The following is a 144179-nucleotide window of genomic DNA, read 5'->3' as shown; positions in this document are numbered from 1 at the left end:
AAATCTATAGGGTCACTTCCAGGGTAAGAATGAATCTGCATAAGTAAGGATGACAAATGGCTTCAAAAAATTCAAGAGGCAAAGCAAGAGAAAATCAGAAACAGGGCAGTGCCGTCCCTGACAGGTAAGTCTGTCACCTTCTCTCACCAGTTGCAGGAGTTGCGGCTGGTTCCCAACCCACCTGCCCTGGCCACAGCCCACGTGCTGCGCTTACCTGGTCCCTCCCCAGGACCCGTGCCCTGTGCAGGACTGCTGATGGTGGCTGTTGTCTCTCGCAGCGCCAAACCATGAGCTCCACAAGCTGTTCTTCCATCCATCCATCCATCCATCCATCCATCCATCCATCCAAACCTTTGCCTTTAGTTTTCCCAGCCTCTATCCTCTGTCCCAGGGGCAGCACATAAAGGACAGTGCTCATTGGAGAGAAAGAGGAGGCTTGATCTATACACTTATTTTCTAGGTAGAAAAAGCAGGGGGGCACAGAAGAGAATAAAATTTTAACTTGATGCTGTTACTTTACTTTATTTTTTGTGCATGTTAGTTTTATATGCATCTGAATGGATTGTGCCAGCTGTATGGATAGCAAAGCTTCTGGTTTCCGGGAAGTTTCCTACTTCTGCTTTAAAATGGCTGTCAGAGCTCTGGGGTTACATTGTTAAAACTGACCACAGAAGAGTGGCATAAATGCAAACTCTTGATTTCCATGTGAAATATTAAGTAAACTTTTCAATGAAGCAAGTCGGCAGAACTGACATGTGTGGTTTGATCTGAATTTTCCTTTGTGGTTTCTTTTGTCTCAGCCTGATTACGCTCCATTCAGTCAGTTCTGATCTTGCCCTCGCTGGGAATGATTCTCTTGCTTGTCTCCCAGAACTGCTCCTGGGCTCACCTACCCGATGCTCCTTTGTTCTGTATGTTTTTCCATCGTCTCACCACTCAGAAAATGACCAACCAGTGCCTTTCTGAACATACTGTTCCTATTTCAGCCAGATTTCACCATCTTGTTCCATCCCTTGCTAACCTTTCTCCTCTAGCCATTATGAACATGAACAGTTACATTTGGCCTATTGGTATCTCCTTTCAAAACCAGGAACTTTCTCCACGCCTCAAGGTATAACAGCACAAAGTAATTTGGGATTTTCAAGTAGAAAAGGCAAAAATAGTAGCTTTCCTCATCTGTCAGATATACTGATGCCACACTATTCTACAGTGCTCTCAGCAGCACACTGATTTCTGTCATTCACTGCTGTCAGAAGACACTAATATTCCCGATTCCCTTTTCAATACCAGTAACTTCCATCTCTCCACTCAGCTTGTCTTCCCCATTTGGCCTTTTTCCTGAGCCACATGCAAAGAATTTTGATCTTTGTATTAATCTAAATTCTCTCCTTCCTTCAAAGACCCCCCACCAACTTTTACTACTACTACTCTGCCTCCTTCTGACTCATACCAGCAGGCTCTTATGCCTTCCCATCACTTAAGAAACCCCCCTATAACATTTGGTCTGGGCTCTCCGTCATCACTATTATTGCCCATCGCACAGATTTCCTGAGCTCGCTCTGTAGCGGGAGCCCCTCTGCACTCTCCTCTGATCAATCGCTCCTTTCATGTTGGCAGTCCGACTGCTTCCTGTTGAATCTCAAAAGCTCCCTTTTCAGCGAGCGAACCATGAAAGCACCTTTGTTTCGTCTTTCTAGGTTTTTCACCAAATACGGTTGAAACTAATTTTAACCTGTATTAATCTTTCGCAGTAGGTAATTAATAACAGTATTACTAATGCTTTCCTTTCTCTTGATAGTTTTTATGTGTTCTTGAACTTGGTACCACCTTGTGTACTAATTATTGCTTATATACTAGTTATGCAGGCATCTTCCCTGTTAGGATACCTGCTTCCCTTAGTCCATAGCGATTCCCTTTTTGTACCATGACTTCTCGTCCATGGCAGCCCGGAAAGGTCGTATCAGACTGGTCTTAATTCTTTCTCCTCTGCAATCATGTCAGCTTGCATCAAAAAGTATTTCAGTTGGGTATATTCTGACTGCTTGGACTGGATCAGGAGCTGTGAACAGATCATCTTGTGCCATTCTGTGGATTCACAGAGCTTAGACAGAAACTGGGACTAGAAAGACGTGGAATGTGGCACGGGCCGATGTCACTGAAATTAGCTTAGAAAGCTGAGAAGAGGCAGGCTTGTGCAGAAATATGCCAGGAGAAGGGGAATGTGCTGACTTGCATAGCACCAAAGCTAAGAGCAGGATGTCTTGGGATGCAGCAGATATGCAAAGGGCTGCCTGGGTCAGACAAATGAAAATGGACCTATCTGGAGTGTGGAATAAGCTAAATGTACTGATTCCAGACAATTTAAAAGGAGGAGAGTTGCAAACAAGCAGGCTTATTGCATAACTTAGACATACATCGGAGAATGAACCGCTGGATCAATGCCTTGCCACTGATGGAACCACAGATGTGGAGCCAGAACCAGTTCACTTTCATGACTTGCCATTCCCATGCTCCTTCTGCCAGGATCTGGGGTAGGGACAGATGAATTCTCCCACAATACGCTGTAAAAACATTGACAGAGCTACACAACTTACTGTGATGTTACAAACCCTAAGCATCACATCTGGAAAAAATGGAACAGAGTGAATGCATGACTTCACTCAAACAGGCACTTGTACACCCCCTTCCCCTTCCTCCCAGTGCTTGACCATGATCCTGGCGTTCTCCGTTATGGTAAGCTAATACAATGGGTGTGTATTGAAGGTGTGCCTCTCTCAAATTAATCCCGTACCGGAGAGGCACTCTGGCTGGGGAGCTGAGGGCAGGGAAAATCCAAGCATGGAAAAGCATCATTATTTAAAGGCCTGAGTCCTGTGTGTTGGCATGCTTGGGCTGTGGCTAAAAATTGGCAAGACATGTCTGAGGGTGGGGTCGGGCAGGAACCTGAGCAGAAGCAGGCATAATGTGTAGCACAGACTTGGTATGTTCCTATGTACCACCCCCTCTCCCCCTACCTTTTATAGTTATTTAGGCTTGACAAATGCTAATCCTTTAAATTGGGTTTAAAACTTGAAACATTTCTTCAGGTGCTTTGGCACTGAAGACCATTCTAAGAGTCTGAGGAGCTCTTCCATGATTTTCCACACGTCAGGCCTAGGCTGTACCTGCTGTGTAGGGCTTTGGCTATTTTTCTGTTGAATATTTAAGCACTGTTTGAAGAGGGGGCAGGTCAAGAGAGAGAATGCATAAGAGCTGTACATTACAGGTGTTTTACCAGGAAAGGCAGGTCCAGATTTGCCTTGTGACCTTTCCCCAGCTGGGGAAATTTTTGATGTGCAGTTGCTTCCTGAGTTATGCAGTGAAGGAGCTCATCCCTTGTTTGCACACACCTCAGCCTCATCAGCAATTAGTTATAGCCGGGATGGAGGTTACGCTTATGCTCCACTGGATGTGTAGTGGAGACTGTAGATGAAGGGCAGAAAAGAGCATCTTTCAGTCAAGCCCCCATTGCCTGTGTGTTCTCAAAACCTACAGAAATTCACCAACTAGAAGTCTAGACCCAAGTGGAAATGGAGAGTGTAGGCAGCCTCTTTCTCTTAGCTATGTCCTTGCAGAAGACAGTATCCAAACCTAATTGACAGAAAATCAGGAAACTAGCACCTTAACTCTGTGATTCCATTAAATCCAGACAGAACAGTTGCCCTATTTAAAAAAAAAAAAGAAAAAAAAAATTCATTGTGCCTGGGATAATTTGATATTGACACATCAATTTTTGCATTCCCATCCACCCTCCAGGTAGCCCCCTTTAACTGGGCTTATTTTCAATGACCTCTGGATAGCCTGAGATCATGCTGCCATCTTGGGATTTTATCCTTAGGAAGAGGACCTGTTAAGAGTTCCTTTTCATTTATATAATTTTCTGTCCACAGAGTCATAACATCTATTTGTACACCAGACCTTCACAAATGAGAATAATATATTGCTTGAAGTAGGACGTACTTAAAATGCAATAATCCTTAATAACTCAGACCCTATGTTAGGAATTGCCGTAATGACTAATGCAGCATATGAAGTCCCATCACCCAGTTTGCGTCTACAGTTCACCAGTACTGTATCCAATAAAAAGATAAGATTTTGTAAGCAAAAATGAGACTGATGCTAGCCATCAGGCTAGGAAGGAAAACCTCTTAATTGGACAGAAAGAAATGCCAATAATAATGGTATGTACAAAGTAGAAAAGGAAGTAGAAAAAAGAAAATAATTCTGAACCTACTTTCACAGTTCAATAAGAAGGACGCTTCCTGGGAAAGAAGGCAGGCCTGGCTTCTTCTAGAGTTCTTTGTTTTGAACAAAATGCACAAACTGTGTTGGGCCTCCCTTACATTGAAGAAGCCCAATGTTGAGTTCTTCAGAAACTTCTGAGTTACAGAGCTGGGCACATATGCTGTCTCTTTCTGTCTTCCCTTGTCCTCCCATGAATCTGACCCGCCTTTAAAAGTCCAGCTTCAACAGGAAGAGTAGAAAAAGGTCTTTCTACAACAGCTTCTGGTATAAGAGCCTTGAGCCTTCTCGGGCACAAAAGGAAATTGCACCCAGGTCTGTACTTGCTGTATGTAAGCTCTAGATACTGAACTGGAATCCAGAAGGCATGAATCTCATCAGTCGTGATTTTGCATGAGATGCCACCGTGCTTGTGCTTGACTCAATGCTGTCCACCCTTGCTAAACATGTTCAGCATATGTGAAGGAGCAGGACACGAGTTAGGCCCAAAGACATCATCACATTGTAGACCGCATGTGGCTTTAGGTTGGAAATAACAATGAAGCTGTTCAGCTCAGCCTAGAACATCAGATATATTATGGGTTTTCTAGAAAAAAAATTCGAAAGGCCACTCGAGACAATCAGGCATGTAAGCAATTAGGACGGGAAAAGTACAGTTCACTGTGTTAAGAGTTCAAAGCCTAAGTTCAGTATGGCTTGAAACCTGGAAGTTTTAAGTTCCTTTGCAAAACCTGTGTGTCCGTGCTTGTGGGACATTGGTAGATGATGAAGTCATTTGTTACCTTAGTTATCTCGTGTTCTCAAAAACAGAAGTTCCTTTCAAGCACTTTAGGATGGAAACAGATCTTCACTTGTTAAAAAGTGAGTTGCAGGCACAGAGCCAAAATTTGCCTGTCAAACTTGTATGAGTACTGGATTTACTTGTATGGATGTAGATTAGGATTTGGCCAATACAGCTTGTCCCAGTCCCAGGTGTTTTAAATGGCAATAACATGCTATACTCTGGCTAGCCGTTAGTGCAAGGATTGAGGGTGTCTTGGCAGTAAAGTCAATAAAATGCAGTTGGACTCAGTTCCTAGGCTTATAAAACCAGTCTTGCTGAGGCGTCGGCACTGCTTTCACCTGTGTGATTCATGCTTACATAGCCACCTGCAGCTATAATTACCTGGGTTAAGTGTGAGGCTCTCTGGGAACCTCTCTGAGGGCTCTTAGTAGCTCACTAATGTGTCCTACTGTAGGAATTGATTCAGAGCTCATTTCCTCTTTCTCTGCGTGGAAGGACTTGGCTGCTGACACATTTAACCCAGTCACCTCCAGCTATGCACACGCGTCGGTTCTGTCCACTCAAGCATGGTGCCAAAGCAAGACTCCAACGTAGAATGGACTTCTCTTGCAAGACATAATAAAAGCTGCGTGAGATGAGATGAGCTCATTTAAGCCACAGTTTCGGACATCCGAATACAAGATGAGTTCTCTGAGGGGGCGTTAGAGCTGCAGAGACACCAGGGTGGAGACCTGTGGGCTACACAGCACAACTGGTGTTAAAGGGCTAGATTACTTATTCATCCATGCCTGGAAGGGTCAGCAGAAACTTCCACAAGGGAACAAAATCCTTCTGGTACTTTGTGAGAGGCTTTCCCTGATTCTCTTCACAACACGCTATTGTGGAAGCCTTACTGCTGCTGAAGCAGATAGCTACCGAGGCTGGAAGCTAGCTCTCTCACCTGACTGCTCGGAGGGCTGTGGCTCAGCTATAGTCAGAAGCACGCAGACCAGATGGTGCCCAGATGATGTATAATAGCGTTTGTTTAGTGGCCTGGAGATCTGATGTTCCACTGGCTGGCAAAAGGAACCACTTCCCTCTAAACAACAGTTATCGACAGGTGCCAACGATTGCGTTTGCTCTTTTGTGATACCATGCCCATGTAACGCAGCCAAGAGCTGCATGGAGGAGCTGTGCAGACAGTGTCACAGAATGATGATTAGCAACTTGATGACAACATAAGCCAAAATGCAAGATAAAGCACAGCATGTAGTTAGCAAACGTGGCACAATTGTCTCCTTTTGTCATTAGGCTGTGGGATAAGAAAGGATGAGGCAGCCTTGGAATATTTTGGTTGCCACTTCTTATCTAGAACACCGCTAACAAAGCTGCTAAATCAGCCTAGCCAAAGACAGAGGTGGAAATGATGTTCTGATGAATTAGAGAGGGCCCGGTGGAAGCTGTTCAAACATAGCTTTTGTCACCTCTACTGAAAAAGTGCTTATTACTTTTATTATGGAAATGCCTTAAGACATTATATTCCGCCCCCCCCCCCCCCCCCCCCCCCCCCCCCCCCCGTGTTGCTAGACACTGTACAAACACCGAGGGAGACCTACTCACCTGTCTGGAGCTCTAGGAGCACAGAAGTTGCTCTTCAGCCAGCTTTTTTTAGTGTAGTAAGAGGAAATATGTTCAACCTAATAGCAAAATACCTACTAAAGTCAACTCAGGAGTCTGTGTGTCTCTCTGCCAGCAAAGACGTAGCTTATTTCAGGAGTCCAAACTACTTCTGACTATAGATTACAGGACAGACTGGCTTTGCCCAAAGTTTCTATCTTAACTCTGCTCTTATTTATTACTTGGCTACAGTAATGGCATATTGTATAACATTATATAAAACAAGATTGTATTGTGCAAAGGGCCCCAATTTATTTAATCAATATGTCTCATGGTGTCTGGATGATTACATACAAAATGCCAGGGGCAAAAAAGCAGTAAAAGCAACAAGACACTAGAAGTATTGTTCAGATAGTGTGTAATAATCTTAAGCAATTTAATTTTCTGTGTTGAAAGTTAATTGCTTACTTTAGGGAAAGACCAATTTAATGTCTTCAGTCAACTAAGTGGCTAAGATTCATTAAAAGGAACCCATATTACAAATACCTTCATGCCACATATTGCTTTTATTTCCAGGGATAAAACTGCCCGCTCCCTACCCCCAACCAACTTCTGTTCTAAACAGATCTTATACAGTCCTTTTCTCCATAGCTTCTGGGAACAAAAGCTTGAAACAAACCTTTGTGGACTGTGTAAGAACATGCCCAGATATTACAGGTGTCTGACATCAGCCGCACAAGGCAGAGAAATGCAAGGAGATTCACCAAATGAAAATTTCAACTGCCACAGAGATAAAATGGGGCAAACTGTAGAGGAAAGTCATTAATGTAATATTGATTAGAGGCTGAAACTCAAGCAAACTGCACCTTTAAAAAAAAAAGTAAAAAAAAACAACCCAAAACTAAGAACAGTAGAGTCAGGAAATGAGCCAGAATTACGTATTGGTATTTGTATGTAAAGGTAAATATTGGAAACTTGCATAATGTTGCTGAAATGGCCTTTTCAGGTGAGCCTGAACTGAATTCAATACGATTTCCCTGTAAAAGGAAAGCCTGTGAATAGGCTTAAGGGAGGCATGGAGGGATTGGAAGGAGAAGAAATAACTAAAATAAACACACCCTAACCTGTTCATAATAACAGCATCTCCCAGATGCTTTCCTTGCTTTTATAGTCACTTTAAAAACCACCAGTAGGTAACAAAAACATTCCTGTGAAGGGTGTGTGCGAGCACTAAATCTGTCATAGGTAAGAACAATCCAGAATCAGTCACATCATAGGTGTAAAGTACCCTTCCAGTCTGGAAAGTGGTTCTGAAAATAAGCAGCCAGCACCCCTTTGTTTGATATTTGCTCTTTCATAGCAATACTTGAGATCAGTGGTAGAAGAGGCATAATTACTAGCCCTGAAAACCTGGCATAGGGTAAGATCTTCCAGGCATCACTAGTAAGAACATCAGCCAAGAGAGTCTTCTGTTTTCCCAGCACACACGTACCTACTGCCCTCAGATGACGGTTTTGCCATGTGTTGCCCTATTGCTGTGCACCCAGAGTTGTGCACGAGCTTTCAGCCAAGAGCCTGAAATGTCTGAGGTACTGACGTCCCGTTTAGATACTGCCAGCATTTTAAAAGCTGCCACTGAATTACTCCTTAAACCTGGAGGTGCTTGAATTTTTACTCACCAAAATTTGCGAAGCCTGCCTTACAGCTTATTAGCTGCTTTGAATCTTATCTCAAGGTGAGGCCCAAGGTGTGGTACACAAAGTAGGGAAGGGAATGCCTTTCTTGCTTGGGGGCCTCAACCCTTAGGCATATGTAAAGCTTGTAACAGGAGGGGTAGATGCAGGCCCCTGACATGTGGAAGGCATTTAAGTGCTTGCATAAAGGACAGGAGGAGGGGAGAGAGTGAAACATCAAATATGAAACAGAACCCTGGAAGAGCTTGTGGGTTGCCAAAGTAAGGGGCTACCTAAAGAGTTGACTAGGCATTGGTGTCCAGCCTCTGGAGAAGGCTGCCTACTGGGATCTCAACTGGAGAGTCATCTCTCTGATCAGCTGTATCAGGAAATACTTCAGTGCCTCGGCCCCTATCTTCTCTCCCCTTTCTTCTGTTTTAATCTTCATTAGTTTAGATGGCTACTCAGTTACCCAAATTCTGTGTCCAGAGCTTGGGGCAGAAAATTTCAGGGGCAGCAGGCTGCATGCATTGCAACAGGAACAGAGTAAACCCAAGTACTTCCAACAAGCCTCATCACTGCCTTCTGATTGCTGTCCCATCCACATTGCAACTCGCCTCCAAATTCTGCTATAGCTGCTACCGGGTTGGGTTTCTGCTAATCACACAGTTATAACTAGCACTTCATGGCAACAGTTTATCCTCCTCTTTGGGGGTTCAGGTAGCCCATAGTCATCTTGGGCCTAAGTGAACTATGTGAATCAGAGTTCTGCATTTTTGCAGTGCATTCCTTACTCATCCCTTCCTACAAGTTTGATGACTCCTCCTTCCTCTTAGGGCCGCATGTAGCAGGACATCCCTAAACGCAGTTCTAACAGTGCTGCTGTTCTCTGCCTCACCTAGGCAAAGAGGCCCTGGAATAGATGGATGTGCTAAAAAGCACCAATAACAAACACCAGCAAGACAGATGCAGTTTGCGTACCTACGCTTGTTACAGCAGAGAAACTAGTTATTGTTAGTTAAATTCTAAGATTATGTTCAGTTAGTTACAAAAAAAGTCAAAGTCTGAAAGAAATGTTGTCTTCTGACAATTGAAAATTACATTGCTACCTTTTTATTTTTTTTTAATTAGCAGAGGAGGAGGGCAGGCAAAGTAGGAGGGTTTAGATTCATAGCCAAGTTTCCCTGTTTGCCCACAGGATAGCAGTAACAGTGTTATAACTTGCGTTTTGCACAACATATATCTCAGGTTCTAATAAATATACAATACCTTATCCCCTGAATCAGTAAAAGAAACAGGCAAGCACTAACTACAAGTAATTTTCTTCCATTTAATTCTCTTCCAAAAATGTATCACAAAGTTCATGAGCTTATCTTGCTGACATGAAACTTGTCAACTCCCCTTTCAACTGACTCCAGCCCTACAGCTTTGAAGCTTGCTAGGGCTGTGGGGCATAGAGCGGAGCAGATTTCTCAGGAAACCTTGTGTATGGGGTGGGGACACACAGCGTGCAATGGTTGTGGTCTCACCGTAGCTTTTTGCGACCATTTCCAATGTCACAGTGACCTGCAGTTATTTGGAAAGGAAGTTTCCAGTTGCAAGTACCTTTAATTTGCAACTCTTACCTACTCCCTGAAAGAAACCTGCTGAGACTGGTATGCATCCCTATTAAAGTTGTGTGAACGCTTTTTTATATTTTTAAATACTCCATTTACATGACACTTCTGATCTTGTGATCATCACATAGGAACTCTAGTTAGGTTTGCCTTTAACAGCTAATAAGTGCTACTAAAACAATTTTTATACTTAAGCAATGGGATGCGTAGAGTAGAACTGGAGATGAGTCAGCAGTTAGCTAAGGTTATTTGAATAGCAATATAGACCGTGCCTGCCGCTAGGAAACAGCCCACAAAGGTCATACCAAGTGCCTAGTATTTAGACACTACCACCCTGGTGATATGAATTCTCTTAAGACTTTCACGTTTTTTTAGACCAAGCATCATTCTATGTGACATTTGGATGTTGTCGTACTAAATACCCGCTACTTGGTACCTGGATGACAGTGAAGAATGCTTGACATTATTGGTACTATTCAGAGTGAGGCATGCCTGCCAGATTGACAGATGCTGCTCTCTTCCCATCTAGGGGAGTTAGGCACTAAAATTAGCAACGACTAAAACAAGCGTACTGAGTAAGGATCTGCTGAATCTCATCAACAAGAAATACTGAAGAGAAGCTAAGGAGTCACCACTGCTCTTTCTACAGGAGTTAGAGCTGTAATTCCCAAGTAGGGACAGCACAGCTTACAAAATGACTGCCCCCGGTACAGAGCGAGCCGAGCTGCTCAAGAATAACCAGCTGCTGAGCCACAGCAGCTTGCAGCGCACGATGTTATAGCAGAGTAAGGGCAGTGACAACCTTTGCAAGTTGTCACCTGCACTGAGGGCAGGGTGGGGGGGTGTTAGGCCAGATACAGGATGTGCGAGACAGTTCCCTGGTGAGGCACTGCTTCTCACAAACAGCCCCGGAGAGGAAAACGTTTACAAACAGTCCTGGAGAGGAAACGGTTTATAAGCTAAAACTCATTTATAAGCTAAAAGTCAGCTCTGTTGCCTCCGCAACCACAGGAAACAAGCATACCAGCCCCACTCGTGAATCATAGCTTTTGGGAACTTCACCTTGAAGAGCAGGAAAGTCTGTCTTCAGGTAGAATTGATCTCTTTAATCCCTTCTGCTGGGATCATTGCCTAAGTGCCTTCATTTGCCAAAAAAGAAAAAAAAAGGCACAATAAGAAACACAGCTGCTTGTGATGGTTCCACCCTCCCGTATTCAATTGTTCAGTGGTTTAACATTCAGCCTGAATGTTGCAGACCTACTTTTAATTCTCTCTTCTAGCTGGGAGGATTCAAGGCCACATTGTTCCAGCCCTTCACTCAAGTGACCTAGCTACAAACCAACTGAATTAATAAAAAAAAAAAAAAAAAAAAAAGGAGAAAGACATCCCACCATAAGCGCCTTCATGTTCTGCTGACCCACTTCAGTGAGAACACTTGGAAATTATTCTGCGTGGCTCTTGCTGAGGCTTTTGCCAGGACTGAGAACTGCAGTTACGCTATAAAACCAGTGTTAGTGTTTGCAGACAGACACAGACTTTAAGACACCTTCTTCATCAGAGGTGAGCGGGGCTTTAAAATTTCTTTGCAAGAGAAATCCCAGGTCTCTGAGTTACCCACCCAAAGTCCATTTTTATCAGTCTCTCTGATGTGTTTGTATCAGAGCATTAAATGCCATTAAACTTGAGAGGGTAAAATAAAGATTCTCCCAAAGGCAAGGCTAAGAACAATAGCATTAGTGAATTACAGTTCATCATCCCAAGACCAAATGGCATATAGACGTTGCTGTACAGCAACATAACCCCAGCCCATAGGCAAGAACTGGGGTTTAACAATTGGCATTTATTGCTATAGATAAAACTACCAGCTGCCTCGCTTGGAGCCTCAACAGTTTAGTTTATATCACAGGTTTTAGTCTTTCATATGTAAACAAAGTTATGCAAAAATATAAATTTGAATTTGGGGCAGTTTTTTCAAAGCTACCCTTACAAAACAAGAGCGCGATACTGGGAAATGAAATGCGTGAGCAGTGTATCTGGTTTGAGTTACAAGGAAGGCCTGAAGTCCTTCTGAAACCCAATCTTTTTCAAACATACACCACATGTGTGTTTGTACATACATGACTGTAACAACGGCTTGCAGATACCTCGTTTTACTCTCTTCTGTAATGAATTAATTCGATTAAAGAGCCAAAATCCAGTGCATACAAAAGCTGCAATTTGAAAAATCCCGACAGCATTAGTCCTTGTTGTGGCAGGAGCAGAGCTGCTGTGTATTTTCCTCCCTATGCTGCACCAAATGAGCTCTTCGGGACTCAAAAAAAAAAAAAACAGAAAAATGGTGTTGCGAGCCGTTTGCCCTTCAGCCAAGTCAGCGCTAGGAGCTGTAATGCCACCTGCTGATGGCTCCGGATACTGGCCGCAAGTTGCCAGCCCGCTCCCGCCGCAGGCACGCCCGTGGCGCGGGGGGAAGGAGGGAAGCCGCCCGGCCGGCTTCCCCTCCTTTAGACAGGGCAAAACTGGTTTCACTGAGAGTTTACAAAAGTTCTTTTTCGAGTTTTTGTCTCTGCCCCCTCTAAATGCAAATATTTTCAGCAAAAAAGCAGCAACTGAGAGAAAACTTAGTTTTGAAGCATTGGGATTTCTTCTTCTGTCTTCTCTGAAAGCGTTTTGAACCCTTCCCCCCCCCACCCCTTCAGCATCTTCCACACTCTTCTTACAGGCCTGCTGTTAGCATCCTGTCATCCTTTAGGTTCGCACAGCTCCTGTTCTTGGGCAAAGCTGATCAGGGCTGAAGCACAGCACAAGCTTCAGAGTTTTTTCTTACAGGTAGCAGCGAAGGCATTGTCTTTCTCAAAAGGCGACAGTCCTGGTAGGTTATTCACGGAAGAACAGTGTATTTCTAAAACAAATAATCCCTGTCCTCTAATTAAATTTATTAAAAGTTCAGTTCGCAATAGCAGCCTACTAAGAAACAGCAAAACGCTCTCAGCAAAATGACATTTCTTAATTTTGTAATCTAAATTCTTAAGGGATAACAATGTAATTCCTAGAAGTGACAGAAGCAGCTTCGATCACCCTTTCTCTCAAGACAAAAAAAACAGAACCACAAGTATTCAGCTTATGGCAAAGTTGCTTCAGAGTATGTAGCAAATCTGCTATGCATTCCATACCACAAGAACTAGAGGATATAATTATGAGAAATGGAACAAAAAGGAATGCCTCCTTCTCACACACCCGAAGCACCACTCTCAGCAGCAGCTCTTAAAAATATATTGCATATCGCTTCATTTGGAGAGCAAGAAAAACATTTTCAGATAGAAAACAAAAAGGACAGAGACAGCATACCTTCCTTCTTCATCCAGCCCCATTCTCACTGTGCTTTGAAAAAAGATGGGAAGAGAAAAGAAAGAAAGAAAAAAAGTGGTTGCAATGAAATGTAATGAATTCTATATTGTCAGTCCTGCAGACCTGGTAAGAGGCATCACTCAAGCACTCTACTCACACACGGTATCTTTCTTTAAGAAAACACCAGGATTTACCATGTAAGTTTTTAAAAAGCAGCACTAAGCACTAATCTTGTACTCAGGGTCAAGAAGTGGAGGCGCTAAGGTCATTTAAAAACCCTCAATTACATCCATAAGATTTAAAATGTTTAATGTGCAAGTCTTGGACAGAAATCATTAATTTACAACGTACTAAAATTTGAAGGATGGGAATTTCTTCATTGTATATGGTCACAGTAGTAAATGAAGTACTCAGTCGCTGAAGTACAAACATCAGTATGCTTAAGTGACTTATGCTTCATTTTTAAGGCAAAAATAGGTAACAACACAACTGCATATAGTTGCAAAAATATTTACAGAGATGATTAGATAAACAGTCCACTTCTAGCATGAAAACTTTACTGATGTACTTAATATAGCAGTGTTTTATTTGAAAAGTTACCATTAAAAATGTGAAATTAATCTACCTATGATGAGTAGCACTGACATTTTTACCTGGGCCTCCACACGCCCTGATCTTTGTCCCTAAACCTCTATCACCATAAGCTGTCCTCTCTCCCTGCCCATTTCCAGTCCTATTACAAAGGCGCAGGTGTGCCCAAGCAGCCCCAGAGTCCATAGAGGAAAAAGCCGGAATGCTAAAAATGTATGCAAAAGGTCCCAACAAGAAAAAAAGAAAAAATAGATCCTGAGAAATAAAATTAATGGGGGCGAGAGCGGGGGGCAGAAGCTATCTGCAGGTATCCAGGGATTTGCTCAGTCATCCTTGTCTTTTGCTCCGTGTTTCAGGATGCGCGTGAATTCAATGTAGTTGAAATTCCCCTTTTTGTCGATGGGTGCCTCTCTGTACAGCTCATCTACCTCTTCATCTGTGAACCTGTCTCCCATTGTCGTCAGCAGCTCTCGCAGGTAGTCCTCCTGGATGAACCCTAGAATGAGACGTATCGAGAGAAACACAAAAGGGAAGCCATTTCTTAGCCGAGTCTTCAAAAGCAGTAAGACAGACATACCAACAGACATGCAATTAACTAATACAGCATGTATACAGCATGTAATATATGCATTTGCACCAAGAGCCCAAAATACTTTCTTAATTGAATTCTAAAGAAATTCCTTGAATGCAAAAGGGCAGGGGGGGAAGTTTGACGCATTTCACACAGATTTTTGAAAAGAGGGCCTGGTCTGCTGTGATCTAATAACACCTATTTCCATCTACTGACCTTCAACAGCTCAAAGTGGAAAAACAAGTTCCTGTCACTGCTAGCCTTCATTACACAAGCTGTTCTCTTAATTGAATTATATTTTTCTTGACTTAATTAGATATATTTGCACATCCTTTATAAACTGGTTTCCTCTGGGGACTAAATAACCACTGGCTGGCTCTTCACTGCTGCACAATACTGTGGCTGGAGGCGGTTTACGTGGGTACAGTGAACTGCTGGCGAGCGTCCAGGGAAAGAGTTTATAACAGAAAAGACTTTCAGACAGGATTGAGCAAGTTAACTCAGGAGGGAAGAAGAATGTTTACTGTGGAGAGGTAGAGGTGGAGAAGCTACTCAAAAAAAGATAGGATATATTAAGTTATTTATTTTATGCTAAAATATTAACAGAAGATTTTGGGGGAAATTAACAAAGACATAAAAATGAGCAGTTGCTAAGTATGTTCTGTTAATTCAATTTCAATAGATGGGCAGAACCACCAGTTGCCAAATAATTCCAGGAAAGTTTAGAGATGAAAAAAGGAATGCGCATTAACAAATGGTAGACAGAAGAGCACAGAAACTGCTCAATGTTGCAATAAGACCTACCATGCCTTTAAATGCACAATAGTTGCTTCATTTGAGAAAGAAACTGGTATCGAACTTCAGTTGGAGAAATATCAATAACAGAACAGAGGAGGCAGAAGTAGTATTTTCCAAAAGAAAAGATATGTAAACTGTGCAGAACAGCTGGAAATCATACGTAGACACACACATCAACTGATGTAGATTCAATTAGAATGTGATAAAAAAAAAGTTCTGCTTTGGAAAGAGAGTTGAATAACTTAAGCAAACAGAGTTCATTAGAGAGACAAAACCAAACAGGAAATCAGGGGACCAAAAGGCAGTCAATGAGCATGACCAATTATCATGGGGTTGGTGTATGCTGCAGGGAAGGGAAAAAAAACGTGTTTCAACATATGCTAATTAAAACAGCATCATATCCCAGTGTAGACAAGCCCTTGACTACCAACTCCAAATGAAGAAAGCTAACAGCAATATTCTACTTTAAAAACGGGGAGAATGTTCAGTCGGCCAGGCCCATCTTAATGGGGTCACATTCTGGAGTCTCTTTGCAGATGTGCGTGAAGAAGGGGAAAAACAGCTAAACAGATCAGGCTCTCTCTGTCTGCAGTCCTACAGAGACCAAGCAGTGATGAGCGATGACATAAGGATTAGTATTCAAAGAATGCAAGGCCTTTGGTGCTGCAAGTTTAGCCTCAAGGACTTAATTGCTCCTGTGTGAACAACTAGGTGTTTAAACACTGAACTCGGTTGCCAGACTAGGAATACACTAAAAGTTTTAGCAGCACCAAATTGTAAAGCAGACAGTACTCCCACTCTCTCTCACACACAGCTTCAGTGTAGACGGGCAGTAACAAATTAATGAAGCAAAATTTAAGATTCAGCCTGTGGCAGACAGCACAAAACAGATGGCAATGCAGGATCAAAGAGCAGACAAAAGATATACCAAATGCAGACAGATATCACTTTCATACTAATTTCATAGTACAACATACAATAGTAATGCTGAAGCCGTATACCCAACTAGAGGGGCAATATAGGAAATGTAAGTAAAAACCAACACGTACAACTACCTTGTCCTCATCAAGAGGATCTGATTTGTATTATTCACTTTCAAAAGAACTACACTGATGCAGGGTTAGAAACAGGCCCGTAACACACACGCACGTGGAGATTATGAAGTGAAAAAAAAAGAAAAAGAAAAAGGTTTGACATAGCTAGAAATGCTTTTGTTCATTTTTAAAAGGAACAAACTGATCAGAATCCAAATCTGAGAATAAAATTAATAAAAGGCAAACATAATACGGGTGCTACAAAAACATCATACGTTATTTTGAAGACTGCATTTTGACTATTATGAATAAAAAATCAATAAAACAGAATAACTATCTAACATGTTTCCTGGTTAAAATTTGAGGATGGCATAAGACAAAAAAGAGACTGTGGAACCATTATCCTCAAATCATCCTAGGACTAGACTAAAACATTTACTACACAGAGTTGAAAGATAATAAAATCAATCTTATCAGTACATAGTGGCCTGAACTAGTAACTTATTGTTTACATAGACGTAGAAGGTTACTGTTCAAAAGAACTGGTAGCACAATCATTTTCTTTATATCGTAATTCACAGGCTCTTGTTTTCGAGCACACAAAAAAACCCTGTAGCACAGTGAGTCAGACTACCTGTGGAGAGAAAATAATTAACCTACTAACAAAACTTCCTTCTCTAGGAGATGGTAAAGAGATTTCCCTTGAGAGGGAGGAAGTCAATTAACATTTGAAAAGGCCTTACCAACAGAAAGCCTGTTTACCTACACCTCAGCAGGAAGGGGATGCCCTTTGAAAAGGCAAAAGGTGCTAAAAATACACAGACTGAAAATAGCTGTTTGAAATGGAATAATATCCTTGAAAGGTTCAGAGCACATATCCACAGGTTAGACTGAAATATTGTGGTGGACAGTCGCGAGGAAAGTTATAGGTCAGTAACATCTCTGGTACAGAGGCTACTTAATTTCGGCACACACTAGTAAGACGTGTTCACAACATGTCAAAGCGCTGATATTCTGTAATTCCGCAGAATTGCCCTAAGGATTCATCCCTGGTTGCTATACACTTCTCCGGAATCTTACCCTACATGAATAAATAAATAAAAGCATAAACTCTAACCTCAAGATTACAGGCGCAACCTTGAAAGTCTGAGATAGTAAAACTGAGCTCTGCATTTTCCTCTTTCCCCCCATCTTGCTATGCAAGTCAGTCCAATCTGTCATTTCTGCCTTCTAGACCCCACCCGGTTTTTATCTTTAGATTATTAAGGCTACAGCCCTTCCTGTAACCTGAAAGCAAACTAAGCTGTGGGTGAGGACATGACACATGGCATTTGTCATCAGAGCCATAACATACACTAGGCAAGATGAGGGTTCAAAAGAGTTTACATAGTCTGGACAGCCGGTCTTGAAATCTTAAAAACATCGAAAAATTCAGATGCATCACAGATCTACTGCAGGGGGAGGACGAACTCAGTCGTATTACAGATTTCACATCCGTTACCTTTTCAATGCTACAGAAAATCACGTATTACCAATTTGAATTCCTCATCTTCTTAGAGCAAATGCATCTTATATTGCACTTTGAGGAACATACACACTGCCCAGTTAAAACACTCTTCTTCAATGCCTCACAGAAGAACATTACTACTAGTCCTCAGTACTCACACAGAACAGCCAGACAGTTTTTACTCTCACTCAGTAGTAAGTCAAATTCTCATTACTTGGTAGAATATGCCATCCAGAAGGATTACTGTGTCATACTTCATTTATAAAGGTGCAAAAATCAGCATACTATTTAGAAACCCAAATAAACAACATAAAAGTACCCTCCCCCTCCCCAAGCAGCTGAGTTTCACCCACGTACCTGTCGCTTCTTCATCAAAGCAAGCAAAAGCATTCCTGATTACGTCTTCCGGATCGGTGCCATTTAACTTCTCACCAAACATTGTGAGGAACATTGTGAAGTTTATGGGGCCTGGAGCCTCGTTCATCATGGCATCTAGGTATTCATCCGTTGGATTCTTTCCTACAAATAAAGGGATTCATATTTGGTTTAGCTTTCAAACTAAAAGTAATTTGAATAGCGTAGTACAAACTGAGACACCTCTCATGAGCTACCCCAAACTCAGTATTTTAATTGTAACAGCACAAATTTGCTTGGCAACCGTAAACAGGAAGGTGACATTACCAAGGGAGGCGAGCATATCGTGCAAGTCCTCTTTGTCAATGAAGCCATCCCTGTTCTGGTCGATCATGTTGAAGGCCTCCTTGAATTCTTGAATCTGCGACTGATCAAACATTGCAAATACATTGGAAGTGGCACGCTGAGGGCGCTTCTTGGTGGTCTTCGTCTTTGCCTTTTTGCTAGACATGTTGATTTTTGGACACTAGGGAGAGAAGCAAATACGGTAAATACAGTAAGATCAAAGTTAGGACTTAAAAAAAAACTGTACTAAGGTTTAACATTAAAGTTCACAGATAGAAAACACCTCTGACACACTTCCATTTCCTCTCATCAGAACATATTTCCCTAATCAAGAAGGGAAAAAAAGAAGCAGAAAATACGAACAAATGAAAGACTCCTAAATAAAAAAAGTCACTAACAGAAGATGAAAGTTAAACTTGAATTTCAGTCTTCAAAGGGACAGCTTTTGTCTGGGATCCCTTCTTGATACATGCACAAGATGGGAACTCAGACTGGTCTCAAGCCTAAAAGAGCAAAGTGAGGCTTTGAGAGCTGTCGTTAAGCCTGTGAAAGAGCTCTGTATGGATATGGATCTATGATAACTGTGTGCAATATTAGGTAGTAGGGGAAGGAGAAACACAACTCAGTTCACCTGAACAAACTCTGAAGCACCTATACTTCTTGACACCTGACAGTGGTAAGTAGTTGCTATTTTGTATAATGATGGTCTCTGTCCTTGCCTTGCCTTGCATTATTTAAAACACCCTAAAACTAGGAGAAAACTGTGCAAGCTATATTTTTGCTCATACCAATAAGTTCTGCCTGACCTCCATTTACTTTTATGCATTTAATTTTACCTGAAATATACTACAGGTATACCTGAAAGCTGACTTCTGCTGCCTGCTCCTTTAAGCAAAAAGGGCAAGCAACCAACTCGCACTGCTTTTGCTTGTCTCCCTAGAAAAACTGCTCAGAAAAAGGTATCTTCACCTGTAACACTGAGGCTAATTGAGCTTGGGTCTGAACAACGCAGAGCAATGGCCATGTTTTGGTCCATTTCATTGCTACCACTGTCATTTAATTTACCTGTTGCTAAGCCTGCTAAGGTTTCCATCGTACGGTGCTGCAGAGCAAGCTTTAAGATTTTATAAAATGAACCGGGGAAGACTGCATTTGTCCTTTAGGGTGGGAGGGATGGAAACCTACACGCAGCCCCTTTCAGCTTTAACCACAGAAGGCTGTGATCTGAAAACAACCTGGCAGCCACCCCTTGCCCTAAGCTTGGACGTGTGGGAAGAATCAAGCTTGGCGACAACGCTCAGCTCTCCAGCGAGCACAGCACTGAGAAGATTTAAAAAAAAAAAAAAAAAATTATTTTTTGGCCCCGGAGGAAAGCTGATCTCTCTTCAAAAGCGGCATCCCGCCGTAGTCTTCAAGGGCGCACAGAGTCGAAGAGCTCTTGCCCTCCCCATGAAGAGACGACGCCACCGGCGATGGCGCCGGGTGACCCCCTCGCCCTCGGTTGAGGCTGAGGCTCCGGCAGCTACGTCCGTGGCTGCCGGAGCCTCAGCCTCAACCGGCGGCGAGGGCGGGACTCGGCGCCATCGCTTCTCCTCAGCAGCAGCTGCCCCAACGGCTGCCGCCAACGGTTGCTGGTTCGAACGCGTCTCCCAACGGTCACTCTCTCAACAGCCCGTGCCCGCCCCCAAACACCTCCCCACCGGCAGCACCCGGACCCTCCCAGCCTCACCCCAACAGCCGCGGCGGGGACCCGGTACGAGACAGACGCTGAAGGGAGGAAGCGGCGGCAGCGGCCCCGGTGCTTCCTGGAGAAACCATCGCCCTCCTGAACGGCGGGTGGGGACGAGCGGCGGGCCGACACCGGGTGGCGGCAGGAGAAGCGGCGGAAGGCAGCGAAACGGCAGCGAGGCCTTTCCCCCTAACGATCGCAGCTCTCCCTTACTCGGGGCGGCTGGCTCGGGACGTCCCCGCAACCGCTTCTCCCCCCCCGGCTCCGGCAGCGTTGGCGCAGCCCGGGGGAAGTCGCTGCCGCCGTCGGTGCTGAGCCCTGGGCGCTGCCTGCAGATGCCGGCTGGCGGGGAAGGGAGGGAGGGAGCTCCGCTGGCGGCCGCCGCTCCGGGGGCGGGCGGGCGGGCCCTGAGGCTGGGGGTGCTGGGCAGGGGAGAGCCCAGAAAGTTGATGAGAAGGGATAAATGCGAGCCGCCTTAAAAACGCGTGTCTGAGGTCAGGGGGTACACGGGGCAGCTCCGGGCTGGCGGCCGCCGCGTTCAGCCGGGCGCCGGCACCCGACCCGGGCGGCGGGGACGCCCGGCTCCGCGCTCTTGTTTTGAGAGGACTGGAGGGCTTCTTCGGGTCAGGAGTTCTTCCCGTGTGCTTGTCTTTTATGTATCACGTTGAAGATGGAGTTTCTGTCCGTGTTCCTGAAGCCTCAGCCGGCGACCGCGGAGTTAACAGGTTGATGGTGTCATAGCAGTGAGGTAAATGAAGCATGATCGTTTTTAGCCCATGGCCGCTTCTGCATTTTTAAAATTTTTCTGAACGGAATGCTTATTCACATTTTGCATATTGAAGTCCCATATAAATCACTTGGGGTTCAAGAAGCCGTTTTTTAGTACACAAAAAGCTTCTGAAATATTGTCAGATGGGAGAGCTGCACTGTCAGTTCATTGTTGTTTTAACTCCTTTCCTACCTGTTACCAGTTTTGTTGGTATACATTCGGTACCTTGGTAAACAATAACTCTTAAGGAGGAAAGGAAAAAATAGGCTTTTGCTGAAATTACCAGTTATATTTACAAATGTAAATGGATTACATTTAAGCCCTGTGCATACAGAAGTTAATATATAATCTAGAAGTTGCAGTCCCAAATTTGAAGGAAGACACTTTAGTTGCTAAAAGGCCCAACTTTCTTTCCTTGCCCTCCCCTCAAACCAGAAGTTACTTCATGAGATCTGAGAATTTGGCCTAATTAGCTTATAAGAATACTTTCCCAATGAATTTTAATATCACTCTCCTAAAATTTGCCTCGAAATGCAAGGGGAAAAAAAATATTAAACTTTGATGGATCGACACATGCTCATGGAAAAAGTATTGGGGAAAAATCCTCTGTACTTACTAGACATGGCACATAGTTTCAGGATAATTATACGCAAAGTGTGAGTGGGCAGCAAAGCAGTAGAAACACCAAGATAGTAATAGAGTTATTAAAATACTCTGTGATAATCTTCAACAACTGAATTGTGTGTTGAAATTTAATTATAAAAATAGTTATTTGATGTCTTAATTTAAAATCCTTTCATCATTTACTTTAAATTGAACCAGTGCTGCAAACATGCTACTCTATTGTATTGTTTTTCATGTTATTAAAAAGGTGTTATATGAAGCCTGTCAACGTGTATGTTGTTCCCAGTGTTTAACTTTCAAAGATGTGAGAATAGATACAGTAATATTACTCGCCCAGTATGAGATCAGTTCTTAGTGACGAAATTGTCTGTCTGTGTCTCTCTCTGTCTCTCTTAAAGCTTTTGTCTCCAATTTGTTGCATCATAATGGAATGAGAAGCAGTTGTTAAATGCAGACCATTTTCAGTGCGATGTGAATCTAGATAATGCTTTTACAAATGTTTTGATTTTACTTGATTCCAGCATTCATGATACCACTAAAGAAATTTAAAGGGAAAAAAAGGGATTTGTTTTGCCTCTATAATATTTGGAGAATATTTTTTTACTCGTTGACATAAATCTTAAAAAGAAAAGAAAAAAAAAAAGTAAATTTTTTTTTTGTGAATGTATTAGCTTGTTCTTCAGCTCTTAATTAAGAAGATCTGTTGTGATGATCTCTCGGGTGAACAGGACTTTGTTTCTGCTGTTTAAATCTCCCTCTGGAGAGGATGCTGCTTGCGGATGGTACCTAAGAGCTGCCCGCAGCCCTGAACAGTGCTTAGTTCCCTGTGACTGTGCATCCCTGGCTGTTGCTGGAGAACAGCGTGGCTGTAATCCCACTTCCTGCTGCCTTACAGACTGTTTCTGAGAGTACAATGAAGCCACGGGCTGTTTCTTGAGTTTGCAGGCTGCTTTCTTGAGTACGCAGGCTCCTCTGCGCTCTGATAGCGCTCCCTGACTGCATGGAGAGCTGTGCTTGCAGATCACTATCTGATGGGACAGCAGGCCTGGTCTTGAAGGCGAACAGTCCTGGCACATCCTAGGGAGAGCACATTCTGGGAAGCCCGAGGTGGAAATGGGTAGCTCTGCTGCCAAGCGATTCATCCAGCCTTTTGCCACCAGGCAGTGCAAAGTATGCCCAGAGTGAAGCGTTTCTACACCTGCTCTGCAGAGAGAGCGTGCCCTCCCTGCCGTCCCGAGTGCAGGCCGGGCACTGCCAGAGCCTCCGGGGCCAGGCTGTTGTCGGGCTGGGTGTGTCGAAAGGATGCTGGTGTGGCCGATGGTACTGTACCAAGAAATAGTGCCGCCTAGTGATGAGCTTCAGTTTCTTACAGCGTTTGTTCTGTGGGCTGGAGAAAAATGCACTTCCACATCCAAGAACGTATGCCAAAAATTTGTTTGTTTCTCAGTACCGCATAATTTCCTGCATAAACCATACAAAATAGGAATCAATTTATCCATTCTGAAAACATGATTTTTTTTTTAAATGCTGAGCTCTTAACTCCTTCAGTTTTCTTCTTTCTACTACATTTTCCTTCATTACTCCCACCTTCTTTCTCATTTATGTCAGTCTTGTTTAAGAAAAAACCCTTTCAGACAAAGTGTATAAAATTTTCCTACCCTTTCCATCTAAAATACTCAAATACTTTGGTGCCGTTGAAATGTTTTCCTAGGCTTGTTTTCTTTGGATTGTCTAAAAGCCTTAAAATTATCTGTTTCATACTTAAGGCTATTATAGACAACAAGCAATTTATGGTAAACGTTTTCCCTCCTTTCATTTAATTCTCTCCATTTCCCCGCGTCTGCTGAGTTATAATGACAGTACAAATATTTGTGATTAACTTGGTTGCTTAATGAAGCAGAATCAGTCTTTGTCATATGATGTTTCTTTATGAATCTAATTGATGTTAGAGGAACAGCTGCACTGGCTCACAGTAAAAGTCTGCCTAGTCCGGTGTGCCCTAGCTGTAAAGAGATGCATATTCTGGAATTGGAAAGCAGGGAGCAAAGTCTTGGCCATGCTTTGGTGAGCCGCCATTCCCATGGACTGTGTCTGCACTGTCTGCTCCACAAAGGCAACTGCACTGAATGAGTGGGAGCCAGGGGACTTGTTTGCGGTCATGGTGTACCGCTTGCTTGCTGCAAGGCCAGAAAAAATACCAGGATCATCCCCAGCGGCTGCACGTGGCCATACACAACAGCGAGGAGCAGAGCAAGCCTGTCAGGATTGCTCAGGCTGGAGTTTTACTCAACATTCAGATCTTGGTGCCTCCTAGGAAGGTGAGAACCATGAAGCTGGGGTTAAATGAAATTGTCCAAGTCTCACCCTGAGTTTTCAGCAAGTCAAAACTGGCCCATAAAGTGAGGAAGGGGAAGCCCAGCAGCTGTGTCCTCTTTCTGCTTCTTGCATTTCTAGGTGAAGCACCACTGGGATGTGTCTACTGGTTCCTTGGATGCCTTCAACAAGTAATAGATGCTGTGAGGTCTCCCCTGCCAGGTCCCTGGAGAGTTTTATTGTTTTGGTTTTTTTAATTTTTTTTTTCCCTGAAACTTGGAATCATCAGGTTCCTCTTCTTTTTGGAGCAGAGAGAGCACTGAGTGCTTTTAGTCTGTTCCTGAGGCGAGAGCAGCAGCAATGGCCATATGCAGGTATTGAGAGAAGAATAAGAATCGAGGAAGCCTATGATATCTTCCCAGAATCCTCTCCCAACCTCTACTATTTTTAGCTCATGGAGGGGTAAGCCACCCTGAGCCAGATAGGGTATTTAGTAACCCATGATGAACTTCTTTCATGAGCTTGCCTAATATGTCGTCCTTGAACTGATGTAAATGTAGCATCCACAATATCCTTTGCTGGTGTTTTTTGGATTCCTTTGCAAGGTTGCTATTTGTTACATGAAGAACTTCACCTTACTAATTTTGAACCTACATATTCCTATTTGTATTCGATGCTCTAGACTTTGTATTGGAAGAAACGCTGAGGCTGAATTTTGTGTCCACCTCTTTCATGCTACTTTTGCTTCTAGAGAGCTCTTGCATGTTCCGTCAGCTGTAGCAAAGAGTCCTGCTTAGGTAGTTTTTCTTGTACAGAAACTATTCCATGCCCTTGGTCATCTTAGAAGTAAGACTGAGGATATCTATAGGAAATAAACAAAAAAGTATAAAAAAGGAGACTACGTGAAAAAGCATACTTGTGATTTTGGCATTGAATTAAGAATTAAAAATGTGTGAAAGTTGGATAGTTTTGCCAGTTAAGAGATTTTTCTGAGCGTATTATCGCTATTAACAAAAGTAGCAAATGCTACTTACAGAGGTTAAGTATTGACAGCACAATCCAATATTTCCAAATTTTCATCTAAGTCATTTCTAGGTCAAAACAGTCATTTAACAAACACATTTTGACTGTCAATTGCTTCGCCTAGTACTTTGGCTCATCCCTCTGCCTTTCCATCCCTTCTTCCCTGATTCCAGCTGGCACCTGTTGTCTCTGTCAAGCTATCCCAAGTGTGGTGCTGTATCAGTCAAAGTGACATTCTTTTTGTGATGCTGGGAGCATCCCAGAGTTGTTCTGGAATTTCTCCAAAAATAGTTCCAGTGCTGTGATCCAAAGGGAAAATGTTTGAGAAGTCGTGAGTGAAAGAAGGGATTCTGACTGCTTGTCTTCGCTTGAGTCGCTTGGAGGGCTTCAGAGCAAGACTTCTAACCGGCTGTGGGGTATTACTTGTTTTCATTCAAAAACCTCATGAATAAAAATGATAAGTTACTGCTTTCCCAGGTGGTCCCTGCCACAATGTAGGTGCTGAAGCATGAAAAATAAAGGCTCTCAGAGAATGGAGAATGTTATATTCTTTCTCTATATTGAAAATGAGAAATAGCTCTGGCTTGACTTTCTGATAACTTCCAGGGTGCATAGCTGAGGAAAAGGCAAGAACATAAGTTCTCTAGAGCGTCGTATGACAACGATATGCCAGGGCCATGGACAAAGCAGAGAAATGTAATGGAACATAAATAAAATAAAGTAAGTCTCTGAAGTGTTGTAAAACAGGAGAAAAGAAAATACCCCAGCATAATTATTTAAATCTGCAGCTCGATCACTGTATGAATGGCCACTGAAACATGTTTGACGGAGTATCAAGGGACTGGACTCAGCAGACAAGGTGCTCCTTGCTTTCCCAAGTCTGAAGTCCTTTATATGTAAGAACACAAATTTAAAAAAAAAAAAAGAAAGAAAATGCTGAAAAGTACATCTTGGGCTGTTGATTTCTGCTAGGTTTTTGTCCCTTGCTACCTGTTCTCTGTGATAAAGAAGTCACTGTACTGCCACTTGTGCTGTATGTCCATCACCTGTTTTTTATCCCAGCTGGTAAGTTGCAATAATTTCAGCCAAATCTTTGTGGGTTTTTCTCCCCTTTTTGCACTAGTTTTAAACAGAAATATTGCCAGACACCGTGATTCCACAATGTTTATAAGTGAAATGCAAAAGTAAGTGTTGATAAGGTATTCTTAGTAAGAAGAGAGTGAGGCCTCCAGTCTTTCAAGCACATGTAATTAATTCTGCTAAACCTAAGGACGTACATGTCTGTCCTCTCCTCGCATGTTAAATTAGTGTTTGTATCTATCTGATAATGTGTATGTACAAATAAGGAAGAAAATGAAATGTGTTCAATGCTTGACCGAAAGCCTTAAATGGTATTTTAAAACATACCCGGAAAGCAAGGAGGAGTGTATTTAATGAGGTGTTTGACATAAAAAGTAAGCTGTTATCAGTTTTCTTATTAGCTGAGGCCTATGCAAGTTTGGTTGGCTAGTGGACCGATTTCAAAATCAACATGCTTCTTGTGGGGTGATCATATGTTGCCAGTATAAAACCTATTGGATTAGAGATGTTTAGCTCACAATTAAAGGAAGAAGAATTTGATAGAGGAAAAAAAACCTGGTATGTGTTAGATACAATGCTAAGTTAAAGTTACTCATGTCTGACAGCAACTCTATTTTAGCAAACACTAAGACAGGGCTCTCAGGCCCCATTTTACACGCACCCACTTGACTATGCTAGACAGAGGCTGGAAATTATTGTGAAATGCTGTCTCTTAACTCCCAAGGAGCCATGCCCACAACATGCATAAGGGAAAAACCAAAACAAAATGTAGTTCAGTATTTAATGAGGTTGTACTCACTGATACCCTAAAATTGTCAAAGTGAGGAAATTGCAAATTAAGGATTAAATAAACCTTGCAAAATTGAGCAGTGACAGCTTACAAGAATGCTAAAATGAATGCTGCTGTCACACACCATCTGTTCCTTTAGGCACATGTATTAAAGTTAGTCTTGACCTGTCTAATCCTGTAGTATTTGTAACTGGCTTTCGAGCTTTATCAAAGTGCAAGGCTGGTTTACTAAGGGACTGAATCACGGCTGTGTGGCAGAGGAGTCTGCATGCAGCAAGAGGTTGGGATTTTCCAGGAGGCGGTTTGGTTTCCTGCTTTCCTGTTCATTACATGCTTCCGAGAAACATGTAAACATCTTCCCTTAGATTTATTACATTCATACAGACTGCATGACCCCTTAAGCCCCGTGATGCAATGTCTATGATGTCTGATTGTTCTCTAGGGAATATCACACATTTGGTCTGAAAATATTCCTTGGCAGTATTTTTTTCTGTATTGTTGAAATGTGCAATACAAGTTATTTTTTTCAAGGTCTGGTGCAGGGATTCCCAAAGGATGTGCTGCCCCAGCAGCCAGCCTGCTTTGTCTGCCCGCAGCAACTGAGCTCACTCCGAGCCAAAATGAGTGGTCCCAGGGAATGATGTGTGTACAGGCCCACGGGCTGCAGAGAAAATAGGAAGAGCCACTTTTTTTTTTTTTGAAGATGAAAAGTTTTCTGTCTAATATATCAAAAGTTTGGGAAAACAGTGATCTCTATGGAGTTGCTGCTCAGAGCACAACAAAAATGAGCTGTGTGGAATTTGTTTTTTTTCCCCAGTATTGCTTTTCAACATGATAGCTTATTTTTAAGCTGCATTTTGAGAGGCATTTACCGATTTCTTTTTGCCTCTATATTGTTCCTGGCTTCTGTAATACTGTTTCTGAGTTACTAAATCATTTTTAAATGAATCTGATCCTAAATCATTTTTCCAAAGGAGGCGGTTATCTAAAAGTAACAGTAAAGTTTGAAAAATTAAGTAAGCAAGCCAAAATAGGAGCTTGGGAACATAGGCAATACCAATGCAGATTAACCGCTGATATCTAAAATGTTCCTGACTCTACTTTGATTGTTATTCACCTGCTATTTGGACTTACCTTGTCTGAATGCCTTCAGTATGGTAAAAGAGCTATTTGTTGCCATTTGAAACTCCCCAGGAACACACCAAATAATCGGTTAGTAACATTCTGGACAAGAAGAGGCCACGGCCAGGAGAAACATGGGATGACAGGATTTCAGATATTTTCCAGCTTTTGGAACAAATATACTGGGCAGGACACAAAGGCATACTGTGACTGATGTCCTGTGCCAGAATAGGGCCCCTCTTGTTACATTTTGGTCCTCAACAGATGGTGGTGATCCTAGAAACAAGCGATCTAAAGATAGTTCTGAGGTCAGTGGCGAAACGGATCCTTACTTCAGAGTGTACGAACACCACCTCTGTGACATCAGTTAGTTGCTGAGCTAGTATATTACGCTGACTTCATGTTGTGAAATGCTTCAGTCAGCTGATCACTGTGTAATGAAAGATGGTTTTATTTGCTTAAATGCAGCCTAAAGAGCAGAAACAAGTGTATCCTGAGGAGTTACAATGTTGCATGTTACCAATCTCTCCAGCAACAGTCAGAGGAGGGGGAAAAAAAAGCAGCAGGCAGGCGTGTACTGGCAGCACTTCACACAAATGTAGTCCTCTTCGGAGGTTTCTCACGCAGCTGCGATAGCTCTTTGGCTTTAATTCGACCTTTGTGGATGTGGCCTTAGAACAGGGTAAATGGGTCACGTAAAATAAATCACTGCTTTTCAATAGTGCTTCACAGGGCATCATTATATATCACTGTAGATGTAAGACTATTAAATGTGTGCAGCAGCCTATGAAAATAGTTTTTCATCATAAGCTTAGTCTGATGTGGAGCTTGGAGGCCATTATATATGAACCCCAAGGGAGAAAAGATTAGGTTCCAAGGTTTTGACTGTGAAATGCTAAATCTAAGTCATCAGAGTCTTAAGCTGTTTGAGTGACCAAAGTTATTTTTATTTTTGGAAGTGGATTATTGATGACACATCCCTACAGCCCTCGGCACGCAACCTCAGCTGTCTGGACATTCCTCGCTGCCTAGCTACAAAACACGTCTGATGCTCTTATATGGTCTCTTGGCTGGGTCTGTAGGTCTCGTAGCCTTCCGGCGGTTAAGGGTTTTGTGCCCTCTTGCAGGTTAACTGGTCTCCTACATTACAATACAGATACTAGGGAAACCTGAACTTGGAAGGTCAACATTAGTTATACTTGAACATCCTTGGAAATTCTTTCTCAATAACGTGTCTTCCTGAGTAGGTATCTTTACATTAATAGTTCCCTGTCCCCACCCCCTCACCGGAGAAAGCAGCCAAAAACGTAGCACCCACACAGTGCGACAAGGGACAAAGCAGCTACATCCCACATTTCAGCTGGCTGTTCGAAAATTGAGAGCAGCACTACGTAAGATTTTGAAGTGGGCAATTTCCTCTCCAGGAAGATACCTGATTCTCTTGTGTGTAACTAATAGTTATGATTTAAAAATCACTACTTCAAAACTTATTTCCAGCAAGAAAAATCCAGCTGGCTTGTCTGCTGACTACTCAGTGTAACTAGCATACCAGTACCTAAAATTTACTGAGAAGACAGGATCAGGAGGAGTATGGTTTGGGGACCCAGTGTTCATAACAGAAGAAAACTGACCCTCTGAATCTTACACCATTTAGACATTCAAAGGGAAAAATAATCAAGATAGTCTAACAGCTATCCTTAGTGCAGGCTGCTTGCATGCATGCACACAATATTGAATTGCACAGATGTGACAAGATCAGTCTAAAGAAGTGACAGTGTAACTGTTCTTCAGCTTAATGTTACATAGCAACATTTCAACAAGACAGTGTTTCCTAGATCTCTACACTGTTGTCTTTGTCACATGGGCATTGTAGGTGAAAACTTCCATACATACTTGTAAAATACTTTCAAAAAAAAAAATCAGCTATTGTTAGAACCTTGCAAGCATCCTATGGAGAAATACCTCAGCAACCATACTGAAGAGCACCGAGATAGTTTAAAAACAAACTTTTAAGAAAAGGAACAGGTATGGCAGTCTGAAGTCATATAGCAAAGAACATCATAGTCTGGGTAGGAGAAAAAGAAAAATTGAGGCTAAGTTCCAGTTAGCATATAAAACACGAAATTGGGAAAAGAATGGCTGAAAACTCATTTTATTTAAGCCCAGAAGTAGAATAAACCACCCAGGAATAAAAAAAAAAAAACCAACCAACCAAAAAAAAAACCAAACCAAAGTATGCCTGCTGAGTATACTTTGTCAAGTTAACTTATTTACAAAGCTAAAGCCAGAATATCTTCAAGAACTGCCATACTGGTAACATAAGCAAGATTAAGTAACCAAGTCTTCATGCTACCACACAGGATATGAGACAAACCCTCCTTACAGTATATGCTGTTCCAGCTTTTACATGCCCTTTAGCTGAAGTAGAATTCCTATTCCTTGGGGTGTTTTAAGTCATGTGAAATAGCTCAGGCCATGGTTTCTGGATAAGAGGTCATCACTTTGATAAATATGTAGGTAAGATAAATTCCCCGTATACTTTTCAGCTTGCAGTAGCCAACAGAATGAGACACATCCAAGGACACGGTCATGCAAAGAACTAGGAGAACAACCTTCCTCTTTTCTTGGTATTTGAGACAACAGCATCAGCCACAGCGGTTTTCGAATGAATGAGTCTTGCTTGCTTAAAAGCCACCTTATCAATGTAGCTGAGAAAAATGTATGATCTTTTAAAAAGTGGGAGTGACTTTAGCATGTATATACCAAGTTAATTCTCAGAACTACTTTGCTCACATTCTCACAAATGCTCAAATTCTCGCAAATTAAAAGCTACAAAATAATAAAGCTTTATGTAGGTTTTCTGGCCATGTATTGCTGTTAATTAGTGCCAGCACAGACACTGTAGCTCAGAGAGATTCCTTTGCACAAGCTTCCTTCAGCAGAAGGAAGAAAATATGCCTAATTCCCACTTATTGCCAGCATAAAAACTTAGCAAACAGGAATGCAAACTTTGACATGAAAATATTGCTAAAACACTATCAATATTAAAAGGACATAAAAGCTGGGCATGATATCTGCTACAGAATCATAAATGTTCTCTGCTGGCCCTTAGGCAATTGTAACAATCTTCCCCAACCATTTCTTTGGCTAACTACTTACACCAGTCAGATGCCACTTCAAAAACCTGAGATAAGAGATTTGTACAGCTGCATTTTTAAAGACACCAGCACATACTGTTAGGAGCATTTCAGAACTGTGTGACACTGCACAAAACATTATGAAAAGGAGTTTTCCAGATTGACTTGCAACTGCAAGTAAAATACAATTAACACACCTGCACTTGTAAATGCATAATAGAAATGTCATTCTTCACAAAAGAATTGGAGGTATTTTATCTATATAGCAATCTTTATTTCAAAATGGCATTTATTACAAAAATGTAAAAATCCAGCTAAACCAGAAACATTGAGATTATTTTCCTGGACTATCAAGTCCATGGATCTTTGTCCCCTTACCCTTTTCCTCACAATATTTTTCCCACTTCCAGTCTGATTACACAGGTGCAAATGTGCCTAAATGGCCTGGAATAGATAAATACATTGAGAAAGGCAAAAGCTGTAAAGCTAAATGCATGCAACAAGTTCTATCAGAAAGAAACCCTCAAAAATAGATGTAAATGTAAAGCAGAGATAATCTGCAGGTATCGAGGGATTTGCTCAGTCATCCTTGTCTTTTGCTCCGTGTTTCAGGATGCGCGTGAATTCAATGTAGTTGAAATTCCCCTTTTTGTCGATGGGTGCCTCTCTGTACAGCTCATCTACCTCTTCATCTGTGAACCTGTCTCCCATTGTCGTCAGCAGCTCTCGCAGGTAGTCCTCCTGGATGAACCCTAGAACACAATGTAAGAGGACATAAGAAAAAGGAGTTTTAAAATTTATCTGCTAATAGATGGATGATAATTTATTTCTTTTAATTCTTCGTTTCAATTAAAGAGACCTACAGTCTGTGTTGCCAAATGACAACAAAGCCATTAAAGCCTATTACTATAATTGCCAAATAATTACAAGCATTCAATCAAGTCAAGCCTCTTAGTTAATCTGCATGGTCTCACTACTTCACGTAAAGGCCATTTTGTGATTTGCTTGTGTTTCAAAGGATATACAGATTTGTCAGTGTACATATTGGACCTTCTTCCCAACAGCAGGGTTATACTCCCGGTATTACCGAGAGCCTTCTAACAACTGTATATTTTACACAAACATTTGTCTTGAACATTCCTGATGAAAACCACTTAAAAAAATAATGACAGAACTTCACCACCAATGTTCAACAAGTTAATGAAACACAGGGAAGTTTGAAATATTTCAAAGATTTTAAATGGATCTTAAATCAGTGACAAAAATCAGATTTACTAGGCTGGTTGCAAAGAATACATTTTTGGCATTGTTTATTAAACAAGCAGCCTTATATAACTTGTGATTCCTTCTGTCAGCACTCTTTGAGTCACACAAGGTTTTTCTTGTATTAATTTTCTTCTCCTTTAAGTGCAGCTTAACAGAGGGAAGGTGGATACAAGTTGCTGACAGAAAACAAGTTCTTCATAAAAGCACAACAGCTTTGAAGACAAGGATTCCCCTTACAAAAGTTGCCCCGAAGCTGAATTTTAAGTTTGGAAAAATTTAAGACCCTGTTTCCAAATCAACATCTTTTTTCCTTTCTCCTGTCTTGAACAGCACCACCGAAGTGCCAGAAGTTTGGGATTTAAGTTTTTTGTGTTTGAAAAGGTAATTTCAGCTGCTGAGGATACATGGCATGATTTTTAGTTTGCAGAAATCAGAATTTTCACAGTTAAAAAAAAAATTCATCACCACTTCTATGAATACAAGTATTTATTGTTACAAAAGTAAGTAGAAATAATACATGTACACTGTTACATTACCCACGTACCTGTCGCTTCTTCATCAAAGCAAGCAAAAGCATTCCTGATTACGTCTTCCGGATCGGTGCCATTTAACTTCTCACCAAACATTGTGAGGAACATTGTGAAGTTTATGGGGCCTGGAGCCTCGTTCATCATGGCATCTAGGTATTCATCCGTTGGATTCTTTCCTACAAATAAAGGGATTCATATTTGGTTTAGCTTTCAAACTAAAAGAAAAAGTAATTTGAATAGCATAGTACAAACTGAGACACCTCTCATGAGCTACCCCAAACTCAGTATTTTAATTGTAACAGCACAAATTTGCTTGGCAACCGTAAACAGGAAGGTGACATTACCAAGGGAGGCGAGCATATCGTGCAAGTCCTCTTTGTCAATGAAGCCATCCCTGTTCTGGTCGATCATGTTGAAGGCCTCCTTGAATTCTTGAATCTGCGACTGATCAAACATTGCAAATACATTGGAAGTGGCACGCTGAGGGCGCTTCTTGGTGGTCTTCGTCTTTGCCCTTTTGCTAGACATGTTGGCTGTTGGTTCTAGGGAGACAGAAACATATCCAAGATTTAGCCTTATTAAATCAGATTACAAGTCCTAGGGGGAGAGATGGATAAAGGAATATCAAATTTGATATTATAAGCAAATACCCCAAAGTACACATTTATTTTAATATCTCCTGCTCTATTTTATTTCATTTGGACTTCACTTGCTATTAAGCATAATGTCTTTCAGGATTCAGGGACTGGCACTGTAGGCCAATAGCAGGCTACGTTAAAAATCACATCATGTTCTTGAAATGAAACTCACACAGTGCTTGTATTGCTGATTCAATACCCTATCTGCATCTTTCACAAATGAAGATGATTACATACTTAGCAGTTTAGTAGGCACTGTTGACCTACCACATAGAAGGATATGGGCTGCTAACCTAGCATAGATTGTAGTGGTTAAATAAATCAAGCAATATACTAAACTAACATTTGGGAGGGGGGGGGGAAAAAAAAGTATTTTAGGTTCTGAATAACATTTTGTTAGAATAGCTGCTGTTAAAAGAGCAGGAAGTCTCAGGACACAGAATGACAGTGATAAGAGCCTAATGTTTTTATGAAGATCGTTGGATGGCGCTGGGAGAGAGATCTGCCAACGAACTTCTACTAGAGTGCTTTCAAAGTCAACTAGAGGATTGCATTTGTTAGAAAAAGAACACTAACGTGGTTCAAAAGCACTACATTGCTCTTCTCTTACACAGTGGAACTATTACACAATACATATACAAATGCAAGCATACTCTTTTTTAAATGGATCAATGACATAATAGTTCTAAAACTCTGAAGATTGATAATTTAAAAGAAACAATCTTTTAAAACATTTATATATTCTCACAGAATCTTTATATAGTTTCATGTATCACAAATATACTAATTTCATTGTCTCCCTTGAGCTGTCAAATGAAGAAATAAACGTGGTAGTTTACATGTTATAACAATATAATCAGGGTAGAAGTGAGGCTTTCAAGATACACTTAGTGTTCAGCTATGGTTGACGAACACAAAAAGCTGAGTCATTCACTGAAATGCAAACACAAAGACCTCAACATTGCTATTGGATCAAAGTAAGGTAGACCCCCTTTAATGTTGTTTGCAGAAGTCTGGTACACCTCTATGCTTTAGATTTATCTAATGTAAGCAATCCATGCTGCTGTAATCCTTTATTATGCTCAAACCAAATGTTATGCAAACCAGATTCCTTCCATCCTTGATTTTGAATTTTACAGGAAGCACCTGCAGGAAGTGTCCTGAAAGAGGACAAATTTAAGCTTCACCTGCAGTCACAAGAATGCCAACATTTTGAAATTTACACTAAGTATTAATTTTATAACTTTAAAATTCTAATCAGAGTCACAGCACAGTTCTAACGGTTTCTCAGATAGTTTGCTCAAAGTTACTATATTTCCTGTTAGACTCCTGCAAAGTAAGAGTGAAGGCACTAATTTGAATTCATCCTTAAAAAAAAGGGAGTAAGATTAAGCAAAGTAACTCCCTTACATGGTCAATCAATCCAATATTCAGGCAAAAAGCAGTTAGCTTTTTTGTTTTTAATTAAAGGAAAGACATTTTACCTTGCTTTGTATCAGATACATGACATGCTGTACCAAGCATCTGGATCATAAAAGGATATTCCATGGTTATGTCCTTCTCAGTCTGTCTACAAAGAGCGTTACTGATTTCCCCTGCTGATTCCACACTTTTAAATCCTACGTGCACACACAACGTACTTCTGACGTATAAAAAAATCCATTATGTCCCGAACTAAAAATAGCCTATGAAATGCAACTGTGCATCATTCAACAACACTGAAGTTCTCTTCATTGCATTCACTAACCACAAGCTATCTGAGATGTTTGGCCTCCAACAACACTTCAACAAATAAAGATGAACTCCTGACATCGAGATATTTATGAAGACAGCTGACAATAAAGGTAGTTTGCTTTCAAGCTGCAGTCAAGGGTTGTGCATAACTTCAGTCTTTTTCTTACCTCTGTAAAAACAGTCATACAAGTTACTGTTAAACTCTGAATTATTGATTAAAAGTTCCACTACCCAGAATAGAGTCAAACAATATCTGTTAACAACTGCTCTCTGAAATAATTCATAGTTTTCAGGATATGGCCTATTCAAAGTAAACTAAAAAGTTTACTTTGCATGTGCTGCAAGGCAGTGCTCCCAGCAAGCCACTACCTGCAATTCTCTCGGGTATAACTCAATCCTAATCAAAAGGAGGTAACAAAAGCAGACTGCTGCTGACTGTAGCTACACATGGTGGGAAGAGAGCCCGTTTCTTTCTGATTCTGTTCGGAAGATTGCCGTATCAGAATATCATACTAGAGAAGATAAAAAATTTGCCAATGCTTGCATTACTGTTTTCTAAGTTTCTCTCAACCAGGCTTGGGAGGCAGCCATACAGAACACAGAAGGCACAACTCTCTCACTTGAAGAGAGCTGTCAGCTTGCATACAGCAAAACATTAGGTCTTAAAAGATTGTAGTGCCTTTCAGCCCAAGTCTGGTGCAGCTATACCTGAAATGGTAAAAAACTGGCTGGACGGCCGAGCCCAGAGAGTTGTGGTGAACGGAGTTAAATCCAGTTGGCGGCCGGTCATGAGCGGTGTTCCCCAGGGCTCAGTACTGGGGCCGGTCCTGTTCAATATCTTTATCAACGATCTGGATGAGGGGATCGAGTGCTCCCTCAGTAAGTTTGCAGACGACACCAAGCTGGGCGGGAGTGTTGATCTGCTCGAGGGTAGGAAGGCTCTGCAGGGGGACCTGGACAGGCTGGATCAATGGGCTGAGGCCAACTGGATGAGGTTCAACAAGGCCAAGTGCCGGGTCCTGCACTTGGGTCACAACAACCCCAGGCAACGCTACAGGCTTGGGGAAGAGTGGCTGGAAAGCTGCCCAGAGGAAAAGGACCTGGGGGTGCTGATTGACAGCCGGCTGAACATGAGCCGGCAGTGTGCCTAGGTGGCCAGGAAGGCCAACAGCATCCTGGCCTGTATCAGAAACAGTGTGGCCAGCAGGAGCAGGGAGGTGATCGTGCCCCTGTGCTCGGCACTGGTGAGGCCGCACCTCGAATCCTGTGTTCAGCTTTGGGCCCCTCACTACAAGAAGGACATGGAGGTGCTGTAGCGTGTCCAGAGGAGGGCAACGAAGCTGGTGCAGGGCCTGGAGCACAAGCCTTATGAGGAGCGGCTGAGGGAACTGGGGTTGTTTAGTCTGGAGAAGAGGAGGCTGAGGGGAGACCTCATCGCGCTCTACAACTACCTGAAAGGAGGTTGTAGCGAGGTGGGTGTTGGTCTCTTCTCCCAAGTAACCAGCGATAGGACGAGAGGAAGTGGCCTCAAGTTGCACCAGGGAGGTTTAGATTGGATATTAGGAAAAATTTCTTCACTGAAAGGGTTGTCAAGCATTGGAACAGGCTGCCCAGGGAAGTGGTTGAGCCACCATCCCTGGAAGTATTTAAAAGACATGTAGATGTGGCACTTCGGGACATGGTTTAGTGGTAGACTTGGCAGTGTTACGTTAACAGTTGGGCTCTATGATCTTAAAGGTCTTTTCTAACCTAAATTATTCTATAATTCCATGAAATACTTCACTCAGCTCTGGAAAACTCTATTAGAAGGAGGGTGATAAATTGGAATGTGTTCAGAAAAACAAGGACATCAATCCAGTTAGCCAAATATATCAATTTATGATGAAAAAGTTCCAAGTGTTTACACTTAGTGTTTTCTCTCTGTGTACAACGATGAATGATGTAACGAGCAAGAACTAACCTCATTTGAGTCAAACATTGGACCCACTAATTTTAGAGAAAATAGGATTTCATCTGATAAATCCACTAGGTCATTTTTTTAAAAAAAACCCATGCTTTTATAATCAAAATAGGGTAAGTATAGGCTGAAAATAGAAGAATTTCAGTAGATAAAAAGTGGAAATACTTCACAGTAGATAGTACAAGTCATGACAGGCAGGTTTAGTCTATTGTTTAATAGTATGATGCACTGAATGGTCTGGGCCTTGTTTTGGAAACTGTTCAAGAAACTTCTAAAGTAAGATCTTGCTTGTAAGACTTGTCATAAGACATTTCCAAAAACATAACCTTTATTTAGGAAGATTTTCACATATTAAAAAAATGAATAAATTGCACCCACTGGACTAGAGAGGTAGTAATAGCACTGTGCTGCTCTGTCCTGCTTGTACATGTATATTCATTTGCTTAATCGAGCAATAGCAATGGATATCAAAGTACAGAAACACAGAAAGTCATCTTACACTCCTTACCTCTGGGGAAAAGATAAACCCTAGAAGGAGACAAAACTAAGCAACTAAAGAGCTTGGGCCAGACAATAAGACATGAAACTTTACAACCCACTAACAGTGGTGCAATTTTGATCTGTTTAGAGGCAGTGACCAAAAGTTAGGCTTCAGAGAAGAGCCTCATATTTCAACAGTGGTTTTATGACTGTGAGTGTCTATCACTCAAAATTAAAAAAAACCCCACACCAAAAAACCCCAACACAACAAAGAAAGTCTCTACATAAAATTTAGTACTGCCAATTATTTAGGAACTTTATTAAACTAAGATAGAATAGCCACCTTCTCTTAAATCATCAAATTCAAAAGTCAGCCTCAAAGCTAATGGCCCAGTTCTGTCCATGTAATCAGTTACAGCACCGGGTGCCGCCACTCATCCATCGCAGTCTGGGTGGTAGCAGGAGGAGACGATAAGACCAAGGCACTCCAGCAGATCTGTGGCAAAGCTCAGTAAAGAGCAGATTACACTTCAAAAAAAAAATACCCTATGCAATCTCACCTAGTCTTGAAAGCCATCTTAGTACACTCCTCATTAGTAAGTTTTCCTAAACCCTCGTACAGGAGCGAAACCTGCCTCAAAATCAAGTTTTTGTGACTCAACAAAGCCTCTGTCTGCAAGTTAGAGAGTGGAAACCGCTACGAACTGTCCCCAATAGCTTTGCTGCGGGGAAACGTAAGCAGGGAAGGACAGACGGACGACCTCTCCTGCCATCTCAACCTCTTCCAGCCGCAGGAGCTTCGGAGTGGCCCTTCCCCTGCTCAACAATGGCGAGGAAACGGCTGGAGAGGGTCGGTGCGGCCGGAAGGCGGCTGATCCCTCCCGACAGCGGGCTTGTGCCAACGGGCGCTGCTGCCCGGGCCCGCGGTGAGGGCTCACCGCCCGGCTCGCGGGGCGGGCCGCGGGCCACCACCCAGGCGGTGTCCCCCCCACTCCAGCCCCGGCCGCGCAGGGCGGCTCCCCGCTGCCGGGCCCGGGCTGCAGCCGCTCCCTAATAAGGGAGAGCCCTGGGGCCCGCGCCACGCACGGCTCCAGCCGGGCCCGGCAGCGGCGAGGCGAGGCGAGGGGGGCTGCCTCCAAGGCGGCTGGCGCCGCAAGCGACCCCCGGCCCGGCTCCTCAGGCGGCCCCGCCCGGCCGCACCCCTCACCTTCCCCGGCCCCAGACCCCGCGGGCGGTGGCTGAGCGCCCCCGCTCCCTCCCCAGCGCTGGCGGCGGCCCCGCCTCACCTGGCGGCTGCAGGAGAGGGTCCTCGTCCGAGCGCGGCGGGGAGCGGCTGTGGCGGCCACGGCACTTCCGGAGAGCGAGCGGCCGCCGCCCCGCCGGCGCAGAGGAAGGAAGGCGTGGGCGAGACCATCCACGCGGAGAGGCGGGGGGGGGGTGGGGACGAGGCTCGTCCCTTCGGCGGCGAGGCGGCACAAACCGTGCAAGGGGGTGTCCCGACGGTGATTGCGACTTTCGCGCTTCCTCTCAGGGGTCTCTCCCCTCTTCGGGAGGATGAGGTCAAGGTCCCGGGCTCGGCCTCTGTCCCGTCATCCCCCCCCCGGCGGAGCGGAGCGTTGGTGCAGCGCGGTGCGGTCACCGCATTCCAGGGGCGGGGGGCGGAGGGAGCGCCGCGTCTGCCCTTGTAAGGCAAAGGCGGGAGTTTCCTGCTCGCCCGGCTCGCGGCGACGGGCGGGGCGGGGCCTTATCTCCTCTCCTCGCCCCGCCCCGCGGCCGGGCGCGGCTCCCGCGGGCGGGACGTTACCCCCCACCCCGTGCCCGGGCCAGCCCCGCCGGGCCAGCGTCCCCGGGAGCCGCACGTCCCGCCCGCCTGCCCGCCTCCCCTCGCCGCACGACTGCGCTCCAAGGACCTCCTTTTAATTAGAGTTTCAACTGCCGCGTAAAGCGTCACGGACCGCAGCTGTTCCCGTTTTCTGACAGAAAACCGACTCCTGTTCCCTGTGAATAGCCAGGACAGCGTGGTGGTGCGGGGGGGGCGGTGACCAACCCAATAAAACGTAACAATACCTTTTGCTACGCTGCCGCGCGTTCCGAGGAGGTGGCGTGTGGCAACAGGGGATGGAGCTGGGACACCTGGCAGAGCGTACTTAAGAAGTCAATTACCTGCCTGTCTCGGGTCCGGAGGCGACAAGCCAGGCTGCGAGCCTGGCCGGGCTCCCCAGGTGGAAGGGCTTGTGCTGGTCTGTTGTCTTGTCGTGGTTTAGCCCCGGCCAGCAGCTAAACCCCACGCAGCCGCTCGCTTATTCCCCCCCCCCCCCCCCGGTAGGATGGGGGAGAGAATCGGGAGGGTACAAGTAGGAAAGCTCCCGGGTTGAGATAAAAACAGTTTAATAGATGAAATAAAACGAAGTAGAACAGTAATAATAACGAGAACAACAATAATAGCAGAATATACAAAGCAGGCGATGCACAATGCAACTGCTCACCGACCGCTGACTGCGTGTCACGAACTGGGGGCGAGCCCCCCACACCCCTGGTTTTTATACTGAGCATGATGTCACAAGGTATAGAATACCCCATTGGCCAGCTGGGTCCACCACCCCGCTGTGCTCCCCCCCCACACCTTCCCCTGCACTTGGCAGGGCATGGGAGACCGAAAAGAGAAACCAAAAGTCCCCGGTGCAAGCACCACCCAGCAACAACCAAAGCATCAATGGGCCATCAACGCTCCTCTCATACCAAACCCAAAACACAGCACACCCCCAAGCTACCGGGAAGAAAGTTAACCCTGTCCCAGCCGGAACCAGGACATGTCTGCATGTCATCCCATCTCGGAATCATTTTGACCCGCCTCGGCTGATGCCAGCAGGTATAACAGGTATACCCAATTCTCACACAGCTTGTGAAAACGGCGGAAGATCACCCATATTTCGGACTTTATTGAGGGAAATAAACTTAACCGAGCGACCTGGAGGTGCAGCAGCTGTGCTGTGCCCCACAGGGACTCCCCTGGCCGGGGTGGAGAGAGGAGGGCTGGGGGAGAGAGAGCTGGGCTCCAGGGGAACATCTCCTCCGCTTGACTGCTGAGCACCTGCTGAGCCAAGATTGCGTGCACGATTTTCCCTGTCACCAGTGCTGCCGGCGGTATTTTTTTATTTATAGGGAAGCGTGGTGGTTTCTGTCACGTCTCCTGCATTTCTCTCGTGCGCTGGCGGGATGCTGCGGGCCGCCCGCGTGGGATGAGGCTTCTGCGTGGCGGCAGGCGGTGCCTGACCCCGAGCACGCGTGTTTCTGTCACAGGGCAACTATGCCATGGAAGCTGAGGCAACCAGAAATTTCTTGTGATCCAGAAACGGGTCGTTCCTCGTGCCGCGTACGAAACTCGTGCCTGTTCTGAACCACTTTTTTCCATCTTTGTTTCTTATGTTTCTAGAGTCCAATACTTCTACTGCTGGAGTCGGAGGCAAAATTGACGTGTGATTTAGCAGAGTTAGCCTCGATAAGAGCAGGAAGGGGAATCTTTATCTATATTAGAGGTTGTATTTTTATCCAACAATGAAATAAATAATATTCAATAACAATGGTTTCCTAATTTTTTCCTTCAAAATTTGATACAATATTAACTCCACGATTTATAAGTATATTTATTTTAATGACCTATTCTAAAATAATTTTTTAGCTTACCCAGAATTGGAATAATGAAAAATGTACGAATAAAAGAACAATCAAAGGCTAAAACGTGAATAATGAATATGTAGCAGGACCTGTCAGAGTAAGCCTTCATACCTGGGATCTGTGTCTGAAGTGTCTGGATACGAGCAGCTGCCAGGTTTAATATTTAACATAATGAGCAATACTTAATATATTGACTAACCATGGAGGACTTCAGCCTATACTCTAAATTACCATAGCTGAGTTTACCTTATTGCCCATTGACCTTTTGCAAGATTTTTTTCTGAATCATTTCTTAATGGGAAAAGGTGTGCAACCTTTTATTTTGAGAAGTAGGGAGAAATTTAGAGACTCAGTAGATTTCAGGCATCTTTAAGAAATACAGACGGCAGTAATGTTGATTCATGAAGAGCAATCCTGTTTCCAGAAAAAATAATTAACCAGTTGTAAAAAATTACTTGATTCATTTGTAACATTCGTCTTCATTAGCTCTCATTAAACTTCTTTAGACAGTATAAAAGCATCATGAGTTCCACTTTACAGATGGTGAAACTGAAGCACAGGTGGGCTAGAGCGATACCACGCGATACATAAAGGCTGCACGTGGGAATGTAAAAGGATATTCAGTAAGTAGTTCCGTAGTCTACCTTCAATGGGATTTAGAAGCTTGCACACTTGCCTATGAACTTCCGATCTTTGGACACCTCAGTAACTTTAATATCTACCTTAAAGTGACTTACCTGCTGCTTGCTCAGAGGCCAGAGGTCCCTAAAGGAGGATGTTTTCCAAGGCTGCTGGTAAACTCAGTCTTGAATATATGCTGGACTTAGGGTAACCCTTCTGGGTTGGTGTCTCTTTTGTCTGCGTGGATAGACTCATTGCAGTAAATACACTATTAACGGAGCAACCAGGCTCCTCTCTTGGCTGGCAGGCAATCTACCCGGGAAGTCCTCTGCACTGGCTTGTTTGGGGAAGGGTCTGCCTTCCTGGGCTTGTTTGGTCACTGGCATCGTGGCGTTTTGCATCTTCCGTGTCTTTTCACACTCCACTGCTGCTTTCTATATACTCTTGGGGAAATTCTCACTCTCAAGAATAACTTATTCTGCATGGAGATCAGTATTTTCCACATACATACAATACCATTCCCCTCCTTGGAAGTGATCATATTGCAATCCAGGCTGGCAATGGCAGCCTAAAATGAGTTATATCAATTTAGCAAGAAGAGTCTGCAGCCAGCAAAACCCTGGCCATACGGAAGTAAAGGGCCAGAATGTCACGTCTTCATCAGTGTGTCTCCTCTGTGAGGATGTATTTTACTGGGAGAAGCATACTTTAATGAACTGCATACTTTAATGAAGCTCATGCTTCACAAAAAAAATCCCCAAACAACTCAGTGGGACCTACAGAATTCAAGGAAACCAAAGCTGAGCACTGTCCTCAAGTAGATGATCTACCTACTCTAACCATATGTCGAATTTAACAATTTGTCTAATGCTTTTCAAAAGTTTTATTATCTTTGTCTGGAAATGAAACAATTACCAAAGTAGTTAAATAATAACAATAACTAAAATAGAATAAAATATAATATAATAATAATAATAATAGCAGCTTAATACATTTGCAACAAAGGTCAGGAGAATATATTATTTTATGGTATTCAGTTATGTAAACATTAGTATAGTCAGACTATTAAATAAACCAAGGAAGCCAGACTATAGTTACATTCTGGGAATCGCCAATACTGACAGTCAGGAAAGAAGGAACACGCTCTAACTTCTTACCAATTCCAGCAATCAACGCACCTCTTCCACACTACAGTGAATAACGTGAGTTTACTTAAGCAGTCCAACTCCAGCTGATACCAGCACATGGAAGGCAGGTGCCACATTGCGGGCCTGGCAGTGCCATTCCAAGGGCATTCCCAGCATGGGAATATGTCCCTGCGCCTCACGGACCCGTGAAGATGTGCCTGTGGAGAAGTCAGAGGTGCTGCTGCTTGCTCACTCTGTGCAGGCTGAGCTGCTTTATCCTTATTGTCCGTTTGCTTCTTGCACAACTCGGATGTCCCACTCACAGCTGAAGTAAAGAAACATTTTGAAAATGCCGAGTGACACCAATACACTTGAGAACAAACCAAACAAAAGCGCTGCCTAACCCGAGCTGCCATACTCCCGCACCATGAGGCCATGAGCGATAGTATGTGAAAGAGAAATGACCAAAGTGTCTGAAGTGTTAAAAAAGAGCACTTTGGTGGGCTGTCCTTGCTGAACAGCTGTGTGCCATGAGTTACTCCTCTGGTATTGCTGAACAGCAAATAACTGCAAAGTAATGATTACAAATACAGTTACCTTTGATTACAGTATGCTGGATGACAGCAGTTCTTATATTTATCTTTCTTGCCCTTTCCAGAGACTTCTACCTGCTACATTACTTTTTTCCCAGCCACGATCAGTACCACAGGAATGTTTTTAGTTTGAACATCTCTGCAAGGTTCTTTTCTTTTTAATCTTGCAAATGCATCTCTCTCTCATTTCGTACTGTTGCATTATGTGTAAAGTAAATTTGTCCTTTCATTTTGGGACAAAACCTAGTTCTGATGTTGAATGCAAGGAGTCAAGCCACGCACTGGGCATTGCAAGCACTGGAAGTAAAAGGAAGAGCGGCCCATCCATCCTCTATGCCCGTTCTGCTCTGTGACAACTCCTGTCACACCTTACTCATCTGTGGGCAGGTTATGCAGGTTGTGCAGTAACTGGGGGTGCACAAACCCGATGCGGATGCTGTGTGAGCAGATCGGGTTTGGGAGCAGCACGGCCACATTCCCGCTGCTCTGACTGTGAGGACTCCCAGGCCTCCCTGGTTGGCAGGCGAGACATCCCCGCTCTCCGCAGCAGCATTCCTTCATGCGTTAAGCCCCTATTGTAATCTCTATCCTGTAATTTATATATGTCTTGTACTAGAAATGTTTTATTTTTTCCAGGTTATTTCTTTCCCTGATGGCTGTGGATGTTGACTGTACTACATTTAAGATCAGACAGCCCTTACGATTGTGCCTTGCTCCAGGAGGAAGATGTCTGTTTTATTTACAGCAGGAGTTTGCTACCTTTCCGCACCGTCCTTGCAAAGCCTGGGACAGAGGGACTCCATCCACAGGGGAGGCAGCGCGGCAGCACCTACACCGCGAGCCCACCCTCCCGGCAGCTCCCTTCTCGCCCCACCGCCAGAAATCGGCACCGGAGCCCCGCTGCTGCCTGCCTGCAGGCTCTGGGGAGGCCGGGGATGATTTACCCGCCTTGATTTCTAATTCCGACCTGGGCACGTTTGTGTGACCACAAGCAGCCCGGCCGACGGGAGCACCGCGGGCGGCGGGCGGGCGGGCGGGCAGCTCCCGTTCCGGCTGCCACCAGCAAGGGGAGCTCCGCATTTGGGTAGGAACCGAGAGAAGGCGAGGTCCGGTACCGCCACAGACAGGAGAGGATGCTGTAAAACGACATTAAATGGATTTGGGGCTAAGCCCTGCTGTGGGCTGGGAAAGGAAGGGGCAAGACCCTACAAGTGCCGCGGGCTCCGGGGTGACACCTGGGTGACACTTCTGAGTTCCTCAAATGGCTGTAGCGAGCGTCTGCCTGCCTCCACCGAGAGAAATTGCTGGACATTTTACAAAGTGGGGGTCTGCCTTGCTATAGTAACCCCTTTTTGCTCTGCTTCACTGCTGCTAATCGCTTTTTCCCAATCACCAGAAACTTAGAGAAGTGCCTCCAAGCTCTGGTTGCTGCAGAAGCTTTCCTGAGAGCTCGGTTTGTCACAGCTGTTAAAGCTCTGTGAAACCTGACATCACAGTCTCACCCGTGATGGAACCCTGAGCAGTCTCTCTGGTTTCGGTACAGGCTGGGAATGAGTGTGTTCATTTTCTGAAAAGCTCAAATATTTTTTTCTGGGATGGGAAGCATTTTGTTTTACGGTATTGCAATCAAAATTACAAATGCAATAACGGGTACAACATCATAGTAATCTACACCACCTATGGTAAATATGTTTTCTGCTTGTATAAAAAAATTAGCCTCCTTGTTTTCAGCAGAGGTACCTGTGTGAGCGTGATGAGCCAGAGCTGACCTACCACTTGAACAAGGTCTGCAAATCTTCCTCTGAACCTGGATTGAATTTAGAACAGGCCAGAAGGAAATTTTGCATAAATCTGGGTTGAATAAAATATCCAAGTGCTTGGAAAGTGTATGAAAACAAATATTCTAGAGTAGGCCGAGAGCTGGAAAAAATAAGATTTGGGGTGAGTTTCATTCAAACCTGAAAGCCAATGGAGAACTCATAGTTTACACACCCTTTTCAGCAAGAATTGATGAAATGAGCACATGGACAGCAGTGAACAAACAAACAAATTACAATGAGAAGATGAGCAAATGAACACAGAAAATTAAACCCAGCTTCACAAAGCTCTAGGTACACCTTCCTTCTCTAGCCATGCTTCCTAGCTCAAGTCTACCTGGACAGCCCACAGGAACATGGTAATTTTGATATTAGGATTAAGAACATGTTCTCTCCCTTTTGTAGCGTAGGAAAAGTAATGAGGACTTAATGAGGACTGTGAAAAATTGATGAAAGACATAAATGCTTTTAAAATAAAATATTTTGAAATTTTCCTATTTGTAAGTCTATCCCACTGAACATTATCTGGATGTTCTACTTGTGCCCAGGACTCCACTGGCTCCCTCTTGCCAGCTATGGAAGTAAATACAATTTTTTCTGTTGATGACCTGGGAAGATGTTTCAAAAGCCCTTGTTTAGAGAGTCAGCTTTTGTGCTTTTTAAAAGGAAATCTTATTTTAAAAACCAAAGTATTAGGTCTCTGGCCATTTTGCGCATGAAAGCAGCCTTGAGACCAGAGACCAGATGATAAGGTGAAATGGCATGTGTAACTTGACTCAACTTCTCCAACTGAAAGTGGGGATAAGGGAAAGCATAATCATTTTCCAAATGCTCCACCCAAAACTGTAATCTGACCCATGGCTCTGGAGTGATAATAGCGAACAGGAGCTGATTGCAAACGGTAGGGGGAATTGAAAAATCTGTTTCGCAGTCCCTCTAGATATTCACATTTTAAAGGTAGTCTTCTTGTGAGTGTCTCATACTGCAGAATAGCTGCTGACAGACCATGCTCCCCCAAGACTGCACCCCAAAAAGGCTTTCTTGGGCTATCTGACAGATGTAATAAAATCCTTTTTACCCTTTTCCTCCCCTTGTACCCATTTCAAGGAAAAGAAAAGGACAAGCTCCCGCTTTTCCGACAGGAAGATTTGAAGCCCTTGCCTGGCCCTTTTCCCACCAGACTCCGCTTGCCCAGCCCTCGCTGCTTTCTCCTCCGGAGCAGCTGCCGGGGGAACAGGGGACTCTGGCTTCCTTGCTGCAGGTTGGGTTTCCCACTGCTCCCGCACCCTCCTGGGGAGGTACCCCCCTGCTAGGGCAGACCAGACTCTGCTCACTTGAGCTTGGCCAGCAGGCAGACTTGTTCCCCTCTTCATTAGCAATCCGGCAGCAAAAAAATTTAATTGCTCCACCAGGAATTTCTGGAGCTCATCAGCAGCTGTTATTAACCCTCCAGCAGTCATTACGCAGCTGCGCTTGGTCGTGAGTCCCTGCTGGCATTAGCAGAGAGAAGGGACATATTCCCTCTGTATTTCTCTGCCAGCTAGTGTAACAGTCCCTAGAGAGCTATAACGAGAGAGTAAAATTTTACGCAGATGCAGGAGGGTAAGCAGAAAATCAGCCCTGCGTCAGGAAGCCACTAATACCTTTTGCAGGGCTGTTCTCAGACGTGCCCCGCACTTGCAGCGGGGGGCCGAGGATTCAGGGGTCTGCCCGCGGTGGCTGTCGGAGCAGCACACGCCCTTCCACTCTGAAACCCCAAACACAGGACTTTTTTGTTGATGGGAAATGTAAAGTACGCTTAATAAATTAACATTTTTACTGTAGGCAAAATAAGAGAAATCTGATATCGGCTGAAAAATGTTCATTCTGTATTTTATTTTAATGACGCTTTCAGACTTGCAGAAGTAATGACAAATGAACATATTAAAAATTTCAAGGTGTTTCTGAATGGCTTGATGAAAACTGTTTCTTCATCATATACAGGTAAATACAAGAAAATACTGGCAAAAATCTTTAATATGTTTCTGGTCCAAAATATTGCTGTTTCCCCTCAGTGTGGATTAATTGCAAAGATTTTTCCCAAAATCCCATCAGAATCTGAAACTTTCAAGAAGTTCAGCCTCTGCAAGTTAAGTAACCTAAAACTTTAATTCATAAAACCACAGAATGTGAAAACAGGCTCGAACTGTTCAGTTTGATCTCTCCCTTGTAGCTAACTTTAATTTTCTTTGGCTTTTGGCCAGAGCTAAAGCGATGTTTAAATAAATCTTTTTTGCAAGAGCAAATACAGTAACTGTGGCAAAACTTCAAAGAACTGCCAGGAGGTGATAAATGGTCAACAGATGGCCTCAAATTTGGACCATCTCATAGAAAATAAGACACATTAGTGGACAAATGCTTTCCCTCTGGTTTTGCATGTGACTATAAATAGTAAACAAAGATACGCCCCATATTTTCTGCTGTGCACATTTAGTCCTTGGGTTGGTATCAGCTTTATAACACAGTGAATCAGATGAACTCCAGACTCCACACTATTCTAACTTTATCTAATAACTTTGAGTGTTGTGGGTCTGTATCACTGTTCTAATTATTCCTACAAAGATTATGCTGTCATCTGTAAGACTGTTTCTAATTAATCCAAAGATTGTATGCATATAGAGATAATAATTCTAGAGGCTATCTTCCTTCCACTGTTTTTCTCATGATAGATATAAAGATTAGGAATCGTATCCATTGGGGTTAGGGGTGTAATGGGCCATGCAGAGTGGCATCTCTTGTGATAAAGAGATTGTGTTACAATTATGTTAGCAGGCATTTTAGGATCATGTACAGTGCATGCCTATCCATAAAGAGTACAGCCCTCTGTGTGTAGTTCTCCGAATTACTCATTTAGCCTGTTTTAATACACAGGGGATGAGTGCTGGAGGAACTATTATTATAAGAAGTTCAAAAGCAGAAAGTACCTGAGCAAAAGAGACTTTCCTGCTCCATTGCCAGCTCACTACCAGCAACAGTGGGATCAAGTAATAAGGGCATGTGCAGACAAAGATTTTTATAATACACTTATCAGAACAATTCAGAGACTCACAGAAAGACAAAAATCAGGATGCTGGTATCTCTCCAGCTTCTTGAACTGGAGACAGCTAACATTTATCACAAAAGAAGTGTATATAAGGACACCAGAATGAAAGACATTCTGTGACAAAAATGCAGAATTATTAATGCCGGATCCCAGGCAGGTTTCAAATGGCTGCCAAGCTGCCCATGTAGCACATTTACTAGGTGAGCAGGAGAAATCCAAGCAAAGCAAAGAGATCACCAGCCTCCCAGATGTTGCAGAGAATTAGGTTGCAACACCTTCCTTGGCCAGCGAAGTTAATACTGGCACTAAGTAGGGCTGGACCTGCTCTACTGAAGAAACTCTAAGAGAAACTGTTTTCAGAATAAGAGGTAGCTATGCAGCAGCAAAGTGATTGTGACTTAAAAGCTTTAAATACCAAATAGTTTGCAAATGCACTTTGGAAATAGATCTCCATTTAATTGTGCTACCGGGAAAGGAGAGAAAAAAGAAAGGAAAAGCTGCAAAGCCAGTTATGTGGCAGGATTTTAATGTTTGCAAATTTGACTTAGATGACTGGAGGTTGAAAGACATTTCCAGCGCTTTATTCTCTGGTCAGTCTGGCACATATTTGGCTTCTACGTCATATCTCCTTGTTGCCTTCCACCTCCATGGGCAGACTGCAAAGGCAGAGATCACAGTGTGGAAAAGGCAGGGAGAGGATAATCCCCGTGTGCCTGGACCCTACCGGAGCCGTTCCCTGAGACTGTATTCAGATTTGGCAGCCCTGCTCCAGTTGTGACAATGTTGAATGAATCTTTAGTTCCCCATGAACTCTAAGTCCTCCGTAAAAAGCTGGCTGTTAATTAAGCGTACACGCAGCTCACCGAGCGAGTGCTGTTCACAAACTCCCTGAATACTGCATCTTGAACAGTAACGCCCTAACGTACAGTCTTTCTTTCTTGAAGTATTTTGGGATTCTTAAGACGTGTCTTTCCCAGGTAATTGCTTCTCCTAGGTAAAATTATTTGAATTCCAAAATCAGTTTGACATTACAAGCTTGTTTTAAGAACTTGTGCTGAGAAGCAACTGAAACTAAAGATGTGAATTGTACAATTGGTTTCTGTTTGCTCATTACTTCAAAGTTATTTTCAGTGAAATAATATTATGCTTGTATCTGACACTTGGAAAGAAAGACTAAAAAACAAATAAGGCATTGCTGTGTTTGCTAGAGATTGTGAATATCAATATTGCTTTCAGCAGTTTTCACTGATCTATGCAAATAACCGTGTGGTTGATTAGCTAGTCTGAGTTTACTTTCAGAACACTGATCTATTAGATATACACATAATTTGGAGATGCAGTGCTCTGAAAATTAATGTTATTCAGCAATTTTAGTGTGCAGATTCAAATTTTAAAATGCCTATCATTGCCACAGCTCCGTGTTCTCACAGCTTGCAATATCTGTACAGCTCAGCGCTTTCAGTGTTAAATAATGGTCTGTTGTTACTGTTCTGCAACTTCCAGAGTGCTGCGTGCATTGGAGTTATCTGGAGGAGTTCAAACACCAGACTGTAGAGCCAGAAACATGTCACAGTTTTTAAAAAATGCAAACAAAGAATCAAATTATGATTCTGGAGGGGAAACCCCAAATCTGTGAGCATCTATGGATGATGCTCCTGTCTCTCAGCTGTTAGAATAGTCAAGGGCTAGGACAGGTTGCTCAGAGAGGTTGTGCAGTCTCCATCGCTGGAGGTTTTCAGGACCCAACTCAAAAAAGCCTTGGACAATCTCACAGCTGAATCTCACAGCTGACCCTGCTTTGGGCCAGAGGTTTGACAAGAGACCTCTCAGGTCTCTTCCAACCTGAATTATTTTGTCATTCTGCGATTCTCATTGTAGATCCAAATTGCCATTCAGATGTGCTTTACTGTATGTTGATAGTAAACTGATTATTAGAAATTATTAGCTGGACTAGCATTATGGTACCCTGAGATGGAAAACAGTATGCAAATTTCTACAAACATAAGGTTAATTAGAAATAATGGCCAACAGAGAAGATCACAGTAAAAGGATGGGACACTTGTCCTCTGCCTAGTACCAGCAATCTTGTCTTACAAAAATATATGACCAATTTCTGAAGTCCTTCACTCATACATAGGCTTAATTCTTTCCAAGAGAGATTTTGCTCTGCTTAAGATCAGCAATGACTTTCTTGGCAATTGAATATTGTTCCAAGTGCATAAATGCAATCCAATAAAAGTAATAACCACTCTTTTATTTTAACTTCAGACATGCAAACCAATTAGAGTAGCTTAAAAGGCTGGTCTTATAGTGCTGCACGCAATTCAGACTTGTTAGAGAGAAGTGTGATTGAAAACCACTACTGAAGTAGAGCTAGATTTAGAAATTCTGTTGGTGGTGCATTGTTTTAAATAGTAATTCCCTTTGGTGTAAGGAAAATTTAGAAATCAGTGTTTTGTGCAGTCAAGCAATACTAGGATCCTGTGAAGAGCAAAATACTCAGGGGAAATAGAGGAAAAAGAAGAAAATAAAGGAAGAGCACAGAATAACAAGACAAAAAGTTCTATAAAAAAGAAGAAATATGAACCAAAGTCTTCTGATTCTTATGCGGTGGGTAGCATGCAGCAGTGATGGTTACAGACTAGGAAAATTTCCCAGATTCCTATAGTTTGGTAAAGGGAGCAGTACCAGCAAAACGGTGGTGTTTTGCCACAGTCATTGGGTGAGTTTGTTTCCTTGGACTTCAGAAAAGAATGGGAAGTTAATCGCATTCTCAAGATTCATTTTTTTATCTGGTGCTGAGAATGTTTTTGTCTCAGCCTACTAGCAACACTTGACAGTTACTCATCTGTGAGAGCCTCCAGCAGGGTTTCTTCAGCTCATGTTTACTTAGTACTTGAAAAGACAGCGGCTGCAAGAACAGGACCCACAGGCATGGAGAAGTTTTTCCTTTTGCAAACCATTATATTGCAGCTGGGTTTTCTTTCAGATTCCACATGAAATTATTTTCTTTGTCTGCTAGACTGATCTTTGATGGTTTTGAATAAAAGACTTTTTAAAATAAGTCTTTTATTTTAAGTTTCCTTTATATTTGCAGTCTTTCGGCCTCTTTTCAAATATGGCAAGAATAGAATTTTTTATGGGCCAACATTCAGAAATTCTTTATTTAAAAATTCATAAAATGGGTAAAAAAAACCCCAACTGTTCTTTCAAATGGAAAGAGGTCCAATTCAAAACATCTAGGGAATTCCAGTTTAGCTGAGACGGCCATGACAGGTACTACATGGAAAAGTTTTGACATAAGAAAATAAGCACTGATGGAAAATCCAAGCTCATAAATAAAAGTTAAATGAAGCAATATTTAAAATATAAAACAACTGGGAGATGTGAGATACAATATATTAAATCTAAAATGGTGATTCTTTTGAAAGCACATCAGCATGTGGAAGATTTTCGACAAACGGCTTCACACGGGAAGCTTGAATCTTATCTCTCTCCAGCTCCCACAGCTCTGCTGTGATTTATGCAAAGCAACAGAAAAAAAAAAAGAGAGCGAGAGAATGTTTCTCCTTAATGATTTGCATATTCTGAATAAATTTGTATTACACATGCCTGTCAAATTTACAAGCACATATAAAATCTTCGTACAGTTTCCACACAGAGATTGAGCAGTGACAAAGTGTGGAAAAGATTCAAAGTAGTTGGTGTGAAAAAGTACAAAGATTTTTAATAAAAAGATGTTTAGCTCAATTGGACAATGTTTTGTTTTCAGCATTCATTTAAAATGACTGAAGCACTAAACGAAAAATACTGTAGATGAGAAGCTGAGCATGCAGAACGGGCCAGGCTGTACACTCAACAGTGCTACAACCTGTGCTTTGCACAACAAAAGTGGCCCATATGTCACTTGTTTCTGCCATATTATGTCGTATCTCAGCGTTTTAAGACCTTATTCAAGGTTTCAGAAATTGAGCTCCTGGGATGTCATTTACCTGTGTGACAGCATGTAGGATGGTGACTTTATATATATATTTCTGAGACCAAATAAGGCATGCCAAATATCATGGTTTAATGTTTTGTCTCCATTGTAAGGAGAAACATCGGCATGCAGAAAGGTGAAAACTTGGAGATGAAAAGTAAACCATAGTAGAGGTTTTAAGAATAGCACAAGGAGAGAGAGAGAGGGAACAGATGACCAATATGCATCCATATCAAAGTAGCGTGGATGTGCTGTGTATGGGGAGAAGTGGTAGAAAGTATAAACATGTAATCAGACACAGGGACACAATTAAGGCTGTATAAGCACAGCCTTGACTTAATAGCACTTTGTGTTAGGTAAGTAATTTTCTTTTTTGTTGTTTTCATTAGGAGGCAGGGCTTTTTCATTATGTGCAGTTGCGATATGCCTCATCTGGGCTTTAACAGAGCCTTGAGGATCCCAAGTTCTTGCGCTGAAAAAATAATTAACAATTTGTCCACACAGCTATCATCTAGAGATATATCTGGGAGAGCTTTAGACTAACGAGTTCATTTGAGCTAGCAGTACACCTGCAGCAGTGCCGAGATCAGGGCTGACTGAAAAACTCACCCCAAACTGATTAGCTCAGTAAATAGCAGGTGAAAAGGTCCTATGCTGAGCTTCATGTTGCCTGAGCTACATCGTCTCTGATGCTGGATTTAGCTAGTTAAATCTAGCATGGATAAATCTATACTTTGTGATAGCTGTTATCAGGAAAAAAACAGATGTTCTGCTTTTTAAGCTAGCTGCTCGTGTAGGCAGAGGAGGGTATTTTAACAGGTGAAACTCACCCCTGCTTGGCCCTCCCCTGCCCTGTTAAGTTGCTTTTGGTACCTCCTCTTAGTTCCCCCAGCTGCAGTCACAGAGATTTCTCTCTCTGGCAGTGAACCTGCGGTCCCTTTTCCTCGGGAGCCACGGCAGCCGCTGGGGCTTGGGCACATCTGTTGCCCATATGGTGTATGTCTCCCACACCACACCGCTGCAGCTTACATGGTGGAAATAACAAAAAGAGGTCTAAGTGACATATCCAGAAGCAATTATTTTTCACTGGTGGCATATACAAGCACAGTATTTTGGAGGAGCACTTCTGAAATTTAGTGTGGCTGAATGACTTGGAGGAGATGGGTTTGCCAGATTAGGATTCGCATTTTGCCACTGCTGTTGTTTAACCTTACAGCGAGTTACGAGGCTTGCTTTGGGTATAACAACGCTGGGTTGTGAATCCCAGTCATTAGAAACTCTGCTCCCTTCCAGTCGCTGTGGGGGAAGGCTGCTGCCACCTTGCTGGGGTGTCCTGCTGGAGGAGGTTTCAGAGGAAGAGGCGCGGACGTGCTAACAGGACATTGACAGCTGCTGGTAGAAAGCCGGGAACAAGCTACAGCGAGAAAAAGACAGATGGGAACTAGTAACTTTTGACAGCTTATAAAGTAACCAAATCCAAATTGATTTTCAGAGAGTCAGTAAAGGTTGAGCTCTCATCTGTAGGACTAATGTTATACTGGATTCTGAAGTTTTACTATAAACAGCTATTCCAAATCTTTTTTTTTTTGTGATAAAGGACTTTGTTAAGCCACCACAACTTCTCCTATAAGTCATATGAGTTATAAGATCATAATATAACTGATAAATAACAAATATTAAGGTGAAACATCCCCTTGGAAAGGATATTGCAAACCTGTCCACTGTGTGATTTCTTGCATCTTTTCCTGAGCCATCTAGTACTGACCACCAGCAGTCAAGAAACTGGACTGATCTTGCCCTGCAAATTCATACATTCTCCAGTCTTTGAGGCATCTTATTTTAGCTCATGCTGGTCCCTTTTGTTGAGTCTTCAAACTTGAATTTGCTCAGAAACATAGGAAACTTGTCCCACAGCATGGATGGAGAAACAAGAGTACCGGCCCATCAGACAAAAATCAGAATTGATCCATTTCAAAGTTAAATACACTGCTGCCCTCGTGGAATATGACTGCACTGCAGCCTGAAGCCACCAGCTACAGCAGATGTTTTAAGTGACTGGAAAAAACTATTCAAATAATTCGACTAACTGTCTAAACATTTCTAAAAAGTCCTGGTGGGTTTGGCAGTTGTCTCAAAATCATTTGCTGCTGCAACTTATGCTGTTGACGTTTGAGCTACTTCATTTAAAGCTAAATCACACATGGCAAATAATCACCAGAATTATCTGACTTGTGCCTTCACCCATCAGATCCTTCTAATCTCAGTTTCTTTTTTAATTCAGTGTATCTCCTTCTCTTCTTCAAATACTAAGCTCCAGTCTATTTTCCCCTCTTTGTCTTCACCAGGTCTTTTTGCATTACGTCCCCAACTTCTGGAAGAGTTTTTCATTCATAATTGATGTTTTAAATTTGATGTCTCTGTCCTGCAGGGAGTATTGAATAAAACAATCAATTTGTAAATTTCTGATGTAAATTTTCCTTGAAACTTTGTTCAGCTTAATTATTATATTGGAAATAATTTTCAAGTGTGATAGCTAAAACAATTTTTTTTCCTATTAAGACATTGCCACTATCCTTTCCTTTAATGGAAACATTTGATTGATTCAAAAGTATTTCATCAATCAATGTGAGGACAAGGAAAATGAAAGTTGTTATTGCATTGGGTGGTAAATCTGTGTTAGCTATGCCTGAATGATTGTGGTAACGATTATTGTAATTCCTGAGGCAATTGCTTTATATTATTGCAATAGTGGCTTAAATCTGAGTGAGATGGTGTCTACAGTTTTTTTCTTTGTAATGGAATAGTGCAGTTAAACAGACTTTTGAAAGGGGAAGACAGTCAACACAAAGTCATTGTTTAAGGGTCCGGGCTCCCCAGGGACCATGGGGGCTGCCCTGGGGTCCGTCAGGGCAGGGCCTGGCAGCCGCAGCCCGTCCCACCGCCCCAGCCAGGAGCAGGGCAGCCGGGGCACCGGAGCAGCCCCAGCCCCGGTCGTCGGGCACCTCTATTTGGCCAATAGCCTGGTCAAACTACTTAACTCATATTTTTATGTGTATTATCTGCTTCTAAAAGCTGTGTAACTAAATGGCAAGAGCTCAGATATTATACCTCAGTCCAGTTTTCTGGCTTTGGGTTATCTGCGGTTGGAGCGACTCTCTGGTCCTTCAGCAGTCGTGTCTCAAGGCGTTTTGGCCAGCCTTTCCAAGATGCAAAACTAAATAGAGTGAGGATAACAGAAACTATCCATTGTTATTGGAATAAAGATTTTGAAGGATCTGTGGTGTTTAGGAAAGACTGACAGGTACAGTATGGGACAACATTTAACAACCATCTGTTTTGGTATGTCATTTAAAATGACAGGAGATACTATGGATTGAAAAACAACGTAAGTGCCAAAGGCACTTAAAGAAATGATAAGAATTTTCTGTTGGAATAGCTCTAGGAGTCTGCTGTAGACTCTCAGGGTGAGGTTTTAATATGAACAGAAATCTCTAAAAGGTTATGAAGGAAAATAAATGCTGCCAGCAACGGAGTTGTTAGGGGACACTTCCAGTTCCCAGAGAGACACTGCAGAATAAATGTTACTAATAATGGTAAGGCAAATATTTCTGTATAATGAAAATCAATCTAGGTACTAACAGTCAATAGCTTGAAAGGCTTTTGGAAAAATTGTGCTTTAAAACGGGTTTTGAAGAAGAAGTTATCAAAGATTTGGAGGGAAATAGAAATCTGGATGGAATGTGCTCAGTAAGAATAAATCATGTAACCCACCTAGAGCAAGAAGAACAAAATAAAGAAGAACAGATCAAGTAACCTATTTTTTAAAATAACATGATAAATCATTTTCCATACAATAGAAATGCAACTGATTGAGTCCATCTGGATTTGATACCCTGCCACCTGGGAAACTGTTAGTTAAAATGGAGAATTTACACAAAAGGTGTAGGGTAGACAAGCCCTACACTAGCCCAATGGCTAGATGAGCAATACCAGATTTTGTTGAGAGGGGAAGAATCGGGGGAGAGATTTTAGTAGCAAAAGAATAGTCTTGGGACCAATATTTAATGTTTTTGCTGGTGATCTTATTATAAAAAAATAGGAAGGTGCTAATGTAATTTACTGACTACATAACATTGAGGGGCATCTGCCCTCCAAAGAAGGATTAGAATATTACATAGGAGTAAGGCTTAGAGATGAAATTCAGTAGTACAAAGTGTAAGGTCATAAGATGTAAGATGTCAGTAGATTGCCTCAGCTGGAAGTGACAGAGGACTAAAGAGATCTGAAGACATTAATCAGTCAGTATGACCGTGAGCCGCCCATGTAACGTATGTGCGAAAAAGGCCAATGCAATTCTAAAGTTTATCAGTTGAGGTTTTTTTCCAGCAGAGGCGGAAATGTGTCACAGTATGAGAGTAATGGTTTCTAATGAAACTTTTTCTGGAGTACTGTGTATGATTCAGGCCACCCATGGTGTAGAAAGACAGCTTCAAGCAGGACCAGGTACAGGCGGGCTTTGCTAAATTTATGAAAAAAAAAAGATTTTCCATCATTGCCTGTCAGCAGGCAGGAGGAAGGAGCGCAGACTGGTCTCTCCTGTGCACGCATTGGCAGTGAGGAAACCGGGACCAGAGGTGGAGCCGTGCAGTGGTCCTGACCGCAGACCTCTGTACATGGAGAAGTCAGTGATCCGCACAGCGATTAACCAGAGCATGACCAGGCCTGTGCTGTGCTGTGCCAGCCTGTGCCAGGCTGTGCTGCAGTACGGCGTGGCCTTCAGGCTGTGTTCTGCTGCAGAATAAACTTTGCCGGCTAATTGCACAGAGGAGCCTGCAGGCAGCTCCCACTCAGTACCAGCGATTACACCACCTGCGTGGCCTTGCCTGTATCCAACAGTGCAGCGAGAAGTTCTCGTGTGAACATCCTTTCTGTTTGACAGTAGAAATGATAAATAGAGTTGTTTTCTTGCAAGAGAATCCTACAGTAGCTTGAATGACTGAAATGGGGGATCCTCTTCTCCTGACAGGGTCTGCATGGTGTGCTGCACATGGGTTGGAGCCCTGTTAGATGCTACACCGCTTGGGGTTCCTAGCATATAAGGGGATGTAAGATTATCTACACTATTTTCTTCTTACAGTATTAGTTCAAATACATAACATTTTGACTGATGCCTTACAGAGTCTGAATGCCTTTCTTACTGGGATCATAATGGCCGAGCACCTCCCAATGCAAAACAAGCAGTAACGTTCAGCACTCCTAATGAAAAATTGCATCAGTGTTGGTTCACTTCATACCTAATTAATTTCCCCCTGCTTTTGCATGCTATTGAGGCCAAACTCTCAAGCTGCAGTAGGCTGCTCTTAGTCCCTTTTGTTACAAGTTTGACTCCATGTGAAATACATGAACTGAGAGTGACGCAGAGAATCAACAGAAACAGAGATTGACTTTACCTGGAGATTAAGACCTTCTCATGGTGAAGGTAAGGGAACACAGATCTCCCTTGTCTTCAGTGGGTTATGAAGACAGCTAGTTAGGGTATAACGGAGAATAGCACATCTTCCCAAAGTGATTTTTTTCTGGAGAAAAATGTCTTTTTTTGGGAATCCATTCAGAAAATTGGACCCAAGATTGAAACTAAATTCTGGAAGGCAAGACACATACTCAAAAACTCTGTCCTCCAAAAAATGTTTTGCTAGTTTGATTTAGGACTCTACTCTAATGAAACAGATGGACTTAGATGCTGTGGAATTGACCCACAGCTACAGGATGCTGTAGCTCTCAAAACTTCAACGAACAAATAGTCTAGAAAGCTATTTATTCCACTGTGTAAGGTTCTAAAGTCATCTTCCAGCTTTCCCATTCAGAAAAACAAACTGCTCTCTGGCACTATGTAATTCTAATTAGACAGAACTAACATTTCTAAAGACTCTGTCTCCCAGGACGGATGTGACTAAATGGATATACAGTGCTGCAGGGATTCTGAGACTTACAGAGCTCCAAGTGGTTTGAAACATGCACTCTGATATTCAAATAGGAGTTAAGTGGTTTAAAATTAGCTGTGGATATTATCTCATTTTAAAGCCAGATAGAAGTGTGTAAACTTAAGTGCTAAAATGATTAAAGAACCCAAAAGATTTTGCTGTCACACTCTATCTCCATTTTATTTACAGAATAAACAGAGTCAGCACAGAATTTGAAAGCTGTATTGGACTTGGTAGTGCCATTATACCCAGAAAAACACTGAAAAAGGTTGTTTAGATTTTTATATCCCACTTGTGATCTATACAAATTGTATTGCAATGAGAGCAGAGAAACAAGATGTTTAATTGTTTTCATTTCTCTACATCTCTCTCTGAAATTTTCAAAAGCAATTTGCATGTCATTAAGCCTTTTAATATGCCAGTGCAAATGACCCACAGGGAAGGAGTGAATCAGGAGTCTGTAAGAGGATCCAGGAGTCCATCCACTGAGGGCCCTACCTTCTCTAATTAAAAATGTATATTATAGTCCAGATTCTCTCGCTCAGTGGCACTCCCATTGGCACAGAATTGGGGGGAAGAAAAGGTTATATTAGGGTTCCCATTTTTCATTCTGCCTGTTGCAGGTTTGGCCAGTTTCCTGAGCCAAGATACAATTTCTATGACTGTACAACATTTTGTTGGCCATACTTTCTGTGCTCAGGAGCTAAGACCAAATGCCCATACATTAATGTAGCTGAGCAGCTCCCCTTGTGAGAGATCATAGAATCATAGAATGATAGAATAGTTTGGGTTGGAAGGGACCTTTAAAGGTCATCTAGTCCAACCCCACCCTGCAATGAGCAAGGACTTCAACTAGATCAGGTTGCTCAGAGCCCTGTCCAACCTGACCTTGAATGTTCCCAGGGATGGGGCATCTACAACCTCCCTGGGCAACCTGTTCCAGTCTCTCACCACCCTCATCGTAAAAAATTTCTTTCTTATATCTAGTCTGAATCTACCCTCCTTTAGTTTAAAACCATCACGCTTTGTCCTTTCGCTACAGGCCCTACTAAAGAGTCTGTCCCCACCTTTCTTATAAGCCCCCTTTAAGCATTGAAAGGCCGCAATAAGATCTCCCCGGAGCCTTCTCTTCTCCAGGCTGAACAACCCCAACTCTCTCAGCCTTTCCTCATAGGAGAGGTGTTCCATCCCCCTGATCACTTCTGTGGCCCTCCTCTGGACCCGCTCCAACAGGTCCATGTCTTTCCTGTGCTGAGGACTCCAGAGCTGGACGCAGGACTCCAGGTGGGGTCTCACCAGAGCAGAATAGAGGGGGAGAATCACCTCCCTTGACCTGCTGGCCACGCTTCTTTTGATGCAGCCCAGGACACAGTTGGCCTTCTGGGCTGCATCAAATGTAACACCTTGTCAACAGAACAAAGAAAGTACATTTTTATTGAATTTTAATACATTGTATGGCTTTATAGAATTTTGCTGCTAACTACTTCTCTAGGTTGTCTGTCATTAAGCTGAAATGTCTGCATTACATGCACTGTGGCTTGGCATCAAAAAAAAAAAAAAGAAGAAACAGACCCATAAAACATTCATATTCTTGTACCATGGCAAAAGTCAATGCAGGGACTGGTTCCTACTTTCTGGTTCATGACAAAAACTATTTCTTTTCCTCTCCTAAATCTGATTTAACTAAGAAAAAAAACCTAGAAATAATTTTGAATTGGAATGCTGATTTTAAAGTGAATTTAGTGAAGATACTTAAAAGGGAGAGCTCTCAGTTTGAAGCTGCTGTCATCGTGTCTTTGCACAGAGATAGCACAGGGTATCGGTATCTGTCTCTGTCTCTCTTCCTCTTCGATGCTATATTTATCACCCCCCTGGCCATAAAAGGTCTGGACTGGGGCTCTGACATTCCACTGGCTGCAGGCATTATTTTTGTTCTGGACCTTGAAGTCCAGCCCTTACCCCTCGTCCTGACTACCTCTTTCTTTGCAGGCTTCATCGTTGCTGTATTTTTCTGCTATTCATCCACTTGATAGTTATTCCATTTGCTGCCATTCATTTGGGCCCTGGTAAGTGTTCCTTTATGACAGAAGATTTTATGTGTTCAAATATTTTTAATCTGAATCTGTAATGCTAAGTTGATAGTAGCTCCCTTTATTCTTCTCAGCTCAGCAGTTATTTGAGGGACTTGTGGACATGAACTGAAGACATCCGAGGGTTCAGCTGTGAAACAAAGCAAAGTAGTGCAAGAGTTCACTTATTATCAACTCAACTATCCTTGCATATTGTCACAGTACTCTCAAATGAAGCATGGGTTACTGAGATACAGGAGGAATTTGTCATGTAACCTCCTTTGGGGTTAGAGAATGTGTAAATAATCTGAATATTTTCTAGTTGCATAGCGTGTCCTGTGATTTGTAAAGCCATTGAGCTGAAGGAAATGTTATAATTTTTTCTCCTGCTTGTAAGTGTTTCTGTTTTTTATGTATCTCACTGTTTTCACTGATTGATGAGGTAAATCTTTAAAGAATTACACAGATTGGTAAACAGTGCAAGAGGTAATGCCAATAAAATCACTTCCTTTAATGTGTAGCCATGACCTATGAACAAGTACAGAACTGTCTGTCTGCTCAGTAGTCTTTTTGAAAATTCAGTTCAACAGCTGCTAACATACAGCTGCAAACCCTGCATATTCATCTAACTATGGCCACTAATATTTTTAGGCCAAGCACTGCAGTTATGAAATCCTACACAGATCTTGAGAGGGAGTGTTGCCCTCATGCTAAAGGGGGCGGACCAGTGGACACAAACTAAGTAGGTGCAGGTAGCATGGATTTTATAAAACTTCAGAGATAGGAGTCAACCTGATAATCAGACAGTGCTCCAAATAGGAGCAAAATCCTTAGAAGGTTCAGAGTTTCTTGTCATCTCCAATAGCGTCAATGTCTGATCAGACTAGTGTAACTAACCGATCCTGACCTGTGAGCAATGCTTGACGTTTCAGAGGAAATATAAAACAAGACTCATAGTGTGACAAAATACCTGTAAAAGGAGTTTCCTCTTATATGACGTGAGTAAGAGTTGGCCTTTGAACCAGGAGAGCTGATTTCGTGCTCAGCTCCTGCCTTACTGCCTTAGTTCTTACTCTTATCATAGACTCCTCCTCTTTCTCCTGAGGACAGTGAGGTCCAGACCTTTTATGTTTGGAAGAAAAAGATTGCATTTGTACATTTTAAATACTCTGACTTTAAGTCTGCTGCTTGTTCTTTTGCTCTGATAAGATGTAAGTGAAATGCCTCATTTAACTTCTCCTTGATGGACAACACATGCAGTTCTTTATACTTTTGGATCACCTTCCTTCCTTTGAAGCCTGGAAGGTTGTGGGAATCCCTGAGCGAAGGACTGAATGGCTGTTAGCATTGTGGCTGATGTATCCCTGACGAAGCCGGCCAACGCTGCAAATAAAGCTGATGAAGACAAAGGGAGACAACTGGAGTACTCTACAGAAGGAAAACAGGATGTTCTCACCTCCTTTCCCTTTCAGTGTGCAAGACAATACTCATCTGTACGCCTTAACTTTGCTCAGTAGAGATCACAATGGCTTGCAAACCCTAAACCTAGCTCTGCGGAGCTGGGAGAGAAAGCAATGAAGAAAAATGGAGAAAAAATCTTCTGAAACTAGGGAAATTAAGAGGAACTACATACTACCGGAAGCTAACAAAGTGAAATAAATAACAACACAAAATATTGATAGGTATTAGAAACAAGGATACTAGACAGAATAATTGCGTTCTTTATACTGTCCTGGTTTCGGCTGGGCTAGAGTTAATTTTCTTCCTAGTTGCCGACTGGTGTTAAACCACGACAAGACTTACATGAAAAAACAGTCAGCAGGAGAAATAAGGAAATTAAAAAGGAACATCAGTTTTTGCCATAGAGAACAATGGGCTAAAACTCTTTCCCATTCCTCCCCCTTCCTCAGGTAAAAATAAAGTAAATTTTTACTTTACTGTTACTTTGAAGTAACAGTTTCACTGTGGTCAGGATATCAGCAATTTCTTTTACATACTTAAAGACTTCTGAATGACTTTCTTACTTGTTGACTTTCTGCAAACAAGCGATCTGTTCTGTTATCACACAAAGAGCCCTGAAATATACGAAAGATGAAACGTTGTTTTTTTTTTTTTTCATAATTTGCCTTAGTCAGGGTGAGTACCTGAGCAGTTACCAAAGAGAATAGTTTGCAATTTGTTGACTCGCTATCAGAACCAAATACTAGAGAAAAAGCCAAGGAAGCGTAAAGACCAGGGAAAAAAAATCTTGATTTTCATGAAATCATGATTACACTCCAGCTCTGTAAGTGTATTTTTGTCAAAACATCAGATCATTGTTCATTAACATGAACAAAACCAGAAGCAGAACAAGTCTCCTATTGTTGTAACTGATACTAAAAAAAACAATAACAAACACCTCTCACCATTGCTTTTGGATCTTCTTTAAATTCTTCTAAACATTTCCACACTGTAGCTCATTTCTATTCATAATCTTGTACCTTTTCAGGGACAATCCTAGCCATGTTGTAAGCCTAATCACCAGTGATAAGAGAAAGAAAGGTTATCTGGGGATCAGTAGAGGCATGCTTGCATGTCAAAGAAGAAAATGTCAGTTTTAACAACAGCAAAATAAACCAATAACAAATTAAAGATTGAATTGCCAGCTTAAAAAAAACTAAAATAAATCCTTTCTGCACTAAACTCTCATCCCATTTTGAGAGAGGAACTACCTCTCACCTGATCAAATTTCCTACTACGAGCGACTGCAAGACAATCTACTGATGACTGTGCAAAGTAAAACTCAGATGGGGCTATCGTCCTGAGGAATTTTCTTGACTATCTTGAAGATGACATTCTAGGTTAAAAAAAAGGGTCATTTGGAGTGAGGAGCATGATATTATTTTGCTCATTGCATACAGACTGTGTCCCTGATTAAACTGTAGATGTATGATATGCTATTTTAAACGGATCTCTGGTATCACATACAAAATAATCAATGTAATGCATGTTTACAGAAAAAGTGACATCCTTCTCAAACTTGAAGTTTTTAATTCACTGTTATAATATTAAACGGAATATTACATTCAATCTGAAAATTGGATTACAAAAATGAATGAAATGCTCATATGTTTTTATTTCAGCTTATATAGCCTTGTTGGAATTGCTCATGCCTTTTTAAATAATTTATTACTTTATTCTCTCTTTTGTAATTTAACAAAAACATTTACACTATCTCTGAAGAAGCTGAGCACATAAAATGTCTTTAGTTTGCAGTAATGTTGAGAAGTTGAGCATGTAAAACTTGAATTGTTTGCAGTTCCAGGGAGACCAACTACTAATGAACAGACACAATAGTGCAAGGTTTTCTGATCATGATGAATGACATAGAGCGTCTTGAAACTTAAATACTAGCCTACCTTAAAGTCTAAAACACATCATAAAAGGATAACCCTAAATTCATTGCATTTGATTTTTGAAGTTTTAAGTTCTGTGTTAGTTTGTATTAAGTTGTGTATTATTTGCTAACTCAGAAGTTTCTTTGATAACAGTCCTTATGTTTGATCTGTTCTTTTTCAGACACTGTCCCATTTATTTACACTCAGAAACGTGCAGTAAAAAACAAAATTAGAAGACACCCATGATGTCTTTACCTTTCTACCAAAGACACCATGAGCACTATGACCGTGCGTACCGCCATAAAGCACTGCAGTCCACTGTAAGCCAGTACCAAAAGGAAACAAAGAGCAAATCTGCTGTCTATGCTCAAGGATCTACAGCTTACGCTAGGGGCTCTGCAGGCTATCGCCATGCATCTGCAGCAGACTTCAGCCTTGACTCTTCAGCAGCATATAGTCATGGCTCTTCAGCCTATGACCTTGAGTCTGCAGCCTACAGCTATGGATCTACAGCCTATGATCACTCTGCTGCACAAAGTAAAAGATCTGCTGCCTACAGTCTTGACTCTGAATCCCTCAGCAAGAGCTCAGCAGCCTACAGCCATGGATCTGAATCCATCAACAAGCTGGCTGCAGCCTACAGGCTGGGATCTGAAGCCTACAGTCTTGGGTAAGTAAACCCGTCTTTAAAACAATATTCTGAAACAAAAATGTCCAACCACCTCCCATTGAAATCAATGACAAAACTCTCCTCCTCTTCCACAGAAATTATCTCTGTGACTTGGTGTTAATGTATTTTCCAGGCTTGGTGTTTTCCCTTGGCTTTGGCAATGGGAAGGACCGTGGTCAGCTTAGTTTGTTGGACTAATTCATGTGTGATGGTTAGATTGGCATAAGAAGAGCACTGGCAATGCTGATGTGGCTGAATGATGACATATTCACGCTCCAAACTGGTTAGGCATGAGCCACCTTTCCTTCCAAGTTGTTTAGTCATATTAGGACAGCTGAATTTAATATACAGTGTTGAGATAGCTTTTGGTTTGAGGCTGGCTCTTATGTGGCCAGGTTGGAGCAGTAAAAGAACTTAGGGCTGTTCACGCAAGTTTGAGCTGACATGTTCATATATAATTAAATAATTCTTCTTTGGCCTAATGGTTTCACTTTTATGCTGAGTGATTCAAGAAATTGAAATTTTCACACTGTATATTGGTTGAGGCACACTGTTTTCAAAGCAGGAATACTTTCTTTGTGTTCATCTTGCACTAGAAAAGCAGTTATGCTTAGCTGCCACATTTTTTGTTTAATTAAAAAAATAAATATTGCTCAAGCAATTACATTAGCAGAATATTTTAGATATCATAGCCTCACATTATTTGCATGTATCTCAGAGATTTACAGAAATTAGGGGAGTATTAAAGTAAGATTAGAGCAGCTGTTAGCAATAGAGGAAATGATCAACAAATTATAGCCCAAAACATCTACTCGCTGTTACATTAATATAAAATTTAGAGTATTATTAGCAGAACTGATCAAGACTTGTCCTTCAGAAAATTTAAATTTTGAAAACTGAATATCCTCTAAGGATGGTGGATAAAGATGGAATTTCAGCCAAAATCACTGAGGGAAAGACTACCTGTACCGCAATACCTTGTAATTACAGCCTTCATTTGGCTCTCAGGAAGTTCAGGGTCAAGTCTCTATTTGCCAGGGTCTGTTCAGGAATTCGAACCTCAGGCTGTTGGAGCCCAGATGAATGACTTGACTACTTGACTGTCTTGGGCTGGGTAATATCCAGTCTTTGCTGTCGAAACAATTTCACTTGTGCAAATAATTAACCACTGAGCGGAGCAGTGAGAAGCTCATTTATAATCTGCTGATGAAGGGAAGCAAACTGGAGTTGCTGGGACTGAGGGTTATGTTTCCAGAGATAGTTGGATAGGGGAAGATATCCCAAATTTCTGCAGTGATGCAGCTGTGCCTACATGCTGTTGTTGACGCTAACCCAAAGTCTCCTCCTTCTCATAGAAAATGTTCCCATAAGAAATGGGAATATTACTTGAAGTTGCAAAAAATGATTGTAAAAAAACCTGCTTCCAAGTCCCAGTCACAAACACTTCCGTGACTCTGGTTTGTCAGATGAGTTTCTTCTGAAACCTGTATGTTCTCAGCAAGAAATCCTTTAACGCCAGCAAAGTAATATTAAAGGAAATGGAATTGTTTAATTGGGAGAAAACTTAAAACATTTCCAGGTTTCCTGAGGTTTTGTTTGAGATAATAGCTTTTGTTTTGTAATAGTGTATCTGGTGATACTTCCAAGCTACTCTGTAGTACAGGAGTTGCCAACAGATTGATATACTATCCTGGTAATCAGAGATAAGAATGTCTCCACTGTAACTTCTTTTTTCCTGTGATCCTGTCCTTGTGTTGGAGGTTTGAGAAACTCAGTGCCGCTATGTAAAACTAGGACTTAGGAGATTAGACCCACATGATTTAAAACTCTCTTGCACAAAACTTAATTAATACACGAGAGAATACATTTCTGAATTATAATCTCAATATTTAACCTAATTTTATGGTTAATATGGCCTCTATGTTGGTATTTATTTGTTTTTTGCAGCCCATTTTGCTGCAATTTGCAAGAGATAAAGTAGAACAAATAATGTGACTACACAGTTAAAGTAGTAATTCTTTCCAAGTTTGTACTGTCTTCCCCAGATAGCCCAAAACACTTCAAGGGATAATGTGGAGACAAAAAGTGTTACTAAAATAAATTGGGCAAATCAAAGACTTTCTGTTTTCATCTGTGTGAAAGGAATGGTGTAGCAAAAAAGAAAAAAAGAAAATGAGTCTTTCAATTTTCAAAAAGTAGAAAGGGCCTTGAATTGAAATGCTGTATCTAAATGACCTATAACAGTGGTGGTTGCTTGAAACTTGAATGGACACACGAATCCAAATCCAGATAAAATTCTTCAGCTAACAATTGATTATTGCATATCACTGGATTTTAACATCAAATATACATTTATGTATAATGGCTACAGTTTTGTGAAAAAAACCTGTTAAACCCAAAAGGAAAAGTATACTATTCAAATACTAAGCTTTTATTCAGGTCACTTCTTATTTTTATCTAAAATAGCTTCTGCTAAACTTTACTATACTTGCAAAATTTAAGTCTCATCCTTTTCTGTAGCCGCCATATAGAAGAGAGTGTTCATAAATCAAGAGTATTGACATGCAGTTAGTGCTATGTGAGGAATTTATTACGGTGTTGTGGTTTAAGCCGGCAGACAGCCAAACACCACACAGCCGCTCGCTCACTCCCCACCCTACCCCTCGCCCCACAATAGGATGGGGGAGAGAATCGAAAAAAAAAGTAAAATTCGTAGAATATAAAAAATGAGTGATGCACAATGCAATTGCTCACCGCTCGCTGACCGATGCCCAGCCAGTCCCTGAGTAGCGATCGCCCCTTCCCGGACCACGCCCCCCCCGCCTTATATGCTGAGCATGACATCATATGGTATGGAATACCCCGTTGGCCAGTTGGGTTAGCTGTCCTGGCTGTGCCCCCTCCCAGCTTCTTGTGCACCTGGCAGAGCATGGGAAGCTGAAAAGTCCTTGAGTAGTGTCAACACTACTTAGCAACAACTAAAACGTCAGTGTGTTATCAACGTTCTTCTCATACTAAATCCAAAACACAGCACTATACCAGTTACTAGAAAGAAAATTAACTCTATCCCAGCCGAAACCAGGACATATGGGAAAACAGTGGAGAAGGACTAGGGACTAGGTAACCTGCAAGACCTTGACCTGAACCCAATTCTCTGACGTTGAAGCCTCGCTTGAGTGGAAAACATGCCCAGAGCATGGACATAGACAGCTTGAAGGAGCTGCAGCTTGCTTTTTCATGAGGACAAAATAGTCTCTGTTTGCAAGTGGGCTGTCCTTTCCCCACATTTCAAGTTGTCTTTACACCATGACAGCTTGAAGAAGTAAAAGGAGAGAAATGAAAACTGGCAAAACGAAGAGCAAGTACGGAATCTTGCAGCTTTGCTGGTTACAGTTTGCCAAAGCTACAAAACCCTGGGCTCCTAAAAGAAAGCGAGTTTCACTGTGTAAAGGTTGCCATTTCACACCTAGCCCTCCTACCAGCTTGCGGGGCCGCCTGTAGCCGTACGCTGCTTCTTTGGCCTCCGCAGAGCCAGGAGGTGTGCTGCTTCCCCTGAGGAGCAGGCAGGGTTTGTACAGGCGAGGGGTGGCAGCTCTCTTCCAAAAGCTGTTGTTGTGGCCACCCGTCCTCTTCCCTGTCCCATCCTCAGGGGCCGCCGGCGTGGGCAGGTTGGCTTCTGTGGCAGAACCTTCTTCCCACAGCACTGCTCCATCCTCCGTGTGCTTCTGAGAAGCTTTGAGTCAGGTCTGCAAAGCTGCTTATAGCACTACAGGCCTGTCAAATGGGACTGCTGGATTAAACCCATTTACCTCTTTTTTTGGAAGCTCAGTCATTTGCCTTTGCTCAAACTTTCACTGCTTTTCCATGTGTTATTTTCCTGGCCTCAGCAGCATCAGATAATCCCATTGTGTCACAGACAGGTTATCTGCCACCAAATGGGCCAGAGACTTGCTCAGAGAGAAAACAGAAGTTACTGGTGTGGCTCAGGCATTTGCATATATTTTGCAGTTCAAGCAAAATAGCAAAGAAGACATGGCATAATTCAGGTGAACCCAGCAAACAGAGGAGAGATGCCTTACTAACCTGCAATTAATTAGGCTGCCAAACAATAAGAGTGAATGCTCCTCTGAGCAATATCGTAACCAGGATTGGGACAGGGCTGAGTAAATAATACACTTCAAGAAACATGAGAAGACCATGATCTTGGCACTGCTCATCCTTTGGTTTATTATAGGTGAGGGTTAAGAAGGTGGCTTCCAAACGTCATAGCCAAGCATGGAAATTGTTTTAATGAGACCTGCTGAGTGGAAACAATTCCCCTTTAAAAAAAATTTGTTGTGGAAGCTGTGTTAGGGAACAGCGTGATTATTGCTGGCAATATTGCCTGGGCCTGTGACAACTGTCAGCAACTTAAAATGAATATAGTCACCGGAGAGTACCTCTCATCTTTAGAGGTTGGCTTTAAAGAGCTCTCTTCTGAAAATCCTTTTTTGTTTCTTTCCTGTAACTGGGTTTGCCAATCCACTATCTCCTCTTTACTGTGAGTAAATTCAAACATTGCATATTAGGAAAGAAGCAGCTGCTAGAAAGAGAGCCTGGAAAATGCCTCTTGACTAATGGAGCTCCTCCGGCAGGTACAGCTGGTACATCCATCGTGTATACCAAATGCATCCCTTTCTGCTGTCGGAATAAAGTGAGAGAGAGACGTAACAAAAGCATGCTAAGGACAAGATACATGATTTTCCTGAGGTGTAAAAGGGCTTACAGGTGCCTTTTCATGCAGGGGTGAATAACTAAGGAATAGGGTGTTGTGGTCCACTCCTACAACACATTTCTACATCCACTGGGCGCAGACTCTCTTTGTGCAGGGTGGGAAACCTGTCCCTTCAGGCACAGAAACAAGGGCAATGCCAACACATTGAAGTATATGTCTATCTGAGAATAAGACATCAAAACAAAAACTCTGTTTGTGATTTTCAGAGGCCCTGCACAGTGTTGTTGTCTTTAGTTCCTCTGTTGGGCTAGAGGGAAAAGCTAATAGTGTCCTTCTGTTTTGTACATCTCTACAGGACAATGCCTGTGCCTTTAGCATTTACAGTCACCCAATTCCCAATTCTGTGACTCTACCGAGAAACTAGGAAAATGCTGGCATTGATATTCTAACGTGCTGAAAACCATCAAGAAATGAGGACAGTAGGCTTGGGACACCAACCTTGATAAGGCAGTACAGATAGTATCTGATCTGGTAGCTGGGCATATCAAATGAGGCTGAAAGCTGTTAAAAGGTCATGGTACTGTTCCTCCCTGTGAAACTAGAGAGCACTGATACCCTGTTCCTTCTCCTCTGGGGAGGTTCTGTTCCACATATCAGGTAAAAGGTTGGAACATTTTAAAATAAAGGCCAAGATTTTAGAATCTGGTTCAAGAAAGCAGAGTCCTCTGGGCTACCTAAATAATGGTTGTAGGCAGGGTTTGGTTTTTGTGTTGCACAGGAAGAAATAGTAATAACAAAAAAGGAAAACAGGGAAATAAACCTCATGAGAGAAACAGTGATCAATTTGTTTTCCCATGCAAAGAGCTGCATTTGAATATGCATTTCTACTAGCCTCCATATAGCTTTGCCTGAACGGAAGAGGAAGAATGATAAGAGGATTTGGAAAGGAGAAACATTTTCTGCTGCTTCAAATTTATTCATCTGAGCTCTTGGTTTCTGCAATGCAATTCTAAAAAAGATTTTGGAGTGACTCTGGATACTTCTCTGAAAACACCAGCTGGATGCTCCGATGTGGTCATGAAGCAATTAGAAATTTAGGAACAGCTGTGAGAGAAAGTGAAAATAAACCAGAAAGCATATTGCGTCAGTGTGTTAATCCAAGGTATGCTCGTAGCTGAAATACTAGGTGCAGTTCTGATCATCTCATCTCAAAAAGTACAGTTTGAAACTAGAAAAGGGTCAGATATCAGCAAGGAGGGTAGTGGGAGGCATGGAATACCTTCCGTTGGGAGAAGGTAAGATGCTGGGGCTCTTACCTTGGGAAGGAGGCAAACGTGGGCATGTAACATTAATGTATATAATAGTGAAAGATGTGCAGAGTGAACAAGGAACGATTTTTCACACAGAGCAGCATGTAAGCACAGAAGAGATTATAAAGTGGCAGATTAAAACAGGTTCAAAAGAAAGTGCCATCTTCATATACAAATAAATTGTAAGCTCACTGCTACAGCCAGGATGCCACCTCTGGCTCAGGATGTCCCTAGGCCTTTCCTTGAAACCGGAAGGATTTATCAAGGGAGATATTTCTCTACATAAACTTTCTTTTTACCTGTTCTTGACCACTGCTGGAACAGGAAACTGGTCTAAAAGAACCATTGGCATTATTCAGTGAAACACTTCTCACTGGGGCCTTGCTTAGTCCAGGTCAAGTATCTGGAAGAGCAAATGACTGAAGTAAATTGGTCGCAGTGTTGTGTTAGCAATCTGAGAACAGCAGACAATTACAGGATCCACATGGATCCATTATTCAACTCACAATTATCATCTGCGCTTTTGATAGCTGAGTGCTCCCTCTTCTGCACCACTACAAGGTATTGGGACCCAACCCTTGCTCTTAGAAGACGCCACAACAACTCTCGCTGCAGCTGCCCCTTCCAGAGAAAGAAGAAGAGAGGAAAAGGCATCTAGAAACGTACTTTTCTCGTCCTGAGCACATACACATGAGGACCGACCAAAGGATGCAATAACACGAAGGATTCAGGAGTAGTAATCCAAAAAATAGTCAGATGGCTGCAGCGAAAGGTGCCTTAATCAAGAGACATGCGGTTTAGAAAACTCGGAAGAGAGTGGGAATCAGCTGCGCATGTACAGTGTTTTTATCATCATACCTCATCATACTTTATGAGGTATACTCATGAGGTAGTCATCATACCTCAACAGAAGTCCTAGTTCCATCCCTGTTTCCCAGGCTTCATTGTGATGGAGATCTCTGGCATTAATCGGAAGGATTTGGGGGATATTTTCATAATGCCAGCTGTGGAAGGCAGAAAAAATGAAAGTGAGATATTCAACTTCAAACATTTGGAGTGTTTGATTAAAAGAACAGCCATAGAACCTATAGCAATTTATTCTTTCCTTTTCAAATAATTTAGGAGAGTTGTAAGTGAAAGATAGGAAAAAAAACCCCATGTTGGAAAGACATCCAAAAAAGGCCTAGAATAGAGTGATGGGAACTGCTATGTACTCTCCCCATTAGTTCCGTACATGAGTGTGTAATCTGGACCTTAACTGAAAACTAAACTGACAGGACGGCCAAATTCTCCTTTAGGAACAAAGAGCTAGTCTGGATTTAACAGTACTGAAAATGCCTAAGCTGAAATTTTCACCACGTTTCATCTACTTTTATGACAATAGAAACTTCTTGACATTTAAACTGAGGTTCAAAAGATATTGTGATCCTTCTTGATCTAGAAACAACCAGGAATCAAGTGGCCTCCTAAAGAGTTCAGCCTAAAGCCCCTAGGAAATCTGATGGCAGAGTCAAAATTCCAGGTTTGTCCCATTTTAAAATAGGACAGGACATAAAAGTCACCTGCTAAGTAAAGAATTGCAGCTCCTTACAGACTATAGCTCAGTTATGAAAAATAATGAAAATACTTTGCCTTTGATGTTTCTCACCACTTATTTGACAAGTTCTCCCAATGCATTTGCCATAGCGATTGTACCACATCGTTGCCCAACCTGGGAGTGAGGCCATTGCGTACCCTGTTTCACTCTGTCTCTTCCTTTTTATTTTACTCTGCCTGGACTGTTCCCAAGTGTTTTCTCCTTGGATTTCGGTCCCTAAGGCTGGATCCGCCTCCCTTGGACTCCCTCCCTGGCTGCCTTGGGCAAAGCCTGGCATCAGACCCCGGAGCAGACAGCATCTCTCTCCTGTAGGCTTGGTCTGAGCCTTGGCTGACCCAGTGGTGCCTGACGTGGTAAACCCTTGGCCCCGGTCCTGCAGTGTGTGCCACAGCCCCTCCCTGCTGTTGTTTGCATCGAAACCAGGATACAGGGGGAGGAGGAAGGCAGGAGAACTGGTGCACAGTTGCTTTTACCCCCCTGTACCGAGCGTTTCTTGGCAGTGGTGCTGTAGGCTCGGTGACGGTGGCTATACAGTGGGCACCCGGGGAGCAGAGAGGAGAGGGCTGCCTCACTGCGATGCTGGGCGAGCCAAATACAGTCGAGTCTCATGAGATGGGGACTAAGCAGAAAGGAAGGGAAACTCTTACTGACAGTGCTGGGAGTGGCAGAGGGAGGGCAAAGAGATGAGGGCTGGAAAGCAGATGTGGGAGGGGATGTGAAGTTCAGGCAAGGAACTAGATGGAGAAGGAGAAGAGGTGACAGTAAGAAAGCCATTAAGAGAGCTAGAGAACAGGAGACTGAGGGAACAGGCACTTGGTAGGGAGAGAACTCGGTGTGAACAAAGGGACAGGCACAAAGAAACGAAGGAAGGAAAGATGGGAGAATGAAACTGGACCCGTGTGATCTCACACATAGTCTCACATGGATAGATTATTAACATATATTTTGGAAATTAAGCACTCTTGCTGGTATGACTTGTGTTGGTGGCACCTCTGGAGCTTGGTACTTTTACATGGCTGCAGCCTAAGGAAAGCATTAGCCCAAGTATGTGCCTGTAACCTTGCAATATACATGTGTAACGTTCTCAGGGGCCCAGTGCTAGCATGCGTTTTGATTATATGTGTACAGCATGCTGTGTAGAGACACCACTGTAAGCTACCCAGGGTATGGGAGGCAGGTTAGCCATGTTAGTGGTACATGTCTGGGCTAACGAACCTTGCTGAGAAACCACGTGTCTTAATTCTGCTCCTATATCTGTGCACATAAGTGGTGAGCTTATGCTGTGTAGACAAATCTCCAGACCAGAAGCAGACTCACATATGATTTCCTTTGGCGATGTTGAGACAGAGATGAATAGACACTTTGGGGATTTATAACAGGCTGACAGCTAATTAGGATATTCCATAGACCTGGGAGATAAATAGAGATGTGTTGCATTGGGAAAGGAGGACGCAGGTATTTGGAGCTTTGTTAACACAATTTGTAACCATGTTAAAAATGAACCCAAAATGACTGCCTCAAATATGCTTCACACTCTTCAGAATTCCTCCCAGGCTGGTGGGGAGGGGAAGCCTTCCCTTTGGTTTGCTCTTCTTTCTTTCCACTCATTCTCCATTTATCTGTGCTATGTTAAATGGTGTTACTTCACTCAGCTCTCTGCTTTCAACGGATTGGGGTGGTATGGGAGAGCAGTGGGAATGGCAACACTGGTTACTGAGCAATATGCTGCCCTACAATTTCTGCAGAGAGATTTAAATGCATTATTACTTTTAATATATTTGCACACCAACATTTCGATTGGGGACCAGACAATTTCAGGACTGTAAATTTTGGAAAAGTAGATGTTATTGAGTTCAGATACAATCTTTAGAATTACTCAGTGGTCTCAGTGACTTCAGGATCTACCAAGACTGGTTATACAACTTTCTAAGTCCCAAACGAAGAAGCTATTAATGTGCATTGCTATCAGCTATATTGTTTATTCTCTCTAGATTTAATATCAAGGGGCATCAGTGTTTTATTTGTAATGATGAGTTTGTCAAAAGTGCATTTAGTTATGTGTTTAATAACGCTGAAGCCATGGCTATTAAAAATTATATTTTCTTGCTCATCAAACAAGAGAGTAAAATTTTTTAGTACTTTAATCTTATTTTGGAGTGTTTCTTAACAGCTTTTTTTTCTGCATTTAACAATATTATTTTTATTTCAGACTAAAAGATTCCAATTTAATGATTGAAGATCAATCCTATAAGATGAGTCCCAAAGCAAAGAGAGCAAAACAGAATTTGGTATCTGAGGACAAAGAGAATGAAGCCATAGACTACTCAGTGCCCATATTCACAGGACGGTATGTTCATTTTCCTTTTGCTTGGTATCTTGTTTCTGATATTTTATTAACAAATTATAACATAACAAATCCATTAATCTTTTTTTACACTCATGGATCTCAAGATGATTGTTTGCACTTCACATGAGTGATAAAAAGACAAAGAGAAGTCAACTGACTGGCAGAAAATCAGACACTGATCCTCCAGAGCCAGGACAAATCAACCTAGGTGTCTGGACTTTGTTTTGAACACATCGCCAGGGCCACTTTCTATGAAATTAAGATATAATTATAACCCTGCTTATCGGGAACCGGACAAGCATGTTGTCCACATTATTTAGCTTATTCTTTTGGTTTGAAGACTTGTTCTGTAATTCAATGTCTCTTACCGAGCATTAAACATAGAAACAATGAAATGATGTGCTAATGTTTTGTCCTGGCACAGGGAAAACCTGGAACGAAACCAAATACTTTCTTAACTCCATCGTAATGATTCATACTGATCGCACGTGTTGGTGGTATTTATTGCATGGTTACTACTGATGTCATACATCTTACTGCAGCAGTGTCCTCAGTAAAGCTGAATGTGAACTTTATGTGGAAGCCAGAACCAACATGAGCAAGGAGGCTCCCCTGCCCTTTTTGGGGTATGGCATACTGATTTTATTAAGAGTCTCCGGCAGTTCGAGCACAGTCACTTGTTCAGATTAATACATACTGGGGTGTGGTGTGGAAAACTGGTTCCTGACTGGAGGCCAGGAGAAAAATTTCTTGCCCACCTGCAGTTGAACAGAAACCTTCCTTCAACTTGTCTTTCTTCCGCAGCACAGCATTTTTCATGGGACACTTCCAAGCTGTTTCTGGGAGCCAGTGCTTTTCTGTCTACTGCTTAATCAACATTCAGTGTCACTTCTGCTTTGTGTCCAAACTTGTGCTTTCATGTGAAATGAAGTTCCACCTCGTTAGTGGGAGATGTTATTGCTTTGGCCTTTTGAGCATTTGTGATGCTTTTGTGATAAGACCAGCAGTTTAGGTTTTTATCAATTCCTTCCCACTATCCTGGAGTAATTTTTTTCTCACTCGTCGTAGATTTCTGTGTCGGATTCACTGCCCTTTGATGCAACCAACATTCAGAAGCACACACTGTTGCCTTTTTAAACCATTGCTTTGGAGTTTCAGCTATATCTTCTGTGATAGAAATACATAAATATGTCTCACACCAAACCTGTGGTAACATATTTTCAAGGCTTCTCACTACCTTTGCATCTCACCCAGTGTTTCTGCTTACGTAGCAGTAGATTTGCAGCTCACCATCATCTGTCTCCCATGCCCTCAAGCACAAACATCCTCCCTTTTTATTGTGTCTTGAGTCTACAAAAGTAAAATTTATAGTGTTGGTCAATAGTTGAAAATCATGACTGATGGCTAGTACTCCTGGATGATGATCTGAGCTTTTTTACAGGCCCCTGTGATCTTAACACATCATGTTAACATCTTAACAAATCTTAACAAGTCATCTTTTTTTATTTTACTTTTTTGTAAAATGCGTACAGTAATATCTAACTCAGCGTGATGGTGTGCAGCTTCATTTATTTGTGTCTGTGCAATACTTTGGGATCCTACATTAAAAGATACTGTCGGATTCTTACATCATTGTTACTATTCTTCTTCTTACTGTTGTTGGTATCAATCTTACTTTTTGCACATGGCAACTCAGGAAGTTGTGTGTGCATTTGTGCCACTGAAATGACCCAAATAATTTTTTTTTTAATTAGTTAAAAAATATAAAAAGGGCATATGATGACTGTTAGGGTGCCCAGCTCAACATGGCATGAAATGGTTGGGGTGTGTGTTTTAGCCTTTTTTTCTGTTGGCATCATGTTCACGACCGCATGCCAAGACTGCAGAAGTTGCGTGCCACATTCTTGTCAGATATTTATTTTTGTTTGAAAGATAACAGCTGAACCATGTGCATGTTATATGTCATTCCCAAATTCTCCTGTGAAATTGATGTGTTGTTTCCCATGGGCAGATAGCTTTTACGAGGAATAGTTATTTATAAAGGTCAGCTCTCTGTGGGTTCATCAGAGCTGTTGCCCGTGATGCTGGACGACCTTCAGCGCCGTGTCACCGTTTCCATTATTGGGTTCTATTTCAGAGCCCTCAGATTCTGCTGTAAAAAACTCCCTTGCTCATATTATTCACTTCACAACTGTTCTTAAACACCTACCCTAATCCTTGCAAGATAAAATTAAGGACAGCCAGCCAGTATTCTAGATAATAAAACACCCAGAGCTTGATTTAATACCATAGGTGCTAAAGATACTGGATGTGGCTCGTGGAACTATTTGCAACCACTAATAAGTCCTATGCCAAAGGACTGCAGATGGCAGATACTCTTTAAATAATATTTTGTGTGTGCCATTTGGCATTTGATCCCATTGTTTCTGTTTGAAAAGTGTTTTCTACTGAAACCTCTGAGACTTGACTGCAGAATCAATTCTTAAATGGCCCTGTGTGCTGTTTCTGATGCATTCATCATTTTAGGGAACATGTTTCTCTTTGATATGGGAAGATTATAACAGGAAGAAATGATTAGCAAATCTAAATGTTTAATACTGTTGATTAAAAGCATCTGGGGAGCACTGCTGCAGATGACTAGGCTGAGTCCTATATTAGTGTGAGGATATTCATCAGCTCCCAGAAGATGCTTTATGCCTTGAGGAGCGGGTCCATACTGTGAAGTTGCTGAGATATCAACTACTGTAATTAAGGAGGAAATAATATTAGCTTGCCTTTGAAGGAAAATGCCACTGATTCATTTAAACTGAATGTAGATAGCTACATTCATATTCGTTGAATTGAGTTTTCAAAACTGTCTTTAGAAATCTCTGCCATATATCTGCATCTTCAGATGATATTTGTGGGGGAAGCTGATGTGCCTAAGTGAAGGGAATCAATCATCCCACTGATAATTTTAAGGATCATCCTGTTAAAGCAGTCTGAAACACAGAAAGTTCAAGGCAGAGTTTGAACGCATGAGAGAGGACAAAGCTTTATGCTGTTATGTAAGTTTTTTAGTCTTTTGAGCAATTTTTATGCGTAATTAAGTTTACAGCACATTCCACCGTTTGGCTGTCTTGCATCTCACTGAACTGACTTCATAGCCGAAAGATAAGGGGCTGGACAGTTAATTATGGGCTTGAATCCAAATTTTCTTGAGTGTTGAGGTATGCTAACAAATGCATAATATTAGCAATCTTAAAGAAAACAGAAAAAAATCATTCTTCCCAATCTTTTTGCTTTGTAGCAGTAGTAAGCATTTTATGATAAAACAGTGAGGCTGTGCTTGAGTGCATTCCGGAAATAAACAGAGGCTGCTTTCTCTATAGTGCTTACAAGATGGCACTTAAAAACTTACACAGAACCTCTTTTCAGTGTGCCATCTAATGTTACCCTAAAGTAACTAAACTTAACAGACGGCTATTAATGCTTCTCCTTAAATCCAGGAACTCTCATTGTATATGCACTGCTATAGCAGCTATAATGTCCTGACAGTGCCAAAATGATATGGCTGCAGTGCATGTGGAAGCAGGATTGGACCCATTGAGAGTAACCGTTCTTTGCATCTCGACTCTGTAGAAAACCTGAGGAGGATGATTCAAGAAATTCCTTAATCATCATCTTGAAAACATTTGGGAGAACAGTCAACCTACAAACATTACAGGATTGAATTTTCTATGAATAAAGAGAACTTTTTGTGATATACAGTAATGTGTTTTTTTTGTATAAATCACAATTGAGGACATTGTTATACAGTTACAATTATCTCCTGCCCCTTTGGTAGTGTTATTATGAATGCTGCAGCTGTAAGTCAATAACTGAAGATCTGTGGGTATGCCTTACACTAATCTTTATAGCGATGGAGATATAAAACCATAGCGGGATAATGGTTAAACTGAAAATGTGTATGGCATAGATATACAGAGAGGCACTGAAAATGGCAATGACTTTAGACAGTGAAATACTCAGTCATTCTGCAGTACTCTTCTATGTTTCTGCTTTGAATACATATGAGACTGTAATAGCAAAAATACGTTATGAAAGAGTGTTGGCCACTGTATTTGGCTAATTTGATAGAAAGTATAAATGGAATATGTTCTCAGCATTTTCCAATGGGACTCTGCTTTTTAAAATTTCTTTCAGAGAAGTGAGTATCAGTGGGATCACAGACACGGAAGAAGAAAGAATTAAAGAAAGTGCTGCATATGTTGCCAAGAGGAACCTTCTTGCCACAGGTGAAGGAGTTAGTGTCAGCAAGGTGGCCAAGTCAACTTCTGAAGAGGAACATCATGAAAAAAAATCAAGGAAAGTAGCGATCCGGGAGTCTGCTGAACGTGTGGCCCTGAAGAAAACGGTAAAAGAGTAGAAATGAACGCCTAGGCTGTAAACAGCGTGGGTCTCTTTTTTGTTTGGTGTTTGTAAAATGCCTGGCCCAACAGGGCCCTGATTTACACCACGGGCAATCACAATAATGGTAGTAAGAACCAAAAATATTTTCAATGGAAATCTTTTCAATGACTTAAAGTCTTGTTATCTTGGTGTCAGGTGGATAAGAAAAGAGGTGCTGTGCCTGAGGTAGGCACCAGGAACGCTTCTGTTGTGCTTGGAGAAAGGGAGGGAGAACGGGGCTGGGGAACGTTCTTTGGTCATGCCCACACCTAGTTAAATGGCACAGCATCCTTCACCTGAACGATGAGGCAGTTGCTGGGCAGAGAAGAAAGATGCCAATATATGTATCTTGCCAATAAGAAGGTGATGGGGTAATTTCTGGATTTTTATGGCCTGGGAACAAGCTTGGCCAAAGTGTTTACCCCAGAGTTTTAATCACAGGGTGTAAATTAGGGAGGGAATTGCCAAAGACATCTGGAACCAAATCTCTAATTGTGGGTAGCTTTGATATTATTGTGCAACTTCTTAAAACATAATACTCTGCGTGTAGTTACAAATACGTTATGACCAGACTGGCAGAATATATCAAGTGCAAATATGTTTCATTTACCAAATTTATTAATGTTATGAGCAGAAGAATTGGAGATGTGCTTATAAAATTCCCTTATGACATGAGGTTGGAAAGGGTGTAAGCACTTTGAAGGACAAGGTAAAAATTCAAAATCATCTCAAAATTGAGAAACGTGAAGGTGAAATTTGATAACAACCAATGGAAATTACTACACAGAGAAGGAAAAGAACAAGTAAACGAGGAATGCCTGGCTGGGTAGAAGTACCTGAGGATCTGGGAGTTATAACAGATCACAAATTTAACGTCAGTCAATTTAATGTCCGTCATTGTTGTATGAAAACAAATGCCATTCTAGAATGTGTTAACAAAAATATTGTCATTAAAACATAGGGGGCAATTATTTAATTGTGTTGGAGACTGTTGGACCTCTGAAAATGAGCAGTTACTGTTTTATTAATGTTGAGGACAAGTAGAACCTGTCCAGAACTGAAAAACAACAATTGTAAGGAAAATTGGTATTGCACAGTTTATAAAAGACTGAGAGGATTATGAAAGCTGTTTTCTTTTAATAACCTTAATCCAGGGACCTGTAATTTCCCATGTATGTGAAAGTTACGGCAGAAAATAAATATTTTAGTTTGCAGAAAGCAAGATTTATAGTATACTAGGAATTTTTTTCCAGCTCTGTGGATAGCCAAGCAGTTGAAAGTTACCCTGGGAGGATGAAAGATCCCATCAGAGGAAAGGTTTGAGAGCAGGTCTGTCAGAGATAATCTAGGCATACATGATCTTGCATTAGAGCAAAAGTACAGAAGACATCTGAGTTTCAGACCTATTTCACCTTTCACTCTGTATTAAAAAAAATAATTAAATGTGGAAAATTATTTTACTTAGAATAGTTTTAAGAAGAAGAAAAAAACAATAAAATCAAATCTAGCTATTTTGGAAGGAGAACTTCTTGAAGATGAAAGCTTTGTTTTCTGTGTCCAGGTGAGATAAATACATTAAGTATGTCTATCTGGATTTTTCAATAAAAATTGCATATTTTTTTACTACTTTTTAAAAAATATGCTTTTTGTGAATTAATAATTTGCACTTATAACTGATGGAGTTTATAATCAAATGTTTCTCTTCCAGCTAGAAGAGACTCAGGCATTCCACAAAAAGTTGAATCAAGATAAACTTTTACATGCTCCTGAGTTTATTATCGAGCCTCGTTCCCACACTATCTGGGAAAAGCAAAATGTCAAATTTCATTGTTCTGTAGCTGGCTGGCCAGCACCCCGTGTTACATGGTAAGTTTGTATCTCTAGCACTGAAAGCACCATATAACCAATATCTGAAGTAATCTCAGTGAATGTGGTATTTTTTCCAGAAAGATACAAGTTCAATAAAAACAATCAGGTACAGAGGCCTGTCAAACAACTTTCAAGTCACCTTGTACAAAAAGAAAGCAAAATATTAAAAGGCAAAATAATACTTTGTGTAACAACAATAGGAATACATAGGTTTTTTTTCATAGATACATCCAATATTTTCTCTCTGTCTGCTGATGAAGGAAAAATAGCAGTTTAATTTATTGTCAGTATTATCCTTAAAATAATGTTTTCCAAATACTTCTGTTTAGTCTACAAATGCCATTAATGTCCCTGAAGCATTAAAGCATGCTTTGGTTAAGAACTAGCTGCTTGGCTGTTGAGCAGTTATAGTACTGAATCTCCATGAAACAGAAATCTCGTGATGCAGGGTGTTCATAGCAGACACATCATAATTATTTGAAGTCGAACACTGCAGACAGATCCAGGACCATCCAAATCTTCTGAAAGCTTTGGAGTCTGTCTGAAAATTTCTATTCACTTGAATGGTCTTTGGACTAAATCTTTACTGTAAGAACTCCAAAATATACTCTTAGTCATAGCTTAAGGTCTAATTTGATTCTTGGTTAAAGTTTACCCTAACTGGGATTGAATTTAGCTTAATTAAAATTAACAGTGACTTGTGAAGCTTTACTGTCTCACCATCCATTGAGCTGATCTTTCTTATCTGTTTCATGCTACACATATACCATCAAGTTGGTAAGATAATAGGTAATAACTTTTTTCCAAACATAAAATGAGATTTGATGCTCATTATTTAATTGAAAAGATTCTTCTAGAATGTGTATATAAAATGCATGTATGTGTTTATAAAATGAACAAAGAATAAGCCTGTGTTCAGCATTAAGCATTAATTAGGCATAAGTCCTATGGAGATTCTACTTGTGGAGACAACAGAAAACATCTACTATATCATTATGTTAAGTAATACTCATTGTTTTCAATTTTCTACTTGAATTGCTTAATGGACTCTGTGTTTATTTAGATCTTAAAAACCTTAATCTCAGGGCTTGATAAAAAGTGCTACTAAGAGGTATATTAATAGGCCAGAGCTGATGCCCATGAAGTCACTTGATATCTCTCCTTAGACTATGACAACCAAAAGCCAGGCTCTGCACGGACACATTTTTCCCATCACGTAAGGGTTGCGAGTGCCCTGTTTTGACATTCTTCCTAGAGAGGATTCCAGACAAACCCTCCGGGACTGGTCTCAGCTGGACATAAGGAATGGTCAGCTATGCTCATGGCTGTAATCCAGCTCTGTAACCTGAATCCTAACCGAGAAAGAGAGAGCTGGGCCATTTTCACTTTGGTTGAGATTCACCTTATCCTCAAAACCTGACGTGGTTAAACCAAGCCTTCAGCTGCCTGCCTTTGCTCTCACTGTGAACCACCCTTTGATCCAAGTGCTAAATGTGGATGGTGGAAATTAATACATCATTTTACCGTACATCTGAATTCCAAAGGGATTTCAATTTGCCACAGGCTACTAATGGAAAAAAAGAGTTCACAGATATTTCAGCAGGTGTCTTTGCTCTGAGATACAGAACAGCGCTGACCTGGATCTGTCAGCTTTCATTCAGCGTTTCTAACGAAATGTCAGTCGTGTATTCCAGTCACTCTTTGTATAAGCAATGAAGACCTTTTCATGCTGTGCCTGCAAAATTATAAAGCTTCATGAACTTTCTCTAAAGAAAACCTTACTGTCTGATGCAGCTGTTCTGACTCCCTTGGAAAAAGCATATGGAAAACCCAGGACATTTGAAACCAGTAGCAGAAAGCATAAACTATCAGTGCATAATGACAGTGGGAGGTTGCAGTCCAACATTAGCTAATGACTTGGCTGTTCTGGAATTTGCCTTTCCAGAAATAACAAGTGGTCCTTCTAACACATGAGCCCTATTCTTTCCATAGATGAATATAAATAAGCAAAAATTGAATGAATTATTTTTTACTAACCTGATAATGAAGACAAAAGCAGTGAAAGTCGTCTTGCTGCTGGCATGAGTTAGTTAAAGCTTGTTTCTGCACAGCACCACATGCTACCAAATGCCTTCGCTCCCAACAGGATCCAAGGGTTGCTCAGCCCTTTGGAGAAAAGTTGAAGAGATTATGGAGTCAAGTCCTGTTTCACAGGATTTCATATCCCCTGGAAAATATTAGGAACTGATGGCATTATTCTGTTTTCTAACTATTTGACACACTATATGGACACTATTTGACACTATATGGAATATAAAGATGCCCAGATGTTCTCAGGCTGATCAGTTTGGGGGGCACCATCGCACAGATGAGATGAAGAATGGCGGCGAATCGATTACTCTTACTGGACCCATGCATTGTTCTTTGCTGTAAGTCAGGATAACACAGTAGGAGAGGTGTAATGAGGTCAACCATCTCTGCAATGGTTTGAAGTCCAGAATAGAGTATTGTCCAGAGTATTGTCCAGAGTATTGCCCTGCATTGAGTCCCTTTTCATAGACAACTTGCTGAGAGGAAGATCAGGATGAAAAGCATTAGGGTTTATGATCCTCTCTCACTTTGGCACTTGGAAAAATCCCAGTGTATTACTGTGCCCAAATATTTGTAGCCAGGGAAATATTCTTTATTCCACATCACTGAAAGTGCTGAAAGGCAATTTTCAGCTTTATTGTGGATATAGCTTCATCTATATCAGACATATTAAACTAATAATATTCTTGGTAAAAATAAAATTGCCTATTACTAACTTGTTTGGTGAAGCGGGGCAAGCCACTGACACCAGACCAGTTCCCTTTTCTGATTGAAAATCATGAGAGATTTAAAATTTAAAATCTGAAGTGAAGAAGCAAAGCTCTTTGGCTGGTATCTGTTATGACTTATGAAGAGAAAGGTTTATTTAAGCTACATCAAAGTAAGAGACGAAGATACTTCTATCTATCATCGTTTATATTTCCACTTCCCTTATATATGCACCTCATGGAGCACAGGGAAAGCTATATTAAAGGAGGACACCATCTTAGGAAACATTCTTTCTTTATAAACCTCAAATCAATCCCAAATGTACTGAATACAATTCAGTGTGTAATTTTATTAGATTCCTATTGCCAGTTTGTTCCATATTACTACTGCTTACTTAAGACAGGATTCACTCGAACATTTACTTGATTACACCATGTATTGTCCAGAATGAGTGACTTTTTATGCAACGATTGGTGAGGAAGAATTTACCACGAACCACTGAACTCTCCCTCTGTGAGTCTCAAGGTGTTTATATAAATTCTGAAATTAGCAGTGCCAGCTCACTACTGATCAGTACTGGTTCATTCTTTCAAATTACTTACTGGGAATTTTGAACGGTAAACTTTTCCTACCTGAAGATATACCTGTACCAGAAAACATTCATAGTGTATACCTGTAAAGGCAGAGAAGTTTTTGGTAGCACAGTTTTTGCCAGATCGCTCGCAGCAATGCACCTTACCATCAAGACAATTTTTCTTCACCAGCCTAACCTCATCGGGGCTTCTGTCAACTTAGCTATGCAAGTAAAAAAACCGTTAACTTTCTACCTGACATTTTTGTGAATATGCAGGTTTTTAAAGTAGATAAAATATGCAAACCAAACAAAATGTGTACAATACCTCATAGGTAAGGATGCTACAGAATTTTCATTGTTTGCAATTCACAAAACTCCGAGATGTTGCTCACGTGACTCCTCCATTCCTTTACAAGTAGTAACATGAAGTTCATGGTAATATAAACTGATTCTCATCCAATTCAAGACTATTTTCTCCTTTTAATTAGAAAATAAAATTCACCTGGGTGGGTCAAAGAGAAAGAGAGGGAGGTTAAGCTTCCAAAGATATGTAGTGCCTACCCAGGAAATTAGACTACAGTTTATCTAGGAGAAACATGCAGAAACTGATGTTCTATTTCAAACATCAAGCACTTGACCTTTTAAAGTATATAATTATACACTTCCATTTGTGACGTATTGTTTCTTTGCTTTTCCACAGGTACAAAAACAACGTGCCCATCAATGTACAGACTCACCCTGGCAAGTATATCATTCAAAGTCGATATGGGCTGCACTCACTGGAGATTAGCACGTAAGGGAATACTAGATAATTTAAAAAATAGCTTAAGCTGAAATGTTGCTATAGATTGAGACCTGCAAAATGTGAACATTTTACATCCTGGGGATGTAAGAGAGATCAAGTTTGTACAGCTGAGGTGAATGCTGTCTACTAAATGTTGAAGCAGTTCTGGTTTTCCTCAGTAGAGGATATGCAATTTACCTAAGTGAGTAATTTGTCTGGATTATTACTCTATTTATGGCTGGGTCAGAAACACGTGGTAATCACATTCTTCCATTTTTCTGCTGCATGAGTACAGTTAAACATGAGAAAAATCTAGTTCAGGGTAAATATATGTGTTAACTGTTTTTCAAATATAGCAAAGTTCCTGATTCTTAATGAAATGAGGAACAGAACTGAGATGTCCTCACTTATACACAAGAAAGATCTTTAACAGTAGTCACCCTCCAAATGGGAAATTTTTGCAGCCACTTTGCATTAAAAAACATTGAAAACATGAGACCTAATCACTTAATTTGATAGTCAGCAACAATCTAGATTTGATAATTTACCGGTAGGTGCCCTTTGGAAATATTTTATGATATCTATCATTTCTACAGCTTCCATGTTAGGCATCTCTCCATAGGAGACGGTAAATCAGAGATAACTTAGATAAATATTATCAGGCAGTTTTTTCCTACTTCTGCTGTATTCTCAATTTCAAATCTGTAAGTGATATTTGAAAAAAGACATTTATTTCAAACACTGGATTTTTTACGTTGAGAAAAACTTAATGGCTACAATCAGTCCAGTGTCCAGTGTGTCTATCTCCCAAGCTTTTACTTCTTTATAGATTTTACCCAGATTTCTGACAGTTTCTTTAATCTAAAACATAGAAGAGGCTATGCCGAGGAGTAAATGGGTGCCCTGCCTAATCATTTCTATCATTTTAGATGTGATTTTGACGACATTGCTCAATATCGGGCCTCTGCTATGAATGTTAAAGGAGAAATTTCGGCTTATGCTTCCCTCGTGGTAAAGAGTAGGTTTGCAAAATATTTCCTTTGGGGTTTTTTGTTAAGATGCACATTACCAATTTTGGTTCTGTGGCTCAGAGAGCCTTTACCTCTTGGTGATAGTGACTGGAGTTGTTCTTTTTCTGTCTAGGGTACAAAGGAGAAATTGATGCAAGTCTTTTGTATGCTGGAACTGTTTCCATGCCTCTGGGCCGTAAGTTGCAATATATGTTTGTTTGACACATCCATTTACAATTGTGACATCATGACAAATGACTAAGCAGAATATTTTGTAACATTATTTAAAAAGGAAGCAGGTGTGATTTACCAAGGTACTGAGCTCTACAATTTCAGATGGTGTTAGCCTCACCTATAGGGGAAAATGGCATTGCCTTCTAGGTCTATGGCTATTTGCTTATATAAGAAACATCCTTTTAATATTGCACTTTGCTTTGGAATAAAATCTGTCAAAGAGAGAGACACTTCATCTTTTGCAGTATGTAAAACATGGCCTGGAAAAAAAGCTAGGGGGTGCATGTGCATAAGTAGAGTGGTTGACTTAATCATTCTTGTCTGCTGCTATGTGATTCCATGCGTTGCGAAAATGCGTAGAAAAGATAAAATAGCCAGAACCCAATTTGAGTATTTTGGATATATCAAGGTAAAAATTGTAGTTTGCTTTACCTGAGAACCTCACATTTTGATTTACAGTATTGCACAGATACTTCCATGATGTTAAGATAACCCACCCATGTATGCCATGTGGGTGAAGTGCCCTAGGGGCCCTGTGCATGAAAGGCTTGATAGATGAGACTTATGGACATTTCTTTTATCGTAGCAACACAAATAGAATCAGAGATATGCTGCAAAGGCACAGTAGCTGGCATTTATATACCGAAGCTCTGAAATAATAGAAACAAGGTTATGTACCACATTACAAAATGCAAGGCCACATATTTCCAATATAATTTGGGATTTATCACTCGGTTATGGGAAAGGAAGATGATTATCTGCATATATTCATTTATCACAGGAAGACTGAGAGCTACCAGTGTAGGGCAGTTGTGGAAAAGGAAAATGTGACCCTAGGTTTTATCAGCTGAGCTGTTTCCAACAGAAACAAGGAAGCCCCTGTGCCATCTATGTGCAGTACAAGTGTAAGGCACTTAGGACATTCTGTCTGGAACGCTGCCCAACTCGGGTCACACAGCGTCAGAAAAGATACATTCAGGAGCAAGTACAGAAACAGGCTACCTGAATGCCTGGGGGAATGGAGAGCTCATCTTATATTAAGAGCCCCCGCCAAAGATTATTTAGCTTATAAAAATGAAGGCTGAGTAGACACGACTGCCCTGACATGGAGCAAAGAGTTAAAACAGGGAAAGAGAAGAACCATATAAGATAAAGATCAGCTTGACCTGAACAAATCATTAATGATAAATAGAAGTCTTTTTAAGTTATAAAACAAACCTTATGATAAAATGATAAAACGCTGGATCTGAAATTTTGGAAATTCTGCAATGAAATTCTGCTGAAGTCTCTCCCTGATAAAATGAACTAGCTGTAAGGACTAGAGTTGTATGAATAAAGGAATAGTTGATTCTCTGTGATAGTAAGGGCTTGGATTATTTAACATTGCAATTACCTCCGAAGATGATGACCGAATATATATTGTTCCTATTTATACCTTAAACTTTACCTGAGATTGTATTCATAATCTTTGGGTACATTTGCTTCCTACTCTTGTCACGAAAGGAGAGAAAAAGTAAACAGCCAGATTCTTTTTCCCCTTCTACAGTTGGCGTTACCCCTCATGGCTATGCTTCGAGGTTTGAAATCAGCTTTGTCGACAAGTTTGATGTAGCCTTTGGGAGAGAAGGCGAGACAATGAGTCTGGGCTGCACAGTTGTCATCAGTCCTGATATCAAGCGCTTCAAACCAGACATCGAATGGTACAGAAATGGTGAGAATGTTGGACATGAAGAAATATAAACTTCTTTCATGTAAATCTTTACTTATTTCAGCAGTGAATGTTATAATTTGGTCATCACTTTGTCAGATTTCGATATAGTAATATTTTCTCTTTTTCAATTTAGCATTTTGAAGTGGAACCACAGTTAGAAAACTGACAAAGCACTGTGAAAATGTCTTCTAGGGATTTTTTCTTTCTTAAAAAATTTTTAAATTAGAAGCATTTCAATCAGCTCCAAAATCTGTGTGGCCTGTCTACATAGCCCACATAATTTTTACTCTTTATTTATATGCCAAGACATTTCTTAAGTAGTTGCACAAATGTGTTGTGCAACAGCTGATAAAAAAGCTGTTGTTTTCTGAAGTTACACTTTGAAAACGAAAACAAAATTGGCATGAGAGCAGAATTAGCTGTAATTTATGATTGGGTTCGAAGACAGGAAGTTGCATAATAAGAATGGTCTCTTGTGTGTTTCTAATCTATTCCAATATATTCTCCTTATTCAGAGTCTATTCCTCAGTAGATCCAGCTAGTTCTCATCACGAAATTCTCTAATTTCTAGGTGTTCTTATTACACCATCCAAATGGGTCCAGATGCACTGGAGTGGGGAGCGAGCTTCATTAACACTGACTCATGCAAACAAGGAAGACGAAGGTCTTTACACTCTACGAGTGGTGATGGGAGACTACTATGAAGAGTACAGTAGTTATGTCTTTGTTCGAGGTAGGATACTATCTTGTGAATGAAACTCACTAAAGAAATGAGGAAAACATACTGGCAAAATCAGTCTCAGACATTTGAGGTGCTTTTTTTCCCAATAAAAAGAGAATAATTATTTTCTATTAATAGATTCTAGCAATATAGCTTCCAGTTGTTATCTCTGGAAAAACTGAATGCATATCTCATGCTTTGGTGTCACATATTAGAAGACTTCTAAACCCCGTTGGCATTCTGAGGAGGAAGTTTAGGGTACTGATCTAACTTCACTACTCTCTCAATTTCAGCCTGTGAAGAGTACTGAACGTAAGTCATAAAGAGGAAAAATCTACATAATAACTTAAAAATGTATTTTTGTAAACATCTCACTGCTAGCTAAACTGCACTGTTTTGATCAAGATATTGTGCACCATTTGAGGCGTTCTCTCGAACGCACAATGCAGGAAAAAATACAGTGGAAGGGAAACACAAAGATCTGCACCTGGGGAAGAATAACCTCATGCACCAGTATAGGCTGGGGGCTGACTGGCTGGAAAGCCGCTTTTCAGAAAAGACCTTGGGGGTCCTGGTGGACACCAAGGTGAACACATGCCCTTGTCGCAAAGAAGGACAGCGGCATCCTCGGCTGCATTAGGAAGAGCATTGCCAGCAGGTTGAGGAGGTGATCCTTCCCCTCTACTCAGCACTGGTGACACTCACCTGGAGTGCTGGATCCAGTTCTGGGGTCCCCAGTACAAGAGAGACATGGACTCACTGGAGCGAGTCCAGTGAAGGGCTGTGAAGGTGATTAAGGACTTGGAGCATCTCTCATATGAGGAAAGGCTGAGAGAGCTGGGGGTGTTGAGCCTGGAGAAGAGAGGGCTGGGGGGGAGTTTATCCACGTGTACCCGACGGAGGGGATTAAAGAAGACAGAGCCAGGCTTTTTTCAGTGGTGCTCTTTTCAGTGGTGCTCTTTTCACAGCTCCTTCTAAATTGTAGGCAAATTTGCTATAAATAGCTAGCTATGGTATTTAAGCACAAGCAGTTGTCTTTCTATGTCACGCATAGAAATCCCTATGTATCGATGGAAGTGAGCGATGCACTAATCAGACTCATAACGTTAGGTCTTTAGACGGGCTTCGCGAGCGTGTGTGACTCTTCTGCCCTGGCTACAGGTCAGCATTTGTCAGCAAGCCATCAGGGATGAAATCCTAGCCTCCCTGAGGCTGATCAGCAATGCTGGTTGTCCCGGCTATTTCCCAGTCTGTCTTGGAAAGAAACTGGGGTGTCTCATGTTCCATTAAACAGTAAATATGGGCAATTAAAAACTTTCATACAGAGATCACTGAAAACATATTGTTATTACTCTTAATGTTCTTATTATTTTGTTATGTTAACTGGATTGCTTATGGTGTACATTATGATTTTTAAAAATGCATGGAGTTTGCTGTAATTAGAACCTGGACTTTGTAACTTTGGCGCAGCTTCAAAAGCTCCATGTGATGCTACTCTGCCTATAAGAGAAGACACAGTGTAAAGTGTGGGTTTTTTTTTCTGAAGACTACTGTTACTTAATGAAGCATGTTAAATACTCTTATAAGACATTTTTTTCTGAAAGCTAAAAGCATAAAAAATAGGGATTACTGTATATTGTAATACAAAATCCTGTAATGTTTTGAAGCATCAAATTTTTTTAAGAAGTCTGGGGTTTACATGAAATGTATGAATAATATTTATTAGCAAAATATTTTTTTTCTTCAGGTATATACATCTTTCTTGTCTAAGTCAGGTGTTCTTTTGAAGTAGCTCACAACAGGGCTTGAAAAATGCTACATGTAATTGTACAAATTGATGTCATTCTGCAGATAAACAACCTCTCTTCTTTGAAAGCCTTTCATGCAATCTTCCTGCAAAGATTATTTTTCTCTGCATGAAAATTACCCCATCTCACAAATCAGACTCTGACTGTGTAAACAGTAAAATTCCCCAGTGCCCAGCACTGTGCTCTGTTTTTTAAAGCTTTAGATAAGATATGTCCAGAAGCTGACACTGGAGTCAAGGCCCTTTGACACCAGTAGCCCCAGATTTGGGATAAACACTTGAAAGGAACAATATGCTCATCCTTATGAAGGTTATATTCCACAATGATAATGTATGTGTAATGTGATTAAACTTCAAAAGGTTTTGCTACCTTTGCAGTTCATAGCTAACCAAAAACAACCAATGAAGGACTATGTGTGGAGATAAGATATTTAATTCAGTGTTGTATATCCGATGGGTGAATACTTTTGATTGCACTATTGCCTGGCTGGAAGGCAAGATATCAGCCTCTTCTCCTAAGTAGAATAGCAGGTAAATATATAGTCTGCCAAGTTTTGAGTTCAGCTATGTCTCTGGCAGCTACCTAACCAGAATGCATGTTACTGACTTTATTTAAAATGCCTAGGTAAATTACATTTACAGTATGCTGTAACATATTAAGCATTTGTAAATGTGGCACAGAGAAAACCAAAACCTAGAAAAACACTGGCAATATAAAAACGAATACTTTTTGAAGCCAGTGATGGAACTTCTTTTTTTGGCTCAGTAAGAACAGAGTTCGGTCCTTAAAGATTAATAATTGTGAAAGAACTGTGGTTCACATTTGGAAACATATGCCTCCATCCTCGTAGACGCTGATGCTGAAATCCCCGGAGCCCCTGGTGCACCACTGGACGTGCAGTGCATAGATGCCAACAAAGATTATGTCATTGTCTCCTGGAAGCAGCCCGCTGTTGATGGAGGAAACCCCATCCTCGGATATTTCATTGACAGGTCCGTGAGCATGCCAAACTGGAGAATTGCTGCGCATTCTAACTCAAAAACCTAAAAGCACATTGAAAAGCATGAGATAAAATGGTCATTGTTATTTTCATTCTTGTTGCTGGCCAGAAGAAAATTGCTTTTTTTGTTTTAGATTGGCTGGGCTTGATCTAACTTTCACGGAAATAATTACGTCCTGCTTCATTTAACTACGTAGGAAGGATTCTGCGAGACACTGCGTAGCTGAGCCCTCGCTGCTCCCCGTGAGGCTCGAGAGGCCTCAGGACTTTGCAGTTCAGTAGCTTACAAGATTGGCTCCTTCATCAGGCAGCTGTGGCTCCTTCTGTATCAGTGCCCTCCTGCCCCTTTCCAAATAGTTATCACGTACCAGAAAGCAAAATATTATCTCAAAGGGAGTTGGATTTCTTTTATGTGCTGTTGTTTTCCAGGCTCTTAGATTCACAAGCTTCATGCAATCACGCTTATGTGTTTTTCTCTGCAACAGTAAGAACTGGAAAAATTTTTAAAAATATGAAAACTGAATGTGTCACGCAGTGGCAGGACTCCAGAAGCTTGGGATTTAAGAAATTCAGTCAGTATTTTGAGACTTGCAATGATCTGCAGAGCTGGTAAAATTTGTTTGATTTTCAGTAATAGAATACATCATTAGTAATATGGAGTTCCTGTGGGCTTATCCAGATGCATGTAAAAAAACCCCAGACATTATATATATATATAAAATACATATATATATGGGGCATATATATTAAAAATATGCCACTATATTACGCCATTGTATATACACATAAATTATATATGGGTAAAAAGAGGGCATTGCTTTGTGAAACAAATCTAACATCGATACATTCAATTAAAATATAATTTTACTGGTTCGATAACTTATGAGTGTCAGTTGCTGCTGTAACTAGGTAGTGCTAGGTCTAAGCTACAGCTTTTTAACATTCATTGAAAAATCCTAAACAAAAGACAGGACTAGACTCTGAAAAATAATCTCTCATTTTAAAACTAAGCTATTGAGGGATGTTAGCACTGAGAGTAACTGCAAGACAAATGGCATTTTGCTTTTTCTCTTGTGTTCACCTCCTTTATTCTGCATTTGCTCCTAAATTCAAAGCTTTGTTACTTCTCTCCGGCATTTGATCCCACCGAAGGTATTTAGGCACCCAAATATTCAGCCAGGGTAGCCCCCAACTGCAGTGTGCCTCGCAGTATGAGCCGGTGGCCCAAGGCAGCAGGACCTGCTTGGGCTAATGCTGGAGGCGAAGCTCGGCCATCCTTTGCCCCCAGCAGAAACCAGAACCACAAAACCGCCCTGAGCGAGATGGTAACAATTCCCAGAAAAGACACACTCGCATCTACCAAGAAATCTGGGTAGGCACTGTAACATTCGCTTTGGTAGATATCTCAGCAGCAATAAAAGTCTCTCCCGAGCTCCTAGTTTGTGTTCCTGTCGACCGTGTTGCTGGATACTGGGAAGCCATCCCCGCAGGCTCCTCCTGTCTCCCTGAGCTGAGGTCGCTGTGGTCCCTCCCTGCTGCTGGTTCTCTCCTCCTTCTGCCCAAAACCAGCCTCCTGCCAGGTGTGAGGCTTGGCAGCAGTGGGACCAGCACCACCCCGGCGGGTCTTGTCGTTGCAGTGGCTGCAGCCACCGCAGCGCAGGCTCCCTTGGCAGCCCCTGGGGTGTTAGAAGCCGGGTCCGGCTGAGTGCCTGACTTTAACCCTACTCACAGCCATCTGTGTGCTGGGCTGGTCACAGAACTCGCAACGGAGGTCTCCACACCCCACGAAGCCCATCATTTTGCGGGATGTACAGTGGAGCACTGTGCATGAAGATGAACTTGTCGCCTTCTGGCAACTGCAAAAGACACGTGTATTTCATGTCCCTTTGAGCATGCCAAAGCTGACACTCCCTAAGCATCCTGGAGCATACTTTGGAGGGTTTAAACAGTGAAATGAGTTCTGCTTGTGTCCCTTCCTCAGTTCAGGAAAGGAGTGCAGCTGCAAGGGATTTAGTGCATGCCCAGATGATACTTCAGCCCTGACCCCTTGTTGCAGTTGCTTTGATATCACCAGTATATGACTCTACTGAGGAAACTGGTATGGACCAGCCAATGAACATGAACAGATGGTGAAGCTGTAAAGGGGGGGTGGGTGCCCCGATTTTGCATTTTTCCCTTCCCAGCACTGCTCTTGCTGTTCGTATTTTTCAGATGTGAGGTTGGCACCACCCACTGGACCCAGTGCAATGAGACTCCCGTGAAGTTTGCTCGTTTTCCTGTCACTGGTCTGATTGAAGGCCGTTCCTACATTTTCCGAGTCCGAGCTGTGAACAAAGCTGGCATTAGCCTACCGTCCCGGGTGTCAGAGCCCGTGGCTGCTCTGGATCCTGCTGACAGAGCCAGGCTTAGAAGTAAGATGTGCTTTTTGCAGATTGCCTGAGAGGTTTAAGAAGTCACAAGTCATTAAAAAAAAAAAAAAAAAGGATGACTATCTACTCATAAGCCTTCAAAATCCCACTAGAGGGAGCAATGCAAAACCCAAATACTTGGAGACAGCTTTGCCAAGAAGAAATCATCTCAGTGCTCTTTGCACAAAGTGCTCTATCTGCTCAAATGGCTTTTGCTGGCTGCGGTGTGACATTCCAAATTTGCAGGAAGGAGGGAAAAGGCACAGGAGAGCTAATTGCCTAAAGAGACTTGCTTTTGTTCAGCCAATGAAATAGCTGAACAGATCTTGTGAATAGTCTCTCTCTGTGCCACAGACAAGGGTGGCTGATTCTCATGTGCTCATGTGACGATCAAAGTCTTGCAGTAACATCAGCATAATACCAGGGAAGCCCAATAGATAATTGATCCCAAGATCTCTGCTTTAAAGTTAACATTTTACAAGTCAAGGATATTTTTCCTGTGGTCTGGCAATGTCCCAGCCATTTTGCTTCCAAATCCACCTCTCTACCTGTATGCCAAAATCATATGCCTAAAATCCAATTTTTTCTACTTGTTTCTGAAGTTGTACTATTTAAAATGGTCCAACGCGAAGGGGTATTGTATGCAAAGGGGTTCGCACAATCCCAGCTTGTATGTCTTACTGCATATAATGCTGCAAGCTACAGACTGCAGTCAGATGATCAAGGTTCCCGTTCAAAATAAAAACAAAAAGCCGGAGGAAGGAGGTTTGGCACCACCAGGAAACATTGTGCTCAGACAGACATGTGAAACCTGAAGCCTGGGGCTGGCCTCTTCTTTTCACTGGGAAGCGTGGAAGCTGTCTCAGGAGATGAAATCTGGTCTTAGTGGCCTATTCCCATTATACCTCCTCCTCTTATCCCTCATGATCCTCTTTTCTCCCCACCTGCTCCCTCTCTGCTCCATCTCCAGAACAGATCAGCCAACGTAAGGTGAAGCACTTGGCGGTGGAGAACAGCATTTGCAAAAATTATCTCTGAAAGTGCATTGACGTGGTTGATAGCTGAATGCACAACTACAATAATATGATAACGTAGAGGTGCTGAGAGAGCCACCCAAATCATATCAAGTGATAGGTTGAGCAGTTTCTGTTTGTGACTGTGACCCATGATTTGAAAGCTGGTAATGTGAGGGAAAGTGGTTAAAAAGAGACAAAGAGCAGCCTGCAGGAATTTGGCTGTTCCTTTAATGAGTGAGCTGTTAAACCAAATGAATAGAGTATGGAAAATGAAGTTAATTCTCTGAAAGCGATGAGCGGAGTGAGCCAAATAGTCACCTAGGTGACTTCAGTGACATTTCAGGAAGGAGTAGATGTTTCAGCGGATTACATTTTTAGCCATATTGATTGCTGAGCTGCTCTCAGTATTCAAGCTGGTCAGCCTACAACTAGCTTGGGTAACCAGCTTGCTACATAAGCAACAGTCACAGTAACCAAAAACGGAGCTCGCGTGAATCTTGCAAATGTTAGTTTTGAACCACAAAAGAGTCGGTTTTCTCGTTATTTCAAAAGCTCCTGAAGTCTCCCATTTCCATGATACCTCTGATATTTGTTTCAGGTCACCCTTCTGCTCCCTGGACTGGACAGATTATTGTCACTGAGGAAGAACCCGCAGGTAAACACAGCCCTTTTGTCTACAAAACTCTAATGGGAAGCTGGCTGAGTAATTAGGAAAACTCCCAGTGAGTTCAGTGGACTTTGGCACGCACCCAAAGTTCGTTGTTCTGAGAGTCACTTGACCTTGAGTAACTCCCAACTTGGTTGTCGAGGTGAGGTTTCATTATTCAGGAGCTAACAAACATGCTTGGAGTTAAAAGAAGGATATTTAAAACCAATATTTAGAAGACTTTTAACTCCACGTTTTAAAAAGGTATCAGGTGCCAAGGTATATTAATACTCCTATATTTTAATTACGGCACTAATTCTGATACAAATATGAAGGAATTAAATCCCAATTCCCTTTCCTATTCTTCTCCCCTGTTCTTCAGAGGGTGTTGTTCCTGGCCCACCTACAGACCTCCAAGTTATTGAAGCCACCAAGAACTATGTTGTGCTTAGCTGGAAACCTCCTGGACAGCGGGGCCACGAGGGTATCATGTACTTTGTGGAAAAGGTAAAATTGGACAAAATCAGAATCATGTTGTGGCAATCTTTAACATTTGTTTTGCCATCTCTTCTGGACTTTTCGTTAACTTTCATTTCCACCTGAGACTTTCAAACTAGGGCCAGGGCTAGAACTTAATCCAGATAACTGTTACTGTAGGTTAATATAAACTAGGAAGAAAAGAAAGATGGGAAATAGGAAAGTAGATGCAGAATGTGTCACACACTGTAAAATCCTTTTATGAATTATGTCATTGACCCACCCTAGAGTAGACAGGCTGGCAAACTCCCTCTATAATGAGAAAGCACAGAGCAAAGTCACATGTGTGTATATATATATATATATAAAAATATATATTATGTTTATATATATATGATATATATCTTTTTAATGTATATACATATATATAAAAATTATTTTTTTATAAATGAAGCTTGTCTAGTGGGACAGATTGTTAACATTTTGTATGGAGGCATTCTGCAAGAGTTTCTTGGCATCAGCACTTTATCTTCCAGCTGCCTTTTCATATTTATCCTCTACATTAACTTTCCATTTGCTTCACCAACTCAACAAAGATGACAAAATTTCTTTTCTAGAACAGAATCAGTTTTAATTTCAGTGTCCTGTTTTTCTGAGATGGTTTTTGCATGGCTGCTAGCCTAGAAAATCCTTCACACCATCACCCTTTTCACTTGTATCTCATGGCTCTCAAACTTTTCTATCAATGCTTTTCCCTGTCAGTCTACAGTTGTCATCAAGGGAGACATAAATATCTTCCCATTATGTGTTTTTCATCTGTCTTATGAAATCTAGTCTAAATAAATGAGTTTCACTTAGCAACAGACCTAGAGAGGATGAATATATGAATTTTGAGTTTCCATATAAGAAAGCTTTTTAATAACCTATTGCATGCTGAGTACTGAGCACTAATGTCACATAGTCAGATAACGTTCTCCTGAGAATTTGAAATCCCTCGGAAACCAGAACCATTGCTTGAAATTATCCTTAATGTAAATCACAGGCAAAAATTAATCACTAATATTAATGGTATAAATGATCATGGTATGTAGAACTTCTAGCCACAGAAATAAAAACAATTCACAAATTACTTGCACATGTTATTTTTTTTCTGGAAAACGAAGGTCAGATCCTGATTTATTCTGGAAGCCACCCCAAAAACATTAACAGTGACACAAAAGCACCTAGAAGCAATGTGGTAATGTTAGAGTTCTGTTCCTTGGATGATACTGAATGTCTGCAGAACTTATTTTGAAAGTGGTCCAGAACTGGATGCAGTTAATAATAACATCACTTCCTTGCGGTGGAGAGGAGTTTAGCTTTCATATATTAAAACCAGTAAGCTTTTATGTATGTTTTCTGGAGTAGGTGGCCATCTGGGATTCATAAGGGTTGAAATACGCTCATTCTGTGGAAAGGCCAAAAAAATGAACGTGACTGCCCATTCCCCATAGCAGACACGCCTTCGGTGGTCTGCGTAGAAAGTCTTGTCAGGTTAGACACTCAGCTTTCACAGACTTTTGTTCCAAATGCGGTTTCTGGGTTTGACTGCAGTGCGTTGCCGGCACAGAGGAATGGCAAAGGGTGAACACCGAGATCCCTGTGAAGTCTCCCCGCTTTGCCGTTTTTGATTTGGCTGAAGGCAAATCCTACTGCTTCCGAGTTCGCTGTTGCAATTCAGCTGGAATCGGTGAACCTTCAGAAGCAACTGAAGCCACTGTGGTGGATGACAAACTTGGTAAGTGTGTGGTCGTATGTAGTAAATTGCCTCCATGGCATCTTTTCAGTTTATGATGTAATTGTTTTGTCTGAAGACAGATAGCTGCTCAGTAACTAATTCAAGTATGAAGAGTAGTCAGTGATTTATTCCCTTTAGCTAAAATAATTTTGGTTTGGGCTGTTGAACCTTTAGTGTGTAGTCAAATGACAGATGCAAACCAAGGGAATTAAGCTGTAAATAGCGATGCCAAGAACTGCAAAGGCTGCAAATAGTGAAAGAAAATGAAAACTCAAGGAAGTACAAAAATGTTTTGTTTTACTTAGAGTCTTTATTGAAAATAAGCCCAGACATCATCAGAGTTTAACCTTCTTTGTTTGCCAAATCAAACAGAAGTGAAGAATTTAATACTTACATGAACGCAGAGACTATTTCCACTGGAAGAAAAGCCAAGATGTTCACCACAGTAAAGAATCAGTAGCTAAGTCTACATTAGCAATTTGTTTCCAAATGGCAATGCAGATTTGAATCCAATTCCCAGATTGTCTCCATTTACTTCATATTGGTTGGATTCTCAGAGCAGTCTGACGCACATGAACTACATTCTTTAAGAAGAAGAGTAAAACAGCTCTTCTTGAAAAACACTTTGGATGCATTGTGGTACTTAACAGGGACATTCGTTTCTGACTTATTCTGTGGGCTGCACAAAATCCTTCAGTGTGCACCTAACACATTTCCCCTTTTAGAAAGCTCCAAATCACATCTCTGGTGCAGATGTTCAGCCCAAGGGAATAAACTAAATCTAATTTGAAGGAAATGCCCATAACCGTAGGCAATGGAGCCCTGAGGAACCTCACCATCAAAGGCTTGAGCCTACTGATCCTGTCCTGCTGTGCCAGATTACTTGATTGAAATCAGAGGAGTCTTTGGAGGTTAAATCTGTATTAGTCGTGCTGATATAATCAAGAATAGAATGCCACTCTTATTTTATTTCTAAATTTTGACTGGCTGATCACTAATTTATTTCTGTTTCTCTCCCACAGATATTCCCAAAGCTCCTGGGCGTATTATGCCAACTAGGAATACAGATACCTCAGTTGTTGTCACTTGGACAGAGCCCCCAGATGCCAAGGAGTTGGTTGGGTACTACATTGAGTCAAGTGTAGTTGGATCTGGTCGTTGGGAACCATGTAACAACAATCCAGTGAAAGGCACAAGGTAATGGATTTTAAAGCATGGAAATTATGGTCACCAGTTTTTGATTTACTGGATATATGTGCTTTCCAGCCATCAGCAGTAGCAAAGTTAATCGCTCTGTGGTAGCCAGCAGGCTGGAATCACTCTTGCAGGTGAAGTTCATAAGAAGTTATAAAAACATATTTCAACCTGTGAGTCTTGTCCAAAAGGAATTTATAATCAACCTTATATTAGAAACAATTAGTCAAGGGGGAGGGAACGTGGACATTGTTAGTGAAGAAAAGAGAAGCAGCTGGCAAGTTCCAGCTATTGTACAGCCTATCAGTTTGATGAAAAGCAGTACAGCAAGGAATGGCTGAAGTTACAAATGTGGAAAACTGAACTGCATAATGTTTGGAAGCAAAGTCCTTTGTTTTGGAAGACTGCTGTAAACATTTCTGGACTGTATATCTAGAATGTCAGGAGGACATGTGGACTATATCACGCTAACAATATTACTTTCTAACTGCGCTTTCACTCGCAATTATCAAGATACTAATGAACACTCCTAAATATTGGGTATAAACTCGCATTTCTTACTGACAGGAAGCTCAGTCTCTAGTCAGAAAAAATAATTAAGACTTAAAACTTTGCAAGCTAAATCAGATTTGGTTTTGTTTGAATAAGCATGTAATCTTCAGAGTCTAAAGGAGTAATTGCAGAACTTGATCTCAAGCAAGGACATAAGAAGCAGTCCCTGCTTGTTATGACTGATTATGCTTATTTGTAATTGCTATCCAGGACAACCCTTATTACAATAAATAAGGCTCTGCTAAATACTCTTGGACCAACCCTGTTGTTTAGAAAGGCATTGTAAATGCTTAGTATATCAAAAATACCTCAAACCCCACTTGCTTGAACACAAGCACAACAATTTCCTTTAAGTATTCTTTTGTGCATTTATACTGCAACAGCTGTATGTGCCAATATTATATACTTTCATATATACTTCTATGATTTATATTGTCGTTACATCAAGTGTTGGTGAAGTTTCGTGCAGTTTGCTTATTTTAAAATAAGAAACATGATCTTTACTCACTGTAGAAATAAAAATATTGTTGAGCTACTATATATTGTAATGTAACCACACTGCTTAGGTTCCTATCACTGCATTTTTAGTCAATGCAATACAATGTATGATGCAGTCAGGCATAGGCTGTCTGTTAACTTGGCTTTTCTGGTTGAGTCAATCTCAAAGCATTAGCTGTAGCTCATAGTTTGCATTATGCAGTACATTTTGATCTTTTGAAATTTGTTTTCTGCACACATCCTGGTGAAAGCAAATGATTTGGAAAAGTCTGATAGAATGGGTAGGGAAAATTCTGCTCTGAAAATTTTGATTCAGGTTTTATTTTTTTTCTCAAAATAAAATTTTGATTTTGATATACATTTTGTTTTCCACATTATATTTGCTTCATACATCACTGCATGATGTCAGTGTTGGTAGTCCAAGACAAGACATTATGAAGTAGAACAAAACAAAAGTAACATGAAATAAAATACACTTAAAATACCTATTGAAAAATAAATGTTGTTTTAAATAAAATGTTTAAATTGCCAAAACACAATTTTTCTGAAATAAATGATTCCTGTCTTGGGAAATTTTGTGTTTTCAGGGTGGACACCAGAGAGGATTTATGAGGGTTTTTATCTGATCATTAGGTAATCCATTCTAATAAAAGAGTTTGTCTGACTTAGATTATTGTGTCATGTATAGAAGCAAGAAAGTAAAATAAAAGATCGGACACTTTTTTTTAGCTCTTGTACAATGCCCTGTAATTTTTTTGAACACTGTAATTTTTCATTTATGATTGGAAGTGAATTATGGGAAGTTGTGCTACAGGTGTCTTTTACTCATGTCATGAAGATATCCCACAAGCAAATACAGACCTTATCTCTGCAAATTTCCACATTGTTTCCACTAGGAAGTATGGATTTTATATACTAGCAGAAGTAAGGTGGACCCTCTGGTAACACAAAAACTCGTGTAGTCTTAAGAAGGAAAGAGTGCTGGTAAACGGTATGTCCAAAGAGACATGGTTTTAGACATTATCTTCGTTGTGTGAAGGAGGTGCTTACATACATTCTGCATTCTCTGACCTTCATTTAAGTGACTGGGGTCATGGTTTATCCTTAGCTTTCAGAAACGAGAATAAATTTTATGGAAGAAATGCTTTCTTTTCCCCCTTAAGGTTTTTATTTCCTTCATAATACTTTCTAAGTATTCCTTCACTGGTTTCTTTTAGATTCATTTGCCATGGGCTCATCAATGGTGAGAAGTACATTTTCAGAGTCAGAGCTGTTAATGCAGCGGGACTCAGTGAATTTTCACAGGATTCGGAGCCTATAGAAGTGCAAGCAGCCATTGGTAAGCTATTTTCCATTGCTCTTTTCAACAGTAAATATGCTTTTTTTAATTAAGTAAAGATGTTTTCAGCAACTACTTGTAACTAATTGTTTTGGTTTACAATGCTGTCCACAAATAATAATTTATCCATAGATCCTATGGTCTCACAGCCATAGTTTCACAGTCACTGCACTCTTGTAGACTGTTCACCTTCACCATCCAGTCTTCTTCAGGTGTTTCTTGTGAACCACTGTAAGAGAGCACTGCCAAGTTCACTTCATAGGTATCCTGGAAAATGGAATGTCATTCTGATTCCGTAATGTGGTATTTATCACCTCTAATGCACACCATCCTATACAGTCAGTTCCTAAGAAATTTGTTTCCATACCTAAACCTAATAATCAGTGTAATGTGTTTTTTATAAACCTTCTATAACCCTGTGTGTTCTTCCTTTGTTGATGAATTATTTCTGTTTGCCACTGCCTGAACTAAACCATAAAGATTAATGAGATCACTGGGCTAGAATAAATTGTACGTCTGCAACATCCTCACTCTCATTTGTATCAAAACTGCGTACCTCACAACCTTAGAGCAGGGAGATGTGGCCTAGGGCAATTTTGTGAGATCATCTTGAAAGGATCAGAAATATGACTTGGAAGATCTAATACTAAAATAATTGTGGCAAATGAAGATTACTATTAACTTTCCATATTTCTTCTGCTCTGAAAAGTGGACATTATTAAAAGAGCATTACTTGTGAGCCGGTTGAGAGGTATTCTATGCATTTCAAATTTTTGTGAATTCACGCTTAACATTTTGTGTGTAAAACCTGTGATTTGTCATACTTTGGCTGTATTGTTCACTGTACGCATGTCTTCATTCTGTTGACTAAATGAAGAAAAAAGAATGTATTCTAACTCAAAATGTCTTTGCTGTTTTCTGGCAATTATAGGGGGAGGATTGCTTCATGGTGTGTGTCCTGAACTGAGTGGTAAAGCTGGTGGACTAACAGACCGCACTACCAGCTGGGAAGGCATGCATGCGTCTTCCCAGCCTATCTTTGACACAGATGCTTTGCTAAAATGCAACGCTAAATTTAATAGAGACACACTACCCAGTAGCTCTGACAAACTGGGGAGTACAGGAGACAATAACCTGAGAGAAATGGTTAAGGACGCTGTCACATCTGCACCACAAAAATTTGCTGCTAAGCAGGCAAGTAAGTCTCAACCCGGGGATGTTTTGACACCGGAAAAAGTGACAAAGAAGAAAGATACAGGTGAGAGTTAATAAAATAAATAGATTTCACTGCTTTGGTACATCCACTTCAGATGGTTGTAACCTCTGCTCGTCCGCACCACAAGTGAACGTGCTCTCCAGTGATGCATCTTCCATCAGACCCATTAATTACGTGCTCAACTCTCCGTTAAGATCATTATGCATGTAATGGTATCGGAGACAACTTTACAAACTTAGTGGCTACTGAAAGTGAACATATAAATCAGTTTACTAATTTAATAGCTTGTTTAACGTATTAATGTATCCAAGATACTGTATTTTTTCTAAATCACTTCAGTAATTTGTTAGGAGTCTTCTTACCTAGTCTCTGGGTTATGTACGTGTGAAGGAAACAAAATCTGATTATGATGGTAAGCATGAAAATCTGTGTTGTGTTAGGATAGATGAAGATCCTTTGTGGATTTATGCCTAAGCTACAGTTTATCCTCTGGGACACAGTGCTAATGAATGTTGTGTTGTACCTCTGACTGACAGCAATATGTGATGAGGAAAACCTATCAAGTTGAAGGCACATGCACAAAATCACGTTTTTTTTTTGTCAACCCTTAAACACCCATTTTGCCCAAGAAATGTGGGGCTTGAATTTCATTTAAGTCCTGGTACCTGGCCAGTGAACTGAATTCCTCCCCAGTCCTCTGAAGTGAGACTCAAAAGGCTTGTGCAGAATGTTGAACAGAAAACAAAGTAGAGGCACCTGGGGCTAGCTGACACTGGTATAAAACATTAAAGACAAAAGGAAACATATATGATATAGGATTTCCATCAAAAGTAGGTCTTCAGGGTCACAAGTAGGGCTCTTCACTGGTGCATGACATACTGGGTGTGGGCAAGCATTTCCCCACTAGATACAGACAAGGCTTTATAAGAAAATGGGTTGGGATGAATTTACTGATTTCTGTATTGTTAAAAAAAAATTTTAAAAAGAGGATTATGCAGCAAATTTTTTAATGTAAGTTCCAGTAACAGACATGTTCCATTTCTGGACAGTCTACAGTGCCTATGATCACGCTTCCTTCCATTAAGGTAAGATCATGTGATGGGTGCAATGATAAAATTTGCACAGCGTATAAATTTAAAAAAAAAAAAATGAACAGATAAACTCCATTCTCTGAAAGGAAGAATGTGGGCCTATTTAAAAAAAGGAACTACAACGAACATTGTATGTATGAAAAAGGGTTTGCTTTCAGCAAAAGAAAACAAATCATTGCATCTCCAATTTTTTTACTTTTCCTGTAATCTTAGTTTTAGTTCCCCTTTTTTCACAGTTTTAAAGCAAGTCCTGATCACTTACATCAAAGCTGCAATTGCAACACATTCTTTCACTATGTATCAGCTTGCTTCTCAAAAAACAAATGATACTGAAAACTAATTCCTATACAGTTTGGACTTTTTCATTTGGTTTATGGAAGCTTTTATCCTGCATTTCTTATTCCAACTCCAGAAACTTCCCTTGACCACATAAATATCATCCTAATTAGGAAATGTAGGATGGGAGCCACCTGAATACAGTAATTGAATGCCAGTCTGACTATAGAAATATTATTTCCTACTTATGTATTATTCATGTTGAAACAGCTGCTCCATCTCCACCTTATGACATCATGGTACTTGAGAGTGTTCGTGACTCGATGGTATTAGGATGGAAACAACCTAAAGTCACTGGTGGAACTGAAATTACCGGCTACTATGTGAACTATCGTGAAGTGGTTGATGGAGTTCCTGGGAAATGGATGGAGGCCAACATTAAGGCCATTAGTGAAAGGGCATACAGGGTAAGAGGTTAACTTCTGTTATTGCTGTGGGTGCAGACAGTATTTCCAAAACAGATCTCAAAGACAGATTGGGATGAATTATGATTCAGTGTACAGTTTGCTATTCAGAGGGTTTTATATCCATGATGATAAATTTATTTAGCTCTGTTAAAACTTCTCTGCAAAATTTGTACGCTTATCTGTTAGTCTGGCACCAATCGTCATCTGTGAACGCACTATTCTAGACACAACCTGAATTTTTGTAAGTCAGGCCCTCACAACAAATGGCATTCCTACTGGGCTTGGTGGACTACCCCAGTGCTTGCTGCTCTGGAACCAGCTGTGTTTTGTCATTAGTTCTTGACCCAATTTAGAGATAGTGCTAGCTACAACCTCGTTGAGCTGCTTTACAAATGAAAAGCAATGCCAGGACTGAGTTTCACCCTGCTGTGAGGACAACTCTTGCCTTAAGTGAACTTGCTCTGTACCACAAGACAGATTAATATGATTGTTGAGCCATACCCTGCTCCCTCCCTGACTACCAAAGTGTCTATCAATAGGAAAAGGGGTTTACAATTTGAGCATGTTAAGACCATTCATGTATGCTCCACCATTGATTAGAGGAAAAGCCAAGATAGTTATCACCTTATGTATGATGTCAATATTGCTTTCATCTCTCCAGGCACTTAAAAGCATGCTCATGTGTCAAATAATTGTCATTGTGACTTTCTCCTAAAGCTTTAATCCAAAGTTAATAAGCATCTTATTGATTCTGCAGATTGCAAACCTGAAGGAAAACATGGTGTACCAGTTCCAGGTGGCTGCTGCTAACCTGGCTGGGGTTGGGACACCCTCCCTACCCAGCCAGCCCTTCAAATGTGAAGAATGGACCATTGCTGTACCTGGTAGGATCCTGAGTGGGAGGTGGAGGTTACTCACAGCCTATGGGTGCTCTGTGGCCTATTATCTAAGTTCTCAATGATTTCAGTTTCCAGGGGAGTCAATGGGCACTGAAGTTCATACCCAGGCTTGAATCTCCATCACTTTGATTTAGTATATTTACGCTGAGGCATTAAACGATCCCCATTTGATCAGTAGCATTTTACAAGCAGCTTGTCTTTTCTTTATCTTTCCTGCTTGGTTTCTGTACTGTGTCTGCCACTTTGCTTCCTAGTTTAAACGGTAGTCATAAATACCTGCCTAAGGTACAAGGCAGAGAAGAATGAGGTCCTGTAACCCTTGTCTAAATGTATCACTTCAAGGCCAGATCGCTGGCCTTTTAACACTTGTTGAATGAAAACAACCTCCATTGACTTCAGTGGACTTTAGAGCAGTCCTTGAAGCAGCACATTAGCTTAATAATTAACTTATTTCCCCGAGTTTGGAGACTATTTGTCATTTTTGTTTGTTCATGAATATTTGATCAAGATACCAAATCTCAACAAATTGGATTGTTTTTTTGGCTAGTCTTTTTAATAGGCATGGGTTGTAATTATATCAGGTCTAGATATGATACAGAGGAGCTGCACATGTTATATCAGCTCTGGGTGTACAACATGGTGTCTGGTTCTGGTTTTTGAAATCTTATGCACTAGCCCTTTGGGATTTATTTTGATACCATAACTCCAGCTTTTACTCTTACCTTTCAGGGCCACCCCATGATGTCACATGCACAGAAGTTAGGAAGGACTCTTTGGTTTTACTGTGGAAGGAACCAGTTTATACTGGTCGTAGTCCCATAGCTGGTTATTATGTTGATATGAAGGAAACTGAAGCAAAGGAGGAACATTGGAAAAGTGTCAATGAGAAACCACTTCAAAAGAAATTCTTGAAGGTAACTAGCTTAAGATTCAAATACTGGTATAACAGTATAATCTTGAGGAAGTTAGCCTTCGATAGCGTGATCCTGTGCTGATCATGGTTCCATTTAATGAAATACATAGTAGTTTACGTTGTGCGGAGGATATACATGTGTAATGCCTGTATAGTCAGACAAGACAGTAACTCAGAAGACAAGCTGGTACAACAAGCCTATAATAAAAGAAAGCACCGCTGAAACCAAATACCATTCTTGTAACGCAGGAGGCAACCCTAGCATTTTCTGGCTCAAAGGGCAAGATAGACTACACAAAAGCAGATGGCACAAAAATAGATGTTGCGATAATGTGGCAGGTGATTCTTTCTAATATAAAGTACCCTCTCCTCACATTTCAAGGCAAGTTAAACCCAAGCTTTTTTCACTATTATGCTACAGCATTTTGTGGAATAACTTCTAAATAAGGGATCAGCTGTATCTCCATTCTAGAGATATGTCTTAAGTAGGTTTGCTATTTGTATGCTTTTCAGAATATTTGAAAGACAACTCACTTTTAAGTGTGATCCTTTCATATATGTTTTAAAGGAGTATTTGCAGGTGTTATCATGTCAGTCTGATTCCTCAAGTGACTACAATTAAATCTGTACAATTAAATGCCCTCTTGTTTTTAAATAGGTGTGGCTGGCACTTATTACCCTGATGATTTCATTTTTAAAAGCCAGAATTTACCTGCAGTAAAAGACTATGCTGTTTCAGAGGTCAATGTACAGGAGTTAAAAACATCCTGTTCCAATAACAATGCTCCTTTTGCAAAGAAATCAATGACAGTAATGACGCTGTCTAAATGTTAGCTATGCATACAAGGAAGGAGCAAGCGAAACAGATCAGACATGTCATTCTGGAATTGAAAAAAAAAAAAAACACGAGGAAGAAATATTTGTCAACTGGAAAAGGAGAAAAACAAAAAGAAAGGAAATATAATTGTCAAGCATCCATACTGCAATTGTAAGAAGGGTGAAATTAAAATCAGTGTTTTGTAACACGTCATGCATGTATGTATATTTGCTTCCTCCAGATAGGTGGCCTAAAAGAAGGTGTGAGCTATGTGTTTCGTGTGCGGGCAACAAACCAGGCTGGTGTTGGGAAACCATCACATGTCACAGATCCTGTTGTTGCTGAAACACGACCAGGTTCGTTAGAAATGCTTCCTCTTTTTTGGCATACTTAAACGTGTTCCTGTTTGTGCGATGTGTTTACATACAGGCTGCGTGCGAACAGTCTGACCCCTCTCAAGTCAAACTTTTTTACTAAGCAGGAAATGAGTTGGGGGTCATATCTTTTACTTTCTTGTCTGGTATATTTTAAGTCAGAACAGATTTTCTTACCGTAACTACAGGTTCAGGAATATAAAAATACAATAAAGTTGAAAGATTTGCATATATCTATAGAAAAATGCATAAGCAGAGGGCCCACTCAGATCAGTTCAACAAAAACACGACGTAAGAAGGTACAGGGGTACAACCCAGCCTGGATCCACCATACACCCTCTTTTCCTCTGACAAGTTCCCTTCCTCTACCGCAGACTCTCATATCTGATCCCACTTGGGAAGGTTTCTAAGAGCCCTAAAAGAGCAGGAACGAAGGCAGGCAGTGGGCAGGCAGCGGGCAGGCAGGACACAGGGAGCACGAGTAGCCGTGCAGGGGCATAGGCAAAGGAGGTGACTACCTGGGCAAACAGCTGCCTACCTGCCTACACAGTCAGGTTGATAGCTGCTCCTGCCTGGAGAAATAGTCCGGGTTTATTTCGGATGGTATTGACTGTGAGGTGTTGAGCAGACATTGCCGGCAATCATCAGTTCCCATTCCCACCCCGGCTGCCTCAGGAGCGTTTCCCCAGGATCCTTTCCCTGTTTCTGACTCCCAAGTCCATTTTTACATCTCCTATTCCTGCAGCAGCACTGGCCCAGCTCTCAGAAATGCCTGGTCCTTATGACTGGCAAAAATCCTAAGAAGCCTTGAGCTAGCTCTCAGTAAGGCTGTAAGTCAAGAAGGTCTGAAAAAGGAGGTCTGAAGCTGGGGGTGTAAAAGAACTGGAAAACTTGGAGTGGGAAGACTGGGGCGACTGCTAGTGAGGCTAGGATGGGAAGAAGGGACTGGAAGGAGTAGATGGTAAGTTGAGAGGGTGTAAGATTGCGATATGAGGACAAAAAAAGGATGTGTGTGATTAAAAAGGGCTTGGGAGAGGATCTTTCATAATTTCAGATCTACAAACCACTGAAGCACTAGGTCTATTTCCATCACCTGCAAATGGAGTAAGGCAAAACTTAGAAACTTGTTCTTGAAAAAAGCTTATATACAGGAACCCCTTCTAAAAAGATAATCAAACCAGTATTAGTACTAAACTTTTGGCTTTACTAATCCATTTTCTTTGAGGGTTAATATCTGTTTGACTTTTGATAAAAACTTGTTATGATAACAATCTTCAAGTGTACTAAATAAAGGATTGGTCACGCCATTACACTTTAAAAAAAAATGCAAACGTAAACTCTTGTAAAGATGATCATCATGACAAAAAAAAATTTGTACAGCGTTTTCAGTGTTCACTCAAATGAGGCGCATGCCCACCTGGCAATATGAACTTGAGCAGAACATTTGGTTCTGCTGAGGTACCTGGATGAGGTACATCTCAGAATCATGGCCTTTTAGCAAGTGAGGCTTGGGTTCATAGGTGTGATGTCTGAGGGATCACAAGAAAATCAGGGTTTGGCCCAGTGAAATCTCAGGGAAGCTGAAAATTATTTACTTGCACAGATCTGGTTGACCCATATTTTGAGTTGAGATCTGCAGATACGGCATCCACCAAACTAAGCTTCTTAAAAGTATTAAGAAAGAACAAGAGGCTTATTTAAAAAAATTATTTCAGAAAGCAGTCTCTTGGGCAGGCTTCCACCTTTCTCACTCAAACCACACAAATCTCAAGAACAATCATACCATTTTTTAAAAATTACCACAAGTGTTTTGGTGTTGCCCAGTGAATGCTGCCTTTATTACCATCTTGGATGGAGACAAAGTATTGTCAGGTCTTTCTAGACAATTCTTGCTGGAATGTTGCTTTTGGCAAATGCGTAAAATGGCCAGACGACTGAGCTTTCTAATCAAAGAACATAAGTAAATAATACCCTGAATGAAAATATTTGCTTTAATACGCATGGTACCAATTGTCTTTATCCAGTGAAATGTGTAAATATAATGATGCAATATTTTGCATCCACCTACTCTTGTTTGAAAACCACATTTAATTTTTACAGTTACCTTCTAAAATTAAATGAAAAAACCCACCCACATAAACAAATACCAATCCAGGCCACCTTTGGGCTTTAACTTTGTCTTTAGACAAAAGCACTTCAGCGTGTGGGGATCTTACAGGAAGCAGGGGAAATCCAAGAGCAGACTGCAACTCTTACCCATTGCTGCCCTTAGTCCTTGTGCATCTTGGTGCAAAGCAAAATTAGATTCTGATCCTGTATCAGTCACTTAGGAAGGGCTTTAACCTCAGAAATTAATGAAACCCTGTCCCACTCAACTTTTCTGACTAGCTGTATTCAAAATGATGCCATTATCTCTAGTACTCATTTTGAAGCTGTCTGCTTCATGTTACCTTTTTCCTTTCAATGCAATAAAATGCTCAGATAAATGCAGACTTGATATGACATCTAAGTATTTTATTTCTTATGGTGACTTTAAGAGAAGCTCTGGATGATATGTTGAAACCATCAAGCTGGAAATTAAGACTGCCACTACTATGGCAGCCTCCTTGGTTCCACTTTGTAGGATAGGTGGAGACCTCTGGTCAGTAATTTAAAAAGATGGGTTTTTTTACTCATATAAATATTAGAGGCAAATGCCATCATCACTTCTGGAAATAAATGCTATGCATTGTTATCATAATGAGAATACTTTAAAACAAATATAAAAGATTCTGTCCTTCAAATGAACCTTCTGGCTGTAATTCTTTGCACATCGCATAAACTGCCATCAAAAGATTCATGTGCTAATGATCTACAGGAAACTAAACACTAATGAAATGTCAAGTGATGAATTTGCATATAATAAATTAAATTATAAAAAATTTGCAAATTTGCTGCTGCCTAGTAAAATATTTGTGGACCTTAGACTTCATTTATCATACATTGATACTTAACGTGCTTCATTACTGCGAGGGCTGGTATATAGCAGTGCCAAAATGGGAATATTAATCTCATCTTTCATTAAATGGTTATGGCAAATTACAAAGACTAAGCAAGCTGCGTGTACACAAATTGTCATTACAGGAGCTACTCACAGCGCTGGAAAGGACATGTATAGTGTTAGGATGATGAAACACAGAAATTTCCTTGTATGCTTGAGGCTCATTAAGAATTATGCTGAAAATAAAGCATTTAATCTCAATGTCAGGAAAAAGGCTTTTGTCTTTAAGGGACAATACTTTGTGAAGAAATTGTGTCATTAGCATTCTGGGCAGCCCAGAATTGTCTTAGGCTAAGTAATATAACATGAGTGCCCTATTCAGATGCAAGATCCAGCTCAGAGCTGTTCGGAAAAGGAGGCTGGATGTTCTCCAGCACCTCTCAGTGCACACGCTCTCCCTGACGTTCCCAGACAAGTTGTTGAAATGAAAGTTAACGCCACAGATGATGAGTTGGCTGAGCTGCCTGAACCCCAGACGAAATTCCCTCAGCTTCACCGGGGTGCAAGAGGACAGGATAGAAGTGCCTTCGGGTTTCTGATCTGGGATTCACCCCCAGGGCCTTTTAAAGGACAAACTGGGTCACCTTATCCAGCTCAAGGACTGTAGGTACAGGCAAAACAGGGTGGGCGACTTAAGCAGCTAATTGCAAATATTCACTCCCTTTGTGGGCCCGGGATTAATGCCGCAGACGGCGGCAGGGCCGGATGCCAAGCACAGCAATTAAACCAACCTCCCGGAGTGAAGCCAGAGTCACTGAAAATGTGCCTGAGTTGCACAAGTGAGTCCTGATGGGGCGACTCGATTGTTCCTTCTTCTGCCTCCTGCACATCTTCAAACACCCGCATTTGCACACTGTATTCCCTTTAGAGCTCTTATCTTACTAGGGAATAAGAAATTCATGCTGCATAACGAAAGCTCTGACTACCCCTTACGATGGAAAATATTGCTATTCAATATTTCAAACATTTAGTGGAATTAGAGACTTGCTTTTTTTTTTCCCTTCAGGTTTTTCCAGAGCAAATATCGTAAGTCTCATGTGTGCTTAGACTCGCTCAAATAAATCAGTTGATTTATGATGCTCTTTAATCTGTTCCTTATTTTTATGGATTAGAATAAGAAATGTTCTTGTGAACCAAAGGCTGAGGGTGCCAATGTTTGCAGCAGTCTATGTGCCAACTGAGAAAATGGCAAGAATCTGCTTAATCTACCCGATGAATGATATCTATATAAATTTGTTTGCTGGCTTCTCTGAGAAAGTAGAATTGCCTTGTTCGGGTCTTTCAGGAACCAAGGAAATGGTGGTTGATGTAGATGACAACGGAGTCATTTCCTTGAACTTTGAATGTGATCAGATGTCTCCAAACTCTAAGTTTGTTTGGTCCAAGAATTACGAACCAATTGAGGATGACTCTCGACTGAACATCGACACCAAAGGCGGAAAGTAAGAACCCTCGGGGGTAGCAATACTCTCGTGTTTTAGAGATCGAGGCTGGTCGCAGAAATCCATCCTTTTCGATGTCTGACCTCAGTAAGAGTTACATCTGCCTCTGTTACTGTAAGGCTACTTTATGAGTACGCTGTTCTCCAGCAAGTCCATACGCAGACCACTTGGAAATTGTAGCTCGCACAGAATGAGTCAGGCCTCCTGTTTAGGCAATTGAGTTATGTTTGGGCATAGGGAGAGAAAATCTGTGCTCTGTCATCTTGTAGTCTGTCAATCAAGGCAAATTATTATTATTCCTATTGTTATTATTTTAAATCTCCAAAGGATAAAATTATCCAGCTGCTTGCAAAATGCTGTTACCACGTAACACTGTTGCAATCTTTGGAGGTGCTGGAGTAAGCAGGACTTTCTTCTGACGGCGTCACCACGGCCTGATTTGGTAACTTCTGTAATGCTCTACAAGCCTACCCTGTTTCTTCAGGCTTTTAAGAGAGAGGGAGAAATGGCAAATGCACAGGTTCAGTCTATGAAGTACCTATATGCTCTTCTAGTTACAGAAACCATACAGGAAGAAATGGTGGCTCACCACACTCTTGGTATTGGGTGTGAAAATTGAATCACACTGTACTTACAGTATCCTTTCACACTCATCAAAGACTTGACAACATGTTTTTAAGCATGCTTGAGCTAGGTTAAACTAGCTATCTCCAGTACTTTAGGCACTATCTGAGAGTTGTGCCATCTCCATTTGTACCACACATGGTAGGACCTACCCTGGTTTATACTGGCCAGAGCCCTGCATTTGCCCGTTCAGTCAAAGCAAAAGCTAATATAAGACTATTTTTATCTGGTGTTCTAGACTTAAAAGAGAGGTTTCGTTCAGACTGATCTCATCTTTTTATCAAAATGCTTTTTGTTTCCTAAAGGTCAAAAGCTACCTTTAAGGATCTTGGAGAAGATGATTTGGGAATTTACTCTTGTGTTGTTACAGACACTGATGGAGTTTCGTCAAGCCATACAATTGATGAGGAAGGTAGACACAATGTCTATTAAGCATGCCTGTTTTGCTTTCACAGCTGTTTTTCCCTGCTGCTGTGTCTCTCCGATCCATAAGGCATGCACACCCTCTATTATTTCTTTTACTTCTTTTGCAGAAATGAAACGCCTACTTGCTCTGAGCCATGAACGCAAATTCCCAAGTAAGTGAATCAAACATGTCTGTTTTGCATGCAGTGGGGTATCACAAAGCTCCTGCCACCATCAGCTAGGGAAGTAATTTCAAGTGAAAGTGATTTTGAACTGAAAAGCTAAGATTCCTTTTTTTTTCCTCTTTCTTTCTTTGGTGCATTTGTGTATTACTGATGTTCTTCCTGATCTGTTGCAGGCTACTGGTCTAGGCATAAGTCTACATAACAGTTGGAAAATAAATATCCCATTGGCTTTGTTTCTTCTGCGGAACAGCCTTTTATACTTACTCAGCATACCTAACCTGATTTGAAAACCTCAAGTTGAAAAATTTTCTAACTTTACTCCAACTGAATTTAGCATAAGTTAAATTTAAGGCTAACAAAGCAGGCAACTGTAATAAATTCAGTAATGATCTGTGTATACAGAATTTTCCTGCTGAAATTCATCCCCTCCCTCTTTCCTGTAACACTTGACAATATGAACATCCTTCTGCTTGGGATGGTATTTTTGTCAGCTCCACAGACCTCCATACCTTTGTGATATCCTGGTAGTAGCACAGCTTGGTTATTTTCATTGGAATGTAACTTCAATATTGAAAAAAATAATAAATTGGATTGTATAATGAATCCTATTATACACAACAAGATGAGACCTAAACCTTGTCTCATCTTCTCCCACTACATTCTCTTCTTCTTCGTTCCAGGCACTAAAACTCTTGCCTATGGTTTAACATCCTCAGCTTTGTGCATGCACTGCTGGCACCTCTGCCAACTCAGCCCACATCGCGCCTCTCAGCCCAGTCAAAGCTTGGCCGCAGAAATGGCCTGTCTTTTTGCCCACATCATCTCTCTTTGTCATTTCCTTCTGTGTTTTTCCATATCAGCTCTACTCTTCTCAACATATTGTATCACCTTTTGACAGCTTAATGACAGCACAAGCATCCCCTTGTTTACTCCTGCTCCTCCCAGTTGTTTGCTCCTAATTGTATCTTCACGCTGAAAGTTAGTCATCGCAAAACCTTACTGTTGTCGCACGTCCTTACTTGCCCCGACCCTTCTCTTCTGAGTGCTTTTCCACTCTCTGTGTTCATAACTAATGTCACAAAACAAGCTTTTCAGGACACAGACTGTGTCGTCTTTTTTGCATCATGTTAGGTAACTGTACGCTTCTAGCTGTGCGTGAGCTTCCAGGAGGCACAGGCAAAAAGGGAGATCACTGCAGAACGAATCCTCAAGGAGGAAACTGCCTTACTTGCTTCGGCCACGCTAGGCCCTGTGGACGCTACAAAAAAACCATTACAAATAGGGGTTAAAATACATCTGGCTATGGCTATGAGGCTAGAAAAATAATAATGAGCTCCTATGGATCAACATGAAACTTTAGTCATATCTCCTGATAATCTGTTTGAGGATTACTCAAATTCTCTACAAAAAATAATTATTCTGTTCCATTCTAGTTGCTAGGTATTTCTGATTCAAAATAAGCTCCTGCGTGTTGCTTTGTTCGTATTTCTGAACTGCATTTGATTGTAACTTCTGCTTAGAAACATCTGCAGCCAATAACTCCGTGGGAAAAATGGGTTGCTTGAATAATGCAGCCTTACAGAATGCAACTACGTATGGGCGCGATAGTGTATTGGTGCCTAGTAAAAAAAAATCGTTCCAGCTCTTCAATTTAGCAGCTGCCCGAGGACTCCCTGTCAAGCGCTCGTGGTAATTTGTGATCCTCTACAAATAGGATGTAAAACCTTGTAAGCACGATGGCTGGAAAATGCCTAAAGTAGCTGTCAGTTGGTGTTACGGAAATATTTTAAAATAAGACTTTTGCTCGTGGAGGACTGTAATGCAGATTCGTCCAGTTCCTTCGGGCTGGGGAGTGAACGGCTTTTTCCCAAAAAAGAATCCTTTTGCATCCTTTCAGCCCTTTATTTAACAGCTTCTGAGATACTTTCCTCTCTTCCATGTTAGACTAAGATATTCATAGTTAATTGCATGCAAATCAAGTGGGGGTTTAAAATTGCCATAGAGCTGACAGCGAGACAAAGGCAGTGCAGCCTGATGTCTATTCACACCCTCTCCCTCTTGCTTCTGCTGGCTCCTCTGTAGCATTTCAGTCGCCTTGTTTTGAGAAATTATGCAAGACGTGAGATTCCTTTTGTTTCTTACAAGCAAAGTGATGCACTGGGTGAGGAAGCTTCACGCACATGTGCACTGCTGGGGCACGCTCCTGTGGGGTTGTTCTTTGCCCTGCTCCCTCCTGGTAACGCTGTCCATCCAGGCTCCTTTTTAACTATCTTCCTCTCTCTGATTAAGCCTGTGCCTTTTTCATAATTCTCTTTTTTTCCTGTGACTATTGCCTCACCTCCCAGAAGCCTTATTTTCACTAGAGACAGGTCCTGTGCCACTCAGGCACCAAAAGCATACATGCGGGTGCGGGAGGGTGTAGGTGCGGGGAAGGGGTGAGCGTGGGAAGGGATGATGCGGGGCGTTCTCACCCCCCTAACTTTGTTGGGCAGTGGGGTGGGATGGCAGCTTTGCTCCAGAAGGCACCCCAGTCATTTAAGACGGTGCAAATAGAAAGATGAGAGAAATTAGACGCTACCTCAGTCCCAGTCCTCTCCTGCTGTAGCTGGGCCTTTGCATACATGAAGTTGGATAGGATAGGATAGGATAGGATAGGACAGGACAGGACAGGACAGGATAGAATAGAAAATTTTCAGCTGGAAGGGAAAAACAACCCTGTCGTGTGATTTGTCTGGGAGGAGGTGTATCTTTACACTATCACCAAACTACATCATCAAGCATTTTGCAATGTGTTTGTACACTGTCCTCAGCTGGTCCATATTACAGTCTTGCAATGCAGACTTTACACTGCTGTGAAAGTGGGGATTGGGGTACAGTTCACGTACAGCATACGTACTCCCTAGAGAATGATTTTGTTGAAAATTTGAGCATCCACTAAGACAGCTAAAAATGATGGAAACGAATAAAATGAACAATATGCCCCAATATCAGAGTCTAAATGCTCATGTTTAATGTTGATGATTAAGATATCTTAACAAAAAGTTAAAGTGAAATCAAGCTGAGGACTTTCACTAAAAAGAACAAGGAAAAATGGAAAAAAAAAAAAAAAGACTAAAATTACCTGCGGTATTCTTTTACATGATTTTTTTCCCGCTAACACAAGGAATTGGTCTATATGCAGGGGATTTCCATTATTTATATGTAAACAAAATGTACTGGAGAGATTGAGGGTGTGTTGTGGTACTTAGTGAATTCTGAGAGATGGAGGTTCCACCCAGCAAAGGATCAGAGTGCTTACAAAAATCTCCCAACCTGCAGCTCAGGAGTTAACTTTCTAATCTGGCTTCGTGCTTGGGGTTTTTTGGTGGTTTTTTTCCGCTGAGTCAATTCACTGTCTTACATTAACATTGTTAAGCGATTCATTAAACATGGGTCTGTGCCATGCAGACTCACATCATGCTGCAGAGATACTTGCAGTCTACCTTCGAAATAGATTTAGCCTTGTATTAGAATGGAAGGTCACCGGAATAACTCAACCCTGAACACTTCCAGTCTGTACAGACCTAGTGATTGAAGGAGCAAAATATTAAATCTTGTCTGTCATCCTATGTATATGAGGGTGGAGAGGCATTCTGACTATATGAAGAGCTATCGTAAGCTAGTTACCTTGCAAACAGTATCCGAGTATGCAAGGAAGAAGTGGCTTTCTCATTACAGAAGAAAATAGTTGTTGGGGCACAGGCAAAGTATATGCTTCATTCTTTTTTTTCTTCTTTATAGCTGTCCCACTTGCCTCTGAGTTGGCAGTGGAAATTTTGGAAAAAGGAGAAGTGAGATTCTGGTTGCAAGCTGAAAAACTGTCTGGCAATGCAAAGGCCAACTTTGTATTTAATGATAAAGAGATTTTCAATGGCGAGGTAAGCCTTTTCATTGCTTACATATGTTTGCATTTTTATGAGTATCAATGAGTATTAATGTCTCTGTCTCCAATATACTTCCAACTAGTGTTCTACACTAATGCGTTTTCATGAGAAATAACATAGGTCATTGAAAGCATCATTAGAAAGATTTTGTCCGTAGTTCTGAGCTGCAGCTGAATTTTACTGGATGCAGTTTATAAAGTGGAGTTAAATGACTTCCTGCCACCTTTGTGAGTACCACGTCTTCTGTTAACTAGTGGGGACCACAGGAGTTCCTGCAATAAGGTAGTCCCAGGTAAGCAACTACTGTGGTCTTCAAGGAGTCACTGCAGTAGCCCAGATTCATCTTATCTATCTATGTCCTTCATCTATGGCCCCAGCATACCCTCGTGCTCGGTTCTCACCCCCCTCGGCTGTTTGGAGGAATTTATTACACCAAGGAAAAATTCCCAAGTGGTTGTTTCCAGCAGCAGAACTTGTTACTTACAAAGACATGACATGGCATGCTTTTGTTGCAACACTGATATCAGGTAGAAGGCAGAGATGGAGCATTCTATACAAAAGCTTATAAAAATATAATCATCCTCAAATAAAGTGTTATTCTGAAGAGATGCAAATCTAAACCTTTCTAACTGAAAAGAACACAGCAGTCACCATACAACAGGAATGTCACATGTTTGTATAGCATCAGTAAATAGGCTTCACCTTTAACAGATTTCTTATTTATTTGATTTTATGTTTAGAGCTGGAGATAGAGGTAGCGGAAATCTGAATAAAGAAAACAAAATTTCACCTAAAGATACCATATAATGTTTGACAAATATTTTCTGACTCTGACGTCCATTAACTGTTGTTTTACTTTCCATTCCTGAAGAAATACAAAATGAAGGTGGACCAGAAGACCGGCCTTGTTGAAATGATTATGGATAAACTTGAGGACAAGGATGAAGGGACTTACACTTTCCAACTGCAGGATGGAAAAGCAACCAATCAATCCAGCCTTGTCCTCATTGGCGATGGTAAGCTAATCTATATGACACAGTAGGCAGGAAAAATTATACCGAGGCTACCTCAGTTGTCATCTTCACTTTCCACTGTTCTCAGTACCAATAGATGTTCCAGTGGTTTTTCATGTCACAGTGCTTGGCTGCCTCATATAGGACAGGGCATGTGTGTGAACTGATATTTTTAAAGTGCTGGGAGGAAGGGGAACTGTTATAGAAATGTAAAATACTGCAGCTTGTCATGGTTTACTCTTCTATGGATGGAATAAAAATTTCCTCTGTAAAAAGCCCATTCAGGAGGGAACAAATAGCTGCACCTCTTAGAGCTCGAGCGGCTTGCTGACTCTGCTGCCGCTCCTTTGCCTTCCTACCGAGAGCGGAAAGTAGCTGTATGACTGGGGATTATGCTTCATCAGACATGACACATTAAAATCCTGATGACTGCAAGCAGCTAGGAAAGTTGGGTTAGCCATAATCAGCTTCTGACACTTTGAAATATCCAGTGAAAACCTGACCCTATGGCAGGATTCTCATTGACCTCCAAGGGACAGAGTTGCACCTACCTGTTAGAGTGATATTCAGTACCGTACAAATGGCACATGATGTTTAACCTTCATATTTCTTGCTGGTTTTAATTCCTAGTATTCAAGAAGCTGCAGGATGAAGCAGATTTCCAGAGAAAAGAGTGGCACAGGAAACAAGGTGATAATATGGATATTTATAAGAATCACATATGCGTTAGTTTGTTAAGTATAAGAGTTTGTTTATATTTATATATGTTAATTTGAAATAGATGTTTTTGGTTGTTCGGATGGTTGCTTACCTTCTGAAGGAGAAAAAGGAAAAATCAAACCACATTAAAATATTACAGTATTCTTGTCAAGAAAAACACATTTGTCCTTGGTTTTGTATCATGAATACAATTGATGTGATCCTTAAAAATATATCTGTAATTTTAAACAGGTCCTCATTTTGTGGATAAACTGGGATGGGAAGTTACCGACGACTGTAACGTGATGTTGAAATGTAAGGTAAGGGGCAAGGAAAACATGGAGTACACCGTTCAAAGCACTTGGACCTACCACTACTTAGACGGTGAGGGTGGGAAGGGACTAAAGACATGCCCTTTCCTTGTGTCCTCCCAACTGTGTATTGGATAGCAGCAGAACCTCTGAAGGCTAATCGTGCTGGGCGACTGCTCATTGCGTGTAACAAAATACCTTGGAAAATAGCTTGAACCTTTTCCTTCAGGTCTGTCAGCCGCCCACCCAGGAAAAAGCACCTGAATAGGAATGACAAGTCTTTGTGAATCCTGGGACTTTCTCATTTTTGCCCAGTTTATGTACGTAGAAATCCCCTGGGCAGGACCCACTGATGTCCTGGGCTCCTTGAAGCTGTTGGCACTCGTTTTCTCTCTCTTTTCATCCCTGCTGTTTTCCCTCTTGCATCCCTCATTTTAAAATGGAGGCCTGCAACAACTCACTGTGATCACTGTAAAGCTTGCTGTTCTTCTACGAGAGACTTGAAGGCAAACCATGCGACACTAAGTTCCCCTGCTCAGATGAACAGAATAATTACCATGTGGTTTTCATCCATCTTAGGTGGCTAATATTAAGAAGGAAACGCACATTGTATGGTACAAAGATGACAGGGAGATAATGGTAGATGAAGAACATGACTTTAAAGACGGCGTGTGTACTCTGCTGATATCAGAGGTGAGTGACTGTCCTTGTTAGTCCTCAGCTGAAGTTAGTGTTACAAATTCAGGTGAAAGATACGATCTAATCTGATATTTCAAAAGAACAACTAAAAAAAGGAAGTGAGTTTTAAAAATGGAAAAACTTGCAAGGCATCTGTGTTTTAGCTAAAGCAAATGTCTATAACTGCTCGTTCAGATATTCAGGAAATGATGACAGAAGAGATAATAAGCTTGTCACTTCCTTTGCATGTCAGTTTAACAACAGAATGAGACCACATTTACATTGCGAATGGCATTCGGGAAGCGCTTGCCACTCAGGCTTTCAGAGGACCACCCTCTCGGAGCCACCAGAGAGGTCTGGTCGGTACCCAGCCTTGCTGCAGGCTGGGGGTGTGACCTTCGTCTCTTTGCTCTTGGTTCTTTGGCTGAGGAAGGGAAGAAGTGTCAGGGCCCCCTCGGGCCGGGGGCTCCCCCACGGCTGCAGGCCAGGACCCCCCAGCCAGGAGCAGGGCAGCCGGGGGCACCGGGGCAGCCCCAGCCCCAGGCATCGAGCACCTCCCTGGGGATGGGGCCGGGGTGTCAGCTGGGTTCAGGAGTAAAATCTAAATTTTTCTATAGTAATTATTCTGAACAGTTTTACTGTTACAATATTGCAGTTTTCTAAGAAAGATGCTGGCACTTACGAAGTCATACTGAAGGACGACAGAGGAAAGGACTCCAGTGAGCTAAAGCTTAAGGACACAGGTCAGAGCCACTTTCTGCGTGCTGTCAGCCGCACCAGCTACAGCCTGACTGCTCGCCTGCATGGGGGTTCGGGGTAATACAGGCAACTGCATGTGTCACCTTCCTGTGGCTTTGTTCCTCCTGTGTATAAGATCATCTCATTAGAAAAACTGAGATTTTTCAGTTCAAATAATATTTGAATACAGCTTTTGAATCTGGATTCTGTATAATTTTGGGAGAATACGATGACTAATGCTAAGCAAAATGATAACAGGTTTCTTCAGGGGGCCATCAGCAGTGTAAGTCTACGAGTATAGAAAGAAATTATACAACTAGATAATTTTAAAAGATTTCACATTCTTATTGTATTTTGCCATTCATTTATTTAGGGGCCTTTCCACTCATTGTGATTACTATATTTTTAAAATTCCTTATGTTTCCAAGCAACTGGAGAAAAACCTATCCATTAGAATGTATATAGATGGGTTAGCATTCCAACAGAATAGTGTCATTTATGAAAAAAAAAAAAAGATAATACAGTTTTGTTCAGCTGCAGCAGTATTCATCAGGGCTGCTGTTAAATAATGTCTGGAAATCGTGGAATAACAGGCTATATTTCTGCATTACTTAGATTTCTAATATGCTTTATAAGGTAGGTCCGATTTCTTTTTCAAACCTACTGGGGAGAACATTTCAGAGCCAGTACTTGTCCTATTATTGACTGTGCTTGAGCTGCAGACACAGAGCCTTAGTCTCTGGCTTTTATTTCCACAGCTTTTGCAGATCTGATGAATGAAGTATGCAGAAGGATTGGTAAGCACTTAATTCTCTTCTCAAATGAATGACTCATTGTGACACTCAATGAATGGCTGCATGGCTGCATAAAACCATGTGCTCTTCTTTCAGCTTTATCTGCGACAGACCTGAAAATCCAGAGCACAGCTGAGGGTATCAGACTGTACTCCTATGTTAATTATTATGTGGAAGATCTGAGAGTAGGCTGGGTGCACAAGTAAGTATGCAAAAGCTTTGCAAAAATCAGTGTGATTTTGTTTTCATAGACACAGAAAGAACCTGGATGTATGAGAGAGACAAAGCCCAGGTTTCTTCTCATCTCTCATGAGTCCTTCCCTCATATGAGTTAGTTTCAGTGAATTACACCCATGTGAAACCAGTACAAGAGTCAGATGTTGGTGGTGCAGGGTCCTCCTGTCGTTTCCCTCGTGAGACAGATAGTCCCATGCCATGGGATGCTGTCAGGGCCGTGCTGCTTCAGAGCGCTTCCCACCTCCTGGATGGGACCTGCATCTTTCCCTGAATCAGTTTTAAGGAGTGATGCAAATATAAGCTGAGAGACTGACAAGGTTTAAAAGAGGCCAGCACCACGGGTTCCGAGATACCTAGCCTGGAGGTCTGCTTGTCTAGAAGCCGCCGTTCACAGGAACTGGGACAAGCGGGCACGTCCTCTTAACGCATGGGTTCATGTTTAGGAGGCAAAGCAAGTTTCGGCATGTGCCCGGGGCAGTAAAATCCAGATAGCCCCTCCTGTGAGTGCTACGAACCTAACCAAGCCAAACAGAAGAACTGAGATTTTTTAAAAGAATTTGAATGCCCAGCTCCCAGTAAAATTAATGGGAGTTGTATATCCAAATCCATGGGACATCTTTGAATCCTCAGTGAGCGCAAACAGCATGCACTGGAAAACCCACAGAAGTAAACAACTTAGATTTGATTTAATAGTAGTAACGTATTTGAATCGCTTAAAATCTATTATTACTATTCTTGCTGCTTCACTTCCTGTGGACGTGGTAGTAGTTAGTCTTTAGGATGGAATCTGAATTACTGATCTCTCAATAAAACTCATGTAAATGAGGCACAGTATACGCAGGATGTGCTGCAGCAGTCTGGCTGTAATTATTGACACTGATGCTAACCAGCAACGCTGTCAGAGAAATGAAAGCAGTTTGAGGTTTTCCTGCTTCTTGGCACCGTTTTTGACTTGGTATCGCCAGGAATCCTAAGCATTTCAAAACTGGAAGTGAATATGAAGTACCCTGGATTTCTCTCTCTCTCTCAACTCTTTCCCTCTCTCTCTTCTCTATTTAATTTTTAGAAACTAATTTAATCTTGAAGCACATCAAATTAATCTAGTAAAAATGTTCTTTGACCCTCTAGTATATTCGAAGTTACCAGTTTAAAGATAAAAAGAAAATGAGTAGCTTATTTGACTAGTGTCTTTTGCCTCATCCAGGGCAATTAACTGCTTAGCTAGGAAGCTGAGAAATTGGTATTTTTTGTGGAAGAAGATATATTTATGTCAAAATATGTTTAATTGTAAACGCCAAAACATAGCAGAGCATCAGAAAACATTCCAACTAGGCAAACACCATTTGTGACAAAAGTGGGGGGTTTTGTAGGTACAGCCCTATATAGTTTTGTTTTGCCCAGGCAGAAGTAAACCGATGATAAGAAGACAACATGAACATTTGAGGATGCATGGGTTACCCTTCAGAGATTTGGGGTTTAAATTTGTGTAACTTTCTGTGGCTCGGGTCATAGACTAAGATGCATAACCTTGCTGCAGGCTTTGAGGAGAGCTACACCTTGAACAGAGAAAGACTGTCATGTCAATTCTGCCCCATTGGCCCACAGCTTGAATAAGAATTTGACTTCAAAAGTTTCAAAATATGGTGGCATAGCACCATAGCACCTTGGAAATCGTTTAGTAACTGCAGACGTACTCAGTGACTCATCATGAGCAAATCCCATTTATACTCCAGCAAAACGGAAGGGTAATGTTGTTGTGTATTTTTCAGCGATACCCAGATTAGGTTTACAGACCGAGTGAAGACCGGTGTCACCGGGGAGCAGATCTGGTTGCAGATCAATGAGCCAACTCCACAGGACAAAGGCAAATACACAATGGAACTCTTTGATGGTAAAACAGGACACAAAAAGACAGTGGATCTTTCTGGACAAGGTAGGCCATTCCCTCTGCTAACATCCGTATGCGGGCATTACACTGTGGCAGGGTAGGAGCATCTGCAGCAGGATCTTGCTACAGGCCTGTTACCCTTTGGGCTGTTGGGTCTGTGTGTGTGCCCAGCAGCCTGGCAGTGTTTGTGGGGACAGCGCAATTTGTTTTCCCCAACCTGTGCTCTCGGGTCATAAATTACGAAAGGCTTTTTCCGATTCCAAATACCCGCTTACAGTTTGCCTACTGAGATGTCAGCCCAGTTTCTGAGCTATCTTACAAAACCCCTTGTGTTGCTGGCATTGATTGGCAGTTTTAAATACAAGATGTAGCACTGAATGCCTTCTGTATCTCTCCCTTCCAAGTAATATTTGGAGGAGGAAGTGGGGGATAAGTTTGTTCTGTTACTTTCCTACTGCATTTCTTTGATGGATATAATAGGGCTCCTTATTCTTCAGAGATGTCAAGACTGGTCCCTGTCATCAGCACGATGAAGGAATGTTAGGGGAACAGCTAAAATTATTTGGATTGACTGTTGGAAGCTTTTACTCTGAGAGACCTCTCAGATCCTAGGGAAGAGATTATCTCCTTCCGAATTGCCGAGTTTCCATCCCGCGCTGTTCCCATCCCTAAAGTTTCACTTTGGGTCTGCAAGCTCTGTGTAAGGGCAATAACCTTACAATCATCTCCATGCTGCTCTTTCTGTACTCTATTCCCACTTTCTGAGAAAAGAGATTTCTCCTTCCCTTTCAAAGCGGAGAGGTTGACCTCCCACATGATGGTAGCTTAGCCTGAATTTACAGAGGAGACAGCAGTTTGCTGTCTGGTTTGTTCATGGCCATCAGTGTGATGCTTCAGAGCAGATGTGAAAAGCACTTGGAAAAAACAGTTCTCTTGTATTCCATAAGCCAGTGGTCTCCAAAGTGGGGTGTGTGCAAGATGATGTGCCGGGGTGCGGGAAGAAAATATGAGAACTTCAGTAGTACAGCTACGTAATCTATAAATAAATAAATGTACATATATTCGGGGTGCATGCTCAAAAAAATTTTACCTATAGGAGTGCATGATCAAAAAAGTTTGGGAGACCACTGCCATAAGCTATCATTTAGGTGGTGTATTGTGGGTTTCTTCCTCTCTTTTGTGAGATAATTTCAGCCTATTACTCTCCTGTTATTTGTCTTAAAGCCTGACTTTTAGAAGAAAAAAAAGTGTGTTTATGCATTCATATGTATATATATAAGCTGCCGTATACAAGATGGCCTTTATTAGTTGAATCATTCAGCATTTTAGGGTTTATACAATACGCATGCATCCATACATTAATATTTCTTTAATGATGTCTACATTTTTAATTTAGTTCTACATTCTAAATGTAAACTTGTGATAATTTACCTCTGAACCTACCTTTAAAATAAACTTTTCTCTTTACAAAGCATTTGATGAAGCCTTTGCTGAGTTCCAGAGATTAAAGTAAGTATTATGCCATCTAAATACAGTAATGGCAGCCATAAAATAATAAGAGTATTTGTTTTGTGCTGGAGCTAAATATATCCCGTGAAACGGATCCTAGTCCTACAGAAGTCTGTAGGAGTTTTGCATGTGACTTCTTTGGTGCAATTCTTATATAATAGTTAGGTAACAAAGGATAAGCAGTATTGCCAAATGATGAGACATATTCCTTAATGTATGAAACACAATTAAAAAGATAAGCTATTTTTCAATCATTCTAAGTAAACTTCAACTGAAATTGGACTTTCTTTTTGTTTCTTTCAACTCCAGGCAAGCTGCGATTGCAGAGAAAAGTAAGTGGGCCTTCTTTGACAATAGTTGCAATAAACTGTTTACGAAGGTTTTCTTCCTCTCCGGGAAGGTTGTGCGTTGGGAGAGAGAGGGCATGTATACATGCATATGTGCATGTGCTCATCCTAAAATGAATTTGTCCTTATACCAAGGGGAAGCAAGGAGAGTGACCCTTTAGTGATGTATCATTGGTGCACATTGCAGCTAATACCACTATAGTTATGGGTTATGTTGATTTTTCCAGCCTAAGCTCCTGTTCTCATTACCAGTTAGCCTTCTCTAAAAATTATCTTTATTGCTGAGATCTCTCATGCATGTTCTCTGCACAAAAGTCACTTTGTTTTCAAAGATGGAGGAAATAATTTGGCTAGTTTTCAACTATCTAAAATGTCAAATGGCTCTGCATTGCATACAGAGATGGATAAGAAAGCAACAGTCGCTTTTGCATTGCTTGAAGACCGATCCCTGAATCTCCTGATACTTTTGCATGTGTGTCAATTCCAACATAGCAACTAAAACAAAAGTATGTAATAATTACTTAAGGAATAAGTCATTAGAATTCAACTTGAATTATTAAGCTCAATATTCTCCCTATTTACAGAAAAATGCATGGAAAAAATGTAACACATCAAAATGTTCTCCTGCTGCAGATGACTTTTAGACCTGTGTAAAAACGAGGGCAGAACTGGCATTTGAAAAGTTATTGGAGAAAAATGTGTAGAGAGATCTGAGCTAACTCCTCCTGGACATACACTCCAAATAGAGCAGGGTTTGGAAATGTACAGTGATCCCTACGAGTCCCAGCTGAGATGGCACAAAGGGATCAGTAATAGCTCTGCCCTGGGCATTTCTTTGCTGACCGTGAACCATTCATAAGGGGCTGGCATGTTAATTGACATAACACAGCCGCGTTCCCAGTCTCATAAGGTTGTTATCTCCGTGCTCCAGAGCACATCTTTTACAGAATACATTAGAGGGGAACATTCTGTATAGTCATTTCCTTCCTCTGCCAGGCTCCACCAAGACTTATAATGAACTAAATCCATACTCCAGAATAAGTGCACCAAAGCCTGCATGTAATTAGCTTATTTGTATTTAAGAGTCCTATGGGACTTTGAGCTTAAAACTAGACCAAATATCGATCTCATTTACACCCAGATACGTACAAAGCGGTGGAATTTCAGTGCTGTCACTGACACTGTCTTTGTATTTAGATCAAAACCTAATCTCTACCACTTTATTAGCTGTCATTCGTTTCCTTTTGGAAACACAACATGTTTAGTTTATGACACTAAAAATTTAGAGTGCCAGATCTCAAAAATTCAGATTTTTTTTTGTGCATGCAGAAGTAACACTGAATTGATGGCAAAATCTGTAGGACACAGCCCATGTACTTTAATTCCCCTCTGTAAGTGACTGACACTAGCTATTAACACATCTTTTGCTGTGAATTCAACATTTTTTAAAGTCCAAATGGTGTGCTAAGAATGCCGAATAGTGCTCTGCTAGCGCAGACATCAGAGACAAGTTGTACATAAATAAGATAATATGAAGGAACAAGAGGGAAAACAGAATCTGGGACGCAGTTGATTTTGAGACACTAAAGAAAATTACTCTTACTTATTTCCAGATCGTGCACGAGTACTTGGAGGTTTGCCCGATGTTGTCACCATCCAGGAGGGCAAGGTACAGTAAATTAACTGAAGCTTTACACAACAGTCCAACAACCTGAATGCCTTTCAATGATGGGAAAATATTCACCTTTTTTTTAAAGATTCCATCTTTAAAATCTGCTACATTATTTATTCATCTGTACATAATTCAACAGTCTTGCACAGATGGGCTTATGTATTCAGGGCAGTGTCTTTTCTTAAGCATTAGATAAAAGTGAGATGACAATGTGAGCTGAGACTAAAACTCCTTACACAACCAGCTCTTCAAAAATTCATGCACAGGTTTCACAGTTAGATCTTTTTGTAACAGGCTATGACGGAAGTTTAATTCCTTATTTACAAGATAGCTAGTCATTCTATGTTTTATGCAGTTAACTTCCTTGCAATGTGGCAAGATAGTCACCTCTGTCAAGGCTGGCTTTCAAACGGTGTAAAACTAGTAAGCCATTCTAACTCAATTCTCTCCCAGACAAAAGGAGATCATTTTCTCTATTTCATCAGGGTAAATGGGAAGGAAGTCAAAAGAAGTCACTGGTGTTACACTGGATTACATTAGCAGAGTTTAGCTGAAAGATTATTGTAAGGCAATCCCAGAGGAACGCGGCTACATCGATGCTTGAGCACAGAACAGATGACCCAGAAACTCAGTTCTCAATCTCACAACCTTTTCCCAGCACGCTGCTTCTAAGATTGCTGCATAATAGTACTGAGACCAAGAAGTGTCTGCTCTCCACTTCCCACTGGTCTGCCTCTGGCCGGTTCCTCTTCACAGTGTGGGTGAACATTGAAATAGGGCACGTGAATGTCACTGGAAACTTGTAACATAACAACTTCAGGAAGGCAGCTTCCCGATATTTCTGGCTTGATCTGGCAGTAGGTCAGCTGGGTTAAAGTATTTGATTATAAGCTGAGCAGAAGTGCTAAGAATCTAAAATCTTGGTCTGAATCGCTTAACAATGCGAAATACAGCACAGCCAACAGATAGTGGACTGCAGCGCTTCTGGGAAAATTAAGAATGTTGGCATTACAAAATGAGATAACATTTGATTAAACCTTTCATTAAAGGATTTAGCAGTTTAGGAAATGTTGTAGAAGTGAGAAGCACTCATACCAGCATTGTAACTGTAGGTAGAAGACACAAAGAAACAAAGACACAAAGAATGCATTTGCAGATTCTCAGCTAATAGTGCTTGTGCTTGGAGATGAGATTCTCATACTGCTTTGGCAGCGGATAAATTTGGGTAGTTATTATCAGTTTTACACTTTCTGCCAAAAGAGAGTTGATACGAAGTTGAGTATGAGCTCACTAAAGCAAAATGTGTAGAGTTTAAAAAAAGGGAGTTTGTAAAAAATGAGTTGCAAAATCTTACCCAGACACACATTGTCCTTGACAGCAAGGACATCTGTAATGTTTCAATAAGTGACAGAAAAACTCCCAGAACTCGAGACAAATATCCTTGACCTTATGCTTCTGGATTCAGTAGATGATTGTTTTGAGAAATGGAGTAGGACAGAGAGTGATTGGGGAAAACGGTGCTTGTTTGGGTGGTGTTGGCTCATCTGTCTGTTGTTTGCATATATGCTGGAGAGAGGGGAATGCAGTTCTCTGTTGTGTAATTCATGCAAATTGCACAGTCATCAAGGATTTTGAAAAACAGTAAATGAGGTAGCAGAGGACTGGCAATTGCAAGCTTTGATTCTGAATACAAGTGCAGCCATAACTAGAGAGTTATATGAACAGATTGGTATCCCTAGATTGAACTTCCAAGCATATGATGTCTTAAACTTAACACCATGACTGTGATGCTATTTATTAGCTTTTTACATGTGAGCTGAAGGATATGTGTGAGAACGAATGAACCAGTGTTTACCCAGTGTTAATCAAACAGCGTTCCAGATGGCCTAAGAGGCTTCCACTGATAGACAGAAATGCTCTTCAGCAGTGTGATATAATTGGAAAAGGCTAAGTGTCAGTTCATATTAGGGAGGAATTTGACCCAACAGAGAATACGAGCATAAGTTTTGTGTACAGCCAGCCAAATTAATCTAAGTGGCTGTTTTAATGGCGGCCTGTAAGTGAGTAAGGGGTTTTCTTTTTAAAAGGAGAAGTTTAGGATTCTAACAGACAGGCACTTTCAGACCTAGAAGCAACATGTTGCATCCTTCTGCCAACCAACTCCCCATTCTACCTTCTGCCAGGGGTAGGTGGAAGAAGGGAGCAGGTTCCCCTGATTGAGCTGCTTCAATTCACTCACTGGCATCTTAGCCCAAACCACCTACAAATGTGAGTTTGTGCTAATATGCAGAAGGAATGGCGATACTTGAAATACAATAACACATTTCCCTCTGCCACCTGTACTACCCTACTCATGATAATCTCCAGTGAAAGGCACAAAAGGTAGTGGGGGGCACAAAGGGTCTGGACCTGCAGCTGCTGGTTGCTCCAAGTGCCCATGCCTCAGTGCCCCAGGTCCAGACTTGTTATAGGAACTTCTGTGTGGAGTTCTGAAATGCTGAGATCCGGCTCAAAGAGATGGGGTTTACTCACCCAGTGTTTTTCAGGTAGATCAGATTTCCTGATAGATTTCATTCACTCACCACAACATCTAGACAGGTTTCCAGTCCTTTTCCCCAGCCCCCTGCCCCAGACAATCATCAGAGCCAGACAACTACTGGAAAAGGGGGATTATCTTGAAGCGGAAAGGTGCCTTTTCCCCCCCGGAGTACAGAACACACTTTTTTTACCAGGATAAGGATTTCAGGTTGAATACAGCATTATAATCAGGGGTTTCAGTGAGTAATGAAGAGATACATGAGCAAAGACAATCTCCTGCCCAAAGAATAGAAAATCTGAAACAGATCAGTGCAGTCACAGTGGACAATCACTTCTCCTTGGCTAAGGCTCCGTAATTACAGAATTAGCTTCCACTATCTACATAGTGAATGATAAGATACATCTCTGCACATTAGAAGCTGGAAAATAAATGAAGAAAAGAATTGGGAACATCAAGAGGAGCACCGATGTCAAACAGGACCTAGTGATGCAAGGTTAAGCAAAATGCAGCTATTTTAATGAACGATTTAGAAGAAGAAGAGAGTCATCACTGCTGCTTGGATCTCTTTGAATTAAGGAGTACTGATATCACTTCAAACACCCAAGGTTTGAATGATGCCACTAGTAGAGATGTCTGGACATGGACATCAGCTCATTAGCATCCTGGATTGGCAGCTGGGGCCACTCGATGGTGATCTCTTGCTTGCTAGAGAATCAGAAGACAATAAAGAAGTATCGGGCACTGGAAGGGGCCCATATGCAATGCCTGGCCAAGGCTGAGGCTGAGGGCATGTTTGAGAGTGATAAGGAGGCGGGGGAAATGTAAAACCTCTTGTTTTCCCCTTGTTTTTCAAGAAGAGGGTCTGATATGGCAATCAAAACCACATTCACATTCACATCAGTGGACTATGAGAGAAGGCAGTCAACAGCCCCACGCGGTCACCAGCTGTAGGTGCTGCAGGAAATCAGACAGAGGCCATCTCCACCATGCCGTAACCACTTCTCACTTGGAAACTGCCTTTCCTTTGGTACCAAGAATTATGTGGTTTTGATGGAGGAAAGACTTCCCCCCCGTTTTGTTCTCATTTTGGTCCTTAGGTGATGTGGGATTTATTTGATTTTTATTTTGTAGCCAGAAGTACAAAAATCTTTCATTTGTATAGAGGTATCCATTTTTTCAATCTGCTCATTTCAACAGCCTTCTGGATGTCTCTCTTCTGTCCCACCTTCCACCATTACACTACCAGACAAGAAGCAGAGAAGTGAAGGGAAGGTAGCCCGTTAAATAGATTTCTCACAGTAGATTTTTATCATGACAGCCTATAGGGCCAACAATGTGAGCGCTCTTCAGTTGTCTCTATTTTTGACGTATTTGTATTAAGAGCCTGTAAAAAAAAGGTAAGAGAAACTTGATTCCAGTGGAATCTTGTCCATTCCTTATGTATCACTTAGTCCATTCCTAAGGAACTACTGAAGACCATTTTCTCTGCAGTAAAAATTCTTCAATTTCCATTAAAAAAAAAATCTACTTTGAATAACTTTTTAAGTTCAGACCAATGTACTATTTAATACTTAGACATAAATGGATTCCTTCCTAAATAAAGGTTCAGAGAAAGGCCTATGTACCACTGAAGTTTCATATGAACATTTTTCATATTTGACTCTCTATGTGATGCTCATTTTTGCAAATTCTTTTGAGAAGATTCCCATGGCACTGCAACTGGAGGAGGGGATTGTGTGTATATATATCAGTATCTCCCAAACATGAATTTCTCAGCTGACAACCAAAAAAGGGGCCTGGACGTTGTGTGCCCAATAGACTCACCGGCCTACAGAAAGTGTCCAACTGCCAGGGATCTCCCCAACAACTGACTCTCTGACAATGAAGAGACTTCCTTCAGTCTGATGGGACTAAATTCAGCCCTTAGGAACATTACTAACATCAAAGGGAAATACTTAGATGAACACCAAAGAAAGGGTAAAGCCTGTACTAATTTCAGTTAAAAATAGTTTTATAGGAGTGCATGAAACAATTCAAGTCTATTGGAAGAGCTATCAGGTTTAAAAAGTTCCTAAATTAAACAAAATATTCCAGGGACACTTCGTTCTTAGTTATTTAAAAAAGCAGGCACACTTTCTTTACTTCTGTGGTAAATATATAGTGAGCTTAACGTGAACAAATCCACCTGACGGTTCCGCAAATTCTCATTTCAGGTCTAACACACAAATGCAGATAGTATCTAATTTGATATTAAACAATATGCATGGAGAAAGCTCTGCTAATGATTATGAGAGCAGAGAAGAAGGTCCATAAAATATTGAAGGTTTTAATGGAGTTTTTGAACTAACTGTGTTCCTTTTTTTCCTTTATGATACAGAAGACACTGACAAAAAATATTGATCACGGCTGGTGATACGCATCCATTTACTAAAAGCAGGAAGCTAAATGGGGAGTGGAACATTTGGAGAGTCAGGCATCAAAAAACACAGCAAATGTTTACTGACTCCTACTTATAATCCTTTTGTACTTTTTCTACAGGCACTTAATCTTTCTTGCACTGTCTGGGGAGATCCTACCCCAGAGGTCTCATGGCTGAAGAATGAAAAATCATTTGTATCTGATGCTAATTGCATCCTGAAATTTGAATCTGGAAAAAACGTCAGCTTTACCATTTCTACTGTGTCCACATTCGACTCTGGGAAATACAGCATTGTGGTGAAGAACAAGTATGGCACAGAGACCAGCGATGTCACTGTAAGTGTGTTCATACCTGAGGAAGAGACACAGTCTGAGCAAGAGAAAAAGAAAGAAGATAAGAAAACGAAAGCGTGAATTTAAGACTAGGAAACAGAAGTATGGGGGAGATTTTGGATGACAGGCTGACATAATCTGTGTGTGTAAATGCTTTAGCAGGCAGCTCTGGATTTTTCCATTCACTTCACTTTTGCTTCTAATACACTTAAGTGTGCCAGGGAAAACAGGGTCTTTCCTAAATATTTTCTTACTGCTAACTTCACAGAACCTAGTTGTAGCATCTTCAGCCAGGCCAAAAGCATGTTGGCTGCAAACACAGGGCTGCCATTTGACCCTCTTCCTGGAGCATTTGACCATACAACAAAAATGGAAAGGGTGAAGAATCATTTCAGTGGGGGCAACTGATGAGGTAAATGGAAAGATAAAAAATGATCCGAGTCATTTTTGAGCGGCAGTTTAGATTTGTTCCAACTTAGGGAACGTAGCATAGATGGAATGTGTTAGAGAATTAAATCATGGAGAAATTAGTGCTGGTTTTTGTCTACTTTAAGGCCCCTTTGTATTGCTGTGTTAATTTAGAGAGGCCTTAATATGGGTGTCATTTACATCCATAAATATTGTTTAATCTGCCCAATTGGGGTAAAAGTACTGTAACATAAATGAAAATTAGGCTTAGGAGGCCAGAATACTAGTGTGTGTGTGTGTGTGTGTCTGCAAAAATGTATGAACTCTCCTCTATGTTCACAAATAAACTGAATTCACTTCTTTCCTTCTATCACAAGCTTGTTTCACTGTGTCTTGTTTTACTAGTCACGGCTCTGGTACTTGTGCACAGTGTCTTAGTGTCTTAATGCTTTCACCACTGTAATTACCTCTAGCTTTCCTTTAGATCTCTGTTAATCTTCACTTTACTGTTCACGACAAAACCCACAATGGCATCTCTTCACACCTTTCTGTCCAGACTACTTCACATCTCAACTCAACAAGGTGTTATTGCAAATTCAGGCACAGGAGTGGTCTCATGTGATTCAATGGACCTGCTCATGAATTTTGATTTGAGGGTGTTAGGTAAGTATTTTGTTAGACTGAGACTTCAGTTAATTTCATCCAAACGTAACACTGGAGATCAGAAATAACATATTTTGTCAAGATCTTTTAAAGCTACAAAAAGAATCTTCACTGGAACAGAGAAAAAAATGGTTTTTTTCAGATAAAAATGTTTCAGACAAAAAACATTTGTCCAGATCTTTGAACACACTAATATAGATTAAAAACTCCATGTCAGCTATTTTACAGGAATGCCTCTGATTATTATTAGCTGAGGAAGAGCAACAGAATGTTGCTTATGTGATACAATATATATCTCATATATATATGTATGATCAGAAGCAGTTATCAGCCCAATTGCTAATTAGGAGAGCAACACTCCATATCAATAACTCTTTTCATTACTAGTCTCACAACAGCACAATTCTTCACATCAAAATCTAAAGAACTAACATATATTTTCACTATAAGCATGATCTGTGTGCACCTTTCACATACTTTCTCTTGTCATTTTTAGCTACTGTGACTGCAGAAATAGTGCTGTTGCCCAGGCACTCATTTTGCTGCAGTATTGGCATTTCTGTGAGGACGCTACTAGTAAGTGCTGTACAGTTAATGCTCACTTAAACCCTTACCATCTGAGGTTTACTGGCAGCTAACGTTAAAGTCGAAGTGGAAGCATGAGGGAGTTCTTAATGGCTCAGGTAACAATAGATTCAAGACAGTTATCAATGGTGAAAGTGGTGATTTTTGCAATTTTTTAATAATTTCTTTTTCATCAGTTTCTATAAAGGGCTAATGATTATGATCTTAATAACTAAAAAAAAAAATATCCAGATTTAGATCAGATTTATGACCTACCAAAACATGTTAGCATGTGCTTAACTTTATGCATGAATAGTACCGCCAGTTTCAAGGAACATGTTAACTTTATCTGGTATAAATCTTTTTTCTTCCAGAATAGATTTCACATCACAGGGGTTTTTAACATGAAATTAAGTAAAACTAATGTGTTTTCAGCATTTCACATAAACAGTGTATGTGTTCACATAGCCTTATCTCCTAAAATAGTTAAAACTCCAGTATCAAACTTGATGACATTATTGCAATTTTAAGGTTTAAGTGTGTAATTATGTACATTAATGAGTCAATATCTGTTATTAAAAAAGTTCAGAATATTTAGTCACAACAGCTGTGTATCAAACAGCTTAATTTTTAAATTTCAAAATATAATCATGAGAATATCTGTAATTTGAGATACAGCAAGCTTTCTGAGTTTAAAGAACCAATGTCAAATTATTTGATAGTTTTGCTTAGTATGACATGAAGACAATTCAAGGATGATAAGCAGGTCACTCCATCGTGGTCCCAGGACATAGAGCTTAAAAGCAACAGTGTCACATCTCTCTTCCATCCTCCAGAGTGCAAACAAGAATACGACTTGCTCTTCGCAATACCTGATAACTGATGTTTATTACTTAGCATTAGCATGTTTTTAACAATGATTGCATTTTGGCAGCAGTTTATTTCTACTACTTTATCTTAAAAAATCTGTCCTCCTGCCTCCCTCCTTTTGGCAGAACTGCGAGGGAATACAAGTGGGCCATCTCACAGATAACAGGCTGGATTCCACTTCTGTTTGCTTCAGAAGATGTATGTGTCCCTGAAACAGTAATAGCTGCTTCTAAACGTACTGCTGCCAGGGACTGCGTTATGGTGGTTTCAGATAGAACTTGTGATGCATCTACATTTCTTGCTTGTGCACTTTTTGTTCTTGCTTTGCTTCAGGTGATTGTGATTTCTGTGTCAGGACAGACTGGCACAGTCCAAGGACACGATCAAAATAATATAAAGGTATCTAAAAAGAAAAAAACAATGACAGCAAGCAAACAGAAGGAAGGGGAAAAGAAAGGTAAGAGCACTTTCACCTTTGTGGTCTTCTACTCCAATGAAAAAATTGTTACACATTATGCAGTTAATAGTCTGTGCCAATCAGTATTTCTCAGGTCCCAAACAATCAAGTTTACAGTATGTATGCTCTTAATCAACAACAAATGCAAAGTATGAATTGCCAGGTTAAACCTCAGTGAAACAGATTTAAATCAACACTTTCAAATCACCTTTCCACTGGGCTGTGAGTTCTCACCTTGGCTCACCTGGCTGATGAAAGTTTTTTAAGCCATAATAAATACTTTCAAATTTCTGAATGCAGAGGAAAGACCTGCTAAGCATGTATATATACACAGATGGTGTTATTTTCCAAAGTAAGACTCATTTCAGCAGCTAGACGTTTGACACTTAACAAAAAAAAAAGGCCTTGCTAATTAAGGGGCCCTAAATGCCAAACTGTTTTAGAAAACCCTGATCGTATATATAGCCACTATTGGAGATAAATCAATTATTCTCTCTTGGTTTTATGTCCATATTGAATGGTAAAGTTGGGATTATAAGTGACCATTTTTTTGTCCAATTTAGAGAAAGGGTGGAAAATGAAAAGCTCTCTGGTGATTCTGCACTCTTGTATATTACAGATTTTTACTGTTCTTTTAGACTGTTACTATATAACTGCTATTTGGACATTGATTTATTCTTCACAATTACAACTCCCTCATGTAGAGCATTTTAGCTCCAAATAAGGCTTAAATTCCAATGTTATCAGAACATCTGTTTTACATATTTTTGCCTAAGTATTTTTTCTTTGTATACAGGGTGTATACATGTTATATCATTGCTGACAGAACATTTTATACTCTTATTCCTCTTCCCTTTTCTGCTCCTAAGGCAAGAACAAATATTTAACTGCATTTCCTTCCTCTCCTGCCTTACTGGTATGAGTAACCTAGACATTTCTGAGCAGTCCTGTAAATGAGATAACTTATGAGAAACCATTATTTACATCTGTAAATGTTTTGCAGGTTCTACCCCTTAATCTTTTTAATTAGAGACCGTAAAAACTCGGGCTTGCTTTTGTCTCTGTAAAAAGTAGTAACATTATTTGTGATACTGAGTCTCTTTATATGGGTATGGGAAGAGGAAAAGAACATAAGGTCATAACCAATGTGAAAGCAAAATCTATATACCTCTGTGTTGCTAAGCGTAGTAAATATAAGGGAAATTTTATTACTTCTCCTAAATCAGATTTTATTAAGCCACATGCAGAAGAAATTATTGCTACAGAAGAAACACCTGATCCAAATGAAATCCCCCCTGTGGAAACAGAAAAGGATACAAAAAGCAAACAGCGAGCAGCAAAGAAGACTGATGGAAAGGCAGCAGTGGCAGAAATGGTTCCTCAGCCCACAGAAAGCTTGGATAGGCAGGGAAAGAAACCACTGGAAAAAAAGCCTTGAGTAAACTCTGCTGTTCTTGAATGAAGAATATGATCTTGTTATGATCTGGATAATAAGTTCAAGCTAAGATTTCATGAGTGGTAGAGTAGCCATGATATTTTAACACAAAAGCTTATTAGTGTTTTTTAATAACATTTGTAATACTTCATAACTTGAAATGCATAGTAGATGGGCACTTGTGTCTCAGTTCCAGATTAGTTGCACTGTAGTAATTTCTAAGTATCTTAATAATGATCCATGTACTTACAAGGTGATTTTAATTACTAAAAAATGTCCATGATAAGCAGAGGTTACTAGAGCAAATCCTGTCCAAAACGTACATATTTACTACTCTGTAAAAGAATGTTGATAACAGTTATGTGGCTCTCTTAATTGATATTTGTAGGCCATCACAGCTTGAGGCAGACCCCACTTACTTTCTTAAGGAAACCATACAATACAGTCCTCTTAATGCCATGTGGGCTGTACTTTTCACCATGACCAATTTGGCCACAGGGGAAGATCTCCAGAAATACAACCATCTCCTATGGATGCAGGGGGGCCATAAGTAGGTTTTCTTTTGATCCAAGTTTCTTTCATGCATACTTGTTTCATCAGGTGGATCAGGATGACATCCGGACATTTCTTATCACCGAGACTCACATGACTGCTTTTCAGTCCTCTCCACTTCAGTAATTCCCTCCTGGCCTTGGTGAGGTACTACGTATACAGCATTAACCCGTAAAGTATCAACTGCCCCACACGCTCATTTCTCTCCACCCTTTCTGCTACAGCAATCGTATCTCTGTTTCCAAGACTTGCTAAACCCACTGTCCTCCTTCCCCCCAGTGACTCAGCCCAACACTTTCCCTTCTTCCCCTCACTAGGATCAGACCCACTGGTTTCTTATAAGAGAGTGTAGCTTCATGGTCCATGTAAGTCAGGAATAAACATAACCCAAGAATCTCTGCTTTATATCATTACTGTGCTCATTCACATTCATTACTGTGTTCTTTCACATATTTATGTACTGAGGATATAAGAAAATATGACTCATTTGTAAATGCTTAGATACCTTGGAAGAAGCAGAGTTCAAGCTGAAAAACAAACCAATAAAAACAAAGGTCAGAATTTATTTTGTAAATATGCAAGCTAACTCAGCTTTTAAGTGACCAGAAATTATTAAATATAAGAAATAAAAATAAGATATTTTAATTACTAGGAAAAAATTTTTATTGATTTCAACACTTAGAAGGCTCAATCATACTATATTGGCTTTTTCCAGATGGATTATTGATGAAAGACGACTGAACTCCTCTGATATTTCTAGGGTGTTAGATCTATAACAAATGCGGAAATACTGAAAACAGAAGAAATATCAGTTTCTGATTAGAAACTGATCCTTATAGAATTGTTAGCATGAGAAAACAAAGACTCTTCATAGCATGTAAATGTGTAACACCTGAGACACTGATACTTCTGATGGAAAGAAATTAATTTCCTTCCAGCAGAATTCCAACAGGGTTGTATTCAACTCTTTTTAAAAACGACAGAAAGATTCCTGCCGGATGAAATACCAGTTAGAGAGCTTATATGGAGGTAATTAGAGTAATAACATTTCTGTAAAGAAGGTAAAGGATTTAAATAATTTGGATGGTCCATTCTGAGTGACAGAAAGATGTTGGATGCAATAGAGAAAAAAATTACGCAAATCAAAATATTGACTGGTACACAAAAAAGGTGTGGCAGAAACGTAAAATACAGACTGAACTACAACTAAAATCATCCTACTAGACTTAGGTACTGTTTGACACATAGAGCTTGATTCAGTTCTACATTACATCTTGTTCTACATCTATGTATTATAGCTTAAAAATAAGTAGAAAACTGGAGTAGCCCAGCAGCGAACAACGTAAGTGTAGGTCCCATACAGAAATGCAGTAAGGAGCATTTCCGTAGTAGGAGACTTTTTAAATGAGCACCTTAATGCATGTAGGTTCTCAGGCAACTGTTACAGAAAATGATGTGTGATTACGTCACTCTGCCAGAGAGTCACAGAGTCTGGCCTTTCAAAACGTGACAAAGCTGCAGGTTGTTTCACACAACTCTTAACTGCTCTTTGCCACGGCAATTATTTCAACCTGCCTTACCTCTCTAAAAATCCAACACTTCTTACAGCTCCTTCGGGTTGGGAGTCTATCTCCCACAAACATCAACGGCATGTAAGTTATATATAGAACAGATTGTACCACTGAGAGCCTGATCCAATTCCTGCAAAATGCCACAGGGGTCTTTTCATTAGTTTTAATAGAAAACAAGCTGGATCTCAGAAAAATGTTCTAAAAATATCCCAAATCTCAGATTACAAAGCCCATTTTGCTCACTGTGAAACCAATGGCAGATGACTCTTTTGTGTCTTTGTAGCAGAATCAGGTCTTAGCTTTTTGCTGAAAGAAAAATCAATATTTTCCTGATATTTCAATTAAAACCTACTGGAAATACTTTTTAAAATTTAAACTAAAATGCACTAGGGTTTGGGTTTTTTTTTGTTAAATTTGAATGGTTCCTCAAAAAGCTGGAAATGCAGTCACATCAGTATTTTCTACTGGAAACTATTTGCTATCCAGAAGTGTAGTGTTGTTATGCACGGTAAATGAAATACACAAATAAACATATCAAAGTTTAAAAAAAACCCTTTTTTTTTCCATTTTGATTATTTAAGCTGTACTTGTTCACAAATGTATAACAAAATGTTCAAAATTAATATTAACAGAATTGTTGAGTATATTAAAGTTCATTGCGTTACCATGGTTGAATAATTTTTTTCTTGCAATCTAAAGGTATAATTTATATTCTATTCTCCACGATAACTATTAAAAATTGTCAGTCTCTGTCCATTACATAATGATAGAATGCAAATTATTTCTGAAGCAACAGAATCTCCTATCAAACACACAGAATTGTTTGACTACATTTGAAATCAGACACTGGTTGCAATGTTTTTCTGAAGTGCCATTTCTGGATAATATCTTCTTTCTCGGCTACATATTCCATTCCAGCATGCATTACTCTTTATATTCAAATGTATAACTCTATTATAAATTCATATTCTTGTGTTATAACAACTATATTTAACAGTGGGGGAAAGTGTTGCATTAAGCTATATTCTCTAATCACCTTCCAAAACTACAAAGGGTGATTTTTGAAGATGAAAGGTGGTGTGAAAAATAGGCTTCGCCTTCCACTGTAGTAAAAGCATTGTGATTCCAGGTGTCCTCGAGTTCTTCTGAGAATTAGTTCTGGATTTGTTAGCCAATTATTGAGGAAGATAATTTGTTACCAAATTATGCTTTGGTAATACATAAAGCCATAATCTTTGAAGCAGCTAGTTGCAAAGCGAGATCATCCTTCAACTAGCATAAGGTGGACATCTGCTCTGTATCCTTGAACAATAACTACAAGGTGAATGCAAGAACAATATTCTATTTAAGCTGCACTTACACTGACCAGACAGACATCTGAAACAAATCTTTCCACACAAGTTTTTTTGTCTTGCTAAAAGGACAGTAAGATTTAAGGGCTGAAGCAAAATGTTGGCCAGGGTAAAGAGCAACAAAAGCTGTAAAGAGGAAAATGTTAGAGAAAACTGCTCCGTTCTACAAGGGCTTCTGGAGATGAAGGTACTGTGAGAGAGATGGTGATGAGATGAGACCGATGGCAAGGAGAGGAAGGAAGGCACCAGATTTGGCTGCAATCTTCTGCTGACTTTTCCGCTTATGTCATTTCCCATTGCATTATGCAAGATGTCTTTCCTGTAATCTTTCTCCTTCTGCACATTTTCAAATGCAAGACCTTTCCTTCCCTCTTTCCCCACTTTGCATCTTCTACCATCCATCCTATTTGATACAGTGATTTACTGTTTCATCACTCATACTAACAGGAGCAGAATAAAACTTCCTACTGTGATTTTGGCAAGGATAAGGAACCCCTTAACAGGAGGCCTGAAACCCTACCATATCTATTATCAGAAAATGGTTTGTGAAACACCTGCTAATGATTGACAAAGAATGGAGAAATATTGCTCACATGAGACTTGATCTGAGTGTGCTGACTTAACCAAATACCCTAAACCTACAAACAAGTCCATCAACTACAGTGGGACTGTTGGTGCGCTTAAATATTTTGGTGGCTCACGGTACAGTTCCTTACAGCCCTGAATCCTTGCTATTAACTTCCCTCATTTTTTTCCCAACTGTTAAATGGGATTAAAAAGGTAAAATAAACTAAATTGTTACATCCTGTCCTAATGTTATTCTGATCTCAGAGAAGTTATTGAAACACTCCTGAGAGGACATGTGCTAGTCGTGACTAAGATGCAGAGATAAGGAGTCTCTCAGGTTTACTAGGGGTCAGATATAACAGATAGAGTCTAAACAACAATTTTTAAAAAAAAAAAAAAGTTTAAGGATGTCCTGACTGCTGTAATATGAGTAGGAGTGATGGTGGGTATAGAGTAAATGACTGCTCCAAACAATGGTTTCTGGGTGTTGTATGCATACAAACAGGAAAAACCACATAACAATATCTCATCACTGATGTTAGCTTTTTTTGCCTTATGTGGCCAAAGACTTTTTTTTTAAAACCCCCGTAACAACTAAGCAAAAAGCCATTTTTTCTTTCATCTACAAATGTCAGCAACATGTAGAGCACTCAGGGACCAATGCAAGCTGGGGGTTGGTGCTGCATCCCTACACCTACAGCTCTCTACTATCTGCAGAACCACAAATTTTCCGAGACTTCACCGAAGCAGACCTATAGCACCCTATATCCTCCCAGACCTGTGATTTACCCCTGGCACTCTGTATCCTAACCTGCTGGAGACCCTTCATCCTTTCTTGCTCTAAGCAGGCTACTTCACTCATACACTATTGCTGCTAGACATGATCTGGAGATCCACTGATTTACGTATGGCATTAGGTAACACGCTTTCAAATTATTTCCCCTCCACCAAAAAGATAAAAAATGTAAGCAGTTGTTCTCATCACGCCCTCCCCTGTCCCTGATGGTGAAAATAACAGTAACATTTGTGGTGAAAACGCAAAATGAACGTAAATGAAGTGGCAGGTTTCCTGTGGCCTGGAGGCCCTGGTTTAACTACCAGTGAGATATGGTTCAACAAGGACCACAAATCATGCATAGATGTAGAGAGATCCTATCTACACCAGTACAGTGTGTAACTCCACGCAGTCAGAATGGAAACAAATCTTACTGGATACAGCTGTGGAAAATGCAAGCCATTTTTACAGCTTGATTGTAATCTTCTATGTGTAAGCGCAAAAGAGTGGAAAATACAAAAGGAAAATACTGAGGGCTGTCTACTTCTGTAGTCTTCTGATTGTCTGGAGATGATAATTTTGGAATGGAAAAGGTTACTTAAAGTGAAAACACTGTGTTTTCAAACAAACGCTCTTTAATCAGAAGCGCCTATTGCAGGTCTGAAATAGAAAAGTATGACCTATCAGTTTGTTATCCCTTTTGAAGTAAAGATTTTTCTGCCATCTAAGAAGCCAGCCTGCTTTTGGATTAGGCTTAATTTTATAATAGGATCTAGCTTAAAATTGATATTTGAGGACATACGATATATTTACCTCCTATCTCTTATCTCCCCGTGAACAGGGCTGTCTGGTGTTGGAAAGAAGGATCCCCTCAACTAAAAAAATCACTTGCTGTTATGACCAGCAAAGATAAGATCACGGGAACACAAATAAAAATATTGTTAGAGCAACTGCTGATGTGGTTACCCTCACAAACTAAGCAACTAAGATGCCAAACAAGGAACTCAGTAAAGCAGGGAAATGATCTATTAGCTGAAGCACAGACTGTGTGTTTATGACACAGATCTTATGCTAACATGGCTAGGTAATTATTATGATGACATTATATCAAATGGGAGGCCTCTTCAGAAAACTGCTGCAGCTGAAACATGGTTGCACTGAAGGGTGGAAAATTGCTCCATTAGTCTGTGTTGCATCCATTTATCCTGAGTCCTGGGAAGTGTTCCAAAATTGACTCAGAATTTCTGACATGACAATAACATCATCAGAATGGGCAGGCGTGAAAGCTGACCTTTCTTTCTTTTTACATATGTATGATGCAGTCACCCTATCCATGTAATTCTCTGTGTCTTCTTCCATGAACTGTTTTCTTTAAAAATCCAGCCTGCATGTTATGCAGGGATAGATTTTTTTAGTTCCATGCTCAAAGGGATTTAAATATATTATTTGCAAATAAGCAAACTCACTGACTATAATCTTTTAGGCAGCTTGTACCAGGACGAACAGATGAATAAACAGATCTTATCTCTTTGTAGGACTGGTACAAAAGATTGTCAAGGATCTTTTCAGAGATACATAGACTATCACAGTAAACTTTGTCTATGCACTACTTTGCATGCTAGCATTCTTTTTGTCAGTTGCAGTGAATACTGTTAACTAGCCTGATTTCTTATGTAGCAATTATATGAAACCTATGTGAGAGCCCAAAACGGCTCTAACACCAAGTGGGGCAAAGCCAGCTTTTAACAAGACTCTTTTCAACAGATTGGCAGATGAAAAAGTAATTGGCAGACAAATAAAAGTACAGTAAAATAAAGAAGTGGATAATGATAAAACACTTAATTCACATTCGTGAAACCTAAACTGTATTTCCAATTGTGCTAATTCTCTTTTCTTTTCCCTTTTTTATACTGCAAGTTGTTTGGGGTGAGGACATTATCCTGTTTTACTACCTATTATGTCTCAATATCATCTGGGGCCTCTGGGCAATAGTGTGACTCAAGTAAATAATAAGACATAATCAAGGCAACTCCAGTGAGCAGCGGCGTGAATCACAAAAGCAGTGGGCAGTGATGCTGCTGACCTGAAATACATACCTGGCCTGCTGCACACATTTTTATTTTGCAGTTGTACACGTTCATTTAAAAAAAAAAAAATTTTGCAGCCTCCTCTGGGTAGACTGGTAACTTTCAAAAGAAGAATGCAGTGACAGATACATAAAGTGGCAAACACCCCGAACGCGGAGACTCTTCTGAAACATCCCCGTCACGAGGTGTTAATTCCGCGAGACAGCTCAGACTACAGCTATAAATAGCTGCAGAGCGCACTTCGCTGCTGATCACCTCGGCCCCGCGCCTGAGGAAACGGGCGCGAACCAAGTCACCGCGGTAGGCAGCCGGGATGCGTCACCCAAGCCAGCACCGCTCTGCGCTTGCGACAGCCACCCGGGGCCGGGCCACAGCCTCCCACCGCCCCCCGAGAGGCTCTGCGGCGCCGGGGAGGGAGAAGGGGAGGACAGGCGAGGAAGGCAGGCCCGGGGGAGGCCGCCCGCACCCCGCCGCGGGCGACTGCCTCAGCAAGGCCGCCGTTGCCGCAGTCTCTGCTCCTCTCTCCCGCTTCG

The 144179-nt window shown here is 41.0% G+C and overlaps 3 protein-coding genes and 1 long non-coding RNA gene across 5 annotated transcripts; 2 read left to right on the top strand and 2 right to left on the bottom strand.

Moving 5' to 3' along the window:
* Positions 1–13587: 13587 nt before the first annotated feature.
* Positions 13588–20307, bottom strand: LOC142078851 (myosin regulatory light chain 2, smooth muscle minor isoform-like). The gene is made up of 4 exons (XM_075142048.1): positions 20225–20307; positions 18478–18676; positions 18154–18315; positions 13588–14382 (listed from the first exon to the last, which is right to left on the bottom strand). The coding sequence occupies exons 2-4, from the start codon at positions 18659–18661 to the stop codon at positions 14210–14212; spliced, it is 519 nt and encodes a 172-aa protein (XP_074998149.1). The 5' UTR covers positions 18662–18676; positions 20225–20307; the 3' UTR covers positions 13588–14209.
* Positions 20308–20655: 348 nt separating this feature from the next.
* Positions 20656–31766, top strand: LOC142078850 (uncharacterized). Of its 2 annotated transcripts, none has more exons than XR_012672366.1 (2): positions 20656–20972; positions 22346–31766. It is a non-coding gene; the product is annotated as an uncharacterized LOC142078850 (long non-coding RNA). The 2 variants fall into 2 exon arrangements; XR_012672365.1 differs by having other exon boundaries at positions 22016–31766.
* Positions 31326–39465, bottom strand: LOC142078849 (myosin regulatory light chain 2, smooth muscle minor isoform). The gene is made up of 4 exons (XM_075142047.1): positions 38977–39465; positions 33223–33420; positions 32893–33054; positions 31326–31834 (listed from the first exon to the last, which is right to left on the bottom strand). Exons 2-4 carry the CDS (start codon positions 33404–33406, stop codon positions 31662–31664), a joined length of 519 nt encoding a protein of 172 aa, XP_074998148.1. The 5' UTR covers positions 33407–33420; positions 38977–39465; the 3' UTR covers positions 31326–31661.
* A 24727-nt stretch (positions 39466–64192) lies between these two features.
* On the top strand, positions 64193–139531 carry MYOM1 (myomesin 1). The gene is made up of 39 exons (XM_075142046.1): positions 64193–64681; positions 74512–74649; positions 78835–79045; positions 80789–80946; positions 85023–85115; positions 86036–86124; positions 86250–86284; positions 87872–88061; positions 88633–88794; positions 91441–91582; positions 93802–94001; positions 95613–95669; positions 96043–96167; positions 97731–97914; positions 98937–99111; positions 101376–101497; positions 102429–102755; positions 104351–104547; positions 105305–105431; positions 106176–106360; positions 107418–107532; positions 111876–112032; positions 112962–113068; positions 113190–113234; positions 117027–117163; positions 118041–118185; positions 118813–118872; positions 119134–119201; positions 119772–119885; positions 120526–120613; positions 121367–121405; positions 121499–121604; positions 123409–123572; positions 125000–125036; positions 125346–125368; positions 126997–127052; positions 132133–132348; positions 135184–135307; positions 136534–139531. Exons 1-39 carry the CDS (start codon positions 64254–64256, stop codon positions 136743–136745), a joined length of 5358 nt encoding a protein of 1785 aa, XP_074998147.1. The 5' UTR covers positions 64193–64253; the 3' UTR covers positions 136746–139531.
* Positions 139532–144179: the final 4648 nt, after the last annotated feature.

This window comes from Calonectris borealis, chromosome 2 (genome assembly GCF_964195595.1).
Source record: "Calonectris borealis chromosome 2, bCalBor7.hap1.2, whole genome shotgun sequence".
Classification (NCBI taxonomy): Eukaryota; Metazoa; Chordata; class Aves; order Procellariiformes; family Procellariidae; genus Calonectris; species Calonectris borealis.
The sequence above is the reverse complement of the archived record's forward strand: the minus strand, read 5'-3'. Positions and strand labels throughout refer to the sequence as shown.

Bases quoted from the DNA above. Each gene is read 5' to 3' on its own strand.
- MYOM1 (XM_075142046.1), top strand. From the start codon at position 64,254: ATGATGTCTTTACCTTTCTACCAAAGACACCATGAGCACTATGACCGT. The intron at 101,498-102,428 runs GTAAGCTATTTT...TGGCAATTATAG, and splicing joins AGAAGTGCAAGCAGCCATTG to GGGGAGGATTGCTTCATGGT. The intron at 113,069-113,189 runs GTAGACACAATG...CTTCTTTTGCAG, and splicing joins CCATACAATTGATGAGGAAG to AAATGAAACGCCTACTTGCT.
- LOC142078849 (XM_075142047.1), bottom strand. From the start codon at position 33,406: ATGTCTAGCAAAAGGGCAAAGACGAAGACCACCAAGAAGCGCCCTCAG. The intron at 33,055-33,222 runs GTAATGTCACCT...CTTTATTTGTAG, and splicing joins CGATATGCTCGCCTCCCTTG to GAAAGAATCCAACGGATGAA. The intron at 31,835-32,892 runs GTACGTGGGTAA...ATTGTGTTCTAG, and splicing joins CTTTGATGAAGAAGCGACAG to GGTTCATCCAGGAGGACTAC.
- LOC142078851 (XM_075142048.1), bottom strand. From the start codon at position 18,661: ATGTCTAGCAAAAAGGCAAAGACGAAGACCACCAAGAAGCGCCCTCAG. The intron at 18,316-18,477 runs GTAATGTCACCT...CTTTATTTGTAG, and splicing joins CGATATGCTCGCCTCCCTTG to GAAAGAATCCAACGGATGAA. The intron at 14,383-18,153 runs GTACGTGGGTGA...GTCTCATTCTAG, and splicing joins CTTTGATGAAGAAGCGACAG to GGTTCATCCAGGAGGACTAC.